This window comes from Hesperophylax consimilis, chromosome 22 (genome assembly GCF_061612785.1).
Source record: "Hesperophylax consimilis isolate HC1 chromosome 22, BYU_Hcon_1.0, whole genome shotgun sequence".
NCBI classification, from domain to species: Eukaryota; Metazoa; Arthropoda; class Insecta; order Trichoptera; family Limnephilidae; genus Hesperophylax; species Hesperophylax consimilis.
The window spans coordinates 7,829,728-7,951,623 of NC_142857.1; the positions used below are offsets into that span (position 1 = coordinate 7,829,728).

A 121,896-nucleotide genomic window follows, 5' to 3' on the forward strand; every position below is an offset into this window, starting at 1 on the left:
AAGTTGTTTTGAAGGGAGAAATGGGATATATGTTGGCTGCAAAATCCTTCTCAGTCCCACAAACCACATTGGAACGAAAAGTAAAAAAGGCTCGTGAAAACGAGAATAGAATATAAAATGTAAAGGTACCTTTGGGTCCCATATTACCAGTATTTTCGCAAAAAGAAGAGGATGAGCTGGTGGATTATTTACTAGACATGGAAAGCAGGTTTTTTGGCCTTACAACAAAATGGTATCTATGCTGTTGTATCTCTTGATACAAAATGTTGTATCTCAACAGATACAAAAGGAAGAGATACACAAAGAAATCTAATCCAAAGAAACGTATTAGGCAATCGTCTTCTGAAGAGAGTGATGTTGAAACCGAAAACACTCCATGCCTATATTGTACAAGGCTATATTTAGACTCCAAGGAAGGTTGGATTGCTTGTTCTTCTTGTGGTAAGTGGTCACATTGTATCTGCGCAGGGGTGGACGATGATAATGCCGAAGCAACATTAATTTGCGAGTTCTGTACTTCTGAATAATCAATAGAATGGCTATACCCCATCTTGCCCATTAGGGCCACCCCATCTTGCCCGACCTATCGGGCATGATGGGGTGATATGTCATTTTCTACATTTTGTTATTTTATTCATAATTCTATGGTACTATGTTCCTGATTTAAATTAAATATGTAAGACTGATAACTACAAAACTGATAAAGAATAAAAATTATTATGAAACCATGAACCCTTATGATTTTTGGAGCTTTAAACCTTAACTACCTCGTCTTGCCCGGTGTTCCCCTACCCGTAATTACGGATTTATTGACACAAATCAGTGGAGCGGTAATTTTTTCTAAATTAGATTTGAAAATGGCATATTCACAATTACAGTTAAGTGAGGGTAGTAGAGATATAACTACCATAGCTACACACATAGGTTTATATAGATATACTCGACTGGTGTATGGTTTGAATGCAGCACCAGGTATATTTATGCGGGTTATGTTTAATTCATTGCAAGGTTTAAACGGAACAATTATATTTTATGATGATATTTTGATTACGGGCAAATCAGTTGCGGAACATAATAAAAATTTAGTAGCTGTTTTGAATAGATTGAAACTTTGTGGTCTCACGGTAAATGAAGAAAAATGTGAATTTTTCAAAACAAGTATTGAATACTTGGGGTACTTTATTTCGGAGGAAGGTTTTAGACCATTAGAAAGTAAAGTTAAAGCAATAATGGAGTCTAGTAGTCCATGTAATATTAACCAGTTAAGAAGTTTCTTAGGTTTAGTTAACTATTATAGAAATTTTATTCCGAATATATCTAGTTTGTTAGGACCTCTATATAAATTATTAAAAAAAGATTCGGAGTGGATTTGGTCAAAGGACTGTGAAAATGCAGTTTTAGAACTTAAAAAAGAAATTTCTTCTGATTGCGTGTTAGTACATTTTGATCCACGTATACCAGTAAAATTAGTAACGGATGCATCCTTAGAGGGATTGGGTGCGACAATTTTACATACTTATTCAAATAGTAGTAGTAGACCTATAGCGTTTGCATCAAGGAAATTAACAGACACAGAGAGTAAATATAGCATTTTAGATTTAGAAGCAACAGCGATAGTGTTTGCATTAAAAAAATTCTTTATATATTTATACGGTAGGAAATTCAAATTAGAATGCGACAATCAAGCGTTAGTACGAATTTTGTCAGAAAAGAAGGGCATTCCTGTGTTGAGTACTAATAGATTGCAACGTTACAGTTTAATTTTGGCGGGGTTTAACTATGAAATTGAATACGTAGCATCAGAAAAAAATTGTTCAGATTTTTTATCAAGATTACCAATAGAAGAGACAAAAAAATCGGAGGATTTATATATTGAGAAGCTGAGTTCCATTAATTTTCAGGATATTGAAAAAGAGTTGTTATTTTATGTTGGTGATAACTCTCAGGTTCCATTAAATGTTGATAATTTAAAGGAAACCACTAATAAAGATGACGTATTATCATTGGTAAAACAATATTTACGGCAGGGTTGGCCAAGGAAAATTCCAAAAGATAGTGAGTTATGGGCTTTTTGGAAAATTAGAGATGAGTTGTCTTTAGTAGAAGATTGTATTTTTTGGGGACATAAAGCCATCATTCCAAATTCTATGAGAGGGGATTTGTTAAATATGTTACATCGTTCACATTTAGGTATAGCTAAAACTAAAGGGTTAGCAAGAGGGTATTTCTGGTGGCCAAAAATGGGCAAAGATCATAGACATATGAATATTAGTAGACCTGCCCTAAGTGATTAAAAGCGTATTATCCCCACTCCCCATACCGGTTCCATTGGAGCCGGCTGTGCTCGCGTATGGCCTCAAGTGAAATTTGAAAACGTGACGTCATCATTCTTGTGCGAACTATGGTCGAGGCATCATCGGTTCATTTTACGAAATAACACGGCAAAATGTTGACTTGTACTATGAAAACTTGTAAAAATAGATGTGAAAAGGAGAATAAACCCAATTGTCGTATTACATTCCATATATAAGCATTATTTTACTTTATTTTAAGCATATTCACATCGTATAATATAGATCAGTTTTAGAAACATATACACTATCACATCGAGAAACGTCTGGACGCGAAACACAAAGCTGGTTGGTTGCTGGGAAGTAAATTATGAACATTTATAAAAGTGTCTTAACTAAATACTTAAACGAAATATTCGACTCTGAAAATAGAACCGAATTTTTTTGCCGAATTTGGACTTCGCAAATTTGTTCATAACGTGGCGAGTAATTTGCGCTCCCATGTAAAAATGTCTATTCATTCAAAAGCAGGTTTTACTTTTAAGAAGTAAATGGTGATATTATAATGCGAGATGCCTATTTACTGTCAGATTGATTTATTGACGAATCACAGTCAGCCTTACTCCCTTCGTTCTTCAACAGTTGATTTTACCCCTCGCCATTATCTTCTCGTCTATTAATTCCTATGTCTGTGGCAAAGATATAGAAAATTTAGTTAGATCATGTAAAGAGTGTCTGGAAAATCAGGCGAATCCACCAAAAACTCCTTTACAACATTGGCCGATTGAGGAAAAGCCGTGGACAAGGATACATATTGATTTTTTTGGTCCGATGGCTAATACAAATTTTTTAATTATGGTAGATGCAAGTACCAAGTGGATAGAATGCATTAATTTAAAACAAGCTAATACCGATAATACTTTAAGGGAATTAAAAAGGATGTTTGCTCAATTTGGTACCATAAAAACTATTGTATCGGTTAACGGGTCTGTTTTCTGTTCAGAAGAATTTAAGCGTTTTTGTAAAGATAGAAAAATCCAGCACATCACTTCTCCTGTGAATCATCCGCAGAGTAATGGGTTAGCTGAAAACGGAGTTAAAACGTGTAAAAATTTTTTTAAAAAGATTTTACATAATGGGGGGTTACCGAGAGACGTCGATGATAGGTTAACCAAATTCCTAATTGATTATATGAATACCCCAAATATCACGACTGGTGTAGAACCAGCGGTGGCTATGTTAGGACGACGATTAAGGTCCGTGTTTGATTTCATTTCGCCAGTGATTGCGGAAAGGAGGGGGGAGAGGTGTATGTCGGGTAAAGTAAAGAGTAAAATATTAGTTAGTAGAGAAAATCAGAAAAAGAGTTATTAATCTAAGAAAAGAAATATGAATATATTTGTGGTGGGGAAAAAGGTGATGACTAAGGATTTTAGAGGAAAAAAAGGTTGGGTGGTAGGTATCATTAAAAAAAAGAATTGGATTTAATACTTACTTAATTTTCATAAAAGACACAGGGCAAATCTGGAAAAGACATGAGGTTCAACTGACACCAATGAGTGTAAGGTGGAATCCCAAAGAGCGTGAAAAAGTGTATAGTGACGATCTAGGCTCTGATATGAGAGTATCAGACCTAGACCTTTCCCATTATTTTCGGAAAGGGGCTAATGGGTCTTCTCCTCTGTTTCAGGAACCACCGTGGCAGTCTCCTTGGACTGGAAGGCTGCGGCATAGAAAAAACTAATGTGTAACAACCTATAGATAATGTATTACTATTATTATTATTCTGCTATATATGATAACTATATAAATATGTTGTAAACAGGCTCAGGTAAGATGTAAACCTGGTAGGAGTTCTCCTCTTAAGTGGGGGAGAATGTGGTACACGGTACCTACCTACGGGCCGCGAGGTGCGGGGAGCACTTCGGCGTTAGTCTGTATTGCCATTCGGTATTCTGTAGTCTCACAGTTAACAAGCAATAAACGATCTCTGTAAATATATAACCAGCCTTACGTATCATTATCAATCCTGAACCAAAGCCCTCTTTTAAGGTGAATCTACAGGATACTACACATACTCAGAGCATTTTGTCATTTTGTCTACTCTTAGAGTAGAACTGTGTATCAATGTGTTGCTTCTGTTTATGGTTCGTGTTTATGTTATTCTTTATTTTTCACTTTGTTTATTTATGAAACGTCTTCGTGTTTACTTAATGCAGTTTTTTTAAATTTATTTTCACCAACTTTATCCTAAGTAGTACTGTGTCCTTAGTCTAAATTAGTATTCATTGCGACAGGTACCTGGCCTGACCGTTATATGTTTATTTTTCTGTGTCTTATTTTGTTTCGTGTTTCGTTGATTAGTATTATCTTCTTCTTCAATGATACATCGATAAAAAAAGTTAAAGAAAAATTTGTTCCCAAATAAATAAAATTTTATTTCACTCAGCACTTTAATATTATCGTGCACCTACCACAAACACTTTTTCCTGCGAGATTTAGGTGATTTTGTGTTTTTGACAAATTTCAAGTAAGGAAATATTGCACTTACTTACACATACACCCACAACACACCTCTGTGTTCACAACACAACTCCGCTTAATCTCTTCAAAGGGAAAACGAAACATTCATAAAAACATTTTCGAATTTAATAAGAACTGTTTTTTCAATGAACTGGGTTTTTCAATTTTTTGGAAAATCAAAGGATATCAAAAAATATTAAAGTTAAATTACACAAAAAAACTACTTGGCGGATTTATCTTATAACAACACGTCAACTCACCAGAGATCAAATGGGAAAATAATTCACCGACACCAGATATTTTCATATCAGAGGGTTCGGCTCGGTAGAACTCCTAACTGGACCTATAAATCCTACTGATCCCTCAACATAAATATTTAAAAAATCTTTTGTTATCCTACATGTATTCAAAATGACCGACTTTTGCATCTTTATATATAATTTTTTTGATAGATCTAATACGCCTAAATTTTTAATTAGAGAGCTAGGTATAATGCCAGTAGCCGAAATAACGAATGGTAATATTTTTATAGTCTGAGAATGCCAAATTCTTTTTATTTCATTTCCTAAATCTGTGTATTTTCTTATTTTTTCACTAACAGATTTTTGAATAAAGTTATTTTTTTAATTTTGTCATGTAAAACTATATCGGGTCTATTATGACTAATCGCTCGGTCTGTTAGTATAGTTTTATCATAATATATCTATTTAATATGACGGATTTTTGCATTTTTATATATAAATTTTTTGATAGATCTCATACGCCTAAATTATTAATAGTAGCAGAAATAACAAATGGTAATATTTTTATAGTCTGAAGAAATAAGAAAATTATTACAATAAGAAAATTATTTCCGAAATTGTTATATAAAATTTGATCAAGTAAAATATATACGATAGATGATTTTGCGAAAAATAATAATTCGTATACAATGAATTATTATGATTGAATTATTATTTTTTTAATTTATATTCAAGACGGATCAATTACAAACATAAATTAAAACAACGCTAAAATTACATTTGCCCGGTATATCAGTCAGTCCGTGTCCTCGCTATGTTCGTCATTACTCGCTCAAATTTAAGCTGACTATATCTGCCGCTCAAGACTTGATTAGCGACAGAATACTTCATTTTTAGACGCCGATATGCTATCAGTAACACACGTTAAATCTGAAATTTACGTAAAAGGAATATTGATGTTTTTAATAAATATTCAATCTTATATAGGCTGGTATTCTTCAACGAAGTTTCAACATCAAGACAGATTGTTTTTAGCGGTTAGTTGGTCATATAGTATGCTCTAATTGAAGAGAGGAACTTTATCAAAAAAGGAGAGGAACTTTGTCAGTAAAAAAAAGGCTGTCGTTGGCATTTTGAAAGTTTGCAATCTAGCGATGACATTAGGGAGCATATACCACTGTAGACAGTAGTTAGGTTTAGAGGTGAGGCGTATTTATCGTACCCAATAAAAGTACCGGGTATTTTCATGCGATACTTTGTACTTGTGACAAATCTCCAAAATACTCATAAGTATTTTATACCGGGACTAAATATTTATAATAGGTATTCCGTAGCTACCCCCCTCCCCACCCTTTGTGGGGAATATGTGGGCAGAATTCAGGACTTATTCTGAATCAATCCTCAGGTCGGTATTAAATACTTTGGAGTATTTTGTCACCGGTATTTTTACCAAGTATTTCTTTGTACCTGTACTCATTGTACCCAGTAACGAAAAGTACTCATAGGACCCACCTATAGTTAGGTTATATAGGAAGGCTTACGACCTATATATAGAGATGGCAAAATTTCGTTTTAACTAAAAACGCGAAAAAATATTTATGTTTCGAAAATAGGGCATTTATAAGTTTTCTTTGCGTTTCAAGGCATTTGAAAGTGTTTCCAGTGATTTCTATTTCGCGAATTAACGCGAAATACGTAATTTTGGCCGTATTTCAGCTAAATTATTCTATTTAGCGAAATAGGCGCGAATTTCCCGAAAATACCGGGTATTAAAACAATATGTGAGAATTTCAAAAAATCGATATTTACATTATGATTTTTTATAATTTTGTTACTATTTTATGTGTAAATATTTTATATTTTTGTACTGTAGGCTAAAATTGCTTTTTGACATTACACAATTTATGCGAAATAAATTACGCCTATTGATGTTAATCGCAATCTGCATTTTTTTTTTATATTAACTCCACACAGGAGGCCCTGAAGAATATAATTTCCCTCAGGGCCTATGTCATCTTTGGGGATGCTGTGTGGAGGGTCTTTTTGTGGAGAGGAAGGAGTGAACATGGGTCTTGAAGAGTCCCATGTTGTAGGAGGGAGGAAACACAAAGGCCGGCAGTTCGTTCCACAGCCGAGCTGTTGAACTTAAGAACGAATCGTAGAAGCGACCCGTTCTCATGTGACAAATGTCAACTGTGTACAAATGTTGGGCGCGCGTTTGGCGTGTATCTCGACTACGCACCGGTGCCGAAGGGATCAATGACGCTAGTTCCTCAGAGCATCTTCCATTGTAATACCGATAGAACAAGGACAGCATACCTACCTGACGCCTGTGCTCTAAAGATTGCAGTCCGTTTGTTAAGATTGGGGAATCTATCAAATGGACCGCCCGTTTTTGCACAGAGTCAAGGCATTTGTTGTGTTTGTGTTCGACCCGTACTTAGAGTTTCCTTCCTTATTAATTTAATATTAAAATTAATTATTTATAATCTTTCACATGGAAATACTTGCAAATGTAGGTTAAACATATATTTTACCAAAAATACTTAAAATATGCGCTAAAAACATTCAGGAAATACATTTTTTTCTATTTTGCTACAAAACGCTAAATTATGCCTCAAAATGCTATAAAACGCTAAATTTCCAATTGTTAATGCTAAAAAATCTGAAAATTAATGCTAAATTTTGCCATCTCTACCTATATACTCGTAGTATTAGCTGCATATTTAAATGTTGGCGCTACAGTCGTTTAATTCGCTCTTATGCCGCCAGAGGTGTGCTCTGTCGGCCAACAGGGAAACTACTCCAGCTATTGTGCATATCGGACGGTAAAGAAGGGATTGACTGGACCTGCTAGACACCCGGGAACAGGCGGTCCCGTCCCAACGGACAACAGCCAACGGCTGGGATTTTGAACAGCGAAATGCGCGGATATAACCTTATTGAATATTGGCTGTTATCTTAGTCATAGACCGTGTACACAATATTATATTTCATCATAACCATTAGCGTTTTATTATTGCTAACAATGCGTATTATATTCCAAGCCGTGCAAAACTAGATATTCTGCTGAGCTTAAAATCAACTGATATACCGTGCCAACGTGAAAACTTACTGATATAAAATACTGGTCAAATTATTCGTTCTCTAGTTAAAAACGGGACTGCAGGCCTTTAACGAATGATTTGACAGAGGTCCTAACAATATATCATTTAGAAGGGAATGTTGTATGAGGACGGCGGAACATGCAAATATTGATTGCAAATATCTGTCATTATATTTACTAGGAAAAGGACACGTGTTCTCGATATATTCTGAATATTTCATCAGGAAAATGGCTAAAAAAAAAATATATTTCGCCGTGTGTATATCTACGTAAAGTGAAATATTTATTTGAGAATTTCGCAGTACCTGTTAAATAATAACATCAATAATTAAATTAATTTCTATAAAACGATTTAAAAATGACTTCATCTTCATTTCTATAATCAGGTTGTAACATACTGAGCTTAATATCGGAACATGAAAGTCCGTAATATATTTGATTATTTTCGTAACGAGAACGGGGTAGGTAATTTAATATAAAAAGCGAAGCACTTGTTATCAAATCTGGAGTTTATAAAAAAACCTTTAGCCGGAAAAATGACCTGTAAAAAGGGTTAGAAAAAGGTTGAAAATCGGTGGGTGGTTGGAGGAACAAAGTGAAAGGAAAATACGTAGATTTATGAAGTTAATTAAATTAACCTGAATTGTAAACATCCACAACAGATTGCCTGTAATTGGAATAAAAACCTAATTTACAGTTACCCTAATAAAGTTTTTTTTAAATCATGAAGATGTTTTTAACGAAATTGAAAACGTTTTTTTTTCCGTGTTTCTCCATATTGTCGTGTCTTTTTAATACCCGGCTATTCAGATCTGGTCGCCAAACATGGCTTAAGCTATTTCAAGCAACGTTTAAATTCTGTAAGCAAAGTTTAAAACTGTAAACAGCCACAACAGATTACCTGTAATTGTATTAAAAACCTAATTTACAGTTACTATAATAAAGTTTTTTTAAATCATGAAGTAGTTTTTAACGAATTTAAAAACAAAATGATACTCTTAGGTGATCTATGTACTGGTATTTATTGGGGAGCTGCTTGTAACAAAAGAGACACGATCCTAGTATGCATCGCCTTTTATACAATCTCGCAAGCATGCTATCTCGCTTGCACTTACACACATTCATACAGACATTACAGATCTGGTCGCCAAACATTGCTTTAGCCATTTCAAGAAACGTTTAAATTCTGAATTGTAGTCAATACTGTTAAAATATGCTGTATTATTTCTAATTAATTTTGTGAAATACCACAAATTAATTCAATAAAATTTGAACCTGTGACCTTCGGATTGCTAGTCGAGAGCCTTACCTTCGACCACGGAGTATGTTTAAATGCTGGAAAAATAATCACTTCTCTAAAGGTTTTACGATGAAATGATTTTCCATAAATCAAAACATTGAATAATTAATTATACAATGTTGTCTCGTAGTAAAGTTCCTCCTTTCTTTAGTGAATATAGTCGGGTGTCCGATATCTGGTGTCCGCAGTCGGGTGTCCTCTGTCGGGTGTCCGGTGTCCGTTAAAATCTGACTCCTGACCCTGCTGGCTCTCGCGTCCCTTTGTTGCCGTGAATTTAAATCAGACCCAAGGGTTATTTTGGGTCGCAGTGACCCTTTTGTAACTTCATTTAATGAAGTAAATATCGAAAAAATACGATTTAGTATAACGAATTGAACGTAATATTATTATTTGTCGGGAATATTTACACTGTTAATAAAATGGTTTCAGTAAATTGAAGGGTTTTTTAACAATGCTATTGAATTTCCTATATAAATACATCAAGTACAAATATTTATTTTCAAACACAATATATTTATTGATAAAAACAAGGACTTATCAACTTTAAAAATTGTTAGGATTACCTAATTGAACTTTAAATCTCATTGTAATATTTGATCAATTGAAAACTCATAATTAAATTATGAAACTAATTAGTATATATATAAAATCTAAAGCTTAATTTTATTCGGTGAATTTGTGTCATTTAATAATTTAAAATAACTGTTGGTGGACGCAGTGGACTCTCTCGCTGCAGCAGCTGGTCCAGTTTCTTCACCACCTAGGATGCTTGCTGTAGAGTCTCCATCTTCTATCTTCGTCGAACGTCACAGCGGTGCTACCAGGGTCTGGTATCTATGAGAGGATAGTGTGTCAGCTCTTTATTAGCAGCAGACCCATACCTGGACGAATGAAGAACCTCGCGTTGGCGCTGTTGGTGGACGCGGTGGACTCTCTCGCTGCAGCAGCTGGTCCAGTTTTTTCACCACCTAGGATTCTTGCTGCAGAGTCTCCATCTTCTATCTACGTGTCACCTGTTCCTGTACTTCATTTTACTTAACTTAACTTCACTTTCTTTTTGTAATATTTAAATTTTTTGTAATACCTGCATCAACCGTAAAGCGCCCTTGAGGTGATGTCTCACAAAAGCGGTGCTATATAAATTAGCCATAAATAAATACTTGCGGCACTTTCCAGAGTGGATACTCTCAATATAGCCCTTTCAGAAATGAAACGTTGCTTTAAATGGCTCTAGCGCCATAAATATTAATCTACAAATTTAAAAAAAATTATCAGTGTAATATTTATTTATGTTATGGGTAAGTTTTTCAGGAGTACAGTAATAAGTGTATAGTACATATCATAAGAAGCTGAGTACAAACAATATATGCAGGTTCAAAACAAGTTATCGTAGAGAGTTCTGTTGTGCAACTGTTTGCATGGGTAAATAAATATTCTTCTGTGGAAAAATATTTTAGAATGAGAAAAAAAAAGTGTTAATTTTTTTTAGATTCACCTACCGAAGGTAGTGCACTTTGCCCCGGGAAACGCTGTATAATAAGAAGCGTTCAAAATAAGTACCTTACGTACTTTGAAAGTAGTAACCGAGCAAAGTGTAGAAACTTTGTTGATAAAAATCAACGTGAACCATTGAATCATTGTAAAGCATGTTTATATTTAGCAAACCTTTATTACGCCAGGTTGGCGTTTTACAGAACATACTTAAATTAAAGGTGCACATAAATAAGTATGAAATATATATGGAAAGTTGTACAATGGAGTTTGATAAGTGTATTATACTAGCCGGCGTTTCTGTGGGTTATCCTTGGAAGATAGACATTTACCATCACGAACTTTTCTGCAGGCTTTTTTAAGATATACAATTATTTTGATGTATCTCATAAGGTTTAGCCAGCGTTAGCAATCGAATCGCCCGGAAATATTTTGTTACGAATCGATTACAAAACATCAACTTTTCTCTACTTTCTATAAATATAATATATATAATACATGGATATTATGTGTTAGAGAGTTAACCGACATCTTGGAGACCGCGCTAAAAGCGACGGCTTTTGTCTACCGACTGTCGTAATCATAATATGCTGACCGTGCTCGCAAATATCGCTAACTGACCATTAATGGCGGTTTTTGTCAGCATTGTATTATTAAAGATATTTAATGTAGGGTTTTGTCAATCGACCGTGCCAGATACCCAGATCGTCAATTTGATTGGCCTGTCGAACGGTCGAAGGTAAATTGTCAACCTTTTTAATGAGTTTTCTTTCATATCGACATATTTGTAAATTTGTTTGCACGTTCCGTTTCCAAGATGGTAACCGTATTGGATACTGCATTTTTATCCCGTCATAGTTCGCTTGAGCGTGTATTATTCTACGAGCTTTTTTTTAAACGTGAATACCGCACATCTGCTCCCAACCGTCTGGAGCCAGTGATAACAAGTCAATAAATGTGAGTGCAACCTACCCGGTATGGTTCACAAAATCAATTATTGACAAAATAAAAATCAAGGAAGCGCATCGCAGAAAATATAGAGTACACAAAAAGCAATCAGACTACTTATTGTTTTCTGCGATGCGATCCGAGCTCAAAAAAGATATTGTCATAACTAAACGACAATATTTAAACAGAATTCAGGACGGGATTAAAGACAATGTCAAATGCTTCTGGGATTTTATAAAATCACAGAAAGCTAACTCCAGGTCACATAACGGCCTGAATAGTGGAGACAAATTTATAACGGACTCAGAATCTATCTGTCAGAAATTTGCAGACTACTTTCAATCTGTGTATGATAGTGAAACCCCTAATCTTAGTACAGATTTTACGCGAACAGAGGTCCCATGGAACGTAGGTAACATTTCCCTAAGATTAACGAGCCCGACAGAGGTAGAAGCTTATATCCGTAAACTGAAGACTGACAAGGCTACAGGGCCGGATGGAATACCTTCCAGTACTATCATTAGCATAGCGCCAATGATAAGTGAAGCTCTTTGTCATATATTTAATACCAGTATTTTGACTTCTACTTTCCCCCAGATATGGAAACTGACCCGAGTCAGTCCCATTTTCAAGGCTGGTGACAAGACAGACGTCAAAAACTACAGACCGGTAGCCGTATTATCAGTGCTACCAAAACTATTTGAAAAAATGATTTGTGACAAATTAAGTCTCCAGATTATGCCATTCATTGGAGAAAATCAACACGGTTTCCTTCCAAAGAAATCAACAGTCACAAATCTGCTTACTTTCTCGAGATTGGTAGCCACCGGTTTAGACTCAAGGCACCAAACAGATGTAGTTTACACCGACTTTGCCAAAGCATTTGACCGTGTTAACCATGATATCTTACTGAGGAAAATGTTTAAACTAGGCTTCGACCTACCAACACTAAACTTTTTCTCATCATATTTAAAATCCAGAAAACAATTTGTTTCGGTAAATGGACATAATTCAAAGAAATTCTCAGCGAAATCTGGAATTCCTCAAGGGTCTAACCTCGGACCGCTGTTGTTTCTAATACTAATAAATGACATCCAAAACTATGTTAAGAATAGTAAATGTCTACTGTTTGCAGATGACCTTAAAATTCTAATGGAAATAAGCTCCCAACAAGACTGTCTTAAAATGCAAGCTGATCTGGATGCACTATCTGAATGGTCGTTGATAAACAAATTAGATTTCAATACAAAAAAATGTGTCACTATGTCTTACACTCGCTCTTTAAACACTATACTTTACGATTATAAGATAAAGGGCGAAACACTATCACGTGTAAATTCCGTAAAGGATCTCGGTGTCGTCTTTGATCCCGAACTGAAATTCTCTGGCCATATATCGCAGCTCACTCAGTCTTGCTACAAACTTCTTGGGTTCGTCATTAGGACATGCAAGCAGTTCAATAACCAAGATGCTATGTTAGCATTGTTCGATGGCATACTGAGAAGCAAGCTGGAGTATGCGAGCGATGTTTGGGCACCGTATCACCAGAAGTACATTGAAATGATAGAGCAAATCCAGAAGAAATTCCTCAGGTATGTCTATATGCGGACGCATGGAACTTATCCCAGATTCATGCACCATATCGACTTACTTGAGGAAACCAATTCTGTGAGTCTGGAAACTAGGCGGAAAGCAAGCCTAGCCACTATATCTTTCAAAATTTGGAACAATTTTATTGATAGCCCATTCCTCTTGGGATGCTATGATTTATATGTACCAGACCACTACAGCCGAAGTCGATACCATGACTTATTTAGAGTACCAAAAGGCAAAACCGACGTCCTGGCAAAGCATAGCATGACGAGGGGAGTGGTGCTGTTGAACGAACTAGCAAAGAATTTGGATGTAAATGACTGTTCTTTAAACGACCTAAAACAATTATTGAAGAGTCACTTACCCAAATGTTGATATGATGTAAAATTATACTGTTCGTAAAATTGTACTGTAACTGGAACGAATGTTCTGTTGTACAATTAAAAAAAAAAAAAAAAAAAAAAAAAAAAAAAAAAAATAACATGACATCCCCAAAATGGGTATATTGTGACGAGGCTGAAGGTAGTGGGGATGGAAAGGAGATGAGGGAGAGGAAGGTGGAAAGAACCTGGCTATTCAGAACTGGTCACCAAATATGGCTAAAGCCATTTCAACCAACGATTCAATTATGAATCCTAGTCTTACGATATGATTAGGACGATATTGAGAGTACCTACTTTCACTCTGGAACGTGCCGCAAATATACTATACAGGGTGTATTGGCACGTACCCGACAAACTTTAACCAGCTATTCCTTAGCATATTTGGAGTAAAAAATCTTACGTGCACTTTGCTATCCGGTAACGTTTTTTTTTTTAATAAAAAAATTATTATTCATATTTTCACCACATGTCACCACTGTTTTATCCTTTGTCAAAGTTTGAAACCCATCTGGCAATATTTTATTCGAATTCCGTTGAATAATGCACGTGTGTACCTATATTGGCGCACTTTTACAATCACAACGAAATGGCACGGCACCATTCGTCTCATTTTTAACTATTATTATTTAGTGTGTGCGAAAGAGCGAAGACGCTTTTCGACATACTTGCTTATAACAGCTGTTGAACACAAAAAGCAATGCCAATGACAGTGATGTAGTGGGGAATTTTTTTTTTTTTTTAATTGAAAAAAAAATGCTACCGGACAGCAAAGTGCCCATAACATTTTTTACTCCAAATGTACTAAGGAATAGCTGGTTAAAGTTTGTCGGGTTAGTGCCGATACACCCTATATATATTTTTTAATGAATACACTGTGAAATAACTCGAATTAATCGTAATCAAATAAAATTTACTTGGCTCAAGCTGGGATCTCCAGCTTGCTAGTCGAGAGCCTTACCATTCGACCACAGATGCCGTCAAACATATGTTAAATCAGAGTAATCCTACAGTTATATCCTATAATTTTGGTGCCTACGTGGGTGAAGAAAGTTTGAAAAAAGGTTTGTTGTCATTGAAATAGTGAAGTTTCTTTGGACAAATAGGTAGTATAATACCTTAAAATTTTAAAAAAGTTACATAAAATATATTGTTTGTATTTAAGAAGGTACCTACTTACAAACCTTACGGTTTTAGAGGAAAATTACTTTTTGATTTATTGAGTACCTATGCCAAAATGGATGTTTTCTCTAAAGGCCCCGTAGTAAGCGTTCAAAGATGAAAAAAATATTGAAAGAGAGATATGTAAATACGAATGTTAGAGGGAGCGCGCTAATATTAAAAAACGAAAACAATTAAGGCTAATTATGCTAGTGCATTCGTGTAATATTTTGAATCGAGCCGCTATCAATAACACACCTTACGTAAATGGTGATAAGGCTTAAATTCCCGCTTCACACCATCCACCTCTTGATTTATACAAGAAAAAAACATTGCCAAAAAGTGCCTTTTATTTTATTTTGTGGAGGTACAGGCATAAATATTTAAATGTTTTTCGATCATTTTATAAATAACTAAATTTTCCACATTATACAATAAAATCATAACCGAAAATGGGTTCGTAAGTAGGAGATTTTGAACTTTAAAGCAGTTTTCATAGGCTTATACATTATTTTTTCTGGGCTTATAAAAAGACTTATCTAAAAAATACCAGATTATTTCAAAGGTCAGGATGTATTCTACTCGCAGTATTTAATTAAAGCATCTGAAACATTTCTAGGCGACCAAATTTTGAAACCAAAAACACATGATTTTAAATTAGGTACTACGTAGTGCATCTCCTTAAGCGAAAATTGCGAAATTATTTAATAAAAAACGACTCGTTTGAAATAGAGCAAAAACCTCTCGAAGAATGCTTTAGTTGCATTTAAAAATACACTGTGAGTTTTTTCATGCCAACAACATATTAAATAAGAGAACAAAACATGTTTTTAATAATTTACGGAACTTACTTTGTAATTATTTTCTTTCGAGAGAATTTCATATAATTAAAGTTTCGGTATAGCAAATTTATGAATATTATCTTCAAAAATAACATGTATTCTTTTAGAAACTGAAAAACTTTAGTTGCAAGAGTTAAAGAGAAACTTGTTATAAATCAGTAGAAATTGGGAATGCGGGGCCTAAAGAAAAAACATAACATGGACTCAAGGTGTACTGTTCCCAGAACTACTAGCTTTATATTATTCAAGTCTAGGAATATTTTCTCCTGTGCTACATACGAATTCCTTGGTAGGTACTGCTAGAAGCTGAGAATTGCTCCCAAGCTTCCCAAGCGTTGTGTAAAAGAAAAACCCTCGCCATAATTTATATAAAAGGATTCCATCACAGGCTGACCTCTGTAGGAACTAAGCCTCAAAAATCCTGCAGGCAAATAAAAAAACAGGCATTTTAAGCGGATTACACATTTTTGCTAAAAATAGCGTTTGAGATGAAAGAACACAGGATATTTCTGCCGGCCGCACAGTGCTACGATCACGCACGAGGCTAAGGACAAAAAATAAATAGTCGCACACGTAATTTAAGTTTAATAGTCGCACACGCACCATAAGGTTCTATAAGGCCTTTTGTACCTCCCTACAATCGGTAGCAATATCGGGACTGTGGTGGGGTGCAAGCTTGATCACTTCCTTGATCACAGCGTCTCTAACTACGAAATCAGATCAAACGACCCCACCATATCAGTTGTAATATAAGCAGAGATGTGCAAAATGGGTACCCAAAACCATTTGAAATGCAAAATGGAAATGGGTCAAAACTTTTCCATTTGAAAATGCAAAATGCAAAATGGTCTTTAGAAAAGCATTTCAAATGCAAAATGCAAAATACCTATTTTCAAAATGCATTGAAAATGCAAAATGGTTTCTCAAGTCAAACAATTAAAATAATTATAGAATTTTTAAACAATTATGTCATTTAATAATGGACATCAATGTAGAACAAACATATTACATGATGGTAAATCCAAAAAAAACACGACTACAGATTATGAAACCACAAAAAATTTGCGCGGGACTAATGTTGCCAATGTAAAAACATAGAAACTGCTATCTAACATTTAATATTACAGCGTCGACCATGTTCAGTATTTTTTGTAATGGTATTACTCAATTGCCAGGGCTCCTACCAGGGAGCAACTTGACAAACGTAAATTATCTTTCATAGCGAGATTGAGGACTGACTGATATTTGGGGCTTATGAAAAAAAGATGAGTGGAGAAAGTAGGAAGAATGTTGCAAAAAAGCATTTAAAATGGAAAATGCATTGAGAAAAGCATTTAAAATGCAAAATGCAAAATGGTTTTGAAAAAAGCATTTAAAATGCAAAATGGAAAATACCCATTTTGCATTTCCATTTGAAATGGATTTATTTGAAATAAAGCACATCTCTGAATATAAGATATCGATATAAGTTCTTAAGATCTGCTCGTTCAACTACTCTCACTCCATTCATGTGACTAACATTACGGCGATTCATCAACCAGCTCTTTACCCAAATCTTCAATTTTCTCTTTACATTACAATTGCACCCAAGAAAGCGCCAGAGCCCTAAATCGCCACCGATTGCAGAAAGGTGCGTAAGTAAGGTGGAGCGGTCTAGTATGGAGATTTTTTTTTTCGTAATATAGAATTCGGCATACGCGGAATTGGTGCTCCGTTATGTACTTATCTTAAATAAAAAATATTTATTTATAATTACGACATCGCCACCAATTTGAATTTTTGGTAAAAACACTGAAAACACAAATAATGTTCTCCCGATTCTTATAAATGCTTATAATTATGTAAAAAAAAATTGAGTGTTTATTTATTACCTATTATATACATAATTACATTATTATTTTATAATATAATTATAAAGTAGGACTGTAGGAACAGTTAAACTATTCCCACACAGCAACGAATCCTTCTACCCCAAACGCGTATCAAACAGAGTGAAGTGTATCGCGTATCATCTTGGCGAAGTTTCCGATCCTCTAGACATTATCTAGTAGATCGGGGTACTGACGCTATTCCTTCTTTTAGTTTAAACTTTAGACTCTCAAAAAATGTGCTTCGTCTTCAATTCCTCAACAAATAATGCAAAGTGAAGCACGACCAAATAATTCTCACCATGAGGTGAAAGACTTCCCTGTTGTGGCCAGAACACTAGACAGTTATTGTATTTCAGATCGAGCAGGAGCTGCAATTGTTTTCGCTGTATTACAAGATGTTGGCTTAATTTCACAGAACGATACATCTAGCGTTGTGGATAGGAGTAAAATTCGTCGAGCTCGAATGAAGAAAAGAACTGCCCTTACTAGTAAGCCGTTAGTAATCGATTTGGTTTATACTTCGACGGACGGAAGGACAAAACTTTAAGCATGGAAGACAACCGGCGAAAAATAATAACTGAGGAACACGTTAGTTTAGTAAAAGAACCAGGTAGCGAGTACATGGGACAAATTTCATTAAAAATCGGAAAATCTGAAGCAATAAGTAATGGAATTATTTCATTACTGTCTTCGAAAGATATTGCTTTGGAAAAAAATGTTGCAATTGGATGCGACGGAACTGCAGTTAATACGGGGTACAAAGGAGGTGTTATTCGGCGCCTTGAATCACATCTCAAACGGCCTTTACAGTGGATTGTCTGTCAATTACAAGTAAACGAACTCATTTTGCGACATCTCTTTGAGAACATCGACGGAACCACGACTGGACCGCAAAGTTTCACTGGAATTATTGGTAAATCTTTAAATAAGTGTGAACAACTTCCTGTCGTGAAATTTAAAATCATTCAATGTTCATTACCAAGTATGACAAATACACAGGATTTAAGTACAGATCAGCTATATCTACTGAAAATGTGTAAAACTATTGACTCCGGATTCGGCAATGAAAATTAATCAAAAACAAATCCCGGTAAAATTGTACAATCCAGGTGGCTCACTACAGCGAATCGGATTCTTCGGCTTTACATTTCTACCCTAAAACCATAAAAAAATATGGTAACTTTAACGATATTTGTATTAACAGTTTACGCACCTATGGGGTTCAACATTAAGACCAAACCATTATGTTTTTCCGGTGCAAGGCATTTACACGAAACAATAGTGCTTTTACGGTATTTGCCCAGTGATTTAAAAGATATTATTGATCCAGTTATCAAGCGTAATGGCTTTTTTGGGCATCACGAAAATATATTGTTAGCCATGTTAAACGACAACCGAAAATACGTAAGAGAGTTGGCGTTGAGAAGAATATTGAAAGCTCGGCAAATGAAAATGCAATCAGACTTTATTCGTACCTTCAAAGTGCCTGTTTTTGATTTTTCAGCAGATGATTATATTGATTTTATAAAGTGGGAAAATATAACCGAGCCACCACTCACCAAATTTGTAAGTGACGAGACAATTTTACAAGCTATTACCGATCACACGATAATTGAGGATGTCATACTACCAATGATAAAGAATTTTCCTTGCCACACTCAAGCTACAGAGAGATTATTGTAACAGAAGCCTCAGCCGTTGTTTGTGGACCCTTGAGGCGAGATGGATTAATAAAAACAAGGTTGGAGTCACGACACCTTATGCCTATTTTTAACACCAAAATGCAGTACCGTTCATAGTAACTTTTGTAATTTTCAAGTTTTTCAATGCGGTAAATAATATATGTACATTTTTTATTTCCACTATTTGTTCCATTCTAACAATCTATGAATGTATTATCTGTAAAATAAATGGTAAAATACAAATTTTATGTGTGTTTTATTTCGCGTACATGAGCTATAAATACTTAGGTAAAATCGTGAAAATGATAAAATATAAAGCTTTGGCGATGTCCAGGTATTGTGAATATATTTTTTTTATTATTTTTTTTGTAATTTTTAATATATGAAGCATCTTTCCCAACTATGTCGATTTCGAAATTCAAAAAAAAAAATTCCCTCCACCTTAGTGCGTAAGGCCTAATTCTAAGGACTAATTCAAAGCGCTAATTTTAATTGTATGTAATCGGAGTGATTTTTTCATTTTCAGATTTAATCATGCCCATTTTGGCTTTTACGCTTTATACGATAGTCAAAATTTTTGACACATCAGTTTCAGTTTTGAAAATAACTATTAAAATAATTTTCTGTTTTAAAAAAATTTTACGTTAGGTAATTTATGGCTTCTCTGAATTCTTGACACAATCAATTTTGAAAATTACACTTAAAAAATATGAGTTCATTGAACCAGAGTTCCAATCACAGACAGACAACCGAAATTAGTATTTTTTACGAGACAAAATAAATACAGGGTACTTTATTCAAAAACACTTATTTCGGTTGTGGCTCTGTCTGTAACTCCTGTTCAATGAACTCTATAAATTTTGCTTTGAATTTAAATTACATTTTCAAATTGGAAGTGTTTGTTCGGAGAGTTCAATAAAGCACTACCCTTAATTATTTGAATAGCCTTTTTCAAAATTGGAACTGATTTGTCAAGTATTCGGACTTCTCATTTGGATGAGACACTGTGCGTAATAATTGGTTCCACGTTTTTTACTTAAAATTAATTCAATTGGAACTTTAATGCTCTAATGCCGAACGACCGGAAACTACCGAACACTGCTAGTGATAGTGCCTCTAGAACTATCATGGAGATATACGCAGGTCTGCCATAGTGTTTGGCCAGGAATTTTGTAGGAATGTTAATAAATTAAGCGAAATCTTTTTTTGTCCCTAGCCTTGTATGGAATCGCAGCACTGTGCGCCGGTGGTAATAGGAGAGAAGCTGGGGTCAGTACTTCACAAGGAAGGCTTTCGTTTGAGACTTACACTATTCGCTATTTCGTTTTAATTAACGTTGTAAAAGAATTTCTACTGCGTTTTCTTTCGGCTTTATACCCTTTTGTGAAACTTAACTAGGTGAAATCAGTTCAAATAATTAAAAATGTATTTATTATATGGAAGTACGTTTAAATTATCAAACATACTAAATTTTCTTTGAGTTCAATGATTACCAAAATTGGAAACGATATGTTCAGACAAGCTATAAAGTAGACAGGAAATTGAGTTCAGTGGGGAGAAATCTGGAGGTTTTTTTAGAATCATTTTTACTGTGAGTTTTTGAAAAAGTTCTATGGGAATCCGACTAGTTTTGTAAGCTGCTCCCCAACTGATAATGGCATATTGTCAAACAGACTACTAATAACGTTATATATTGCGCATAGATTTTTCTTTGATAAGAAATTTATAATTCTTAAGAATACACAAATTAATTTTATTTATTGTATGGCAGATGTGATCATTCCATTTTAGGTTTTTGTGTATTCACAGATATTTAATTTTAACCGCTGTTTTCAGAATTGAACATTCTGCTAATTTATTAAGAATCTCTTCAAATTATTGGAAATTCGGTAATTAATTAAATTCGGTAATACATTAAATCCGGTTAATCAGGCTTATAAAAACTGCTTTAAAGTTCAAAAGCTCCTATTGACGAACCCATTTCATTTTCGGTGATGGTTTTTTTGCAAAATGTTGCAAATTACGTTCTTTATGAAATAACCAAAAAACATTTAAATATTTGTGCCTTAATTTCCTAAAATAAAATAAAACACTTTATGCAGATGGTTTTTACTTGCATAAATCTTGCTGGTGTTAAGCTGGGAATTTATACCTTATCGCCATCTACGTAAGGAGTATTATTGCTAATAGTGATTTGGCATTAAGTTTCACCTTAACGGGCTCAAGCGGCTGATTTAGCCCGATTAAATATAAGTTGTTAAGAGGAACGGCTTTCTTCATACAAAACACAAATTTGGATTTTATTTGAAAAATACTTGACAAAACTGAATAATAAATGTATAATACGGATATATCCTGTTTCATTTACTTGTGTTTTAAATTAGAAAAAATAAGTCATTAAAGAATTTTTTTTTTTACGATTTTAGAGGCAAATTTGACAATTTTTTTGCGAGTTAATGATAAATATTAAAAATTATCTTTCCCAATCTACTATGTAAATTCAATTAAATATAAATTTAAAAAATCGTAAAAAGTCGTTTTTTGTATCAGAAATTAAAATTTATGTACGATCAATTTGCGCTCCAGCAAAAATAGTTTTTTAAATAATTCATATTTCTCATTTTACATGACATAATTCATATTTCACAAATATAATGAATTTGTATAGTAAAAAAGACAAGATTGTGAAAAACGATACCTTTAATATTTTATAATTCCCTTTGATTTAAAAAAATATTAATCTGTTTGGTTGGGGATTTTGGCCACAAATCAAAAAAAAAAATTTGTATGAAAAGGGCCGCGCAACCGTTCCCCTTAAGGCGATGCACTACATCGTGTAATATTTTGAATCGAGCCGCCATCAAAAACACTCCTTACGTAGATGGCGATAAGGCTTAAATTCCCGCTTAACACCATCCAGCTGTTTTGATTTATGCAAGAAAAAAACATGGCCAAAAAGTGCCTTTTATTTTATTTTGTGGATGTTCAGGCACAAATATTTAATTTTTTTCCGATCATTTTATAAATAATTTAATTTGCCACATTATACAATAAAACCATAACCGAAAATGGGTTCGTAAGTAGGAAATTTCGAACTTTAAAGCAGTTTTTATAGGCCTTATAAAAATTTTTTTCTGGGCTTATAAAAAGACTTATATAAAAAATACTCGATTATTTCAAAGGCCAAGATGTATTATACGCGCGGTATTTATTTGAAACATCTGAAACATTTCTAGGCGACCAAATTTTCAAACCAAAAACACATGATTTTGCATTGCTACGTAGTGCATCGCCTTAAGGAATGTTGCTCATAGCTAGGATACGGACCGGCTGATATACCGGGCCTATTAAATCAATAATCAATAGACCACTAGCCGATTACTTACCTAGGTAAATATGTATGTATTTAGGTAGGAAATAGGTTCTAATTATCCGCAATCAGTTGGCAGGTTATACAAACTAATCTTATTACGTATAAAGTTATCCATTTGAACTATTTCCCGGTGATCAAAGCGATTACCTACGCACTTACCGTGGTGCTTAATTTGGGGTTTAGTGTATATTTTGCCCAATTAATTATTTATTTCAATAACTGTTCAAATAATAATATGTTTGATTTGAGGTTTGCAAATGTTTCTGATCAATGAAAACCACGTGTCGTTAATTTAATCTGAATTCGATTAGTTAGGTCCAACTTTAACATTGATACTGTGTGCTTATTTTGTATTACTGTTTTTTATTATTATTTACAGTTGATACATTTTTGTGTTATTTCACCCGCCATGCTAGGCATGCCCTCTTGTTATGGTGGGTAAGCTTTACAGATTGCAAATTTATCATATTATGTATTATAATAGTTTTTAAATAATACAATTCATATTACGAAAGATTTTTTAAATATTTATGTTGAGGGATCAGTAGGATTTATAGGTCCTGTTAGAAGTTCTACCGAGCCGTACCCTCTGATATGAAAATATCTTGAGTCGGTGAATTATTTTCCCATTCGATCTCTGGTGAGTTGACGTGTTGTTCTTGTATTGTTTTGTATTTATTTTGCTTATATAATGCACTTGCATAATGCGGATTAACTAGATGATCATTTGTGGAAAAGTGTGTTGAAGGGCTTAGTTTTTCCTATGGGGAAGATTTAACGCGGACATATAATCGGAAAAGTTATAAATATTTTTTATGATAATTTTACTATGATAATTGAATCAAGAATGTGAGAGATATATGAAGGGAGATTAGAGATAGGTGGTTAGAAAGTAGGATGTATGGGTGTTATGATTGTTTTGGTTTTTAACTAATCAAAGAGAAGGTTGAAGATTTTAGGAGCTAGTGAAGAATTTTCTCTGTGCTTTGTGGTTATATTTTTTTATGATGTAATTGTGTTGTAAGATTGTACCTATAGGTAATTCAATCCAATAACTCTTCTCTTCTCTATCTCTATAATAATAAAATAAAGTTCCTATCCACGTCTATCTGTTTGTGCGCTTAATTCTTCTAAAATACGCAACAGATTTTGATAGGGTTTTTACTATCATTTAGAGTATTTCTTCCGGAAGGTTTATACATATAATAGGTGCATATTATATTTATATACAGTAGAGGAAAGACGAGCAACAACGTCAGCTATACTAAAATAAAGTCGCTATTCGCGTCTGTCTGTTTGTGCGCTTAGTTCTTTTAAACTACGCGAACCGATTTTTATAGGGTTTTTACTATCATTTAGAGAATTTCTTCCGGAAGGTATATATATATATATATATAATACATGCATAATATATTTATAAAACGAGTAAAGTCGATCGACCCTGGAACCTACACGTCAGCTTGTTGTATTTGAATGCCTCTATTGAAAGAATTGAGTTTTTATACGAGAAAACTATGTATTCATTTTCATATTACGTATGTACGGGCGCAGACAAATAATTTCTCTAAATATTTTAAAGCATAACTTTCAAAAAGGTTTATTTTCATAAAATAATTAAATTTACACCAACTATGAACGTATAAATTAAAACGTTAGTCACACTTTCCTTTAAAACTTGGGGGCTAGCAAATTAAACCGACTATGTATTATTATATATCTACCAGGGGCGGACCAAAGACTCAAAAGGCAGTCAGCAAACGTAACCAAGCGGCCCTAGACGGGGAAGGGCAAAGTCTATTTGATTTTTAAGCAAAATTCAAAATACCGCTATTATTATTTTGAATAATAGTTTGTAAATATATTTTGCGTTTGGATAGGTCAAATAAAAAGAAATATATGTGCAGCTAATTACCTTTTTTACATTAGCACCACACAGGAGGTAATGAGGAAAATAATTTAATTATAAAATAAAACACAAACACTTTGTATTTAACCACGAATTTATTATTTCATATATCGACCGGTTTCACTTCGACCAAGCTTCTTCAGGATATAATAATAACTAAATGCTAAGACAGAGTTATGGCTTATATATAAGAGTGACAGAGGGAGAAAGAACAATATTAGAGGGAGACAAAATATTTGACATAGGTAAAATGGATAATCAATTAGTGGGAGGGAGACAACAATACAATAATCAATTACTGGGGGGGAAACATCAATACACATCATAATCCCAAGTAAATGAACAAACAACAGTTAACTGTAATCTATGAGATATTAAAAAAAGAATTTTTTTTGTTGTATTTTACATTAACTAAAGGACAATATTTAGATATATGATAATATTAATCACGTTACAACACATATATACTATCATGGGTTAGGATGGATTGCGGGAAATAAGTTAAAAATAGGACTATAGGGTGTATTTTTTTGATTTTATAAGTTAATTTGATTATTAAGTAAGTATTCTGACATATTTGTATTTAAAGATTTCCTTATTTCTAAAACTTCTAAGTTATCTAGTTTTATACCTATACTATTTTTATGTAAGATGCGAGTTCCTGAAATTTTATTAAATGTATGATCTGTTGAGATCAAGTGATTTGCGAGCTCAGAGAAACCTTTTCCATTTAAGCAGCGTAAATGTTATTTTACTCTAATGTTGACATTACGTTGTTAAAAAATCTAATACCAAAATGCAAACCCTTATCTAACCCAGAAACACGCTACATGTTAAACATCCGTAAAAAATTAGTGACTGACCAATTAATTTTAACTAAAGCTGATAAAGGCAATACTGTCATTATAATGCATAAATCTGAGTATCATTCAAAAATGGATGATTTCGTTAATAATGATAATTTTAAGATCTTATCACAAGACCCAACAAATAAATACCTAAATAATGTAAAAAATGCCTTAAATTCATGTAAAACTCCAATTTTTATAGATAACTCATATAATAAAGTAAAATTTTTGACAAAAAACCCAAAAATCCCCAAGCTATATGGAGTTCTAAAAATTCATAAACCTAATTCCCCCATTAGGCCCGTTGTTGCATGTTGTGAGTCACCAAATTTTAAATTAGCTTCCTTTGTCACTAATGTCGTTAATAATTCCAAAGTGTTTTCCCCCAAACACACTATTAGAAACTCATTAGACCTAATCAATGAGTTGAAAGACTTGGTTATTCCTACTAACAGTAAACTAATATCATTTGATGTTATCAACTTGTTCCCGAACATCCCAGTAAATGAAAGCAAATCTCTTATTAGTAATTTACTTAATAATTCTAAATTGCCAAAAGATTTTTCTAATGATCTCTCTCGTCTGTTTAATGTCTGCTTAAACCAAAATTATTTTAAATTCAACAATATCATCTATGAACAAACTATGGGATTGCCGATGGGGTCTCCAACGTCACCCTTGGTAGCTGATATATTTATGGATAACCTAGAAAATAATATTTTTTCTTGCAAATCCCCTCTCCTCAAAAACGTGCTGGTATGGAAAAGATACGTAGACGATGTGTTTTGCATTTGGTTAGGTACGGATCGACAATTAAATTCCTTCCTCCAACTTTTAAATTCATTTCACACTCAAATACAATTCACCTTAGAAATAGGTATTAATGCTTCTTTAAATTTTCTGGATCTTACAATCACTTTGTTAAACAATAGACTTGATTTCAACATATACCGCAAACCAACCTACACAGACATAACCATCCACAACACATCCAATCATCCAATCTCCCACAAACACTCGGCATTTCATTCAATGGTTCACAGATTAGTTTCTGTGCCATTGACTGACAGTAATTTTTCAAAAGAATTATCTCTTATTCAGCAAATAGCGATAAACAATGGCTATGACCCGGATTTAGTTAATAAAATACTTAATAAGAAACTAAAACAAATAGCTACAAATAAATTCCTGTATAAAAGCACCCCGGCTAACAATAACGATACATTAAATTACCATTGGCGTAGGATTTTATTTATAAATAACTTTTCTAACCTAAGTGTTAAGAACCTTCCTTTCGATATAAAACCGGCTTTCTACACAAATAATAACCTCGCCAAATTATTAATTAATACTAAGGATAAAGAAGATAAGTTAAGCTTCTCCGGTATTTATAAACTTAGCTGCAGCGATTGTCCTGCGTTCTACATTGGAAAAACAGCACGTAATGTCAACATTAGAGTAAAAGAACATTTACGCTGCTTAAATGGAAAAGGTTTCTCTGAGCTCGCAAATCACTTGATCTCAACAGATCATACATTTAATAAAATTTCAGGAACTCGCATCTTACATAAAAATAGTATAGGTATAAAACTAGATAACTTAGAAGCTTTAGAAATAAGGAAATCTTTAAATACAAATATGTCAGAATACTTACTTAATAATCAAATTAACTTATCAAATCAAAAAAATACACCCTATAGTCCTATTTTTAACTTATTTCCCGCAATCCATCCTAACCCATGATAGTATATATGTGTTGTAACGTGATTAATATTATCATATATCTAAATATTGTCCTTTAGTTAATGTAAAATACAACAAAAAAAATTCTTTTTTAATATCTCATAGATTACAGTTAACTGTTGTTTGTTCATTTACTTGGGATTATGATGTGTATTGATGTTTCCCCCCCCAGTAATTGATTATTGTATTGTTGTCTCCCTCCCACTAATTGATTATCCATTTTACCTATGTCAAATATTTTGTCTCCCTCTAATATTGTTCTTTCTCCCTCTGTCACTCTTATATATAAGCCATAACTCTGTCTTAGCATTTAGTTATTATTATATCCTGAAGAAGCTTGGTCGAAGTGAAACCGGTCGATATATGAAATAATAAATTCGTGGTTAAATACAAAGTGTTTTTGTTTTATTTTATAATATAATGTCTAACCACAAAGTAATTGCTTCCTATGAAAAAAAAAAAAGAAAATAATTTAAATTAAACTATATCATCATAAAGGATGCTGGGAGGTGTTTCGGTAGAGGGTTTTTTAAGGAAAGGAAGTTAATCAAGAATGAGTGGAAACTTTGTTATAACTTTCACAAAGACACAGAAAAGCGCCGCAGGCAAAAAAATGACTGGTATCCCAAATTGAGGTACCGATGTGTCGTGGGAGAAGGGAGTGGAAAAAGCGCAACAAACGATTTTTTTAGATCGAAAGGAAAACTAATAAATGCTTTAGATTTTTGTTTTCGGAATATCAGTATCCCAACAATATTTTGACGGAAATCTTTTGGTATTGTTTAAAAGGGAATCATTTAAAACATTCGTCGCTGCGCTTGCAAAATCCGCTATGTAAAAAAACGTTACTTTTCAGGAGAAGGAAAAAACTGATTAATTCAACAATGGATCGCATTTTTTAACATCAAAATATACAGAAAATTAGATATTTACGCCGGATTTTGTATAAATGATAATTTACAATTAAATATTTAGTTCTTTGGCGGTTATATTTAATTTTGTGAATAAATGACACATAGCTGATTTTATATGGGTCTTTAAATCCGCTTTGTGTTAGAGGTAGCATATAGCGGATTTTGATGTACGTACATTTCAGACATGACGGATTTTGCATTCAGTTAGAAATGATAGTGATTCTTAAATTGCGTATAATTTAAATGTATTAACGTATGCGCAAAGCATTTATAACAAACCAATAACCTATTTCTAACGAATCTTTATCTTTCCCAGCTGAAAGTTTACTTTTAAATAAGTAATTATCGAGTGAAGGTGAACTAAAAATATTTCGAGTAAGATAGAAAAACAAGTTTATTACACATTAAATTTTATTTATTGAAAGAAAAAAAACAAGTACCTAAGTTATCAACAAAATCAGTATTTGAGATCATTACATTTTATTTATCAAAAGAAGAAAAACAAGAAGATAATCATTAGTATTACACCTATTACAAACCAAACAATATTCAGCAATAATGCAATCATGATAAATACAACTTTCAACAAAACAAATAACTTCTCAGTTATGTAAATAAACAAACTGCTGGTCTAATAACTATTGAGATCTTTAAAATTTTATAAAAAAAACAGAAGGTACGTAAGTAATCTACCAAATCACTATTCGAGATCATTACATTTTATTTATTGAAAGAATAAAATCAAGTAGATTGTAGTAACTAGTATTATATCTATTACGTATTATTCAACATTAAAACAATCATAATAATTACAACATTTTAACAAAACAAATAACATATGAGTTATGTAAATAAACAATGATAACTCCTGCTGGTCTTATAACTATTGAGATCTTAATTTTTTTTATAAAAAATAGAAGGCACATAATGTAATCTACCAAACCACTATTCGAGATTATTACAATTTATTTATTAAAAGAATAAAATCAAGTAGATAGTTATTATACCTATTACAAATCAAACATTATTGAACAATAATACAATCATAATAATTAAAACTTTTAAACAAAATAAATAACTTCTCAGTTATGTAAATAAACAATGAGAACGCCTGCTAGTAAACTAAACATTCATCTAATAACTATTGAGATCTTTAAAATGTTATAAAAATAGAAGGTACGATAGTAATCAACAAAATCAATATTTAAGATTATCATAAAATGAATGATAATCTCGATGCATATATAACTTTAAGGATTGTAATTGCTCAAACTTAGACTTATCAATTTTTTTTTGTTCTGTGTACAATGGTTGTGGTGTTGTGTATAAATCTTGCCTTCTCCTTTGAGGCAGAAGTGTCCAGTTATCAATGTGTCGGAGTTTGTACATAACCTCACCGTGCTTGTAGAGCAGCCCTCTGATCTGGGTAACTGTAGGATCTCCAACCTTTTTGCCTGGACGAATAGTGCAGTAATTACTGGAGAGTGTATCGTAAGCCTTAAAAAAATTGTAATCGAGATACTTAATAAAGTAAGGTTTGGATGGTCTAGCTTTCCTCATTCGGTCCACATAATCCATTGGGGAGTATAATGGAGGAGTACAAAGCTTTTCCAATGTTGAGTGGACGCTATCCACCTCCATCATTGTGTGTCCTTTTTCTAATATGAGTTGCTCTATTTCTATATTCATATGTTTCGATATATCTGCCAGAGCACTGCTGAGGAATTTATTTTTATTTTGGTGAGCACAGCCGTCCGATATCAAAGTAATTTTTTTGAATCCCTTTCTAATTTCTCCCTCTATAAAATCTATAATACAAGAAACAAACTCATTTGCTGAAACACCTCCATCGCCTTCATGCCAAACGTACAAAAAAACATCTTTCGTATTGTTTTTATAAATGGTAAAGTCGTGTAACTGAAGTTTTTGCTTATAATATTGAGAGGAAACTAAAAGTTTCGGACAAAGCTGTGTGCTTTGAAGGTCCATTGTTACTACTAAATGTTGATCAGAGCAGGATGCAATAGCCAACTTCTTTGCATCTCTTGCTTCATTTTTCTTTTTAATGTGAATTTGATACTCTTCTTCATTTAGATTTCCTTGATTGTAGGATACGCATGTGTCGCATTGATCCTTGCGTGGTTTAAATATAGATATTTTATTACTTTCTAAAATTTCTCAGAATTTCTTTCTTTGGACGCTAGTTATGCCGTTTTCTGAACACCGCGACATGTAAATTTTATGCATTTCGGATTTGGATTTAAAACCATCCTCCACGTATGTTCTCGAACTAGTCGAGCGGCAATAATGACTCAAAACTTTAGGCAATAGGTCCAACCATTTTTTAACGGAATCTGACTTCAAAGACTGAGGAACTCTGGTCTTTCGTTTCGTAGTTGCTTGATTCTCATCATCGTTATCAATCTGTGTTGATGATATCCATTGAGCAAACGTATCTTTTGTAATACATAATGTGGCGTTAAAAAACTCTCTGCAAACTCTAACTTTTTCACCATTAAGCTTGGGTAAGGAGCAGTCGACCCCAATGTTGCGCTTCCAAGCACTTCTACCTTCTAATTGCTGTCGCCGTTGTCGCCTCTTGAGTACTTTTCGGATATTTACAAGTCCGAAAATATAGGCTTTCTTAGCTTCCCATGTTGACAAGCTCCAGAAATAGTTAAACACGTCTAGGCGAGCTTGTTCATTAACCAATCCGCATAAAAAAGATCTATTGGATAAATTCAAGCCATGATGATTGCATGGTGTTTCTTTTATTTTTCTTTGAGCCCTTTTAACGTAAACTGTACGTCCACTTACTCTTTTAATACCGCTGTATTTTTTCCCCAGGACTCGTAAATTTTTATTCAACTTTCGTTTATCCTTTATGTCCGGTACATTAGTTAACAGATCGTCTTCTGAATTAGAGTTAGCATCAAAGCATTCGAATTGTCCCGTTTCGTGATTCAAAATAAACCTATGATTATTTGTGCCCAGTTGATCCTCATCATATTTCTCGTTAGAATTTGAAAGTGTAACTCGTTCAAACAGACCCGTTTCAGGGTTGAGTGTGCTCTCAGCATCATTACTCATGGTCAAGATTTCAACTGGGGATACATTCCCCACGTCTTTCTCCAAAACTGTTTCAGAAATGTCCAAATTATGTGAGAAGTTCGGGTCCATATTTTCTTTATCGTAGAAATCAGTAAAATCAGAACTATTTATGGCTAGTGGAATTGGTATATCATTTATGAAGTCCATATCAATTATTTGTTGTTGTGTTTCAACAGGTTGGGTGTTACTAATTATGCTATCATTTGTGATGTCCATATCAATTATTATTGGTTTTTGCTTTTCAACAGGTTGGATGTTACTAATACTTGCTTGGTTTTCTTTGAGTTCAACATGGTGATGATTGTTTAGAACCATATTCACCAATCGTTGAGTTACTAATACTTCCTTGATTGTCTTTGACTTCAGCTGGACGATGATTGTTCAGAACCATGTTAACCAATCGTCGAGCTCTAGAGGATCTCATCTTCGGTGTGGGCGGGTATTACCTGTTATAATGAAAATAAATTAGTTAATTAGGTATTATACACAAGTCAAAAATGTGTACATTTTTGGTGCGACTTATATCACCATGATTAGAGCTAATAGGCAAACATTTACTTGGCAAACGGAGTCTTAAAGTATACCGATTTTCGTGCAGTATTATTTAATTATATTTTTAATAAAGTAATTATTTGAATTCTACTCAAGCCTAACGATAGGCAAATCTTCAACATATCCAAAACATATTCTGTAGTTTTCATTATGTAAAACCTTTTGCAGTAAAGATTAATCGAAAATACTGATTTCACATTAAGCTTGCCTTCCTCAATCGCAAATATAGGTGAGAAATATTAAAACATATTTAAAACTTACATAAATATTTAAATTATGTATTATGCTAGATTGTATTAAGCAGGCTATTGTTATTTTGTAATTAATGTTAATAAAAGAAGTGTGTTCATTCAATATCCGATTTAAGGCAAATGTTTAAGAAATAATTACCCTATAATAATATGTCAGCGAAACTTATGTATTAATTATTTATAAATATGATAAACAGATATATTCTGCATTTAAGTAGGTACCTAGTTGTAAGTAAGTTTGCTAAAAAAACATTTAAAATTTTTTATTAGATTATAACAGTTGTATTACTTACCGGCTTTGAAAAATTAACACTCTTCTACGTAAACGTAAATTATTGTGCACTGTAATGTAATTTCACACTATTTTAAAGCTGAAATATTATTTTTTGACGAACGTAAATAATCCGCAGGCACGTGCACCAAGACTGACTATCATAACAAGACTGTCCAAGTGTCCACTGTCCAGTCACGTGACTTGTAACATGCGCGTTCTGAACCAAGATTCAGTGCAAAATCCGCCATGTGTCTTAACTGGCGCAATATTAAGTGTTTTACTTTAGTCCAAAATGCGATATGTGAAGGAATCTTCATAGAGTATTTTGAAAGCCATTTTTTAAGCGAAAATACATAGCTGATTTTGCATTTTTCTAAACTAGCTTTAATATTAGAAAACGTGTTTCATAGGCCTATCCGCCACGTCTCGCTCTATCACAAAGCGTAAAAAACCGATATTCGCAAAAAAAACGTTTGTCGGATTTTGCAGGCGCAACGACGTTAACAGCCTAACCAGCTACTAGCCGAGTGAACAAATGTATAGGATTCCCATCCAGGCGTCGCGAGTTCAATCTAATGCTAGCTATCATCATTGCTAAAGCAACATTATCCAAATAAATAAAAATGTGAAATATTTTTTCCAAGTCCTCAACACATTTTGGCACATTGCCGAAGCCCCATCCGGGTTTGAGGCTTTAAATTTTTAATTTTATTAAATTTATTTTATACATAAACGTAAAGTACAGTCATGCATGACAACAATAGATAGAAATAGATTCAACAGAAGTTTCTAAGGTTAATAAATTATAAATTGCATATTCCTATACAAAACGTAAATTACAATTACCTCTTGGCTAAAATGTCTCTATTGAAACTTTCGGAAAGAAGAATAAGCACAAATTTAATACTGTTACAAAGAATACTACATTTTAAAATTGACTGTCCCGAATTACTTCAATGTATCAATATCCATGTTCCCAAAAAATCATGTCGACGTTTCTTACCTTTTTACTTCAATAACACCAGGACACTAGCTTACCAAAATTCTCCGATTCCGAGACTTCACAATCTCGGAAACAAATTTTCTGATCTGGGTGATATATTTCATTTGAAAACTAATCAATATAAATGTTGTAAATTCTATTACTCTTATTCTTCTAGACACAAATAGACCTATGTACCATATAACTTCTCCGCTTCTACTATTTTGTTTTATTGGATCTTTTAAATTCAATTATATGCGTGAGGTATCATTTTAGCCATTATGTCTACATTCTTCTTTATTCTATTAATTTTTAAATGTTTTCTCTGATACAATGTATTTTTTTTAAGAAAAGCCCACTAGGGGGTGTAATAAATAAATAATAAATATTATTGTGATGAGGTGTCATGTTTCAAATAACTTTATAATTTTTTGCAGGTATGTACCTACTTTATTAATAATTTGATGATTTGTATATTCAAAAAAATTCAAATTCAAATTCATAAAAATATTTATTGCACAAAAATACAGAGTACAAAGGGTATAGCTTATAGATTACATCCTATTTAACCCAATAGAGTCGTTTTCTTTTGCAAAATCATCTTAAGGGCACTTATTAGATAAGTACTGAGATTGCTCAGGGGTCCCGGGCCCGATGATTTATACCCCCTGAACCCTCTCTCGGCGGCCCTATATATAGGCATGACTTCCAAAGCACCATCAAGCCAAGAGCCCTGGATTCGTGCCCATGAGGTAAAAACAGAAATGCAAGGCGGCCCAGTCAGCATTTGTCAGATCCGCCCCTGATATGTATCTTTACTTTGAACGTTATTTAATTAGAGGGAATTGAACACTCCAGCCCGAGAGTTTGCGCCCTCCAAGTTATCCGGGATCACTTTGGAAAGTCTTTGATATATTTTTTATTTACACTCTGACTCTCTTACCCCTCTAAAAGATACATTCACGTGCTAGATTCACGCACGAGTAAGCTTTATACGTTTACAGTCTGTGGAGAATTTCAATGTATGACTGGCGGAAAACTGCACCACACCGCAAACAGAATTATATATTCATGCCTGGCTGGTCTTTCGAAGTGATTTAGATATAAATGTATATTTTTATTAAATATAATAATTAATGAATTATTTTAAAAGCAAGCAATACATTAAGCATTTCTTACCCGAAAATTAATAAACTCATGGAATGGCAATAGTACATTTCCAGGAATTTATTTTTTTATTATTATGTAGCGATGCTACATACTGAACACTCCAGACATAATGCGAAGCGTTCCTGTCTTGCTACCTACCCGTCTACGAGCACCTACTTGCGAGCGAACTACCTACGACAATACGTTGCGAGTTGGACTAGCACATTACGCGCATTCGCTAGAAAATTCTAGCCTATTGCCTAGGCATAATTCCATCGCCAACGAAAGTACCAGAAGTACCCAGTCTGAGCGAGTGACCCGTAGTTTACCAGCGATCTCGCGCAGCTACTGATGCCATCGGCCGGGCTATATAAATAGGCCCGACGCGAGCAGTCAGTCAGTTATTAGTCGTTCAACAATTAGCAAGTCTCAACGAGTGACAACCCGCGCACCTCAGCTGCGCGCAGGATACAGGATCACAGCGCCTGCCCCCATCGTTCCTGGCCAGCGCTATATCGGATCTCAGCGCCCTGGTTCAAGCACATCTGACCAGTGCTACATCCACGCACCTAGACCACGCAGCATCCTCGCTGGTCCATGCATCTCCCGTACAACCGCCGACCAGGTCCACCGCACCTTCGGCATTCCTGTTCTGCACTGGAGCACCCGGAAGACCCATGGCTTTCACCAGTACCTGATACGTCAACGAGTCCGGTCATCAGCAGCGGCGTCGACTCACTGACCTGCGCTTAACCAGCACTTCACCGCCTGCATCCGGATTCTTCATCATCGGTCCTCAAGTCATCTCATATGCGGCAATCTGACTCAAATAAAACACTGTGACCTTCACAACCTCTTTCATTGTACCTCCTCACCAGATCCCCAAAATTATTTATTTGAGTGCCGCACAGAAACCGTCTGAAGCCAGTAAAACTATGGCATACCTAATTGGAGTATGTTGAGAGGCTGGAGGTAGAGGTGAGGGGCGAATGTGGAAAGATCCTAAGGCTTGTATTAATTTCCCTGCGGAACTAAGATGCATTACAAGCACAACAGAATTCAGGTCTAAACTAAAAACCTTTTTAAGCTCTCACTATACCTGTCTAAGAGTAGCATTCTTGTATTACCTATAAAATATCCTCATCACACTTTACTTGTTGATTTTACATTATTCGAAGCCTTAATCCTCAATCTGTCTTATACCGAGGGACGAATCACATTTAGTAAGATAAATTCTAATCAAATCCTGAACTGTTGTACAGCCCTACTTAAAAAATTTTTTTCCTCTCCTAAACAAGCTCACCAAAGAAAAAATATTATTATAATTAATACCGCGATTAATAATGGTATTTCCACAGACATATGAATATATAGACTAGAAATTAAAGGTGAGGGGTAAAATCAACTGTTGAAGAATGTAATGGTTCCATCCTTCTACATTTATACCTATATTGAAATAATGGTTATTTCTCCTGTCTGATCTGCAAAATGTTGTAACATCCTGGTCATTGCCCTTCGATTTTCCTAAGCTGTTGGTGGCGCCCTTAGAGGACTACCTTAAGAAGAAACCCTAGCTAAGTCTTTCGACCCCCGTATGGAACATACGGCAGAAGATCTTAAGATTTAATTCGCAATAATGCCCCTTTTTCAGCGTTGTGTATTTTTTGGTTTTGAAATTCATATGAGATATGAACGGGCTATTAATGCATATATTTGTGGTAATCCTGGTTCGTTTAAATTAGAGTGAATGATCCCTTTACTATTGAAATTTTTAAAACTTTCTTACAAAACCGCGTGTTTAGCCTACTCCTGTCACCTGCAGTACGCCTAACTCTTATACAGTGGTAATCGTTTGTAACCCTTTCCTTTTAAGCTCTTTCCTACCTTTAATAAATCCGAGGACATGAAATAGTTTCGTTATTGCATAAATTAGTATAGTATGGTGTTGACATGCATAGTGCGACAGTTTTCGTCATCTCAGCTCCGGGGTCGCCTCCATTCTGTTTTACATATATTAATTTTGTTACTCGACACTTAATATTTCAAAGGGAAGGGACGAGAGGGGGGGGAGAGGAAGGGTAAACTATGTGATCGAAATGTTTTTTTTTTGCAAATTACGTTGGCTCCTCCGCTGACCAAATACGAGAACGGTGGATGGTGATCAGAAATCAAACGCTGACTCCGACGTGGCTAGACTATACCCCACAGCTGGCGATCCATTTCATAAAGATACCCTGACCTGTCGGATCCATTCACGTCCAAGAGAAAGCGAATTAAGTCATCACGCCACTTCCGAAATCGCTCCAACGCCCATTCCTCCGGACGAGCTACTTTACTGAGTCTAGATGGGGAAGGTAATTGCATCCCATATCATGATACTAACGCGATAAGTGTGTCGTGTAGGTTTTGCCTGATGAAGCTCAATCTCCCACGTGCCGTCAGACCTACAGTTCACCTCAAAGGAGCTGCTGTAATTCCGCCAAGGGAGCATTTCAGTTGGCTTACATCAGCCCCTCGGTCGACACCATGGAATAATGTGATAGCGCTGCGGACTTATTCCCACGAAATATTACGCCGCCGCCCTCCACGTGGATTTTCACAGACGTCCAAAGTGCCTTCATCCTAAACGCCCCAACTGCAGGCCGTGTTCTCGTTCATTACCAGTTGGCTTCATAATTTTCATTCCACTTTCGCGCCCTTGACTCTACACGGCCCCGTTAGAGGGAGTAGTTCTCCAGCGCTTCGTTGGCCTGATTCGTCCACGTTGGCAACCCCTCTCACGTGATAGCGTGAGAAAAAAAATCCTTCTGTCTAGTCCGTGTTTGTGAGAAACGGATTTGCAGCGACACTATCAGACATTACCCAACTATGAAGTTTATTCGAGAGGTAAATTTGGGAATGGGGTAAGGCTTGAGGGTAATTATATTGATTTTGTCGGGGGATCCTGAAAATTGACATGTTGGTTTTATGTACATATTAAAATGGATTAGTAGTAACTGTCAGTCGGCAATTATCAGCTTCACGCGTTCCAAGTCCATCTGGGAATTTGGTTGAATTGAATTGGAAATAAAACACTTACCCAATCCCTATCCGCTAAATAACAACATCCGGGTTGGGTTTTACACAACCGTTGCCATTTTGGGCGGGGTGTTCGCGAATATCACTAGATTTACCCTGAGCTTATACATAATATCTTTACCTCCACCTGATACATCCTCAACCTTATTTTCCTAATTTTTATTGTGTTACCCTCTCTACCGGCCGTAACGAATGTGCTTCGATATCTCCTCCCTAACCTGGTAGTTATTGAAAAATTTCGTTGTAACACGGCTTCGATCGAGCCCAAAGCGCGGTAGCAAGATACTTAGGTATATAGATTTCAGTTATAATTTGACTTTAATCCGAGGCTCCATTGAAGCCCCCAATTAAAGTTTTATCACTCTCGTTTAATTTTCTCCGAGAAGAATATTTTTGGTTTATTATCTTTTGACCACAATCTTTTGTTTATGATCCGTGACTCTAATTGAATCCATAGCAATCGCGCTCAACTTTATTCGAGAAGAAATTTTAACGTTTATTAATTTTAATACAATTCATTTATAATCCGTGACTTTATTTGAATCCATAACAATCGCGTTCAACTTTATTCGAGAAGGAATTTTAACGTTTATTAATTTTAATTACAATTTATTTATAATCCGTGACTTTATTTGAATCCATAACAATCGCGCTCAACTTTATTCGAGAAGAAATTTTAACGTTTATTAATTTTAATACAATTCATTTATAATCCGTGACTTTATTTGAATCCATAACAATCGCGTTCAACTTTATTCGAGAAGGAATTTTTTGCGTTTATTAATTTTAATTACAACTCGTTTATAACCCGTGACTTTATTTAAACATAAAATCGCGTTCAACTTTATTCGAGAAGGAATTTTTAGCGTTTATTAATTTTAATTACAACTCGTTTATAATCCGTTACTTTATTTAAGCATAAAATCGCGTTCAACTTTATTCGAGAAGAAATTTTTAGCGTTTATTAATTTTAATACAATTCGTTTATAATCCGTGACTTTATTTAAAACATAAAATCGCGTTCAACTTTATTCGAGAAGAAATTTTTAGCGTTTATTAATTTTAATTACGATTCATTTAGACCAATTAAACTTTTCAACTTGAATTTAATTATTACGTCAAGGACACTGAGTCTAATTTCTTCAAACACTGAATTGAACTGTATGTTTTTGACCAGAAAATCTCTAAGTCCAGGATAATGACCAAAGTGATAATTCCTCGTAGCGCGGCGCGTATACTTCCTTAAAAGGTCCTCGGTGACTTGTGACGAACTATCTCGATTTGTGCCCGCGCATGATGTTTTATAGCAGTAATTAACTACGCTTGTCATTGCGATCCAACCTTTATTGAAGCGTTACGGTCTTATATTTCTCGCACACTATCCTCTGTGTGACTTAAAACTTATCAGACCTACCCTTCTGCGTTTCTCAGAAAAAATGGGCATCTGCTGTCTCACAACACAGGCCCGTACTGGTGAAATTCTGAAGTTTGCCCCATCCTGCAGGTGCCTTATAATCCGTCAAAATTGACCTGTTTTTCTAATTTAAATTTTTCGCGTTCCTATTTGGTCCGTGATGTGTGTTCTGATGACCTTTCCTTTAGTGCGCTAAGACGTCCTCTTACGCGTAATTAATCAAAATTTTCCTCTTAACTTTCCGTTTTCGTGGATATATCCTACAGCCTACCTTCAAGCTTCTTTCTTCCGTGTGAAAATAGAACTCGCAACTCGCCTTTTGTCGAATTGAATGCTGTACACGTCCGTTCCTCCCTTTACCTCCCGAATCGATCACTTCTGACAACCATTCCCCTTCCTCCGTATGATAAGTCCCTTGCGTAAGGTCGCCTCTTACATTGCACATTTATTCACCTTCCCCTTTCGTAGTTTAGTATAATAATCACACTTTCCACTGATTATTCCAAGCTCCTAAGGCCCTTTCGGTACTTGTTCTAGTTGAAATGTCCCAGTACACATCATGTCGCTCACCCTTTGCCTTTCGTCCGAGATCGCATCGGTTTGATAACCTGTTTATTTCTTTGGCCAGTTTCATTTTAAGAACTATTACTGAATTTTCACGATTCCTCTCTGCAATTATGGGTGTTGGCCTTAATGATTCTGTCACACGCCTATCTTCTCTCTTCGTCCCTCAACTCGTTTCAAATCAATCAGAGGTCTCAAGTTCCCTTCACAACAAACCCGTATGTACTCGGTCATAATTCCTCTGCCAAGCGTCTATACATTAATTTTAATGTATTTTCGTCTTCCATAAGCCACGTATAAAATTAAGTACTTTCGATAATGGTTATTACCGACTAAATGACGCAGAACCATGTTCGAAATTTTCCCAAAATCAACACTCTCAAGTGTCTGAAATTGGCAACCCTCTTACTTCTTTTAACCTCGAGTAACAGGCCTGTTGCCACCAAATCTCGCTCCGTCCGAGTGAAGTTATGCGTTCAAAAAAGGTTGTGAACTCCTAGAATGTCAAGTGATTTAACCTTGATCCTAGCCCCGTTCGTTCACTTATTCATTTTGTGGGAATATTTCCAAGGTCGATGCTATATAAATCAAAACCTAAACACGCCCCCTATCTGTAATTCCCTTTGTCCTGTCAGAAAGTCACGCCTACCCCTTTCGTCGCAACCCTAAAGGAAACTCCCCCACCTTTGTATGCAGTTCTCTGTAATTCATATGCGACTGTGCCGACAGATAGCGCTACTATGACGGATTATATCATCTACCTCGGGAGAGACCTTGATTCATCACAAGAACGAAGGGGGTTAAGCTGACTGTGATTCGTCAATAAATCAATCTGACAGTATATAGGCATCTCGCATTATAATATCACCATTTAGTTCTTAATAGTAAAATCTGCTTTTGAATGAATAGACATTTTTACATGGGAGCGCAAATTACTCGCCACGTTATGAACAAATTTGCGAAGTCCAAATTCGGCAAAAAAATATTTCTTCTATTTTCAGAGTCGAATATTTTGTTTACGTATTTAGTTAAGACACTTTTATAAGTGTTCATAATTTACTTCCCAGTAACAACGATGCGCACACTTGAGAATCGCTGCATTCGACCAATGTTGGCTCGATGTGATAGTATATGTTTCTACAACTGATTCATATTATACGACGTGAATAAGCTTAAAATGATGCTTACATATGGAATGTAATAAGGAAGTTGAGTGAAAAATATTTTGACTTATAAAAAATATGTTCATGTAGATAAAAAAATATCGATTCTAAAAATATAAATATATTTCTATATTATTATTCTTAGAATTAGTTAAACGTTCTTGAAAAAGCATTCAATAGCAATAGACTGTAGACCAGTGATACTCAACCTTTTTCTTCTGCGGGCCACATTCATATGTTTGTAAAGCTACGCGGGCCGCAACACTATACTGGTCAGTGTTGCCAACGGTGTGAGCTTGATTCCCCCTTTTACTATTCGAAATCCATGGGGGGGGGGTTGTTAGAGAATTTCTGTAAAACATAATAATTCCCCAAAAACATCATATGTAATTCCCAACAACAATTTTTCGAAATCCATGGGGGGGGGGGGTAGCTACGGAATTCCATTTTCGAAAATTTCCGGCCGCGAAAAATATTATATCATATTATATTCTTCGTTGGTAGTAACACTGGTAACCATTTAACTTTAGAACTGTCAAAATTTTATGTGTTGCCACGGGCAAAATTATTTGCGCGCATATTTGTCTGTCAATTTTTTGTTTTTTAGAGATAGATCTAGCGTGTGCAGTTATGGTGTGTAGTAGCAACACTCTTATAGAATATTATATTATATAGATAGTATATTATACTTATACTATCCTCTTCGAGTTTCAACGTCTGTACGTCAAAGTCGCAATTAATCTCAAATTAACGTGATATAGAATGCCAGATTTTGTAAATCATGTTCCTGATATTAAATGTATGGAGGGCCGCACAAAATAGCTCGGCGGGCCGCAGGTTGAGTATCGTTGCTGTAGACGCTCCACGATTGGTCGAAAGAATTCTGACGTCACATGTGTCGTGACTTGTACGTTCAACGGATCACCTATGGTGCATCTCTTTCTATTACATGAGAGATGGTCGGTTTAGATGAGAGAGGTGTATAGGCCAAAGGTTTATTTGGGTTTGTCAAATATATGTACGTATTTGTTGTTATTATTATATGAAATGGATTTCTAAAGATACATATTCGTATAGTGCTTTATAATAATATGTTGTTTATTGCATAACTTAGAAGTTTTTATTATTATACATGTCACATAGCATGTGATACACTTCAGGCCGCCGGCCGCCCAGAAAGGTCTCACAGTGAACTGGGCTGTAAACCGTTATTTTACTTTTGGTCTTTACTTTTCTGCGCGGTGGTCCTGAATTAGCGCGTGGAACGTCAACAAGTAGCGACGGCAATTCTGTACAAGTACCGTACCGGGCGGGAAAAGCAAATATTCTAACTTAAAATATTAATTTAACTATGAAGTCTTAATCAATTTTCTTTTTTTTAATAACATCAATTCTAATAGACGGTTAACATTGGTAAAAAATTACTGGAATTCCTTGTTGAAGAATTAAAAAATTTTCCATACAAAATGCTTGAGCGTCGTGGTTTTCACAGTTCTAATGACGTCACACCACACCCCGCCTCTTACCGCTCGGATTCCGCTCGTTTTGGCGGGCTTAATAAAATTTAAACTTTGAGAATTAAAAAATACCAGTATTTAAGTTTGAATGCGAACATTGATAAAAAAAAATAAAAAAAATGGACTCAACTTCCTTATGGGTTTATTCTCTTTTTCACATCTATTTTTACAAGTTTTCATATCACAAGCCACTATTTGGCCGTGTTATTTCATAAAATACCTCGACCATAGCTCGACGCTAGTTCGAACAAGAATGATGACGTCACATTCTCAAGATTCACGGGAAGCCATACGCGAGCCCAGCCGGCTCCAATGGAACCGGTATGGGGAGTGGGGAATAATACGCTTTTAATCACTTAGGGCAGGTCTACTAATATTCATACGTCTATGGGTATTTCCAATTGCATGTATTCCAATTATGTCATCTGCGTAACTTAAAAATAACGCATGAACATTCTAGAAAAAACATCAAGTTCATTTTTCAAATGCTTGGTGCATATAGTTTTGTACTATTGATCGACAAACCGGAGAATGAAATCTACAGGGCTTCCCAATAAGAGGTGTTATTTTGATATTTAATCGTAAAAGATCAATGGTTTCGTTGCTTGTGTGGCACGTAGCGCTGTATTGTTGAAATAAACGTTGTCCAGATCAATACCATCCAATTCCGGCCATGAAAAATCATTAATCTTCTCTCGATAGCGCAATCCATTCACCGTAACTGTTGCTCCAGCCTCATTTTCGAAAAAGTAAGGTCCAATGACTCCGCCGGACCATAAACCGCACCAAACAGTCACACGTTGAGGATAGAGAGGCTTTTCAACAATAACTCTTGGGTTTTCCGAGCCCCAGATGCGACAATTTTGCTTGCTGACGAAGCCACCGAGGTAGAAATGGGACTCATCACTCAAGATGATTTGCATTTGATGCAATCAAGTGAGTTTTAATAATTTTCAATACGTTGTTGAAGCGTGTATCGTTCCATTTTTATCAATGGCGTAGTTTCTACTTGTCAAATGTTAAAAGATGACAGCTTCAAAAGTAACATCTACCGAAATAGCGGGCTATTCAAAATAGCACCTCTTATTGGAAAACCGTGTACTAGCCGTAAGGTGATAATTGTTTGTCTAGTCCATAGTTAGTAATAAGGGAGCATTGTATGAATATATTATATATGTGTACAGCGCTCTTGAGGTGATTTTTCACATAAAAACAGCGCTACACAATCGTCAAAATATTATTATTATTCTTATAAGGAAGGTAGAAAAATACCTGGGTATTCAGATCTGGTCTGAGTAGTGATCTTTTTCCAGGGCGATACTGGGAGTATCTTCTACTCTGGAACGTGCCGTATATATATATTATTTTTGATAAATAATTATAATAATTAATCAATAATTTTGTTAAAATTTTTAATTTTTTATTATTTGTGAAATAATACAATTATTTAACACAAATACAAATGCTATGTCGACATCTTCCAACCAACAAACCATGAAACTAAAAAGATCTTTTTTGTCTTTTTGATTTAGTGGCATACAGAGCTCCGGGCCAAAAAGGCCCCTTTCTCTTTCATCGTGAGTTAAGATGATGATAAGAGGAAAATATTTGATTTAGTTTTTGTGAAAAATTATTTGCAATGCATCCCCCCAACTGCAGCCATGTCTGCAGTTGGGGGGATATTTAAACTTTACATAGGATTTTCTAAAAAGCCCTGGACAAAGCATTAGTGCAATTTAGAAATGGATTGAACTCCAGTCCATTTCTTTGTCCTTTTTTTAACAATAACCTTCTAACTTAAATAAATACCATTACATATTTTTTATTGTTTTAGTTTGTTTTAAAAGTTAAAATAAATTATAATTTTTCGGGTCTCCCGAAAATGCATCAAATGACATCATCTATGGACATAACCAATGACGTCATCAGTCACCAGTCTCAAAAATCTTACGTTTTTTTTCAACCGGCTCCGTATATCCGTATGGGAGTCGAGACTTTTTTTACTCTTAAGTTGTTAACATCTAATCACTAATGTTATTATATTGAATCAAAATGCATCCATGACCGCGCTTGATAAACAATTTACCAGTGTCTAACTATACCTGCATGAACATTTTCATTGGTTCAATGTGAATGTGGACCAGAGTTGCCAATACATTATGTGATCAAATACACACAAGAGATGATTTCAAATTCCTCGCAAAATCCCCACGAGTTCCTTTTCCTCCGAAATGAAACAAAATTCTCTTGAAATTAGTATTATTTTTTTTATTATCTAGTCATTTTCGTATTTTCTCTTTTTTATTTGGTGCGAACGAAAACGAAATATAGTGCGTTCTTACAATGAGGAACTGCAGTCCATTTTTTTTAGGTTTTTAACCGTTTCGGAATGTGCGGTTTTAGATCATTTTAAAATCAGTAATTATTAATGAAAATAATCAAATTACACTTTTCAGTGCGATGAACAGAATCAAAAAAATAATCGTAAATCTTCCACACATTTTTTTATTTGTGAAAATATTTCATACTGTATTCATATTATAATATACCTATGTATCAATTGTATTTGCGCATATCGGATATCGAAATTTGTGTCACCATTAAATTACTGCAATATATCTTGTTAAAATGAAACCATAATTATTTAAATTTTCTTAGTTTTCCGCTCCATTACCACGAAAAAACAATAGGTACCAATCTACAACAATACGTTTAGAATATAGGATTTGTTCGCTGGATTTAATTCGAAATTTACGCCATAAATTTGCGGAAGAAACGACCAAAATTGTGTTCAATTGTTGTTATTCCCCGATTACCATAAATATACTAAAATCTCAACGAAAATAAATTCATAATAAAATAATGTATTCCTTAACGGTGACATGCAAATGACTAAATTTGAATACGAAGCAGGGCTCCGTACTGAGCTTAAGTGGAAGTTTAGACCTAAAGTTAGTGTATTCATGCAGGCAACGTTATTTAGGAGACTAAAAGAAAACAGCGTAGAGCCAAACATAGCCCATTTTAACATATTTAGCGCACGCAAGAAAATCATCAGAACTTATTTTGTTCGTATCGAAGTTTGACGACTAAACTGTCATACATTGATTCGGAAATGGCTAATTACAGTAAAAACTTTAACATTGGAAACTGTGCAGCATTGGAAGTTGCGCATTCTTATAATATTATTAAATCTAGAAGAAGACATTGTAAATATTTTGCATACTAAATTATTGTGGACTAGCGCAGACCCATGAAAATCGTAGAATTGATAATCGCATGTCACGAAATCTAACTTTACTTGTCAATATAATGATATTTAACTCTAAGAATTTTAAACAGAAATTCATATTTCAAATATAGAATTAAAATAATTTTCTCATAAAAAAAATTATATTATAGGTAGGTATTATCGCTTGTCTGGAGTCTTGACGCAATCAGTTTCAATTTTGAAAATAAGACACTTAAATTAAAAACTAAACCGAGTTCATTGAACCAGATCTACAATCTCTCACAGACAGGCCCATAACCGAAATAATTTTTATTAACTAGTGCAAACCAGTGAAAAATCATGGGAGAGTAGGTATGTTTCACCCACCTCCGTTATACTGCAAATAAATTAATTTTAACTTGGAAATTTTACAGGAAAGTATATAATTTATTTTTAATTGTAAAGATTACTTATTTCGCTTTATGGAAAATATAATAAAACCCTAAAATATTTCGTATATCTTTACTACATATATTTTTATTATTTATTAGAGAGAGAAAAAAAATACATAAGACGGATGTATACATTTTTTTATAAATATTATTTTACAGTAAGACGGCACAAATTACAAAAACATAATTTTGTGAAAAAACAAGCCGAATACGAAGCGAAAGCCAAATACTAAGTTTGGTGATCGCGCTTTCGGAGTATCTGGGCCGAAGGCTTGGAATAAACTTCCTCTGGAACTAATATCCATAACAAGTCCAACAGAATTCAGGTCTAAACTAAAAACTTACCTTTTTGCTGTCATACCCTTAAATTAAATATACCTTTCCTAAGAGAAAGTCCAGTTATATTCAATTTTCCAATTATGTCCTAAATCCTGTATCTAAATTTCGCTAATAAACAATTAGATAATGTTAATTAAGTGTTAATCTCAAGTGACCTACCAGGTGAGTATTGTACTGTATATTATCTCAATAAATAGTAAGTAATAACATATATCACTGTAGAAATGTATTATAAATTTGTACAGCGCCCTTGAGGTGATTTTGCACAAAAACGGCGCTGTACAAGTCATCCAATTATTATTATTATTATTACAGCGTGCAACCGGCCGCGACATTGCAAATCGAAAATTTAGGTAGGTACTTTTTACTTTTAAGCACATTTCTTCTTCTCGCGTAAGAACTTTTTCTTTGGCTGGCTAGATAATATTTTTCTCACATCTTTCAAAACTGCTGTCAAATGATGTTAAAAGAAATAGACGTTTCGAATTTTAGATTGACAAAAACAGCGAAAATGTCGCTAGCGTGGCCCGAAGTTACTGCCGCTAAATCGGAAAATCGCCATGAAATTAAATTATCTGGCCCGTCAATATCTGAAAAAATAACCGAGGGTGGCTTGGACAGGCACATATTTTCTTTAAATGGATTAAATCTGCTGAACATCAGTGACACATGTTTAAAAGTAATCCCGGATGACATCGGCCGCCTTGTTAATTTGCAATCTATACTTGTATTCTCTAATGAAATTGAACAACTCAATGAGAACATATGCAAATTAAAGAAGCTGAAGGTTTTGGACTTCTCCAGGAATCGGCTTACAGCTATTCCCAGCGGAATTAATACTCTGCCACAACTTACAAGTATTAACCTAAGCTCTAACAAACTAGAGGAATTTCCGCAGCTCAACGCACTACCTAACCTCATCTCTTTGGATCTGTCAAATAACCAATTGGTGGTCTTTCCCGATGTGTGCTACGTCGAGAATTCCCATTTGAGCGATTTAAAATTGAATAACAATAAAATTACTGAAATTCCCGGCACCATCAATGTACTGCCTGTGCTCAAGAACTTTGACATTAGCAATAATGAACTGAAGATTATTCCTCAAGAAGTTTCAGAAATCGTTAAGCTGAAAGGTATGTAACTCCAATAAAACAATCTTACAAAATATCTAATAATCCATAGCTTTGCCATAACATCTGATAAACCACATTGCCCAGTGCACTTTGTAATCGTAATCAGCTTCATCACACTAATAATACAAAAGCTATAAATTTTATCTTTCTCGCTAAATATCCACAGCTACTTCGTAACAGTTTAATTACAATGAGGAACAATTATTTCAGTCCACGGAGAAGCAAAATATAGCATATTCATTCATATTTAATCAATTCTTCATATTGGCTTCGTGTTCATTTTACTATTGATGAAAAGTATGTTTTTAGGTTAGTTTTTTTTTTTTCTTTCATAATAATACCCAAACTAAGAACATAATATCTAGCGTAGGGAGTGTGGCGAGCCCATCGCTCAGGGTTCAACCATCCCAAGCTAAGGTGTGAGCTACCGTGCTCAGGCTGAATGACCTGGGGAACAGTGTCACGAACGGTGCCTCCGAGAAACATGGTCGCATCTCGGAGTATTTAGACCTTACCCCAGCATGCAGGGCGCTACTGGAGTGGACACTCCGTTAATGGTAGAAGTTGGGGACGCCCGAGGAAGACATAACGCATTATCTCTGCACTTGAATGAGTGAAACAAAAACTTGTAAAAAGTAAACTTTTTCAATTCATTAGAATAATATTATTTCCACCTTAAAAATACACCCAGTTGGCAGGTACACTAGAATTCACAACCTCAAAACTTTACTCCAAACTATTCATAACCACGAGCAACATCGAGTAGACGTCAGCTAGTTTTATATAAAGGCATACCACTGTTTCTTCATAACCAATCAATCCAGTGTGTATGAATACTCTTTATGGAATGTGTGGGACTGCACTAACCTCCCCGCATACCAGAATAAATACTTATTATTATCATTAACTGTGCATGCAACAGTCAGATAGGTTACAGTAACCATAAAACTCATTACTTTTTCCAGACATCAACCTCAAAGGAAACGCTCTGGCCGACAATCGCCTAAACAAGCTAGTGGACCAGTGCAGAACCAAGCAAATTGTCGATTATGTCCGTCAGAACTGCGTCAAGGCCGGCAGCGCCCCCGAAGCACCATCCAAGGGCGGAAAAAAGGGCAAGAAGGGCCAGCAGACAAAGAAGAACGAGACCGCTGACCCCAAGGAGGTCAAAGAAGAGGTCGTCGAAGAACTCTGTCACCTGATGAGCGTCGTTCACTTTGGCGATGACACTCCCAACGTGAAGATAACCGACCAAGTGAAAACTGTCCGGCCTCACATTGTCTGCTGCATCGTGCACGGACTCAACTTCACTGAGGATAACTTCAAGAAGTTCATTCAGATGCAGACGAAGTTGCATGACACCATATGCGACAAACGAAACGCCGCCACTATCGCAACGCACGATATGGACAAGCTTCCACCTGGTAATTTATTATTAGAATAATCAATTTATTATTATTATTTAGACCGGTTAGTGGCTGGGTTGACAAATGCTTAGGGTTCCCACTCAGGGGTTACCGGTTATATCCTCTGCATGCTAAGTCCTTCATAATTATTGCACTAGCAACATTTTCTCACAAAGATGATCGTACTAGGAATTCAAATATTGTTAGATTATTCGTAACTCGAGAATATTTGTCTTTCTTTTTTAAAAATCTTTATTTTTATATTAAATCCAAGGGCCCTGAGAGAAAGTATTTCCCTCGGGGCCTCTGTAATCTTTGGGGATGCTGTGTGAACAGTGTTTTTGAGGAAAGGAAGGAGTGAACCTAGGCCCTGAAGAGATCCATGTTGTAGGAGGGAGGAAACCCAGATGCTGCAAATTATTCCACAGCCAAGCTTTTGAATACAAGAACAAGTTGTCCAAATGTTGTGCATTTGGCGTTTTTCTCGACGAAGGGATCAATGACGGTGGTTCCTCGGAGAATCGTTCATTGAAATGCCGTTAGAACCAGGACAGCATTCCCACCTGACATCTGTGTTCTCCACACTGCAATCCATTTACCATGGGAATATATCAAACAGATCACATGGTTTCTGTACAAATTGGTGGGTTTTTCTGGTATTTTGTGGCTCCAGACTGAAGATAGTTGTCAAATTCAAGAGTTGTGTGAACGGGGTCAGTAATTAAGTACTATAAATCTATCTGAGTGGCCAACTTAACTATAACTATACAATCTATAATATCAGGTGATTTGCTGTACACGGCCAAGCCGCCGCAGAGGATAGTGATCCACCCGCTGATGAGGAACAAGACCTACACGGGCCAGCAGCTCTTTAACCAGCTCCAGCAGGAGGCCGAGAACCTGCGCAAGGAAAAGAAGAGGAACGTCTACTCGGGCATTCACAAGTAAGTTTAGTGCATAAGGAGTCATTATCACCAAAAAATCTTAACTATTTCATGTTTTAATTAATATACTTCGAGTAACTTTATACCGAATGTTTACATTACGCAAATCGATAAATGGCAGTTACATTGTCTAGCAAGGCTATTTAGTTATTTTATTTATCGCTTATGATATTTTTTTTTTTTTTTTTTTATTGTTGATACATTTTTTTTTACAATATTTCATATTTCAATTTAGTAATGTTGGCCTCACTGGGTTGTTTACCCGTGCTGAGGCCCCCATTTTATAATTTTAGAATTTATACATTTAAAAAATATAAAAGAAAAACAACATTAAAATAAAGATAAATTTAAAATAAAAAATAAAGATTAAAAATTAAAATATAATTATAACACTAAAAGAAAAATATCAAAAGAGAATGTAAATCGGCATTTATAATGATATATGTGTTTGTGCGTATTGCGTGTTTTATATTTTTTTTTTTTGTGTTGCGTGTATATGTTTTATTCTTTTATGTTATAGTATTTTGGTAATATTGTCTGTTTCTGATGTTTTTCGTATCATTCATACAAAGTCTGGACATTTATATAATTACAATGTTTTGTATGTATTGTAGATTCCTGTATCTTCTAGAAGGCAAGAAGCTGTACCCGTGCTTGGAAGATAGCAAGGAGAATGTAATCAGCTTCCCTCCCATCACAAACAGTGAAATTACTAAGGTAAAAACCTAACTGACCAGGGGTAGGCAGAGAGTATAAAAGAACCACACAACTCTATCTTGGCACACACCCCTTGCCACATTCATATTCATACATTTTTTCTTACATACTGACCAACTACTCAATATGGACAGACACTCACTGACTGAACTGATAGGACTGCTAACGGGACACTGCCATCTCAGGAGACACATGCAGATGTTGTGGAAAACACCAACAGATCGAGGAAATGTGAAGAGGATGAAGAGACTCCAATTCACCTATGGTGCCAATGTCCCACCCTGACGGAATCAAGGATATACCTGGGAAGGCATATTGTGGAACCAGGAGACAGCCACGTATCCACATTACTGTTAAAATATTGAGGTTAAATGGGAGATAGCACTGTTTCTGCTATCGTGGTACGAGAACACGCCGTCAGATGGAATGCAGGAAAACACTTCTTCTTCTTGACATATAAATTTATTAAATCACAATATAATTGCAGAGGATCTTATTTTCCTCTGCTCAAACTTAAACTGAAAGAAATAAAGGTCTAGTTTCCTTTATTCTTCAGTTTTCCCTAGATTTACATAAACCTAGTAATTATCTCACGACTGACTGCGTAGGTATGCATGTACCTACCAGTTATATCAATACTAGCTCCTGCGTAGGTACGCCTGTACCTACCAGTTATATGAATACTAGCTCCTCCGAAGGTACGCCTGTACCTACCAGTTATATGAATACTGTCCTTTTTCTGGGAGGTATCTGTATTTAAACTAAATTCTTGAAGGACATATTACAAAAATAAAGATGTTCCACCCGCTCGTCGGAAAACAACATTCTTAAACATAAAAAATAATGCACTTAACTATCCTAAATGATACAAACGTGACTTAAACAATACAAATATTTTAAAGGAATTATTTTAAGGGAGATGAAACTTTATTTGGGGTTTTTATTACTATGGGACAGGGGTGGGAAAGATATTGGAAAATATTTTTAGGCATAATGGTTTAACTAGGGTCATCATAAAATAGAGAGCGAACAACTCTATTTGAAAGCTGCCGCCGCTTGAAGTAAAATGTCACGAATTCTTAAATCATAAATTATACACAAACAAGACAATATCTTTATAAAAATACCAGGCCAATGAATTGTTTTATTGTAGGGTCGAATCTGCAAATGTGGGAAACTACACTAACTTTGAAAATACGAACTGTGGGATCTGGCCTGAAGGCTAAATTTTATTGAGCAATATGTAAAAGTCGCATTCTGGAAGATCCATAGCACAATGGGCCTTTTGGCCTAAGTACTCACGGAAACTATTCGTAAACCGTCTTCGCCTTACAATAAAAATTTTTAATATACCCAGTCTAAGAATTTGATCGTCCCACGTCCTCGGGAGTTCCCAAATTCTTCTGCCATACTTTCATGATGAATAATAGTTATTTACATATTCTCCTTGCACTGCTTTGTGTTCACCCTATGATTGCTCATAAGGGGTCACAATGCTGTATTATGTGCCAGACTCCCAAAGTGCCGAATTAATGAGATCATGTCCTACTGGCATTGCCTCGACGCAGTGTCTCTAGACATCCCTGCCCTGCCTTACTTGGGGGACCTCCGTCCATAGTAGTACTCGCACAGCCTCTGGAGTTGCTTCTCTCACCAACCCCCAGAATAGCAGTGTTTTCAGTGGGACTTACGGCCGTCGTTCCCAACTTTTCGATTGATCAATCTAAGTCTCCGATCAGCCAAATGGTTTGTTCAGTAACGCTCAATTCGCCTTTTTCCAAACATCTTCATCGTTGCAATAAAATGACATCAAAGTAAAAACTTTCAATGTTAAATTAATATTTACCAGTTAATATTGAACTTATTATTAATATGCATAATTTGTTTTAAATACTGTAATACATAAAACTGACATTATAAATATTATAACAATTGCATGTACATATTAAAAATCAAGCCTTAGCTTGACTTTTACTAATGCAATGAAAGTACATTAAAACAAATTAGACGATTAACGTTTCTGCTCCGTGTGGTAACATGAAACCAAGCAACATGGACAAAATACAGACCAAAACGTAGCAAAAAGTTCGTGCGGAATGCGAAAATGAATATTGTGACGTTTACAACATCATCTGGCATTCGAATAGGCATTTTTGACAATCAAAAACAGTTATATAAATCTTTGTTTTTCAATATTTGGCTGTCGCCCCTTGTGTAGCTCGATGTTATCGTCCATTACCTCCGCCTATATCTATTATAAATTTTATCATTAACATCTTCATCTTCGGTCCATATTAATTTGATACTAAAAATTAGCAATACGCAATACGAAAAATAGTTTATTGCAAACCGAATAATGTTCGACATTTCGCTATCATTTTACACTCAGTTGATACTTTTTAAAACTAATCCTTTTACTGAGACAGAAGTTGTTCTCCAGTTGTTTGGTTCCTCTAGCTTGACAGGAGTGTTGCATTGGAAACAGTGTAGTTGTGCATTTGAGGAGTGTTGAGCCAAAATTTCGGCTCAACAGTTGATCAATTGATCAGTAGGATTGGAAACAACAGCCGTCAGTCCTTTGTCATTCTTAATACAGTACATGACCAAACCACCTCAAATGCAACTTGTCTATGAAGAGTAGGCAGGGGTTCCATGTTAAGTCCATCTCCGATCATCCAGCTTCTTATTCCATCCTATTGTGTAACTCCTGCCACTTTTCTTAAAAATCTTATTTCGTCTGCCTGAACCCTGATTAACTTGATTCCAGATGTCCCACGAGAGCAAGTCCATGATGGTGGAGGTGACCTCGGCGCAGAACCAGGGCGTCTGCCGCAAGGTCATGGACGCCTTCCTCCTGGAGGTGCTGAAGATGGGCGTGGGGGGCTCCGCAGACCCCGAGGAGCCCAGTCCTTACCACAGGCTGCAGATCCAGCAGCTCAAGATCGTGGACTTAGAGGGCAATGTCCGGGTCGTATACCCCTCAAAGGTGGACCTGTTCTATCAAGAAGAGAATAACCTCAAAATCCTAAGGGTTTAATTAATTTATTCTAGGGCTCGGAGATAAACTATTATATGTCACATTTACAGGAGAAAATAAACAGTGATTCTATGTCACCAGATTGAAAATGAACAGACGATATTATACAAACGGTTACATCCTTTTCCATTCGTAATGGACATGCCTAGTATGTCACTATGTAGAATTGATCCTTTTGAAAAATACCTAAAATGTGGACATATGATAGTTTTCCTCTGAGCCACAGTTTGCCTTGGGTATACTTAAAATAATTATAATCTGCTCTTTCGTAGATGGCGCTAATTTAATTATTTTAGGGAAACGTTTATGTATGTTATGCTTTAAAATACTATTACAGAAGAACCCCGTTAATTCAAACCCCGATAATTCGAAAAAAGGCATTTGAACTTTTCGCCAAAAAATATCCACAGAAAAAAATTTTCATAGAAAACGGTTTTTTAATTCGAAATTTATTTTTGTCCGCACATGAAAATGTGTTTGTGTAATTCTAAAAATTCGATTTTTGCGAAAATAAATCATAAAATTTCGTAAATCTGAATCTAAAAGACACCGTGCTGGTAAAATGCCGAAAAATGTATTTTTTTACTAAATTTACTTCGAATATCTGAGTTAAAAGAGCCGGAAATCAGCTGCAAAATTTCGATTCACTCAGAAATATGAATATTTTTACAAATTTACTTTAAATATCTGAATTTAAAGGGTCGGCCTCCACCGAAATCAACTGCGAAATTTCGATTTACATGTAAATGTATCGTATTTTTACGAATTTATTTTGAATATCTAAATTTGAAGGGTAGGCCACCAACGAAATCCTCCGCGAAAGTTCGATTTACTAAATTTGAAGCTCGCCGCAACGGAAATCGGCCGCGAAATCTCAATTTATGCTGAAATATATCCTATTTTTACGAATTTATTTCGAATATCCGAATTTAAAAGGCCAGCCGTGACTGTAATCAGCCGCGAAAACTTGATTTACACTGGAATAATTCGTATTAATACGAATTTACTTCAAAGATACTATCCGATTTTGAAGGGGCGGCCGAGGAACTCGATTTTCAGCGACATTTTTTTTTTTAATTTTCATGAAACTTCAAATTACGTGGAAATTCGTTAATTAAAAATTTGTTTTTTGATGTCCCGTGGATTTTGAATTAATGAGGTCCTACTGTAAGATGAATTGTTTGTTTGCACTGGTACATAAGGTATATGAATATAAGAATAAATAGTTTTGTAAAACTCAATTCTTTCAAAAAAGGCATACAAATACAATATTATGTCGGTAATTCAATTCAATATTGTATTTGTATGCTTCTCTTGAAAGAATTGAGTTTGTAATTTGATCTAGTATACGCAAACAAATAATTCATCCTAGTATTAAGCATAACTTGCCAAAGTTTTTTTTCGTGAAATTATAAAATTAGCGCCATCTATAAAAGAGCAGATTATGAATTCTTTTTTGTATACCCTTAATGGTCTTTTTACTTTACTTTTTACAATTACAATATGTACTACTAAAAGCACATTTACAATCGTTAGACTGTCTAAATCTTCACAATGCAATATCGCATCAACTTCATGACATGTGATATCAGCAAACAAGGATCAGGTTTAACCCATGGTACGTCAGTGTGAAGTCTTGAATGAAAATGGTTATTAGGTATCCATTGTTACGAGAAATGCATTATCACGTGATGTTTTTGATGTATCGTGAGCTTTTAGCATTGGAGACTTCAGTCGATTTACACAAAATGTGTTTTTAAAAGATTACATACTATAAAGAGGAAAAAATTAGGTGACTTTAGTCAATTTCCAAAACCAAGGTGTTAAGAGGGCATTCTTTTCCTACAAGCACTTAATTTTCTCGGTCCGTTTTCATAACCTATTTTAAAATTGTGTACGGCTAACAAGATGTTTTTCTAATTTTTTGTTTGTTTTTAAAAAGGCACAATACAATTCTAATACTGATTAACCTGACAATAATATCATGTCATCGAATACTCCCGCTTGACACTCAATTTCAAATAGATGCAATAAAATGCTTTTTTGGAGACTCGTTCACATTTTAGTATTACAAATTGACATATGCAATCAGAAATATTAAAATTTTAAACACAAATATAGTTTCCCAGCAGGAGGACGAGGCAGAGAGGACGGACCCCCAAAAAACTCGGTCTTGGCACACACTCTTTGACTCGTTAAAATTCATGCATCGTCGCATACAACATACTCTTCTGTTATTCTAACACTGTTTAAGTTGTATATCTCACCGTAATTCAAAATGAGATAGCATGACTTTATGAGTATGTGTCAGGTTGGGAGATATATATTCCAAAAAGACTCTAGAGGTTAATTGACAGTAAGATTGTAATTCTGGGTTTGGTAAAGATACAAATAATGTCGATATCTATTTTTGGACATAGGCTCATTGTCCTCTTCGTGGTATGTATTTCTCCATTGATTTTTTTATTGTTGTGTTTTGAATATGCTAGACAATTTTTTTTTATATGTTGCAAAAATAGAAAGTTATTCTAATAAGAAACTTTAAATGTACACATTGTTAACAGGATAGAACTCCATTAATCCTATAATATTCTGTTGAATATTGTTAAAATATTTAAGTATAATAACATCTAACAGTTTTCTATCATTGTTGTAATTCTTATGCCATCGGTCTATAGAATTTTATTAAAAATGTGCAAATATAATGCGAACAAACTTACCATCCTTTATTTCATGAATATCATAGAAAAATTAATAGACCAGCCAATCAGAGAAAGGAGAACAAACCAAGTGCGTGGAGCGCGGGACGCGTAATGACCGTCCCCCTTTTTGTGACAGAGTACAAGCGACTCGCATTGAAAATCACCATTTGGTCCTCGAAAATACGAATTACTAGTCCTTTTTACAATGGCGCGTAAATTGCTGGCTGTGTAAAAATTTAACTGCAAATCCCAAATCTGGTAAACAAAATTACAGGCTTGTTTCCAAAATTTAACATTTAGTTAAGACGCTTTTACAAATGTATTATTATTTACCCACCTCAATCGATTCCAGTGTCAGTACGCCACGCGGTGTGTTTAAAAACGAACATCCAGATCCTGAGCAGAAAAGTCCCATTGAAGCACAGTCCACTGCGCTTCAAACCTTTGCTTTACTTTACTTTTCTGCGCAGGGTCTAGTTATTTCAATGTGCGCTCCTCGGTGGTCAATGTACGACTTACAACTGATGTCGTAGTTTATTCTAAGCATTCTCGAACCCTCCTGGTGCTAAAAATATGAAAATGGTCACGTGGTTTGCCTCCAGCTCGTCGAAAACCAATTTTTTTGTAAGATACACTAAATGACCCAAACAAAGCTGACTTTAACTTCAGTTTGTGGAGTTGTGTTAAAAATTAGACTTTAATTTCAGATAGTACTTTCATATTTGGGGTGTGATGACTACTGTGTAAAAAAATTTCATTAAAACATTATTTTCAAAGAAATAGCGGTTTAAATCAAAATCCATTTTCTCGAACGGGACCTTCGAGGACCTCTTAAAGTGTGTTAATAAAGCGGTACGCAAGTTTGGACCCTTTCTCAAAGGGAACCACTGCTCTATATGACATAGTTTCACCAGTTTCCCACTTGTACCACTAGTTTCCAGACACCATGTATATGAAGGATGTGTACTTTGTTTGCTAGTTCGTACATTGTTTAGTACCTCAGTCGTACATTTGTTGTTCTTGTCAAATGTTTAATTTACTATTTAGTAATAATATCTCATATTATACTAATGAAAATTGTGATACAATTTTTGTACAATGTGATTCAACTTTGTATTTTAATAAACATGTTTAACTCAAAAAAAAAGTGCTTTATATATTTACTTATACACAGTTGTTTTGTTTGTAACCAACCTCTCCCGCCTTACTCCCCCACCTTCCTCTTCCCCATCCCCTCCCCAGTGCCTTCAGCCTCACAACATACCCCAATTAGAGATGCCATAATATACAGACAGTTGGGACTCTTCTGCGGTATTCACAAAATAAATAAATAACCGCGGAGAAAACAGTGTACCATCCCTAACCATATGTAACGTCATATTTGTCAATATCATCTTGCAAGAACTAATTTTTCCCATATCGCAAAGTTTGTAATGAAATTGGTTTGTAACCTAGATAGTGTCTCGGAAAACCATAACCGATTATTATTTAAATGGGATACCTATTGACTTTTTAAAAAAGTCTAAATGAATATTCAGGAACAACTTTTTCTTTAACTTATTTTGAAGGTTATACCGACATGTAATCAGAGATGTGCTTTATTTCAAATAAATCCATTTCAAATGTATTTAAAATAGGTATTTTGCATTTTAAATGCTTTTCTAAAAACCATTTTGCATTTTAAATGCTTTTCTCAGTGCATTTTCAACATTCTTCCTACTATCTCCACTCATCTTTTTTTCATAAGCCCCAAATATCAGTCGGTCGTCAACCTCGCTATGAGAGATAATTTACATTTGTCAAGTTGCTCCCTGGTAGGAGCCCTGGCAATTGAGTGATACCATTACAAAAAATACTGATTCAAATACTGAACATGGGGCCATGACGCTGTAATATTACATGACCACGGCTCAGCACCACTACAATATATTATTGTCCAAAAATAAAATTAGTGTAACCGAAACTGTGAATTATGAACAATTCAAAAAGTTAATTAACCTTTTGAACGCGTTAATTTGCTCCGTTTTATCTATACCCGTACGCGGTACATATTTTCAAATACCTATGCACGCAATTAAATGTCAAATTATAGCATTCTGGCATGATTTATTGGACTATATAGACAGAACAGATTATTCTCCACAATATGATAACAAATCCTCGTGTGTCAACACTCTTGGATGTTTATAAAAACAAAAACATAAAATTTCATACAAAGACGTACCGTATCTTTTGAATGTGGTCCCGCCATTCGCTCGGCGTGTGTGTAATTAGGCCACTGCGTTGATAGACACAAGTGGAACACCATGAGCACTTATCATTTTTTGTTATGAAAACTTTTTCTAAAACTGGACACGTAAATTTTATGTCACAAAATAATAACAAAATTGAACTAACGCCATCCGTTGACAAAATTGTAAACTATGGCACTCGAAGGCGCGAAGAGGCTCACTTGATTATCGATGTTTTTAAATGAAACACAAATTTATTTTCGAGAAATTCTTGTAGATGTCAGCATCGTGATAGTTCTACAAATGTTCAAGCGAGCGGGAAATAAATTTATGTCAAAAGACCGCTGGAATATCGGCATTCAAAGTTTCCGTATCAACTGTTGATACGGCCGCGTGTGAGTATGGACTTTTTGCCGTAACAACAGTTGATACGGCCGCGTGCATAGAGTTAAGTCCCTAAAATTGGATAATGATATATTGTACCCCTAATTTTCTTACACTTACTCAATCTGTAAAAAATATATATTAATTTGATTGTCTTTAAAAAAAACTACTTTTCTAAATTTTTCTTGATATATTGTACCCTTAATTTCCTCACGCTTACTTAATCTGTAAAAAGATGAATTATTTTAATTATCTTTAAAAAAACAATTTTCTAATTTGTGTACCTATGTTAATATTATGTTTGTATTTATTTCAAAAGTTTTTGATTATTGTTTAAAAAAATCATTAGAACTAAATGTAAAGACTCCTCCCATAAACACGAGCTCCTGGAGCTCAACTTATGGAGAAATAGAATAATAATGAACAAATTATTTATAAGTCTGTATATTGTTATCATTTATAATGTTAAATAATAAATAAAAAATAAAAAAAAATGTTAGATAGCAGTTTCTATGTTTTTACGTTGGCAACATTAGTCCCGCGCAAATTTTTTGTGGTTTCATAATCTGTAGTCGTGGTGTTTTTGGATTTACCATCATGTAATATGTTTGTTCTACATTGATGTCCATTATTAAATGACAAAATTGTTGAAAAATTCTACAATTATTTTAATTGTTTGACCTGAGAAATCATTTTGCATTTTGCATTTGAAATGCTCCTAAGGGTTTAATTAATTTATTCTAGGGCTCGGAGATAAACTATTATATGTCACATTTACAAGAGAAAATAAACAGTGATTCTATGTCACCAGATTGAAAGTGAACAGACGATATTATACAAACGGTTACATCCTTTTCAAATTTTTTGTGGTTTCATATTCTGTAGTCGTGGTGTTTTTGGATTTACCATCATGTAAATGATTTACCATCATAATATGTTTGTTCTACATTGATGTCCATTATTAAATGACAAAATTGTTTAAAAATTCTATAATTATTTTAATTGTTTGAATGAGAAACCATTAGCATTTTGAAAATAGATATTTTGCGTTTTGCATTTGAAATGCTTTTCTAAAAACCATTTTGCATTTTACATTTTCAAATGGAAAAGTTTTGACCCATTTCCATTTTGCATTTCAAATGGTTTTGGGTACCCATTTTGCACATCTCTGCATGTAATACATCATTGAAGAAGAAGATAATACTAATAAACCTAAACGAAACATGAAACAGAAAATAAAAGGATAACAGTCACAACTAGCAAATGAACGAAGGATCTCTTGTCTTATCGGGACAGGCGTCTTAAGCAGACGACAATTGAGACCTATTTATTAAACCATATTGGTTACAAACTAATTACTATAATAATTTGTGAGTTTGATCGCGAGTTCGTGATGAGATTCCTCAACCACATTTTTGCTTTATTTTCATTTGCGATTATCGAAATGACGTTGTGAGCTGAAAATGGTTACTAAAGTGGAGAATCTAAGCAGAAAAAATATTCAAATTTAATGCTGTTACTGAGTCTTATTTAAGCATACAACGTTTTTTTTGCTTTATTTTATAGTAGTTTAGTTTTTCATTACTCTCATACAAAAATGTAATATTATGAATTCTCCAATGCACTCATTTCCATTATATATTATATGCAAGCTATTAATGCATGCTTCGTGCTTCGATAAATCTCGAAGCAACGTCATGGAGTATTAACAAGGGTAAATTTATTTATTTTTCTTTGTTAGATTCTTGATGAGAGACGATGACCAAACACCCACCGAAAATAATAAACTATTATATATGTATACAAGTTGAAACTAAACCTGTACAAGATTCGAACCCTTACAAGATCAAAAAGGGTAAATAAGTAACTACCTATAGGAAATAAAAGCGGCAGAAAGAACCGTAAATAAATCCAAGCACTAATTATTTTAATTAAATTATTTTATTTAACTATTATTATAGATTCTCAAGGAGATATTTGTACGAAACTAAAACCGTTCCAAGATTCGAACCCGAACGTGATAAAGATAGAGTGCTCTATGGCCCAGAGATGTCGCTAGTATGCACTATGAAGTGTTCCCCAAGTGTCTAGCAGCGCGCATTACCAAATATGGCGTTGGTTGGTTTTCGGTCCAGCCCGCTTGTTTCTGCATTGAGTATTTTCTTATAAATCCGGGCGAAGTGTTCCGTCGGTTTTCGAATCTGTGATAAATAGATAATAAATGAAACAAAGTTATACAATAAGATAATATAGATAAATGTAAGTATTTTATTCCGTAAATTGTTGTCGGTTAAACTGTCATTCGGGGTATTTGTATTTGGGTCAGGAAGCTTTCAATTTTGAGGTTAGTTAACAGAATTCCAAATTTATCTACGTTGGGGCTGTGTGTAAAAGCGATTGGTGTAGTGTTTTTTTAAGGTGTGCGTTTTAAAGTTTAAATATTGTTTTCATTCCTTGTTTTAGATGTCTTTTCGTGTTGTACGTAGTTCAAAATTCCGCCACGTATATGGACAGGCGCTCAAGCGGGAGCAGTGTTATGATAACATTAGAGTTTCAAAAAGTTCATGGGATTCCACCTTTTGTGCCGTAAATCCCAAGTTCCTGGCCATCATCGTCGAGTCTGCTGGCGGTGGAGCCTTCATCGTCCTTCCGCACAACAAGGTAAGTCCAATGCTCCAAGCTTTATTGACATTCCGACACATATTAGTCACCGTCTTTTTATGTCAACTTTTCTCTCCAACTGACAGTTATTTTTAAATTGGTCGAATTATTGCACTAAAACAAAACCACAAGCCAGTAATGCCGTTTTTATTAGTGTTTTTTTTTATTTCCTCTTACAAATTGGGTCTCTTCAAGACGTAGGTTCTCTACTTCCTTACATTTAAAAAAAAACCTTCACATAGCACCCTCAAAGACGGCGTAGACCCTTAGGGAAATCTCAGAAGAGGCCTCTTGTGCCCATGTGGAGTTATTATTAAAAAAATTATAAAACTCAGCAGGACGAAACTTAGGGCCAGTTGTTTAACAAATTTTGAACAATTCATCAAAGATAATTTTCAAGTTCTGTAAAATTTATATTCAAGTGAAATTATTTCACCTGGCCAGTGGTTTCAAATATCTGAAATAATAACAGAACTTAGTATATATGCATTTTTAACAGATAAAACAATTTGTATCAGTTAGAACGGGTTGTTTCACAGAATTTGCACAATTCGTCAAATTTCTAAGTTGATTTTCAAGTTCTGTGAAGGTTATATTCAAGTTCTGTTGTCAACCTTCACAGAACTTGCAAATAAACTTTGAAATTTGATGAATTGTTCAAATTCCGTGAAACCGACCGTCCTTAGATAATAATGAGAAGTATTTCAGTTTCCGCAAATGGTAAATAATGCATTTAGCAGTTATTTAATTTTCATTTGGCAGCTATTTTTATTGATATTAAACTTTTAAGGTTAGTTTTATATTTCTCTTATTTAACCGAAAATATGATTGAAAAATAGTTTCTTAGTTTGAGTTTAATAAAAAAATAAAACCAGCCTAAAAAAACTATTATAATATTATTACGTCGTAGCTGTCAAATTATCCTTTTTTTTACGAAATAGCTATTGAAATGCATTATTTTCAATTTCCGGAAACTGAGAACTTACTTCTCATTATTATCTAACTGATTCACGCTTTTGTAAAATAAAATATCCGTATTAAGTGCGTCCCTATTTTCTGTACCCAGCACTTTCAGGATGTGAAAATTAACTTTGAAACTTGGTAAATTGTTCAAACTCTGTGAAACAACTGGCCCTTAAGCCCCTGCATATCCAATGCAGGGGCTTACTGCGTCTGTCTGTTTGTGCGCTTAGTTCTTCTGAACTACGTAACGGATTTTGATGGGGTTTTTACTATCATTTAGAGAATTTCTTCCGGAAGGTTTACATATATGATACAAGCATATTATATTTATAGAAAGTAGAGAAAAGTCGATGTTTTATGATCAAGTCGTAAAAATATATTTTCGTTCACTACATTGCTAACGCTGGATAAACCTTATGAGATACATCAAAATAATGTACTACGGAATTGTATATCTTAAAAAGGTCTACAGAAAAATCCGCAATGGTATATGTCTATTTCCTAAGGATAACCCCCCAGCAACAGTACACGTCAGCTAGAAAATGATAAAAGAAAAACATTATTTTGACAGTCAATTTGTAAGAAAAAAAAACTTTGGTAGATATGGTAAAATTAAACTATGTAAAGTAATTTATACATCATAAAACAATGTAAACAATAAGTATGATAAAAAGATAAACAGAATAAAAGAAAGCAAAACAACAGAATGAAAATAAGAAGAAAAATTAATAACAGAACTCAAACACGGCAGGGGGTAAGGAATTTGTAATTATTATATCCGTGAAGTCCCCGCATTCTGGATTTTTACCATTTTATAACATATTTCTCTCGAACACTTTAAGTTTTTAACCCTTCACGTCTCTGGCGTATTGCCAGTTACATTTCTTAAATGCTGTCAGAAATCGGAGAATTTGTGTGTATTTCCGCCTCTCAATAAAATCGAAATAAATGGAATATTTCTGAACGTATCCAAAAACTAAAATCGGTTTTTGAAAGCCGATGAAATACGCTTTCAAATTTTGTTATTAGGAATAAACATATATTTTACCTGCTAGTTGATTATAATTACCTCCAGGACAAAAAGTGTCTATTGAAACTTTCAGAAAGAAGAATAAGCACAGATTTAAGTAAAATACTGCCTTATAAAATTGACTGTCCTGGGGGCCTACTATAATAATATTTGGCTAATTTATATAGCGCCGTTTTCGTGAGAAATCACCTCAAGGGCGCTGACTACTATATATCTTTCGAAACTTTCCTGCTACCGGTGTTCGAAAATTCCTCGTCCTCGGGTGCTATACACTCGGTAAATATTTATATATTGTAATTACTTAATGCAATACATAAATTTATTGCGGAGGAATACCTAAAATTTGAACTCTTATGTTTAGTATATTTAGAGAGATATTTTATTAATTAGAAACGATGTTCACTCAGTTGACAGCACCGACAAGAAAGGTTAAATTAAACCACGAACTTACTTGTTTGTTAACCCGAAAGATACAGAGTAGGCCCCCTGAATTGCTTCAATTAATCTATATCCATGTTCTCAAAAGATCTTGCTTTAAAAATTTACTAAAACAAAACCATGACACACTCTCTTCTCAGTGTGTCCTGGTCAGAGATGTGCAAAACGGGTACCCTAAACCATTTGAAATGCAAAATGCAAAATGGTTTCTCAGGTCAAACAATTAAAATAATTGTAGAATTTTTCAACAATTTTGTCATTTAATAATGGACATCAATGTAGAACAAACATATTACATGATGGTAAATCCAAAAACACCACGACTACAGATTATGAAACCACAAAAAATTTGCGCGGGACTAATGTTGCCAACGTAAAAACATAGAAACTGCTATCTAACATTTAATATTACAGCTTCATGGCTCATGGCCCCATGTTCAGTACCTATTTGAATCAGTATTTTTTGTAATGATATCACTCAATTGCCAGGGCTCCTACCAGGGAGCAACTTGACAAATGGAAATTATCTCTCATAGCGAGGTTGAGGACCGACTGATATTTGGGGCTTATGAAAAAATGATGTGTGGAGATAGTAGGAAGAATGTTGCAAAAAAGCATTTAAAATGGAAAATGCATTGAGAAAAGCATTTACAATGCAAAATGGTTATTAGAAAAGCATTTAAAATGCAAAATGGAAAATACCCATTTTGCATTTCCATTTCAAATGGATTTATTTGAAATAAAGCACATCTCTGGTCCTGGTGAGACGTCATATTCTCAGAAATAAATATTCTGATCTGGGAGATATATTTCGCCTTAAAATTATTCAATATACCTACATGTTGTTTATTCCATTACTTTTATTTTTCTAGACACAAATAGACGTATGTATATACCTTCTACTATTTTCGGTATATTGAACATCAGAAGCGGTGAGTTAAGTAAATCAAATTTGGTGTTGTTTATGTGATGGGTGATGAAGCCGGCTTGATCTGTTATGCTACGTATAAACACAAAAAAAATTTCACATACCGAGCCACAAATTGAGCGAAGCAACTGCAAATGCAGCTTGCGGTTGCTTTCCTGTAATTCGTGGTTCGGCTCGCCGAAATTTTGACTTGTTTATACATTATTATATTATATTATACATTTTTTTTTCTTATTAGTTTCTGTTTACATTTTTACCATGATTTTTTTTTTTTTAATTTGGGTTTATAATTTCTTAAATTGATTTAATTTTTTAAGTATTTTACAATACTTTTTTAATATGCACAGCTTGTAAAATATATTGTAAAAGCCCACTAGGGCGTGTAATTAATAAACAATTTATGGATGCTGATGATGTTCAGGTGTTCCGTGTGACTTAAAAACTAAGGAAGGGTTTGTTTCATAGAATTTGAACAATTCATCAAATTTCCATGTTCATTTGTCTGTTCTGTGAATGTCCTATAAGTGTTTCAGAACCTTTATTTTTTTTCTAGTTTATCAAAGTTAACATTGTATTTATACCAAAGTCGCAATAGGTGATAATATACTCAAAAATAACAAAATAGGCTGTTGAAAATAAAATTCTACAAAAATAATCCTATTTCTATTTTAAAAAGTCACATTTTGATTTCATTTGGAAGGTTCTTTAAAAGTTTTTTGATACTGAAAAATTAAAAATCTTTTGTTACGATAGTTATATAAAAAAAGTTTCAATGTAATAAAGAGTAATTAAACATTATATCATCTGTTTTAAAAATATCATTCAATAGCATCATTCCTCTTGTCATGCTTTGCTGTGCTAGAATGTCTGTTCTGCCGTGTGGTATCTTGAATAGGTGGTGGTAATGACTATGGCTAAAGTTTTCAGGCACATGTAAGCCAAATGGGCCATCAATAGAGTTACGCATTATAGTAAAACTAAGTATCGCAAGATTTGCAGAACGTCTGGTTTTTGTGAGGCTGGAAGGGGATTTGGTCACCAAACACTACTAAACCCATTTCAAGCGGCAATTCTATTCTGATTGGTGGTCTTCACCAGGGCGATACTTAAAGTATCTCTCTGAATGCAGAATGACTAAGGACGGGTTGTTTCGGAGAATTTGAACAATTCATCAAATTTCATCGTTCATTTTCAAGGTCTGCGAAAGATTTTTTCAAGTTCTGTTTTTATTTCAGTTTTATCAAGCAACTAGCCTATAATGATATAATAACAGAACTTGAATAGGACATTCACAGAACCCGAAAATGAACGTTGAAATTTGATGAATTGTTCAAATTCTCCGATACAACCTCCGTAGTTTTATATTGGAAACTAATTAAAAAGTTGGTACTTTGACTTGTAACTGAAAACTCTGTTTTAATAGTTTTTTTAATGAAAAAAACAGTAATTTTTTTTTTAATGAAAAAAACAGTAATTTGTTATTTTAACATTCCAATTTATTCGAGAACGCTGCATGTTACACATTGTATATATGTGATTTAGTAAAACTTCATGCATCACATATGTGAAATCCGACGACGGGAATAGCCGCCGGTGAATCACAAATGCGGCAGCCACGTAGATCGGGTTAAAGATTTAAAAAACTCATTACATAATCATTTATTTCATGCCGTCCAGTATAAGAAAATATCATAAGTTAGTTCATCTGGCAACCGGGAACCGTTGATAAGTTAATCTAGGCTTCGGTTTCCTGTTCTATTTTGTTATCTGTGTAAATTTACACAAGGTAAATAGGCTAATCATTAAACATATAAATATAATTTCAGTAAGTGTATTAATCATCCGCGGAGGTTTAGCACACCTAAATACACATGTTTACAATAGGTGTAAATATAATGTTATTTATGGTACATTCGATATGTTCAATAGCCATACTTGAATTTTTAACTGCGTGCAGATGGTAGATATTTTTGTACAATATTTGATAAACAACTCAACTATTTTTTTATTTTAAAAAGAAAGACAAACATTCCCAGGTAACGAATAACCTGACAATATTTAAAAATCTCCTAATACCACCACAGTAAGCTGAAAATGTTGCTTGTGTTGTGATGGAGGACTTAGCCAGCCGAGGAATTGAACACACTACGCCTGGGTGGGACCCAAACGCGATGTCAACTCGACCACCGACCGGTCGAAGTATTGGTTTTTCAATCGCTTAGTGGCACTTGTGGAACAAGGGAAAAAGGAAGGTTGGATGTACCTGGATGATCAGATCTTGTCATTAAACATATTAATTTAAAAAAATATATAGTATACTTGCGGCACATTCCAAAGTGGAAGATCACCATTCAGAATTTAACATTACTTGAAATTTCTTTAACCGTGTTTGGTGACCAGATCTGAAAACTACCCCGCCTTCCTCTTCCCCATCTCCTTCCCCTCCCAATACCTTCAGCCTCACAACATACCCCAATTGTGGATGCCATAGGCTCACTGGCTGCAGACGGTTGGGAGCAGTTGGGAGTCTTGTGTGTTATTCACATAAAAAAAATTTTTTAAATAATTTTGTTAATATAGCGAAAATAAGGTCACAATCATTACGCACATTCAATAGAAAAAAAACACTTTGTATCAGTTAGATAACAATGAGAAATAAGTATTTTAATTTCCGGAAATGGAAAAAAATGCATTTTAATAGCTATTTCGTTGAAAAAAACTAATAATTTGCCTCATATTTTCTTCACGTCAAGTTTCAACATAATAATATTTGAATAGTTTTTTAAGCCGGTTTTTAAAAAACAAAAATTATTTAACCCTAACTAGGAGCCTATTTTAGGATCTTAGGTTCATATTTTGGGTTAAATGAGAGAAGAAAATAAACTAACCTTAAAACTTTAACATCAATAACAATGGCCACAGTGAAAAATCGATTTTAATTTTGACCAAATAACTATTAAAATGCATTATTTTTCATTTCCTGAAACTGATATACTTATAATAATAATAATTGGATGACTTGTATAGCGCTGTTTTTGTGCAAAATCACCACAAGGGCGCTGTACAAATTTATAATACATTTCTACAGTGATCTATGTTATTACTAACTATTTATGGAGATAATATACAGTACAATACTTACCTGGTAGGTCACTTGAGATTAACATTATCTAATTGTTTATTAGTGAAATTTAGATACAGGATTTAGGACATAATTGGAAAATTGAATATAACTGGGAATTTCTCTCAGTAATAGTATATTTAATTTAAGGGTATGACAGCTTAAAAAGGTAAGTTTTTAGTTTAGACCTGAATTCTGTTGGACTTGTTATGAATCTTAGTTCCGGAGGGAGTTTATTCCAAGCCTTCGGCCCAGATACTCCGAAAGCGCGATCATCAAACTTAGTATTTGGTTTACGCTTAGGTTCTATCAGTCTGCCTACAGCTGATGATGTTGCTGATCTAAGAGTTGACTGCCTCAGACCAGTGTTTTCCGAGACGCATAGTTCAGAGATGTGGGGTGGGGCCATTTCATTGATGGATTTAAACACCATCCAGCACAGTTTGTACTGGATTCTTTCGGGGCACTTGAGCCAGTGAAGGTTACGAAGGTGTTCTTATTATTTATCTAACTGATACAAACTGTTTTTTGTATTAAAGTGTGATTGAGCAGAATAATTCAACTACCAGGGTTAATTTTCTTTCAGATCAGTAATTACCTTTTTTTTTTTTTGGAAGCAAAAAAACTTTTGAATGGTGAGCTTTTGTTAGAAATTGCACACCTTTTCTGTCTGACTTTCTAGGTCAATGCAACAATATAGCTCAAATTGTTATTATCTTTGTAATATCCATTTAAATTCATTCAAGACGATTCATAGAAAAAAAATTTTACTGAACACTTTTGTAAGCATGACTTATTTTTCCTTCTACAAAATATTCCCTTTTTGAAATAAATAAAAACAAAAGAAAATCATTTTGGGTCGCTGAGATAATTATTATCCACCAAATGTTCTTGTCTCTGTTTTATGACTCACCATAGACACTGAGGAATGTTTGCACAAGACAACATGTTAATTTATTCTACCTTTGAGCTCACTGCCCCTGTAAAACTGCAGCCACACTTAAATGGCGCATCTTCAGTCTTTATCTGTCGAATTTAAAAAATCTGCATACAATAGGTGGTGACGCATCCACACTATTGTAATTATTAATTCTTTGGTTCTTCTTTATGGAACATGTATGGGGAGGCTTCTTCTCGGAAAAGTAGTTATGCTATATGGGGTTGTTAGTTCGATGTTTGCATGTAATTTGAATTGTGTGTTGCGTTCATTCCTATTTTAACAGTGTAAGATTTTTAGTTTGGCTAGTGCCAATGATTATTTAACCTCTCAGGCCTCTGGCATATTGACCGTTATATTTCTTAAAGACGCTGTCAGAGAATTTGTGTGTATTTCGGCTTCGCAACAAAATACAAATACATGGAATATTTCTGAATGTATCTGAAAGCTAAGAAGTATTAATTTATGGCTTGCCTTAAGGTGATGCCATACGTAGTAATGCAAAATCATGTGTTTTTGGTTTGAAAATTTGGTCACCTAGAAATGTTTCAGATGCTTTAATTAAATACTGCGAGTAGAATACATCTTGGCCTTTGAAATAATCGAGTATTTGTTAAATAAGTCTTTTTATAAGCCCAGAAAAAAATTATGTATAAGGCATATTAAAAATCTCCTACTTACGAACCCATTTTCGGTTATGATTTTATTGTATAATGTGGCAAATTAAGTTATCTATAAAATGATGGAAAGAAAATTAAATATTTATGCCTGAACATTCACAAAATAAAATAAAAGGCACTTTTTGGCTGTGTTTTTTTCCTGCATAAATCAAAACAGGCGGATGGTGTTAAGCGGAAATTTAAACCTTATCGCCATCTACGTAAGGGTTGTTATTGATAGCGGCTCAATTTAAAATATTACACGACGTAGTGCATCGCCTTAAGTTTTTTTTTCTTCGAAAAACAGAACACAATTTACTGATAAAAAAAAACCTATTTTACTAGACAAATGTATTATAAACAAAATACATTTTTCTCAAATTGCGATAAGAACCTTTGGTTTCATAGAGTTGTACGTTTTTAATTCTTCTGAATTTGAAAATAAAGCTTGGCGTTTTATTTTTCTAACACTGTTAACACCATGACAGTAAGGGATATACAACGATTTCAATAAGACCATGTGAGCTGTTCCCAAGAGCGAACAAATTGACTATGAGTAATAGCAGTTTATTTTCAAAACTGGGGTTACTGTTAGCTTAAAGGGGTTAATCAAATATTTAGCTTTTAAAAGGATGTGTTGTTTCACAGAACTTGAACAAATCATCAAATTTCAAAGTTAATTTTCAAGTTCTGTTAAATTTCTACTCAAAGATCTGTCATTATTTCAGTTCTGTGAAGCAACTTGCCCTTAATGATATCATAATAGAACTGGAAAAGAACTTTCACAAAACGTGAAAAGAACTTTCATAGAACTTGAAAATAACTTTCATAGAACTTGAAAATAATAATAATAAAAAGTGTTTTATTATCTTTTTTTGTAAAAAATATATATTATGATATCCTCGCTGGGATCTCCCGTGCTGAGGATTTCATTGAAATTGATTAAAATTTTGTAGTATGGATCAGATAATAATAAATGAACTTCGAAATTTGATGAATTGTACTCTGTCAGTAACCGAATATCCAACAACTACTATAATCCGCTGTTATTTTTATTAAGTTGAAAGCACAAAATCAAGTTCTGTAATTCTCCAGTATTCTTATATCAAATTCAATAGCCACCGCGTGCGAGCGCTAAGCTTTGCACATCGACGGGTTGTGTTATCTTACTCACTCAGTTATTATACCGCTGTCTAGCTCCTCCTCGCTGACCATTTTACCAGTCACCAGGATTATTAATTATTACTGTTTAATACCATGGATATAAAAGCCTAATTGATGAACCTACACGTGTATATAATGAAAGCAAAACTTGCATTGGTTATATCTTTAGTAAAACTAATAAAAATTATCAAGTCATTATTTGTACTACCACACTGACAGACCATTATACAATAATCCTATCTATTACAAAAAAAATACATATGTAAACCAAAAAAAGAAATCACTCATAACGAAGACTGAAACAAATTGGGAAAACGTCAAATTGGAGTTAACAATGAATGAATTGTCCAGAATGACTGGACAAGCCTTCTGGAAAAAGATGATACTGATACTGCTTGGAGTTATTTTATAGAAATTATACAGCACATTATTCTATCGAACACCAAAACCATAGAAAAAAAGGTATCCAATAAAAATTTACACCTTAAACCTTGGATTAGTCAGAATATTATAAACTCAATCAGAAAAAGAGACAAACTGCACAGAAAATTAAAAAACAAACCTTTTGATGTCCATACACTTCGATTCTACAAAAGATCATAATACATGTTTTTTTTTATAATTTTTTTTTTTATAGTGAATACCTCACAAGAGTCCCAACTGCTCCCGTCTGGAGCCAGTGAGACTATGGCATCCCCAATTGGGGGATGTTGTGAGGCTGAAGGTAGGTGGGGAAGGGAAAGAGGAAGGTGGGGAAGTACCTGGCTATTCAGATCTAGTCACTAAACACGGCTAAAGCCATTTGGAGCAACGTTTCAATTCTGAATGGTGGTCTTACACCAGGGCGATACTGGTAGTATCTTCCACTCTGGAACGTGCCGCAAATATACTATATATTATTTTAATTAATTAATTGTGAAATAAATAATAAAAATAAATGTAAAAATGTAATATGTTATGCTAAAGAAACATTCTATAAAAACAAAATTGATGAATGTAATAATGATTCCCGTAAACTCTGGCAGATCATAAATGAAATTACTAATGCTAAAGCTTTGCATAACGACAAAAGCATTAAAGAGTTAAACATTGATGAGATTCCCACATCTTTTACAGAACATCCGGACAAGCTTCTTGACTTTATAAACAACTATTTTTGTAATATTGGCTCTACCTTAGCAAATAAAATTAAACAAAATTTAATGGCTGTCGAAAAAACTTTGAGGATTGACGATGTAAATCAAAAAAACAGCCTCAATATAAAAAGTGATGAAATTAGAAATATTATAGCCTCCCTTAATACAAATTCATCATCGGGAAATGAACTAATATCTACAACATGAAATAATCCACCCACTGACATACCTTATAAATCTGTCAATATCAAAAGGTATTTTTCCCGCTTGTCTTAAAATTGCTACGATCATACCAATATATAAAAATGGTCCTAAAAATGATATATCAAACTATCGACCAATTAGTCTTTTAACTACACTATCAAAAGTATTGACAAAGTTATAAAAAAACAAGTGCTCACATTTTTGGATTCTAATAAAATATTATCATCTACGCAGTATGGTTTTAGAGAAAACCTGAGTACTAGTGACGCTATAGCTAATGTAACAAATGGTGACCGGATAAATCATCACAATGATAATTCATCACATCTTTATAAAGTCACGGAAAGTGATGAAACAAAAACTTTATTAACTGGGTTAGGTTAGGTTTAATTTTTTTTTTCATCGTTTCTAATGACTTTATATCACTTTTTAAAGGTGTGTTGAGTTATCATGGAACCGTAAAAATACAGTCATCAGAAAAATGTATGAAGGCAAAAAATGTTTAGCAGTTTTCATTGATCTTCAAAAAGCTTTCGATACAATTGACAATGAAATACTGTTTTTAAAACTAAAAAAAAATAGAATAAGCGAAACAACTCTAAACCTACTTAAAAGTTACTTAACTGGAAGAGAACAATTTGTACAAATTGGTAAAAGAAGAAGCAAAACCCTTCCAATTAAGTTCAATGTCCCCCAGGGAAGCGTATTAGGACCTATACTATTTCTAATTTATATAAATGACCTTATGAATCTTCCTATCAAAGGAAACATAATGAGCTTTGCAGATGACACTGTTATTATATTCCACGAACAAGATTGGACAAGAACCTATAAGGAGGCTGAACATGGCCTAGCTGTTCTTCAAAACTGGCTTAAAAACTCCCTTACATTAAATGTTAATAAAACCAAATATCTAACTTTCTCCAAAAACAAAAGAGGACAACCAATGAATGAGCATACACTAAAATTACATGAATGTCAAAACGATTTTCCTCAATGTTCCTGCGAATTGACGATAAACTACACTGGGATTCACACATTGATCGAACCTCAAAAAAGCTAACAAAACTCATCTACTTTTTCAGAAAATTAGTAAAAATTTTGTCAACTAGGGATTTAGAGAGAGTATACTATGCTTTATGCTTTGATTATATAAATGTCTAGATAGAGTGTCGCACTGTTATTCCGACAGAAAGAACAGGCCAGATTTGAAATACTTGTGTGCGTGTTACGCACACAAGTATACGCAACTTATATCGTTGACGTAAGCGCTTAACGTCACTGTAGGCGTATTGAGTGATACCAGCTCCCTAGTATTTCCCAAAAAAGTTGGGAAAAAATATGTTTCGATTTTGCGGGACCTATAATTCGTTTAATTTTGAATTCATTTAAGTAAGATAGTTTTCTACATAAATATAATGATATAAATGAAAAGAAAATCATTGTTAAAAGAGATTTATTTTTATTTGATTATTTTTAACAAATAAACAAGAAATACGCTTCCTTTTTCAACCTTCGACGCTTTTGATTGTTGACAAAATACAGGTCTTTGGCAAGGAAATGATCAGAGCAAATAACAGATATTTTAGCTGGTTGCCAGACATCCTCTCCGCGGCTTTTTCTTATTATTTCTATCCACTTACTTCTTAATATAGGATCATTAGGTATTCTGTAAAATATGCATGAATAAAATTAAAAGTTTACTTGATACTTCACCAAACAAACCTGTCACATTTTTTGTAATTTTAATAGATAAACAAATTTCGAATTCATAACTTTTTTAAATATAGTGTCAACGCGAAGAATTTACAAACACTTAAACACAAAGACAAACTTTCACATTTATAATATTATTATATATAGTGTACTTTGGGTAATTATTAAAACCTATTTTAAAATTAACAACGCACTCATGGGAAAATTTTTTATTTACTAGATTCTTATATTTCTTAAAGAGATGAATCATTTAAATTTACTGAATTTAAAGTTAATGTTCTTTATAAATAGAACGGCGTCATTTGCGCCATGCAATTTTTACCTTATGTGGGTATTTTAATTTGAAGAACAGGCAACCCTGTAAACAATGCGTCAAAATATGGCGTTGTCAAGACTAAATTACACTATTAAAACTGAATTGTTTCTTTAACTAAATGGTTATTATATGGCTTTGAAAAGGTAACTTACCTATGATAGGTAACATTTTTAGTTATTTTCAATCGTCCTTTGTAATTTCTGCACACTGTTATAGCGCAAATCGTCATTTTCAAATGTCACACAACACGTGTTTACCGCACAGCGATAGTTTCGCATCTGATCGGACTGAACGAGCTTATCAGCCAACAGTTGGCTGATATTTTTTTTGGCGTTTCGTCGCTCGAACGCTCAATCTAGACATTTATATAATCAAAGGCTTTATGCCACTTTAAATTGGAATATGGAATAATAGGATGGGGCTCAGCAGCATCCAAACACGTTAAACAACTTAAAGTAACTCAGAATTGCATCAAAAAGACCATAATAAAAGTTCCCATAAGGACGTCAACAACAGAAATTTTTAAACAATTTGATGTTCCAAATATACAGAAAATCTATGCCAAAAACATTCTGGTACATCTCCTCAAAAATGATTTACAGGCAAACACCTTACATACTCATAAAACCAGAGCCAAACAAACAGAGATACTAAATATACCAAAGTGTAACTCTACCTTTGGACAAAGAAGCTCTGAATTTTTACCAGTAAAGGTCTATAACAAACTCCCACTTAGTATCAAACAATTCAAAATACAAAATAACTACATTAAGGACATTAAATCTTGGCTTAAGGAACTACCGGATAAAGAACTGACTAGCATACTTAAAACATCGTCGTAGAAGTTTATGGAAATCCTTACCCAAAACATGAAGTCCAATCATAGAAGGCGCTGAAAAACTTCCAAAACCTAGTCCCCCTCAAAACAGGATCTCCTAGTGAGGAGGACTACGAATATAATCAACATCTCTTATACATATATATAAATACATATACATATTCTTGTAAAAATGTTAAAAAAAATATATATATATATAGCTATTAAAAAAAAAAAGAAAAGACATTTCGGTTAGTTCTCTTTGTTTTCTAGCAAATGTTGCATATTTTTCTGTTCTTTTCATTCCGCCACGTTTTTTTAATCGTTTCATTAATCTCTCCTGAATTATCTGTTAGATAATGTTGAATTTGTCGATGCTCACAAGATGTTACTAATATATCGGAGCTTTCTTCTATTCATAGAAGAAGTCTTCGCTTTTAAAAGATACATAAGGAAAACAATAAAAACCTTACTAATAAAAGCATCCTAAACCCCAAACAACCATCAATGTATTGTAAGTGGTCGTTTATCAGTCGTGCAAAATTCAAAACATGCCCATCAGTATGGGAGTAAAAATATAAATACAGATTTTATACTAGCAGCAACAAAGCTTGCCATCTTCTAAATTCTACTTATATATAATATATCAATATCCAAAATGATTCTATTTAACAACAAGATAGCTCTCCCTACCGGCATGACTATTGGCAAGTTAGTCCTACAGGACAGTAGATAATGTAGTCTATGCTGTCAGTGACAGAGATGGGAACATAGAAATCAATGCTTTCCATGATAGTCGAGTTTACGAACCATTCACGAATCAGTCTGAAGAAATGTGAAGCAATGTACACATCCCTTCGACGCGAAGACGGTTCATTCCGAGCGTACCCAAGAGAAAGTCAGTAGGGTATCTCTCGGTTCTTATATATCTAATGTTACCTTGAATATTATGTATATTTATATTCGTGTTATGTTTTTGATTATAAATTAATAAAAAAATAATTAGTTTTCTACCTTACCTACGACGAGGTCAATAAACCAATATCAGCGCATGTGCCATACTGCTTTACCAAACTCAAGAAGCCAAAGTCCATTAAAATGCTGATTTATAGAATTATCTGGGAATTACAATCGACAACTGTCTTTCACCTGAAATTGACGACCGCAGCGTGTAGGTCAAAACCCAGCATTCTCAATGAAGTACTAACAGGACTGTTTCTATCCATTCTTTCATCAGGACTCTTTCTTCAGGACTACCAGGACTCTTTCTGTCCATGGTATCTTGAGTATTCATTTTGTTATTTGCAATTATGTTAGCAAGAACAACTCAACTAACTTCAGTAATTTGAATGCCTACAAACCATTTTAATGGAACTAGAATTTGTGCTACTAAAATGGTTTATTTTTCTCACAAGAAAGTATTTGCATACTAGTAAATAGGTCATTCATATCTGATGCTAGCGGCGTCTTTCTACCCAGAATAACAAATTATCTCTAGGTATAATTTATTTCTGTACTCATTCCATGTATTAATTAGGAAAGAAAAATAAATTTAAGAAACAAATTATGTTTTTATACGGCAACATAATATTTCGTTTGCCATAATTCTAATTCAAAATAATTTTTTGCATAGCAAATAAAGTCTTTTTCTGTTAGTTTATTATTAGCCCTTCATACTAGCCACAAAACTATTTTATGGAATATTATAATTGAAGAGTGGATGTTTTAATGAATGAATGAATTTAGTAAAATTTAATTTATGGAAATCCACAGAAAAATGTATTTATGTGAGGGTGGCAATGCTGCATTTAATTTTTTTTTGTAATTCATGTCTTGCCGGCCGAATTCTTCGACGTTTCCCGGGCTTCACGCAGAGTGTATAGGAATTTCGTGTAGACAGCGACCTTCCTCTTGTTTGAAGTTCAAGTGTGCAAAATTCCGTCAGTCTCGGAATAAAACTGTCGATTTGTATTACAATTAAATTCACGCTGTCCACCACGGGACACGTTCCTTTATGCAAGGGTCAGGAAACTCGAATTACAAGCGGGGAACTTAGTAACTTAGGAGTCGTTTTGTGGTATAACTTTTTTTTATTAGAGTTTTCGTTTTAGAGTAAATCGAGTCCTAACTTGGAATTGGTCGTTAGTGGGTTAATATCAGCTGTTTAAAGTTTATTTTAAACCTTCAGCTGCAAAAAAATTTGAAAAAAGTTTTTTCAAAATTACTCAGATTGCCGAAAAAAAAATTTGGCTTCTCTATGTGATGTAGATTTGCCAGTTAGTACTTTGGGTTTCTGGAAATGGCAATACTTATGAATTTGACATCTGGTGAGGAGAGCCAGTAAAGCAGTGATCGCCGTTGATTTAGAATTTAACGATATTGATTATCGTATTGTGTAATATCTCGGCCACCTCTTCTAGGTGAATGTGCACAGATTTGAATTTAATTGCCATGTTGAAGTTATCACTTTTATTCTTATCTATTAAAAAATTACAAAAATTATGTATGACTGTGCCTAATCTTATTTAGTATTTTCGATTTTAGTGGATATAAAAAATGTCTTATCAAGTTTAACAGTAAATCTGGATGTGTAATCAATCTATATAAGGGACTTGTATTTTAGTTATGTGATAACAGAATGCAATTAACTGAAGATTTGAAGTTACGTGACTGGTAAGAGAGCAGTTTTGCTGAGTTACCCCGGGCTGCAGATTACAGGTGGAAGATTACCCTGATGATATCCAACCTATGATGAACACATAAGCTTTGGAATTTTAAAATAAATGTACGTTCGTCATAAGTCTGTAGATTTAAGCCATAGTTAGTTGTAAGTCATATTATAGCAGTATTTTTATAAGTGTCATAAAAGCCACTCTCTCTAACTGACGAACATACCTTGATATCATCACCCTGCATAAAGTCTGCAATAACATTATCGACTGTCCTGACTTACTCAAACTAATAAACTTTAAGATACTACCCAAAACAACTAGGTTTTACGACTTTCTCCACATTAGCCTGTCACGCACAAATGCCGGGGACAGGGATCCAATCAGAAGAATGTGCGAAATGTTTAATCAAAATGAAATCCTGAAGGATTCCGACAAATTTTTTGATCCATACAGTAATTTTAGTAGAAAGTTGAAATTTTCCCTATAAAAAACAATAACTTGACATACTTCCTTCATGCATTATGTACTTTCTCATTTTTCTGTTTTAGGCGATGCACTACGTCGTGTAATATTTTAAATTGAGCCGCTATCAATAACAACCCTTACGTAGATGGCGATAAGGTTTATATTCCCGCTTAACACCATCCGCCTGTTTTGATTTATGCAAGAAAAAAACATGGCCAAAAAGAGCCTTTTATTTTATTTTGTGGATGTTCAGGCATAAATATTTCATTGTTTTTTGAACATTTTATAAATAACTTAATTTGCCACATTATACAATAAAATCATAACCGAAAATGGGTTCGTAAGTAGGAGATTTTGAACTTTATAGCAGTTTTCATAGGCCTTTACATTATTTTTTTCTGGGCTTATAAAAAGACTTATCTAAAAAATACTCGATTATTTCAAAGCCCAAGAAGTAATCTACTCGCAGTATTTAATTAAAGCATCTGAAACATTTCTAGGCGACCAAATTTTCAAACCAAAAACACATGATTTTGCATTACTACGTATGGCATCGCCTTAACAACATTTTCGAATCTCTAAAAATCATTTGTAAACATTTATTACTAGATATTTTGTACTTCCCATTTGTTCACATAAAGCTTGGATTAAAGGATCATTATTATTTTTAACAGCTGTAGAAATAGTTAGGATGCAGGCGAGTTCTCCAATTTATGTTTTTACTGTCTGTTAGGGCATATTGCCGATTGTTATCTTTAAGATATTTTACTCCCTACCTACCCTCCTTTCCCGTCCTATCATCTTTGGCACCAAGAGACGGGAAGTACCAAGACAGTACCTTTTCTACCGCGCAACCGATCACAGGTTGCTAGTTCAATTCCGGGTTACGTACAATTCGCCGTGGATTTTTGTGCTGGCAGAGAGAGGGAACATTGAGGACACCAATACAAGTTAGGGCTTTCAATATTCTGGTGGCATCCTCTCAGAGTTCCATTCCGTTTCCCTTTTTATTATTTTGTACACTAGAAACCCGCGGCTGAAAATATTCTAAGAGCAATTGAAACACTGTCTGTGTCTGTATTTTCTCCAATAAATAAAAATAAGGCACTAGATATTAATCTTAGTTGTAACTAGTAATAAATCTTAACTGTAAGAAGTTATATGTAATAGGGTGTAGGTTATATGTATCAATTAAGTTTCCTTGAGTGTCGATTGCGATTTCGATTATGGAAATAATCGAAATCGCAAACAATTCATTGAATTATGTCAAACGTATTCAAATAAAGTGACAATTAGTTTATGTTACAAGAGAGAAAAATAAAGAGGTTAAAAACAAAAGTTATAATTTTTATCAGTGCATTTGTGGGTGCAATAAAATGAATGTATAGGTACTTTTGCTTTCATTCTCTACTGATAAACAATGGACTGAGTTTGGAGTTAGTGATTAACCCTTTTGGTGCTATTGTTTTTTACTCATATATACTTAGAAATGCCAAAGAAATCTTTTGTTTTTGATTTGATCATTTACACTTGTCTCGAAAAAAAAAACTGTATCTCTTCCAAAAATTATCCAATTTTAATAATTATTTCGGTGTTTTCTTAATAAAAACTTGTACAAGGATAATAAAATACAAAAAAAATTATGGAAATATATATTGTGAACAAAAATTATAACAAAAACTGGAATGTAAAAGTAAAAAAGGCTCCATGGAGCCCTTCCTACAGCGGGCACATTTCAAGTTGCTCCTCTTCACAGCGCTGTAATCCTTGCTGCCGCACCGGTGTGAGCGCACCATAATGTCACTCCCACTATCACTTTCTTCACAACTTGAAGAATGTTCATTTTCACTTGAACTATTTTCATATTCTGAAATTTTGGGTCAAAAATTTTCTTTTCCTAAATCCTTTTTATATTGTAATTACTAATAATAATATAATTTGAACTTTATGTAACACATAGAAATATAAAAAATTTGCGATGCGTGCGAGCGACCTCCCCTACAGCGCACTAAACAGCAGCAGATTTCACGAGCACTATCGCGCTCGTCGGCATTCTTACGGTTAAAAAACTTTTAATAGGAAAAGATCTTTAAAAGAAAAGAAAAACATTAATTAGTTATATGTGTATATAATCTTAAATTAGACAATATTGTACTACCGGCTTCAGAATAGGTGGGTACCGGCAAATTAATTACATACATTGGCGTTTTTATAATATTCACTACGCATTAGCAATATGTATTAACATTTCATAATCATCTTTTTACGATTGACCTTCCACTTCTGAACCCCTAGAGCTGCCCCCGATGAACACATTGCTACACATTTCTTCAGACTGATACGTGGATCTCTGCTTTACTTTTTAAATAAAAACTTTTAAATCATTACAAGGAGATATATTTTACATTATTTTATTAATCTGTCTATTCTACGGAAGGTAGGATAATGATGAACAGTGATGTTTATTTGATTTTTCACGTATTTGCTTAGCGATGAAGGGGGAAGCATAAAAAACCTTATCAAGAAAGTATTAATACGTTAACAAAATAGCAAGGAGATGTTCCTGGCACAGGTGAAAAGTACTTACATAAAAAATATAAACATTCTTTTAATAAAAAAAAGTTACCACTTGTGATGTCATTTTCAAGTGCATATCAACAAAGTCTTTTTTTAAATATGTTATATTCGTGGAGTTCCTTGGCACTTTGAAGTGTAGATTGTAATCTAATCTGTAAATGATTTCTATTCAACACAACTTGATATCGGCAGTCAATGATATTGGTACTACTTTGAGTCATGCTCTGGCAACAATGTAGGTACCTTCACACTCGCTGATACGTTTGTTGTCTCGTCATAGATTCTGGTACTTATATTTTTTTATCTTACTGCAATTTGACAGTTTTTTATGAAAGTCAAAACATTCCATAGTTACGAATAATCTGACAGTATTTGAATTGTCCCTACTCCCGTTGCTTGCGAAACGAACTAGCGATGCCTGGGTGCGAACCCGCTTTTTACCACTCAAAGTGACTTAAACTTTCTTTCATAACACCCTTCAGACTCACAACATACGCTAATTGAGTTTGCCATAATCCCACCGGCTTCGGGCAGTGGCACTGTTGTGCGATGTTCACAAAAAAGATTAAATTAGTTATTAGTGAACTGTTTGTAAATTGTTAGAGTTTTTCGACCTCTTAAATTCCTACAGATTTGTCTGTAGAAGCTAGACGATGCCGCAGTCTATGACAAAATATAATAATAGTCATTGACATACTCCTGACTGTCACCAGCTATCACTCAACACGAACAACAGTCAATGTATGTCAACAGGAAAAAACTGTACCAAATATCCCAAAAGCTGATAGTTCATACTTCTGTCTTATTTTTTTGGCATTTCTTGATCTCTCACTTTGATTTTCGCTTGAAAACCAGAGATAAAACAAATGCAGCATTTTTATCTCTTTTTATTTGACTTTGTTCCATTTTTAAAACTCGTATCATGTCTGCATTATTTAAATGTGGGTAAGTACCCACTTAAAAATCTCGCAAAAAAATCGTGTGGGCAGGTACTACGTGGGTACCTACTGAGACATTTTTTACCTCTGTCGTGCTGACCGAATAAATTGACACATAGTCCCTAGTAAATAAAACTTGGCAAACAAATGATGATTAGGATGAATGGTTTGTATGAGATTCATTATATCTCGGCCAATGAATTGTTTGACAAACACCTTGATCTTGCCCTGTGTTTTGATTCGCTGGATTCACCGTTATGTGTTGTCATCTCGATGGTATGAGAAAGAGACAATTGATTGAACATTCTTTTATCTGCCAATAATACCCTTTGCATAATATTGATTCTCTCAAATGAAATCATACCTTTGAGGTGTCTATTATTATAAATATAAATCAAAATGTGTCATACGGAAATATTTATACCTGTTGGTTGTGCCAAGCACAATTTCAAATGGAAAATGATACGTATCTTCTAGATTTTATAGCTGTCTGCCTGCACTGAATTTACATTCAATTGATTCCAAATTTCGTGACTTTCGCAAACAATTTAGTACCAATTTCCATTCACGATCAATGCTGCGTGCATGCATGAGGGTAAGATAGAGCATAATTCCTCAGAAATACTGATTGCATTAGAAATGAGATCCCTGAGAGGTATGTGTGAACATATTAAAAATGGAGAGATCCTAAAACCATTGATGTAAGCTAAATGAACAAGATTCATAAATGGATGCTTTAATGGTTTGGACATGTATAGCGGATGGTCAGAGAAAAGAGTGTTGGTAGAAAACATGATCAGAGTGGTAGATACTCCCAGTATCGTCCCAGTGTAGTCTGGTTACTGACCAGATCTGAATTGCTGGGTATTTCTCCTCATCAGACTTTAGCTTCACAACATTAATACTTTTTAAATTACACAAATTAGGCATCTAACTAACTAACCATCACACACACTCCTTTGCTTCATTCACATTCATACATCGTCTCATACATAATCGTCTATTATTCTGACTCTTGAAATGACCCGACTCAAGTATCTGATTCACTTAATCGTGCCATGTCTTCCTCGGGTGTCCCCAACTACTTCTACCATTCACTTTTTTTTTTTTTTTTTTTAAATTAACAATTACATAATATAATTACACAATATAGTACAGTTATTAATTACATAATATTATTATTTGATGTACCCCCATAAATAAGCAGGGCTTGTGTGTATGGGAGTGTTGTTATATTGGTTTATATTTGATATGATTCAGTTCAACTGTTCGGAATACTTTTTAAGGTGGCTTTTGAATTCGTTTTTATTTGCATTCATGTTTCTAATTTTTTCTGGTAATGAGTTAAAAAATTTAACTCCGAGAATTCATTATTTGTATCATATGTTCTCCTTACACTCCTTTCTTCGCTCATTCGCTCTATATGCCCAAACCATCTAAGCATCCCTTTCTTAATCTTACTCCTTACGCTTAACTAAACTGTGGCCTAAACAATAAATTTAATGTTCTTTCCTTGCGTTTCATGATGTTCACACTTCAAGTCATTAGGTGTAATTCCGAAAATAATAGTCAGAGTGGCGGATACTCTCAATATTACCCTTGAAGGATACCAAAATTCAGAATCAAAAGGTTGCTTAGCTATGTTTAGTGACTAGATCTGAATACTTGACAATCTTGAAAAGTTTCTAGTTACAAACCTTTATCTTTTCCTTCCCTACTTCTTTCAGTCTAAAAGCAAAAAATTTCAGTGCAATTACGCCATGAAACTAACTGAAGTGAATGAAACGCTTTTTTTTACTTTGTACCTTAACCCAGGGGTTCCCAAACTTCCCAAAGTCGTGGCACACTTAGAAAATTTGAATTTTCTCATGGCACCCTAGTCATATAATATCTATCTGTGGTAGCTATGTTTCATATTTGTACGACTATGAAGAATAAACCAGTTAAGAAAGTTTTCCATTCCATAAAATGTTTAATTATGTTTTTTAGTAGATACACCAGGGTGCCTCGCGGCACTCTCTCCGTGGCACCTCAGGGTGCCGCGGCACTTACTTTAGGAACCTCTGCCCTAACACATTTAGTAATAATTAAAAAAGAAGAGAAAAAAACACTTCCACATAAAATTAATAAATTATTTTCGCCAGAGTATATTCGGGAGTGGTCTTTTCTACAGGTAAAGTTTGCCCGCGTTATCTCAGGTGTTGGAATTTCCTCACATAATAACTGCCCGAGTATACTTAAGCGGTTAATTGTTACTTTGCACCTCAATATATTGTAACTTCATATCTCCTTTATACTCTGCACCATAATTGCTACTTTATACCTTCAATTGCTACTTTATACCTTCAATTGCTACTTTATACCTTCTTTGTTTTTTTACACCCCAAGTTACTTTGCACCTCAATAAATTGTAACTTTCATCTATAATTTTCATCCAAATTGTTATTTTGTACCTCAATAGTATACATAGTACACCTCAATTTATTGGGGTTTTTTTTAACTCATTTTAAACTAACCTAAAATTCACAATGAAAGTCTCGCTAGCCACCATCCACGTTTATGACTTCAAAACGATATTAATCACAAGCACGATGCTGCCGGCTCTTTCAGGTCTATTTCGGTGGAAGTGTGTGTGGCGCCCACTCGCGGGCTATTTCAGCCCGAGGAAAGGAACGTTAGTACCAGGGCTGACAGAAACTGCCACTTTCTGGCAGATTCCCATCTGGTGAGACACGGTGGTATATAGGTCACAGGTGAATGGAACATTAACTGATTTAAATGAATTTTTTTTGCTAAAGTGGAATGTGTTTTCACTAAAGCATTTGCCGGTCTTAAAAATAGGGTACAGATTTACGCACTTATATGTGCATCTGGTATAAGATGATTCATAAGAATTTACAAAACAGAACAGGGACAAAACACAACAACAAATAAACATATCTTATGCTTTAATCATATTATGTTGTCAGGTTACCTTATATGTAGGTGATGGTCTCATGTGAATAGTTTTTTTAAGAGGAAATAAAAGATTTATGTCGAAATATGACATAGAATAAATTTACGAAAGCGGTTGCTGGTCTTTCTGGTACGTAATTTTCAAACATAATTCAAACAGTAGGTAATTCCATTCAAATATATACCATATAACTAGAGTATCTTTAGTAGGGACGTCCCCGATTAGCACAGATCAGTTAGTACATCTGTAAGTGGTTACTTATATTCGAAAAAAAGACGATAGCTTTAAAAATCATATTTTGAACAATATGGCATTGTCTTATACTTTGAGAAGTGCATATTTCAAAGCTCCATAATTCATGATGTAAATGATGCTGAGAGCTGAAAATTGCTGCATTGACTTAAAAATTCCAGACAGAAAAAAATTCGGTAATTTCGTGATGCCAGAACTATATTATCATTTGAGAGTTTTTGCTAATTCATACAATAAATTATGATTTAAATAGGTTTGCATCCCTGGTTTAAAATTTTCTCTTGTATAGTGTTGGTAATGGTTCAAAGTACGTTTTTTTATTATGTTTGCAACCCTGATATATAAATTATTGATATTCAAAATAAAAATTTGGATCTATTTCAAGGTAGACACATGTAACCGTTTTGAATCAAGTAATATTATTAGACGTCTTCTTTTAAATGTCATCATTAGAATGTGCCAGAAAGCAGTGAACAGATAATTTCTAGAAGTGTGATCGATACCAGATTGTAAGAAAACTGATTTTGCCAATTTACATAAGACCTTTCCACTCAACAAGCCCAAATTGTTTATCTATTTATCTCTGTCTAGAGTCTTCTAATACAATTGCATATGTTTTATCAACTGAATAAAAATAATATGAACATATCTGAATACTCCATTGCCCGACATAAATACTCAACCAGTATAATCAGCCAAAATGTGCTGGTTATTCCCAGTTTTAATACGTCTTTGGGCAGAGAAATATTGAATTTAATGCTACAAAACTATAGAGGGTAAATTGCACAATTTTTGGGGGGTGATTTAGAAAATAGAATTTAGAAAAAAGATAACTTTTTTCAAATTCTGTTCATTTTTCCCCATAAAAAAATATTTTTCCATTGCACTATATTATTTTCTCCAAACAAACATTTCAACTTCTGTACCTGAAAACTACCTTAAAATGTTATTCGTCTTTTTTTACTTGTTAGTATCTTGTAGAATCACATCCCAAAGTTTGTGCACTCTACTCCTGAACACCGCCGTGTAATGTAACGGTTTAGCAAATCAAACAAAAAATATAACAGAAATGAATACATTAATGGAACACATTATACTCGCATCATGTACAGAAAAAACTAATTAAAAATTGTCAAGAATTTTTGACACACTTCTATCGATTTATCTCTTCAGTGCCTGAAAGATAATCTTAGCGCTATTATTTATAGAAAATATACTCAGACTATATTGACACGTTTGAAAGTGTGGAAGTTTTCAGTGGGAAAAATATGTTGTATTCTTCAAAGTTGCTATGTTGTTTCGTGGCATACCGTCACGCCTTGTCTGTTAGACCATATGTGGTCAGAGTGCCAACAATGTATTACCGCTTTGACAAGACTTGGATTTCAAAAATAATCTAGTGAAATTTGTTGTCAATCAAATTCACACCTAGAATTAGTTCATTGTGTAATGTTCCTTATGACAATTGAGCTAATTTTATAAGGTTTATCATACTTTATAATCAACATCGCAGCTCTTTGACAGAATAATAGTAATTGGATTATTTGTAGAGCGCCATTTTTGTGAAAAATCACCTCAAGGGCGCTGTACAATTTATTACGAGTTCCTAGGCTCTATCTAATTTTATTAATTACAAACTGTTGTGTTCATACATACAGGTCATCCAACTCGTCTTTGAAGTAGTTTATAAATAAATGGTTCTTTTAGATTAATCAGGGATTTATTAATACTCCGCGTATTATGACTCAATAGTCAACCTAACTAGTAGCTAGCTAATTGGAATCTGAAACAGTAAGTTTCTCTGAGAGCCTCCCACCGGCCCTGGCGACTACTGGCCACTGGCTCCATCTTGCGGACTTCCACGCAAGCTCTATGCACTGCCATCTGTGCGTGCATCTATGAAGCTCTTACTTCCCAACACAAACAGATACAAAAAAACATACTTACCTGGCAGGTCACTTCAGATAAATACACTTTTATTAAAAAGTTTAGGACTTAGGACACGTCAAAATACTGAACATTGATTTAACATTTGCCATTTTACTCTCCATTACTATTGATATTGCATTTATTAGAAGATTAGTGGCAAACGTAGGGTTGATATTAAAACATCCAAATACAAAAATAAGTTTTTGTATTTTAACTAGCTGACGTGTACACAGCGTTGCTCGTGGACTTGTAAAAGTTTGGTATAAAGTATTGAGATTGTGAGGCCTTTTTAAGATATACAATGCCTTAGTACATTATTGGTCTAGTCTGAGGCAGTCAACTCATAGATCAGCAACATCAGCAGCTATAGGCAGACTGATGGAACCTAAGCGCAAACCAAATACTATGTTTGGTGATCGCGCTTTCGGAGTATCAGGGCCGAAGGCTTGGAATAAACTCCCTCCGGGACTAAGATTCATAACAAGTCCAACAGAATTCAGGTCAAAACTAAAAACTTACCTTTTTAAGCTGTCATATCCTTAAATTAAATATACCATTTCTGAGAGAAAGTCCAGTTATATCCAATTTTCCAATTACTTCCTAAATCCTGTATCTAAATTTCGCTAATAAACAATTAGTTAATGTTAATTAAGTGTTAATCTCAAGTGACCTACCAGGTAAGTATTGTACTGTATATTATCTCCACATATAGTTAGTAATAACATAGATCATTGTAGAAATGTATTACATATTTGTAGAGCGCCCTTGAGGTGATTTTGCACAAAAACGGCGCTATACAAATCATCCAAATATTATTTTAATGTATCTCATAAGGTTTAGCCAGCGTTAGCAATGTAAGCGCCTGAAAATATTTTTTTACAACTTGATTATACAAAACATCGATTTTTCTCTACTTTCTATGATTATAGTCTGCATGTATTATATATATAAACCTTCCGTGAGAAATTTTCTAAATGATAGTGAAAACCCTATCAAAATCTGTTGCGTAGTTTAGAAGAACTAAGTGCACAAAGAGACAGACGCGAATAGCTACATTATTTCACACTATTTAGAGGTAGATCAAAAATGTGGAATTTAAATTCATCATTAATATGTGGTATATTTGCATCCTGTCCCAAAGTGGAGGATACTCTCAGTATTGCCCTGGTGGGAGACCACCATTCAGAATCAAAATGTCAGTTAAAATTCTAACTAATATTATAAATGCGAAGTGTGTTTGTTTGTCCTTTCACGTCGCAATGGAGCGACCAATCAACGTGAATTTTGCATAGGGATAATTGGAGGAATGGGAAATGACATAGGCTACTTTCATCCCGGAAAAACATTTCATTCCCGTGGGAATCCTTGGTACTGTAATTTCTTCCTAATACCACGCGAGCGTAGCCATAGCCGTGGTTAAAATCTAATTGATTTATATAAATGACTAGATGAAGTCCCCGGCGTTGCCCGGAATTTACATAGAGTTTTTCGAAATCAGATGCAGACAGTGACCTTCCTCCTGTTTTGTAGGTCAAGTGTGCAAAATTTCATCAATCTCGAAGTAAAACTATACATTTGTATAAGATAAACTACAGACTCTCTTCTTTATATATGTAATAATAAATAGTAATGATACTTTTTTTTAATTCACTAATGTTTCGGTAACCGATCGTCCCTTCTTCAGGGTACAATCCGTCTTACTCATAATAGATAATACCAGTCGTAATACCGCAGCATTAGTGGCTGACAGATTTTTAAACTGCCCGACCCTTGGATTAGGGACGTATTACTATAGTATTAAGACAGAGATTTTTGTTAAAAATTTGATTTATTTGACGAATATCGAACGGTCGCGCAATGAAAATGTAAAAAGCAGTATTACCCATTGGCAGCACTATCAGAGGAATATATTTTAAATCGATCGATTTACCAAACAAATACGGAACGCATTTTCAAATTGGCCAAATTTCGAAGCAATTCAAAGCAGACCGGGTCAATGACATCACAAATGTCATCTGAAGAAACGAGAAGTTAGCAACTAAATGCAAAAATGACCTTATTTTTTAGGATTAAAACAAAGTGGTGCCAGTCTGAAAAAATCTTCCATGAATATTATTATGAGTATATATTTTAACCCTAGCAGTATATGACCCTTCTCACCGTATAGCTACACCAGCGCTGCAGCGGCGTATTAGGGAATCTTTATAATCTTTATAAATAAGGCTGAATATTTATACAGGGTGCGCCAGAGAAACTTACTTATTTGAAAAAATTCCCGACCGTTGAGTTGGGCAGGTAGAGGGGCGGGAGGGGGCGCATCTGGAGGGGGACGTCCCCAAGTTTATTTCCCATTTTCGTCAGTTGCCATTATGCTGTGGTCTAGAGAGCAGCGGGCCTTCGCCGTCGAGAGCTTCTTTTGTAACGGTCGCTCAGTTGTTGCTACGCAACGTGCCTTTCGCGCTCGCTTCGAAATTCCTCCTCCGGATTTGACTCCATGTGATTTTTTTTATGGGGTTATTTGAAATCCCTTGTTTATGTCGATCGACCACGGACCATAGATTACCTGAAGAACAACATTCGCGATGCTATTGCCAATATTCCGATTGATATGCTGAGAAGAGTGGACGAGAACTTCAAAAAACGACTTAACCAGTGTATGCGCGATGAGGGTCGCCATTTAAAAGATGTAATTTTTAAGACAGTATGAAAAAAAACTTGGTACATTGCATTTTCAAATAAAAAAAGAATTACAACAATAACTACAGTGCTTTTGTTTTTATTGAACTTTCAAATAAGTAAGTTTCTCTGGCGCACCCTGTACAACATAAACAGTTTAATTCTTATGTATATAAAAATGGTTCCACAAAATAATATTGCAATAATTGTAGAAGTAACATTGCTTTATCTAAGCATAGGTTAGTTATAAAAAAATTACTAACCAACCTATGAATGACATATTATTTTTCTACTATTACTAGTGTTCTTTATATTTGCCAAGGTCATCTTGATAAATGTTATAACATAAATCATTTTAATTTAACCGCATTTAAATCATTTTCATGAAAGAATTTTTATCCCACATTGCATTTACCATTCTTACGGTGCAGGAAATAGGTTTATTGCATTTCCTTAAGCACTCGGTAACTCTTACATGTGGTAATAAAATGTATCGCATAGAAATTGGGTACTGTGAATGTGTGCATTAATTTAAAAAAAAATACTTTGCACTCATATAAATGTTATATTAAATATTTAAATAATAGTCTTAGATATATCAGTATTTGTATCTATAAACTTTCCACTTCCACCAGCTTTAGAACATACCCCAATTGGGGATGCCATAGTTTCACTGGCTCTGGCTGGGAGCAGATGGGAGCAGCTCTTGTGCAGTATTCACATGTTAAAAAAAAACACAATGTTTTAAGTAAAATTACTTTTGATACATAGACGGTTTGCACAGTTCCGTAAGCTTTCACTTTATTTATCTGGCATTTGCCAAATTCCATTTAAAGTTTACCAGGGTTGTCGTTGGATGTTTAGCAATGTCTCCTGGCTCCGCAGCATGGCTTCCATGAGCCATCTTCCCATCAAGGCGGGACATTGACACCATAGATAAATTAATTTTTCTTCATTCTCTTCATGTTCAAGGACGCAATCCACAGCAGTAGCAGTCCACAATGGTTTGTGATACCTACTGCCAAAGGAAGGATGAAAATAGATGAAATGCTATAGAAATAACACCTCTAAGGCTACGGTGTGTGGTTAAACCATATTTGACCTTTTTACAGATCCGGAAAGAATGCAAATCTGAATAAAGCGTAGTGAACAAGATTAATAAAGATACTCTTAGGTGGTTTGGACATGTGGAGCGGATGAACGAAGACAGGAATGCCAGTAGAATATATGACGCAAAAGTGAATGGTAGAAGAAATCACTGAAACCCGAGGAAGACATGGCACAACATGATTAGTCAAAGATTATTTATTTATTTATTTTGTAAGAAACAAACAGATTTTATATAATATACAATGATAGATATAAATATACAAGTTAACTGAAGTCAAGCCACAGAAGTTTCTTATGATCAGTGCATTAAAAATGAAGTTTTAGTATCTTAAAATTAATTTGGTGTTAGGAAAGGGAGAGGAAGGAGAAAATAGGAAGAGGATAGGAGATGCTCCCGATACATTCCATACTCTCATATTAATAATCGATTGTACGCATTACTTCATATCGATATTTCTTTAGGTTATTACCAAAAATGTCAATGCTGTAAAATTTTGTATTATATTGTGCACATATACGAGGAATTGGGGAATTTTTTCGAATGTTTGTTCTACACAAGGGTAGATAAAATAAATCAGATTGTCGGGTTGATCTAGACGGAATATGAAGATTTATTAAATTGGTAAGTTCTGGTGAGTCCAGACCATTATTTAGGATTTTAAATAATAAGATTTGATCAAAAATTAGACGTCGTGTTTGGAGGGAATTAAAATTATGAAATTTAATGGATTCGGTATAATTTGAGAAGTGTAAGTTTATAATTTATGTGTTTAAAAAATTTTTTTTGAATTCTTTCTATTCTATCGATATGGGCTTGGTATAAAGGAGTCCAGATCGGTGTACAGTGTTCCAGGTGCGGGCGAATATATGAGGTGTAAAGGGAATATAGTGTTTATGTTGTGGAAGGGTTTTGCTATGCGAATTATAAATCCCAGCATTTTATTGGCATTGTTAATGATGTCATCAGTGTGTTAGATAAAGTTTAATTTAACATCCAGTGTTACCCCAAGGTCCCTGATATATTTTACTTCATTGATGTGTGTGCCGTTTATATATGAATGTGGATGAATTTTTATTTCAGCAATACAGTAAATTATAGATATAGGTTAAATCATTAATGAATAAGGTAGAACGATGAAATTCTACCTAGCATGATATAATCACGATCCAGTACGGCCTCCAGTTTTTTCCATAGACTTTCAGAGTTTTTCATTGGTAGATATAGTTAGGCAACAATATGACGTCACAATATTCACAGTTCCAATTTTCGATCAGACTTATACCCCCCTGGAATCAATGATCTAATAATGTCTCACTAGCTGAGTAGCTCCTTCAGTGAGTTATCCATAAATAATAAACTAAAATAGAGGATGAAACATAACTCTGTATTAGCACATGATCCTCGCTTTATCGTCTTTCGTACACCATCTTGTATATCCTCTGTTGAGTATCTACACAAACAAAATATTATAAGTAATTATTGAAGACAATATTAGTGATTTCTAAGCGAAAATCTGAAACAGAAAAATCAGAAAAGGATACGGTCACATCTAGGACTCGAACCCAGGACCCTTGTCTTTCCGGGACACCGCTCTACCACTGAGCTAATGGGACCCTATCATAAAAAATAAGATAGGTTTATCTAAAAAGACGCTGTCTAGATTGCATTTAGTTCGGGTTGAATCTTGCGATCATACATAAAAATGTGCGGTGAAAAAATGAAGACAATGTTGGTAGTTCTTATTCGAAGTATGATACAGTTAAAAGTGACCTAGGGGGATAGGGTCCCATTAGCTCAGTTGGTAGAGCGGTGTCCCGGAAAGACAAGGGTCCTGGGTTCGAGTCCTAGATGTGACCGTATTCTTTTTTGATTTTTCTGTTTCAGATTTTCGTTTAGAAATCGCTAATATTGTCTTCAATAATTAAATATTACAATTTGAGGTTTTACTCAATTAAGTTATTCCGAAAAATAAATATTATCAGCATTAATTACTCTCCTGAAATATCCATACAAATTGAAAATATCTCCCGAGTAAAAATAAATGCCGCCGACGGGAATTGAACCCGCACCTTCTGGTGTCCGGTCAGGTGCTATGGACCACTGAGCTACGTCGGCTTATTCCCAACCCGCCAAATAATTCAATATGTACAAGTACTTCAATCGACAATTACTGCTTATTATATTTTTTTCATCTGTAAACAACCAAATTTATTTTTGTAGGCAAGGCTTTGTTAGTGCTGAATTTCCCACTAGATGGCGTCGAGACATATTATATCTGCATAATATTTTGACTTGTCAAATATTATTATTTTTTAATGATAAACTAATTTTTTTTTTATTTAAGTACATAAAGCAGGCATGGTGCCCAAAAATGTACATACATGGATGTTTAAATACATAATAATAACAAAAATAGTAACAAAATGAATAAGATAAATATGCAGAAGCAAATGACAAATAAGAATGGGTAAAAGGTAAATACAAATATGTTCATAAACGATTTGTTATTGTCACACCTGTACTGGTGAGACACTGATTAGGTAGGTACAATATTACTTCTCTTTAAATAAAGGGCTTCATCACAATATCAGCTTAATATGATTAAAGGTAATACAATTTTTTTTAAAGTTTTTTAATTGGTCATTAAAAATGTTTATAAGACAAGTAATTCCTGTTGGCGGCATTTAGTTTTACTCGGTAGATATTTTCAATTTGTATGGATATTTCAGGCGAGTAAATACTGCTTATAATAATTTGTTATCCTTTGTGCTATACATTGAAACCTTGTCTTGTAAACATTAGTTTAAAATGTATTTATAAATTTGCGAATGTAGGTGTTGTAACGATTTTCCCACGTGTTTTTATAGCCTGCTGCATAATTTCACTGATAATTACAGTCATAAAACATTTCTTAAACTTAACCGTATTACAGGTTATTAGTTTTCATTTATTTCTTTAATCTTCAATCTCCAATGTTTTCTGAAACGGTGTACGGCTTCCCATTCAATGATTTCTTTTGTATCTAAAGCATTATTGTAGTTCTTCCTTCTCCCATGCAAGGCGAGTTACTGACTGTGTCTTTATCATTGAAAGAGAATTTTCTGTATGGATATTTGAAAAAATATATATTGATACCAACTGCTCAAGCGATTACTGTGAGCTTTGGTTACATTCGGCCGCGCTCATTCCAAAATCATACCTCCGGATAATAATACGAAAACATGAATTGTTTTCTTAAAATAAATTAAAAAACGTAAAATTTATAAATTTGTTTTTAGTTATCAAAATTGCCCTGCTTCATACTTATTTGAGGCAGTACTGAATGTTGTCTCTGGTCTACTGAAAATGTCTATAGTCACAGACAGAGGGGCTTTAACTCCGTTCGAAAATTGAAACCGAAATCATATGATTGCCTAACTATATCCACCAATGAAAAACCCTGAAAGTCTATGGAATAAACTTTCAGAATTTTTCATTGGTTTATAGTATAATAAGTAGGCTACGAATGAAAATTATACTGTCTATGTATTGCATATCTACGGTTTTTTAGGACCAATTTGTTTCATACGAAAAGCCCGAAGATATCGATCTAGTGAGTGGTTTATTTATGGTCACAGACATTAACCCAATTTTTAACATGATGTTTAATTTTTAGAAAACAATTTAAGATGGCAGACTTAGGACGTGTTGTTTCGGAGAATTTGAACAATTCATCAAATTTCAACGTTCATTTTCAAGTTCTGTGAAAGATTTTTTCAAGTTCTGTTTTTATTTCAGTTCTGTCAAGCAACTAGCCTATAATAATATAAAAACAGAACTTGAAAAGGACTTTCACAGAACCCGAAAATGAACGTTGAAATTTGATGAATTGTTCAAATTCTCCGAAACAACCCGTCCTTAATGGTACAAAACATTACCCGGAATATTCAATGAGGCGAAAACATTACTGACATCTTTTGGTATTTGATGGAAACTAAACAAATAAAAGATTGCGAGAAGTTCAAAATAAATTCATTTTCCAATCACCTATACCTATATGGCTACCAAATTTGGGTAGCTATCACTCGAGTGGTTGACCTGTAGATGTGTCATGTGTTAATTTTTTTTTAAATCATGCCTCTATATTTTGACAGAAGGTCGGAATATTTCAACTTTGCGATAAAATCCAAATAAATTGAATATTTATGAACATATCCGAAAACTAAAAACTGCTTTTCAAAGGTGATAAAATATGCTTTCAAATTGTATATAAATAAAATATATAATTTTTGATATATTGAAATTTTGGAACATAAAAAAAGATTAAGAATGGTCTTACCTAACGTTTTTTGTAATTAAAATTAAAATTAATAACGAAAAAACATATAAAAACACATATTTTATTAGAGAAATGTATTACAAACGTTACTCTCTCCTCATTTTTTATCGTTCCATACAATAATAAATAATTCACGAAGTTTTATATTTTTTTTTTTTAATTGCGTTTGAATCCTTTGGTTTTAAAAAGGTGCACATTTTTATTCTTCTACGGTTAACTTCTATATTGAATACAAAGCCATGGTGTTTTCTCTTTCTAACACCGTTTAGATCATATTTCTCACCATGACAATAAGGGAAATACAACTATTTCTATGATACCATATGAGTTGCTCCCAAAAGCGAAAAAAATAGCCAAATTAATTAATACTTTGCATTATTTTTTTTTTTGCGAAAGGAAGAAGACTTGTACAGAAGTAATAATTGCAAAATCCATTCCTCTATTACCTTATAATGAATGTGTTTTCCCATTGCTTGTTTCCAGGTCGGACGCATATCTCCCGACCATCCCCTGGTGGGAGGGCACAAGGGACCCGTGCTCGACATCGCCTGGTGTCCGCACAATGACAATGTCATCGCCTCGGGATCTGAAGATTGCGTAGTCAAAGTAAGTATTCTTCTTATTTCTTATTTAGGAAGAAAACCAGGAGACCGGGGGAAGCTGAACAAACTTGTGATACCTTCATCCAGCAGTGAATGGATAATGGCAGCAGATGATGATGGTTTTTTTCTGCAGAAGATGAATAACCTTATGATACTTTCATCCAGCAATGAAAGGGTAATGGCAGCAGATGATGATAGTTTTCTGTAAAAGCTGAATAAACTTGTAATACTTTCATCCAGCAGCGAGTGGATAATGGCAGCAGATGATGATGGTTTTCTGTAAAAGCTGAATAAACTTGTAATACTTTCATCCAGCAGCGAGTGGATAATGGCAGCAGATGATGATGGTTTTCTGTAGAAAATGAATAAACTTGTGATACTTTCATCCAGCAGTGAATGGATAATGGCAGCAGATGATGATGGTTTTCTGTAGAAAATGAATAAACTTGTGATACTTTCATCCAGCAGTGAATGGATAATGGCAGCAGATGATGATGGTTTTCTGTAGAAAATGAATAAACTTGTGATACTTTCATCCAGCAGTGAATGGATAATGGCAGCAGATGATGATGGTTTTCTGTAGAAAATGAATAAACTTGTGACTTTCATCCTGCAATAATAACGGATAATGGCGGCAGATGATGATGATTTTCTTTAGTTTCTATCTTTCAGTGGCTTTAAAGCTTTTTAAGATGGTTGAAATAACCGAGGCATTATTTAAAATTTTCTTAGCAAAACCAGTGTATTCTGCCAGTCACCAAAGATAATATGACATTCCAGAGAGTGGTTTAAATGGAAGAAGTCAGGGACACCATGAGATTTCGAAAAACTCTGTGTAAAGCCTAGGCAAGTCTGGAACTTCAGCTAGTTGGCAGTCACTGTCATTATTGTTGGAATTGTATGAACAAATTGTATGAACAAATGGGCATTTAGTACTCTACTAGCATTTAGTTATGCTGTAATACAATCCATGAAAGAATTTGATAATAAGATAGTAATTAATTAAATAATACACAACTATTTATTGTTTTGTAATGTGGGTGGGACGAAACCCATTCAAAACCAAATTTATGTAATAATATATATTTGTTGTCCAGGTATGGCAAATCCCCGACGGAGGTCTGTCCCGGACCCTGACGGAACCCGTGGTGGACCTGGTCTTCCACCAGCGCCGAGTTGGGCTTGTGGTGTGGCATCCCACTGCGCAGAATGTACTCCTGACTGCCGGCTCTGACAACCAGGTAACTAGCTAACTTATAGATAAAACAGGCATACATTACTTACCCTAAGTCCTCTGTAAACCTTGGAGAGTCTGAGAAACACCTCCAATCCTGCTGTTTCCCTCCAGTTCCTTGCCTCTACTCCATCCAGCCGCCTAAAATAGTTAAAAAGCTTAATTCCTGCCAGGTCTTTAAAACTTTTATCTAGTCTTGTCAGTATCTGTGTGATTTGTGATCTGCGTAGCTGTGATGCTCGGTGACTTTTTATATATGAGATGCTGGACAATAAGTAGGTATATATCTACTATCAAATACACAGACTAGTCCGCAAACAATATGCAATTACTGACATATTGAGAAAAAAAATATATATATTATATCCTTAATTAAATAACTAACTGATTGATATTCAATGCTTCAATCATGTTCAACTACAGTTATTAAAGCTAAACTGTTAAAATGCACCAAGCAAACACTAACTAAAGACAATCCACTCGATTTGTGATGAGGAATGCTACCAAAGTGATTTCGCCAAATCTGTTAAAATGCATCACGCAAACACTAACTAAAGACAATCCACTCGATTTGTGATGAGGAATGCTACCAAATTGATTTCGCCAAATCCGTTAAAATGCATCACGCAAACACTAACTAAAGACAATCCACTCGATTTGTGATGAGGAATGCTACCAAAGTGATTTCGCCAAATCTGTTAAAATGCATCACGCAAACACTAACTAAAGACAATCCACTCGATTTGTGATGAGGAATGCTACCAAAGTGATTTCGCCAAATCTGTTAAAATGCATCACGCAAACACTAACTAAAGACAATGCACTCGATTTGTGATGAGGAATGCTACCAAAGTACGATTTCGGCTTGTTGAGGGTCCATGTCAGCGAGAAAAAAAAAATTGAGATTTAAATGGGGAACACGCGAGCGGACCCACATTTATATCAAGTCATCATTGAGATTTACATGGGGAACACGCGAGCGGACCCACATTTATATCAAGTCATCATTGAGATTTAAATGGGGAACACGCTAGCGGACCCACATTTATATCAAGTCATCATTGAGATTTAAATGGGGAACACGCGAGCGGACCCACATTTATATCAAGTCATCATTGAGATTTAAATGGGGAACACGCGAGCGGACCCACATTTATATCAAGTCATCATTGAGATTTAAATGGGGAACACGCGAGCGGACCCACATTTATATCAAGTCATCATTGAGATTTAAATGGGGAACACGCGAGCGGACCCACATTTATATTAAGTCATCATTGAGATTTAAATGGGGAACACGCGAGCGGACCCACATTTATATTAAGTCATTATCAACATTCAGGCGTTCCGTAAATGTCATAATACACCTAACACAGATAACACTGTTTACATAATACCAATAATAGACATAGAAATGACTTATTTGATCTTTCCTAGAATTGTTTATTGAAGTATATAAATAGAGTCTAGAGTGTTCCTTTTATTGTCAGAATTAATATATTGAATAATGATTATTACGCATTGGAGGTGCGAATTTTCCAATTTTCCCAACTTGTCGTTGACAAAGTCCAGGGTAATGACGTTTTGGTCTACGTTCAACATTTAAATGTACTTCCTATAGACTTCAAATCTAGGTTTGAGGACGTTTTTAACGGTAGTAGTAGAACATTGAAGAATCGGATACATATGACAAGAAGAACTGATCGGAATGCGTACTACTTTCGATCAAAGAAATTTTAGGTACATTGCAACAAGATTGTGCAATACTCTTCCATAGAACATAAAAAAATATGATACTCAAAACAAATTTCAAAGAGAACATTATAATTTGGATCAAAAGTAATAATAGGTCCTGTACCAGTGCCCTCAACCAAATTCGAAATTATTGATCTAACAAACATATTGAGCGATTATATTGTAATATAAGTGTCGGTATATTCAGATGTATTTAAATTAACTTTTCAAATGACTGCCTCAACACAGGGTAGCCTTTAGCCTAGTGAGGCAGGTTATGAGAAACGGTTGTTGGGTAGCTTTGTGAGGCGGGTTAAGGTAGGGGCTGTTGAAAGGGAAGGGAATCTGAAGGGAAAACATGTTAGTGTACAAAAAAAAAATTTGCAAGTAACTTTGGGAACCTCTGCTCTAGTCAAATACATATTTGGCCTTGAAAGGCCTAGGCAGGCAGTAGTGAATACACATGCTCTAAATTCGAATTCTTTCCAGCCTTTCGGATACTGGCTATAAGACAGCGTCCAAACTGTTGCTGGTATGTGTGTACGCGGTTCATAGATTTTATAGCATACGACTCGCTCCGTGGCCATACGTCATGTCGTTGTGTGTATTAAACACATATGCTGTTGTTAGTATGTGTGTATTTATGCGCTATGCTTTTAACAAGATATCTAATAAGATATTTAAGAAAATATCCGAGCATCGAGAATGTATATTGATTTCGATTCGCTCCAAACGTTGTGTCGTAAATTTCAGTATTGCCGTTTACGACTAGAAAAAATAAGTTCAAAACTTTTTAACCACTCAGAACATAAGAACGTCAAAAGACGTAAATATGATAATAGCGGTCACGACATTAGAACATCTTTTCACGTAAACGCGCGAGATTTTACAAAAATCGATTTATTTCCATCACTAGTATACGGATTGCCATGATTTAAAAAACAGAGTATCGATAATGAACAACTCTACGCGTCTGTATTCAAGAATATCTATGGAACGTAGAGTTGCATTATCTAAGCCGATTGAATCTGTCATCTTGTTCGTTCATAATTTATTGCGTTTCTAAATAATTTATTAAAAATATTTTAGTTTGAACGGTTAATATTTTGAGGTGACTAATAATTTTTAATTATATTTCTTCAATATATAAAGTGTTATTTCTTTATGATACTCAGAAAAAAGTACATTTTTCAAAGCTTTGAAATAATTGTAAGCGATTTTTACATTTTCATAAAATGTATATTTAGAAACGCAAATATTTACGAATTACAACACAATGCGATAGTGGATTTCATAATCTTTCCAAAACATTTTTTAGAATGAGGCTACGTTTCCCAAAACGTGAGTTATGAAGCTTTTAGCAAAACTCGTAAATAACACAAAAATTATCACGTTTTGACAGTTCTCAAAGGAACACATAGTAGATAAAATTGTCTTTGTCTGAGAGGTTAATCTAAAATACAAGGGATGCTGAGAATCCAAAGTATGTATGGGGAGACCGAGCCTGCTGCATAGACACCACAGGCACACGTTTTCCATACTTTTTTTACAAAGTGACAGAATCCTTAACCCATCCCTGCCAAACCTTTTACAATTTTTGTCTTTAGCCTCGTACCAATCTCTTTCTGTAGCTTCTTTATAAAACATCCCACACATGCATAGATGGGCATAGCACGTATATGGTTAACGAAAAGGCACTGGTTTCCAATTTATTATAATATTGCATGTTGTATATATCAACTCTTATGCTACTTACAACCACTTTCACGAATCAAACTGAGCAATAATTTGGTTCAAATGCAAAACACTTTTCAAAGATTAAATTACTAGAAAATTTTAGATGAACAAAGCATTCACTAACTTTGGTGAAAGCAGTTCTGCATATTCTTTATTTTTATCAATGCATGTTCTGAATTGTCCAGTTACAATTCTACAATGGATAATTCACATGGTGGAAGGTGCATGCACTTGATTTAACCTTTAACAAATAAATTAAGTCTAACTAAATAAATTTTACACAACTGATAAAGATTTGAGAGGCTGGTATGTATGGGTACCACCGCCTCTGCCATAGGTCACCCCATGTGGTTCGCTATGTTTGGTGACCTAGCAGAGGTGGTTCGTCGGGTGAGATTTGTCCGGGTCTTGGCGGCTGATGCATCTGCCCACCAGATGCGTGACAGGTCGGATCAAGAGAGATTGGTTGATAGAGACCTCTATTGGTTGATAGAGGACTCTCTCGAAACGTCACCTTGCACCACAGTGGCAGGTATGGATTCATACGTCTGTCACTCCTGGACAAACTGACCCCCAGATTCCTACCCACCCCTCATACCTTTTTCATTTCCTTTAACCTTTCCTTATCTGTGGTGTGTATTTACTACACATTGCTTCTAATAACTTTAATAACTCTATAAATATAATAAATTCTGGGTTCAGATTTTAGGTATTCCTCCGTTATGCATTTATGCACTGAATTAAAAAATAATATATTACATAGTTTTCAAATTCAATTAAAAATCAGAGTTTTTTGTTAAAAATCGGGAACAAATACACCAATACAATCAACCTTGTGATACTAATACGCGAAGAGTGTGCGTGGAAATGACACGCTATTGATGTCCCGCTTTAATTAGCTATGCGGAAACATCCACACTTCTGCAGTTGTAGTTTTTGATTTAGACCATCGATACCTACGACCGCACAGCTGTGTTTGTGCCAGCCGCTAGCCAGTTGGCCGCGAACCGTCGTTAGATGTGGACCCCTCGCACGTTTCTTTAGCATCTGCCGGTGGTTTTTTCATGGTTTCAGCAATTAAATTACAATTATTATCACTTTTGATATAAAATATAATAAACATAATCGATTAGCTATGAATATTCATATTTTTCCAATATTAAATCGCTTATTTTGAGATGTGTATTGACTACACAGCACCGGAACGCGTGTATTTTTTTTAGCACAGTAAGGGAAAGGTTAAAAGCTCCTGAGATGACAAGGCCCTGATGGGAATTATTTTCCTCAGGGCCTCCTGTATGGAGCTAATGTAAAAAAAAAACAAGCATTCGTGTAGGACAAATTGTTCTTTATCAGTTGTGTACTTATTAGTAAGGGGAAAGTGTTTATCTTATAATATTTTTGTATGTAATATGTTTGTAAATATGAAACGATAATTGCTTGTGTTTCTTACTAATCCCAGGTCTTGCTTTTAGAGCCATCGGAGATCTGAGGTAACTTTACTTTTTTGTACTTTTAAAACACATGTTTATATTTTTTTTAATATTATACACTTGGATGCCCTTCCTGGATCAATGGCTACTCATTTGACTTGAGTAATGGGTTCGATTCCTGCAGAATTGAATAAAAATATTTACATTTTCTCTTGGAATGCTATGGCTTATTCGTTCCTGAAAACGACTTGTTCAAGATACAGATGTTCTTGCACAGCATAGCATAACAAGAGGAATGGTGCTATTGAAGGAAATGTCTAAAACACTGGATATACACGGTGTCCGGAAACTCGTAGTACAAGAAGAAAACAGTTGATTTTGTGATGTAACTTTTTTGGTTTGAGCTTTCGCTTTCGAGTAAATTTAATCCAAATTTAGAATATTTTAAGTTAAATTTTAAAAAGTCTGTCAGTAGGGGTTTAATATCAGCTGTTTAATATGTCTTTTAACATTCATTGAAGCGTAGACCCGCTTCCAAAACTTAACCCTTTACTTGCCGGAAAAAAAATACAAAATGGGTTCTCTATGTGATAATACATTCACCAGATTCCCGCTTGTACTACGAGTTTCCGACAATGTAATCACTTTTTAAATAACCTTAAAACTATGTTCCCAAATGTTAAGAATGCCAATTTAAGAAATCTTGAACTGTAACTGGATAAATAATCTGTTATAAAATAATAAAAAATTGTGAAGTTGGTGGACCTTATAATGAATTATGCAAATATCCGCAATGATCAAAGTCGCCACCCGATTCAAAAGTCACCCCATATTACGATACTGGTTCTTGACTTGAACCAACTCAAGTATTTGATTTTCATGATCATGCCATCTCTTCCTGGAGTATCTCAGACTCCGTCCAGTCTTCCTTGTCCTATTGAGGTCGGGGACCAATCGTTTGAACGTAGCGTCTCCTGGCGTCCCTGACCTGCGCTACTTCAACACTTTCAGTCAAAGATATTAGAAGAACGAGATATGCTATGTTGGCCGCCGGACCGTAGCCGGAGTACTAACTAATTAGGGTACTTTGAACGGTATCGGGACGTGTACGCACAGAAATCTGTTCTATGTATTAGTGCGGATACCTTAGCGATGCCTTAGCGTAAGCGAAGGTGTGCAGTAGTATTGGTGAACAAAACCGGCGACACTCGGCAAAACAATTCCACTCAGTACGAACTGCGCGTAGCACATCTCGTTCTTCTAATATCTTTGCTTTCAGTCCACTCCGCAGTCCAGACTGCTCCCAGCCTCCTCTTACAGCCTCTGCAGCTGTTTTCCTCAGCTTAGTCTGCATCAGCCTATCAGGCAGGCCTATTATGTATTTATATATTTAAAATTTTCCAGGTGGTAATATGGAATGTTGGAACGGGAGAGATGCTCATCAACCTGGACTGCCACCCCGATCTGGTGTACTCAGCATGCTTCAACTGGGACGGCTCCAAGCTGCTCACCACCTGCAAGGACAAGAAGATCAGGTCTGTACCATCTACCTGCCGAATACCACTAATTACAAGATACATTGGAACTTGATGAAATTGCCCCTCAGAAGGTATTTCGCCACTTCTTAGTATAAATTAACTTTACTCGTTGTAATTAATATGGCGGTACAATCAAGAACTTAACTTATCGCATATTTACTATTTTGTTGCCAATCGAATATGTTTTTTTTTAGTATGCTAGAAGCATTTTTTAGACACAAAAAGAAAGTCTGTTTTTACCTTGCCTGACATAGAATTTTATCCAACGAATAAAATTCTATGTTGCCGATGGGCAATACTGGCGTACAAGCGGTTAATAATAGAGTTGTGATTGCAGGTTGATAGATCCCCGTACCGGAGTGATTGAGGGTGAGGCCACGTGCCACGAGGGTACCAAGGCATCCAGGGCCATCTTCCTCCGACATGGACTTGTATTCACCACCGGGTAAGTTCGTCATAATAATACTCCACTCTTATAGCGACAGTTTTGTGAAAAGAATATCCCATGGGTTGAATTGTATATAATTATCCCTGTCCACATATGGCGCCCTTAGCATTCCACGTAGTTCCCAACCAACAAAAGGGCAAACGAAATTAATTGCATCAATGTTCGACTATTGCTTGATACTCGCTCGTACTCATCTCGATCATGCACAATCGCACGCTCGGTGAATGTGAATTCTGCAAGTAATTTTAGGACTTTGGCATCTCCAATAGCGGTATGTTGTGAGGTTGAGAAGTTTTTGGCTATTTTCATCACCACACATGACTAAAGTCATTTCAAACCATGTTTCGGTTCAGAATGGTAGTCTTTCATCAGGGCAATACTAAGAGTACCTGTCATTCTGAAACATGTTGTAAATATACCATAGTATATTATTTAAATGAGAAATGACACAAATCAATCAAATAGAATTTATTTTCACACGCGGGGATTTAAACACAGACCCTCAGGAGCAGCCTAGGATCTTAACTGCTAAACCTCAAAGGTTGCTGTGATTTGACTGATGCCTTAGTTTCAAATGACTTACTCTCTTTTACCCGTATCTCCGCCTTATGTCTAATTTCACAAAGCATATGTGTAAATATATTTGCAATAATAACTTAACTAACTTTTTTGTATCTACCGTTTCAGGTTCAGCAAGATGTCGGAGAGGCAGTACTCCCTGCGGGCGCCGGACGCCCTGGACGAGCCCATCGTGATGGTGGAGCTGGACACGTCCAACGGAGTCATGTTCCCCCTGTACGACCCCGACACCAGCATGGTCTACCTGTGCGGGAAAGGGGACTCCGTCATCAGATACTTTGAGGTAAAGTTCTATCTTCTTAATGTTCGAGTATAAAGGTTGACGGACAGGTGCAGCATTATACAGGGTTTTCCAATAAGAGGTGTTATTTTGATATTCAATCGTAAAAAATCAATGGTTTCGTTGCTTGTGTGGCACGTATCGCCGTCTTGTTGAAAGTAAACGTTGTCCAGATCAATACCATCCAATTCCAGCCATAAAAAATCATTAATCATCTCTCGATAGCAATCCATTCACCGTAACTGTTGCTCCAGCCTCATTTTCGAAAAAGTAAGGTCCAATGACTCCGCCGGACCATAAACCGCACCAAACAGTCACACGTTGAGGATAGAGAGGCTTTTCAACAATAACTCTTGGGTTTTCCGAGCCCCAGATGCGACAATTTTGCTTGTTGACGAAGCCACCGAGGTGGAAATGGGCCTCATCACTCAAGATGGTTTGCATTTGATTCACTCTAGTGAATTTTAATAATTTCAATGCGTTGTTGAAGCGTGTATCGTTCCATTTTTATTAATGGCGTAGTTTCTACTTGTCAAATGTCAAAAAATGACAGCTTCAAAAGTAACATCTACCGAAATAGCGGGCTATTCAAAATGTCTTATTGGAAAAACCTGTATTTGACATATATCTTTGACACTACAACCCTTGGAGAATCCCGGCTGTATCTTGGAAATGCCTCCACTCCTGATCAGTAGCAGCTTGCACTCACAAAAATGGGTGGTCAATAAAATATTAGTAAATAAAACATTCTACAGACAGTCTATCGAGAACTGCGAACTAAATTGGTGCCATCTCGGCGCGACAAATAAATGTATTGCGTCTTTTGGGTATTTCCATCTTGCCGAAGAGTCCCGAGGCATTCATGAGCTCTGCTCATGTTTCGGAGAAATTTTTATACCATGGTCAACATCCACACTCTGCACATATTGATAATTGATGTTCCCAAGCAATATTTCTCAGCGAGCAATATGAAATCCGCTCGCACCACGTGATACGAAGAACAAAAATTGGAGCTGGTTGATTGAATTTATTATTATGGTATTACTGTTATTTGCTTTGATTTTTGGTTGTAATTATTATTTTTAGATTAATTCTAGCGGCCAGTGCTCCTGCTGCTCTTATACTGGCCCCCACGGACTAACTAACCAATAACTAGACCATAATCATCTTTATTTAATCATAGACTTTTATGGAGTTAATAATTTATGTTTTTTCAGATCACACCTGAGCCACCATTTGTCCACTACATCAACACCTTCCAAACCGTAGATCCCCAGAGAGGTACAGTAAACCTGTTAATTGTTGATTTTAATGATCCTCGCATGTTCTATTGCTGATCAAGATCATAAAAATAACCTAGTACCTACCCTGGACCGTACATTTTATTTATTTATTCTTTAACCTGTTGACTGCTCGCCTAAAGGTGTAAACGCCAATCCATGCCAATTTTTTTTTTTAATTGATACAAGGACATTTATAATGTGATAAAAATGAATAATTAATTTGATACAATAATAAACATAGTAAGCGGAAAATGATGCTTGTGTTGTGATGGAGGATTTATCCAGCCGAGATTTATCCAAATGCGATGTCAACTCAGCCGTGGACCGGTCACTTGTACGGACTTGTAATAATAGTCTTTATTTTGGAAAGGAAAAACATTATTTTAACGTAACCCTTCGGGCATTTAAATATGTTTTCCTACAGGTCTCAATGAAGGTGAAATTTTTCACGGAATTTCGGAATGCTTCCAAAGTACTTTAAATGCGCTATATATTTCTCATTTTCGAAGTTGTTGTAAAAATAACTACCATTTTAGAAACTAGATAAAATGATCTTTCAGATGTTTGTATTTGAAATGAACATTGATGTTTCTAAATATGTAATGAAATTTTTCTATCAAACATGAAAATGTTTTTAACCGTTTGGGTGCCAATCGTCGATTTTCGTCGATTCGTGTTTTAACGAAGATTGCCGATCGTCGATTTCCATCGATTGCTTCAGTCGTGTTCTGATTCGCGCGTACGTCGGTACTTAAAATTCTCATTTTTTCGAAACGCCAGGACTTAAGGATCCTCCTCCGTGAGGTATTACACCAATGAAAATGAAGCAGGATAAGCAACGGGAATTTCTTTCTGTAGCTGGTCCTACAGAATTGCCCCTTAAGTTCTTTGTCAGTGCTTATTCCGGTCAGTTCTTCTTGTCACATGATATCCGATTCTTCTACGTTCCATTTCCACAGTCAAAATTTCCTCAAAATTAGTTTTGAAGTCTGTGTGAAGTGCATTTAAATGTTGAACGTCATTATTACATTGGACGTTTTTCAAAAACGAGTTAGGGAACTAGGAATATTCGCGGCTTCCAATGTGCAATGTTTTGCTTGAATATATTAATTCTGAGGAGAAAAGGAACGTAGACTCTATTTATATACCTCAATTAACAACTTTACGAAATATAAAAATACAAATATCAAATAAGTAATTTCTCAGTCTATTATATTTGTGTTAGGTCTATTGTGTTATTTACGGAACTCCTAAATGTTGACTTGAGGTAAATGGGGGTCCGCTCGTATGTACCCCCATTTGAATCTCGTGGACCCCCAAATTTTTTTCTCGTTGACACAGACCCCCAGCAAGCCGATATCGACCCCTGGGGGTCCATATAGACCACTTTGGGAACCTCTGCTCTAATGGAATATGATGTTTGTGGCTAGTAATGTCCTTCCGTGGCTAGAAGGGTTAAATCTTTTGTTAATTCCTAGTATGATTAAAGCATGTGATTAAATTCTATGATTAGAAACTGGACAGTTGACCGATTTTTGTGCAAATTTTACTACGATTCTAATGAATGATGCTATTTTGTAGCTAAAAATTTCATGATTTGTACTGGGATGTTTGGGAATTAGATTAGTATTATAAATAGATTTGCGGTGTAGTGTTGTTTACAGTTGCAAAATGTAGGCAATATGAATGTAGTATTGTTTATATGTGTTGCAGGTATTGGAATGATGCCAAAGAGAGGAGTGGACGTGCAGACTTGTGAAATCACCAAATTTTACCGGCTAAACAATTCCGGACTGTGTCAGGTAAGATATCAATCTCTTTGTAATATAATATTATGTGAATCCAGAATGGACAATTTGTATTAAGCCTAGTGCACACATTTTACTCAATGGTTTTACTCGATATCGAGTAATAATCACCCTAAGGGCGGCAAAACTCATTGAAGAGATTTGGAACTCCTAAATTCAACTCAATAAAGTGGTTAAACCACTTAATGCTAGGGTTTTTTTTATAAAAAGTGTTCAGTTGTTTGTTGTGTTTATAAAATCAGGTTAAATAAAATGATGCATTCATACATACACGAAAAGGTGAAAACAATATAGTAAAAACGAAATAGGCAGCTCAAAAACACGACCGATCTCTGAGGCAAACTGCAGGCAAATTCAAATTGCGTAAAATGCATTGCTAACTTTTGACGAGCCTTACTCGTGTTAGCTAAAAATAGAAAGCTGCGAGTCGAAACCGGTGAGCATCACTCGGGCTAGCAGAAATTGAAACGCATTTAGCCTGCGAGCGTGACTTGTTCAAAAATATTAAACAGTTAAAACAAAGATTTTTTTTTCATTCATATAAAATGTCAAGCTTCAAAGTGTTTGCTTTCTTCGATAATAAAAGTAATGTTTTATTTGTAGGTAATATCGATGACAGTGCCCCGCAGATCGGAGCTCTTCCAGGAGGATCTGTACCCCGACACCCTCAGCGACATCCCCCCGCTATCCTGTGACGAATGGATGGGAGGACAGGATGCTGACCCCCTCACCATCTCATTAAAGGTACTACTTTGCCTTCTTGAGTGCCGGTTGGCCACTTTCTGTTCATTGTTTTGGCTATTGGTCTCCGGTGTTAAGTTTGGGTTTCTTTGGGTTAGGGGAAACTCGGCTGAATAATCCATTCACCATGGTGCATACAGCTTCCTCATCCTCAAATGCTCCCGCGAGATATTCATTAACCCTCCCACACCGGAGGGGGGTAATACACTACCCCAAAGTGTCTTTTGTGCAATATCTATTTTGTTTTTTACATCACTATAATTTCGGTGATCCTAGAACCAATCTACATTTAAATATATATATATTTTTTTTTTTAATGATAAACTAACGTTTATAAGACAAGGTTTTATGCATTGCATAAAGGATAAAAAATAATTATAAGCAATAATTAGTCATCCGAAACACTAATACTATCCCTTTACTATTTTAAATTTACTTTTACTATTTACTATTTACCTTTACTATTATAAATTATCCCTTTACTATTTTTAAGATATCTATCCAATTCTGAAAAAAATACTGTCTAAGTGTACTGGAAAGGGCAAAGGGAACATTAAGAGACACAATCACTCTGCTAAATATGGGGACCCTAGTGACCCCCATTCTGTTGATATGTGATATTTACCTTCAGGTACATAAAGTTTTTAACTCTTTTCCTCAGAAAAACCATCCACACAGCATTCCAAAAGATTACGTGACTAGGCCAAAATGTGGAATAGACTTCCCTGCGGCCTTAAGAACGCATTCATAAGAAATTATCATCTCTGTTTCATCACACAAGTTCTAAAATCAAGTGCCCAAGCCTGTACTATGTTGTTGTAGTATATACAAACTATTTGGTGATGCAGCAGATATGGTCATTTGAAAATATTTTCAAGTGACCTTATCACCGCATGTTTATAGTATGATTTGAATGCGTGACACTCTATTTTCTTTTACAACTGATGTTCTTAGCTCTCGAGGCACAGGTTATTCACTCATTTATGCTATGTATTAATGTCATTTTGAAGACCAATTTGCTTTAATCACCAATAGGTGGTAAGGAGATTTAGACTTGTTTTCTTCTTACTATGATAATATATTCCCCAGGACCGCTGCCTCCTAGTGCAAGGCGGATATGTGTCAGGCGGCGGCGTGGCCAAGGACCTGGTTGTGAAGAAGAAGCCCAACGCGCTGGCGGAGCGCCGCACCGCCGGGGCCACCCCGCCCTCCGCCTCCTCGCTGCCCAGCTCCATCACCGTCACCAAGGCGCGCACTGGCTCCCCCGCCATGCCCGAGGAAGACAGACCGGCAGCTTCGCCCAATATAACGGTAATAGCCTAATGTAGAGGTTATCAGTTGTTCTGGGCTGCACTTAACACGTTGAAGATTGAATTGCCGATGTTCTTAACTTATCATTATGATCCAGTCTCCTCAAGTCACTGAGGATTCCGGAAGCCAATGGACTTGACCAGGGCATTTTCCATCTCGCTCTGCTTCTAATTTTGGTTAGCCATACAGACATTGATGACTTTTTGGCAGATTAGGACGACCAGCTCTTCTACAAACAATGTACACATTAATCTGGGTTGTCCATAGTATCCTGTACATATTAGTATACAATGTTGCTGACTTTGATTCAGAAACCTTCTAAAATCATTGTATATTTACAGGAGAAGCAGCTACAAGAATTCACCGAAGAGATTCGCCGGCTGAAAGCCATGATCGTCAAGCACGAGAACCGCATCCGCGCCCTCGAAGCCAACGCCAAGACCGCCACCCCTCCCCCTCCCGCCCCCGTGGCCCCCTCACCCTCCCCCCTGCACGGCTCCGACACCGCAGACAGCCCCCAAGGGGACTACCACAGGAACAACACAGACTCCAGGATGGAACCTGACGAGGTGTGAATGCGCACTGTTATGCAATTCATTTTTAAATATTATTTTTATCGCGGGAGGAAGTGTGGATGCACACTATGCTTTTTAATTAATTTGTTATTTATTCATATTTTTCGCAGTGGCAACATTGTTATGCGCTCTGCCAAATTAATGTTATTTATTCATATTTTTCACAGTGGCAACACTATTGTTCCAAATTTGCAGCAATCTTTTGTTTTTTTATTGACAGTTTTTTGCCGGTGCTTTTTGTAAATCTGTTATTTTTTGCTTTGCAATCTTTTTATACAGAGTTTTTCTAATTAAATGATGCTTTTTATAATATTTTGTGGAGACAGTATTTCAATGTTCTTATTTTAGTCAAAATTGTTTATGATTTTCAATGAATGGGGATTTCTTGTCAATATTTATAGTCTGGAAGGACCATAAGTTTGGGTAATTTTCATTGTCATTTTATGAGCATATCATCAGTATAAGTCCAATACAGCAGAATTTCCAAGGACAAAAACTATCTAGGGATATACATCCTCTTGCTTGCTTATGTACTGTTGATGGTTCCTCTGATGTATTGACTTTAACCGAGTGCAAGCCGTCTATTTCAAAGTTTTAAAGCACCAATCAACGCAGCTTCTGCTGTTCAACTTGAAGCTATTGAACTTACATAGATGATATTGTGTTTTTAAATAGTATATTATTTAATTTATATCTGCGCTTCAGCCTTCTTGCTGCAGTTAATATTTGGAACAATTTTGTCTCCACCAACAAAATTCATAGATTCAATTTGATAAAATTCATTTGCCTAAAATCAATGACGTTACAATATGTACAGACGCGCTGTAGAAATCTCAAAGTGGCAAGCAAAAACTAGGTCAATTGTAGTGCTTTCGATTTCGAGTTTTAGTATTAGACTCGCGCGTTGCGTAAGGTTGAAAGGTCAAATTACCCTTGCCCTTGGGTAAAGCCAAAGGATAACATTTTATTTGTAAATACATGCAAATTATTTATTATTAATTATTATACAATTGTTTCCCGTTTCATTCACAAAGTCACTGCTGTTGTTTAAAATTTTCTACTCACTCTGTTTATTTATTTGCTTGCGGTAAAACAACATCAGCAGAAACGAGTATCAACAACAATCGCCGCCATTTGCAAACTGTCATTGCTCTATTATGGCACGGCATTGTGTTGATCACTTGACACCTCAAAATTAATCAGGCGACAAAGCCCGTACTCCAGGATTCGATGCATCTTTAGAATACGAAAATGCTTCCCGTTCGTTATCGTTTATTTCGTTCGTGCACACATTTTTTTAAATTTTCATCTTCATCATACATGAACAATGTTTAACCACTCAGAACATTAGAACGTCAAAAGACGTAAATATGATAATAGCGGTCAAGACATTAGAACGTCTTTTCACGTAAACGCGCGAGATTTTACAAAAATCGATTTATTTCCATCACTAGTATACGGATTGCCATGATTTAAAAAACAGAGTATCGATAATGAATAACGCTACGCGTCTGTATTCAAGAATATCTATGGAACGTAGAGGTGCATTATCTAAGCCGATTGGATCTGTCATCTTGTTCGTTCATAATTTATTGCATTTCTAAATAATTTATTAAAAATATTTTAGTTTGGACGGTTAATATTTTGAGGTGACTAATAGTTTTTAATTATATTTCTTCAATATATAAAGTGTTATTTCTTTATGATACTCAGAAAAAAGTACATTTTTCACGGCTTTGAAATAATGGTAAGCGATTCTTACATATTTTTGACGTTTTCATAAAATGTATATTTAGAAACGCAAATATTTACTTATAACAACACAATGCGATAGTGGATTTCATAATCTTTCCAAAACATATTTTAGAATGAGGCTACGTTTCCCAAAACGTGAGTTATGAAGCTTTTAGCAAAACTCGTAAATAACACAAAAATTATCACGTTTTGACAGTTCGCAAAGGAACACATAGTAAATAAATGTCTTTCTCTGAAAGGTTAAATTAAGAATTTACTGGAAACAAGAGTGTTTCTTACTTGCCACATTTTATCTTAATTTTGTGAGACTAACTAGTCTAGACCTATTGTAATGTCATTGCCTAAAACTAAAAGAATTGTATACCTACTTCTCTGCCTAGGATTATCTGTAGATAAATAGAATAATAAATCTGCTTATGTTTTGAAACTAGTTAGTGTGACATCTTTTTTATCCTCCTGTTTTGTAAAAATGGCTTACTGCGCTGTATTTGTTTTTGATGTACTTTATAATATGTATCAATGTTCTATGTTTTTTAATTACTTTTTATTAAAATGTACGCTACATAAATATGATTTACACTACAGTTTTTAAAAAACAATAATTATTACTATTGTATCATTAAAATAAAGTATTATGTCAAAAATGTAAGATATATTTAGATTAACGGTTCACAAACAGTATGTCCGAAACAAATCATTAAAGCTAATCAAAATAAATAAAGTTATTAAAAATGCTTGTTGATAAAGTCTGAGAACCGATTGCACTGTCATTTGATGCAATCAAAAGTTCTGAAAAATCACTTTGGTCCCGATTTTTTTTTAAGCTAAGTGAATTTTTGAACATACACTTACTAAGGCTGACACCTCTTGCATGCCATACTTATTATTGATTTATTAACTACCGCGTTTTATGAAATAATATATATATTAAATTTATGTTTACTTTTTGGCTGCTATTACAAGTTTAACCTACAAAATGGTACATACTGCTCAACACACTGTTTGCAGGCGCTTTTCGCTAAGCGACACAGAAATGTGGATAATTTTTTCACGTTAAATAATAACTTCTGAATTACTTAACTTAAATAAAACTTTTTAATGTCTTGTCTGATGTTAATTGGTTATAAAATTAAATTTATAACCAATTCCAATATTATCCAAAAACGTGTTTACTCGTCTCCCGCAAACAATTTGTTAAATAAACCCAGATTAGATTTTCACAAATTAAAGAATTATTTTTTTCGTAAATCCACAGTGCTAATATTTTGTCGCTGCGCTGATAATGTCGCTTGATTGTCCCAAGAGTTTGAATTGAATTTTGAAGAATGTTATGAATTTTCATCACACGATAACCTTAACAATTCAAGAAGTTATTGCTGGCCCAATACGAGCGTTCAAGAATTATGTGTGCAGTTGAGAGTAATTAATTATAAATAATGATGGTTTCTATTTTTAAAAAGAATTCAATATATTACTTAGAGACAATTAGATTCTCGAAGATTTTACTGTATATAACTTAAAATTAAATATGTTTTTTTTTTTAACGGTTTAAAATTGGCTAAATAATTTACCAAAATTATGCAACAGCCTCGTATGGGGCACAACAGCACATCTCATGTATGATACAGCGGCGTCTATCAGATTAGTAAAAAATTATGCTAATATATCTTCCAATTAACATATATTATTGCCGCAATGACAAATTTACCTACCTCAACACAATTGAGGGTGCTTTTGATTCCAATTCTGTCAATTTGTATCACAGCTGCTAATTTAAATATTGAATATTGAAGTGTATACCACGTTTTGTGCAATAATTGTGAAATATGTATGTGGTTGTTTGCTTTACTGTGGGTACGTCTGCGATCGTCCATTGCTCGTCCTCTGCTTTTGACAAAAACAGGATGAGTTAAAATAATAATTTTATTAATCCATGCTATTCCAACATGATTGCCAGTAAATGTTGATAATTGTAAACAAAATGCTTTGGGCTAACTTATTTTTTTTAAATCCGTTGTTACGAAATTATGTAAAAAATGTCTTATTTTGACTAGAGTTTACTATAAGAGTGGTATAAAGCATGTTTATGTATGTAAAACCTAACTTGATGATAATTATATGTTGCTCATTTATATATTATTTTAAAAGTGCCTTGTTTCGGTTTTAAAAATGCTTTAATTGTTGCAAAACACTGTTTACATAGTCTTTGATTGATTGGTATTCTACGAAGTTTGAATTAATTTCTCTGCAACAGATGGCAGCACCGTATGTTCCGAAGGAAGAATTTGCAGAGTTTTTCAACGCTGCGCCAGAAATGGAATATTGAACAGTATCCAAGCTGCAAACCCTACAAATATGATTCGTGGTTTGTATCCTGGATGTACAAAACATACTTTGAACATACATAATATATATTTGTTTATCTTAAATTAATAGTTTATAATATGTATTACCATAACCTAACCTTTAGTATTTATTGAGTAACTAGCAATATTAGTATTTCTTTGGAAAATATATTACTTTATACCAGAGTCCATTTTGTTTTAAGGTTTTAGAATTTGTCTATATCTACATATTATATACAGTGAAACCCTCTTATAAGGTTTTCCAAGAGACCAGAAATAGTGGAAAAACTTTCTCTTATACTATTTCAAAATTTCAGTCTGCAAGGAACTTAAAATACAAAAGTTCTCAAACATGAAAACTTCTTATGTGGAATGGTTTCACTGTATCTTTATCATGGAGCTATCTCTTCGGTAAATGCAATGGAGTAAGCTTTTTTACATTTGAAACAACTTAAGATCTATTTAATAACAACCGGTTTTACATTGTTAATTTATTAACCTTTCCGGGAGTATGGACGCTAATGAACGACGGTACACACTTTCGCCAAAGGAGTATGGACGACTATGGACGACAGGGGTTGTATATTCATATTCGATGCATATTCTGTAAAAATGCATCGTATTGCCATCTATGGGCATATTCCTGTAACTTTACACCAATTTCAAACATTTTACATCATTATCGACAGAGATATCGGCTCTTATTTATTTTGTATACTATCATAAAATTTAATCAAAAATAATGTTTTTTAATTTATGTAAAAAAAACTCACTCCCCAGAGCACGGCCAGCATTACGTAACTTACTCCCGGAAAGGTTAAAACAGTTTCTAAAAATGTAATATATATTCATGCATATCACTTAATAGCCTGGGGTTGTACAGTATTTTACAGTTGTGCAGTTTTTCAGTCTTCAAGGGACCGAAAAAACAAAACTTCTTAAACATGCAAACTTCTTATGTGGAAACTTTATAAGTAGGTTTGACTGTATCTCCATGTGTTAGCGATGATATTTCCGTGAAGCTTACAGTTTGTTTGAATAGCTTGGAAGAAAAATGGCCCTCACATGTTTTGCAAACACCGTGTTATCTTAAGTTTGTATTTTTGTACAAGTAGGCAGTAATGTTTCCGTTGCTTGTGTTTCAATAACATAGCTCCGTAAGTTTATTAGTGCGAGAATGACACATGCTTTTGTGATTGCCATTTTTTGAATTAATACCTTTTAGTTTTGTATGTGCTATATACTGTACTTGTAAGTATTATATAATATAATTATTTTAAAATTGTGTTTTATTTGAATAATCAAACTATAATAATTTTATTGTATTTTTTACATTAATAATATTTTTTGCAACATTTGATATAAAATGAATGATTTTGCACATTTGATTTGCGGAGATAGATAAGTAAGATTAAATTACGCCTTGTTACGAAAGAATGGTGCGCAAAATATGTGTATTTCATTTAGTTGGATTTTTGTTCTTTTAAAGAAAATGGTTCTAGTAGTCTTGCAATCTTAAATTTGCTGAAAAATCAATGCAATTTTCTTATAATTCTACACAATTAGAACATATTTTAAGAAGTTCTTGGAATGAAATATTTGCTCTCTATGTAAAAAAATACCATCTAAATAATTATGTATAAACAAAATGTAGTTTTTTTTAAAGAAAGTTTGTATTTATTAATAGTGGAAATATTTAATTTAGAGTTCAGCATTATGTTTGTATATTCATTCAAAAGGATTGTTGAGTTTTGAGTCATTTTACTTAACTGCTGTAATTTAATTATTGTGAAAAACTTCATCAGGTGCTCTTAAAAAACTTAATTAAATTAAAACGTAATTCATCACCAATGAAATTCTATAGATTTCATTGACTTTGCACAGTGCTGGTTCATAGAATGTCTAGAATATATTGTAAATACTTAAAATTTGAGGAAAAAATTAAACACGTCAAAATCTTACCATCCCAAAGCTTGAGATGTGCTCAGCGTAATACATATTAAAGATTTACTTTCTTAAATGTGTGCTATTTTAATAAAACAGTGCAATAATATTACGTACTATCTTCATTATCATTTGTGGTCTGTAGTACGGGTCGGGTTGTTTCAAATCTTCTCACATTCTTGACCCATTTCAGTTTTAGATCAAATGATCGTCAATTTTCAAGCATGACGGTCACATTATGCTTGTCAGTTGATCAAAAGCTGAAACAGGCCGTAAACCTGAGTTTAACGCGGACAGTTTAAAATTCAAAAAGGCTGCACTTATCTAATGAATCTGATGCACTTTGAAACAACCCATCCTAAATTAGATATAAATAATCTAGAATATCTAATTTTGTCTGTGCTAAAATTATTGATGTCAACTACTTAGAGTTCTATAATAAAATTGGATTTTATGGCAAGAATTCATATTGCATTGTTATTCTACAGATCATAATACTTATGGTCTTTCTTGTATTAGATGTAATTGAATTGTATGATACACGCAATAGGATGACAATAGAGGATGAAATGCCAAGTGAATCGGCCGGAAGAGTTTGTTGTTTGATACAATACACAATACTGTTGGGCTGGGACAATCTTGCTCCGCGAGTGCCTTAATAATTTTATCGAACTGAATGAAATGATATATTTGTTATGTGTTAAAATTAATTCTATAATAAAAAATAAGCAATGCTTTGTTTTAATATTGTATTTTGTTAAAATGTATCAGTCCCTTACCCTTTTCCAAAAGACACTTAGTTATATGTACTGGGTTTTTACAGATGATCTCACTTAGGTGAGAACAATCCAGTTATAAAAACTCAGTTAACATACAAAGACACATTAATTTTCAAATACCTAAATAAAGATTAAAACATAAAAATTCAAAATTAAAAATATATGTATATGAAATACAAATATTACAGAAAAGTAAGAGATGCAAGTAATACATAATATAATCAGTGCAACATATTATTTAACAATAGCAGAATTCCCACAAAAATATCAACTTCAGCACACTCACACCCGTATTCAGAGTCGATCCTTAAAGTTGTCTAAGTCAAGTGTCAGCCTTACCTAAGCAAAGGTAAGAACCGTCCTTACCTTTAACGCTTCTATACAGAGTCCACACTTTGAGCTTCCTTTCCTCAGGTAGAGACCTTTTGTCTACCCCGAAAGAAAGGTGTGACGTCATCCGAAACTTGTCGATGTCCTGCTTCTACGGAAACAACATGCCCCGTTTTGGGACAATCTGTGTGTTTATCTATGCTGTTGTCTATGGATTTAGTTCAAGCGTCTGTCGTAAATAACATCGGCCTGTCAAAAGTCTCTGTTACATCTTCAGTTGAGTGTCTCGAAAGTTTCCTTTTTAAACAATGAATTCTCGTATTATAATCACGCCGAGTGAAAGGCAATGTTTATTAGATTTAATAAACACATATCCTGCCGTTGCCAGCATTTCGACTAATCATCTGCAACTTGGCGAGAAGAAAAATGCGTGGGCCAAGTTGACAGATGATTTCAACTCAATCGCCGGCAATCAAAAGGTTTGTATCTTTTGTAATTGAAATACTAACTAGCCATCACGCCGTTTCCCCACAGGGATACTCTTTTTTCATTCATATACATACTCTTCTATTGTTCCGATTCCGTAATACTATTATAATACTGTATTATTGAATTCCTTCTTAGCGGACCCAAGCGCAGCTTAAGAAATGCTGGGACAACATTAAGTCAAAAAGGAAGATGGAGCTCTGCGAGGAAAAGAGGAGCAGGATGAAGACGGGAGGGGGCAGGCTGTCGCCAACTGTCTCTGATGAGCATCATCCCGTTGACAGCGTGCTGGACTTGGCCACCAACGTTGAACTGAGCTTTAGCAACGACAGCGATCGCGGTTAGTTTAAGAAAGTTATGTGAAATATTTTGGCTACTTGTTTATTTAACTTTGACCTTATTTCTTATAAAGTATTGTTTAAGTTTCAGATACCGCTGTGCCCAGCACCAGCACGTCTGCTTTATTCAGCATGCCATGGACTGACCAGTCGACGGAAGTGCCGGTGTTTGGTAAGTCAATTTTTGATAATATAATTGATTCTTATCAATTCAAAATGTGATTTGTTGTTAGATGGTAGTGTTCGCATTTCTCTGTAGGAACTTATTACATAATTTTATCAGTTGTCATGCTAAATCTTAAATAATTTTCGAGATAGAAATATTGCAAAAGTGTTTTTAATTTTCAGATATAACAAAAACACCGGAGGAAAGTTCAACGCCCCAGCTCAAGACGAAGACACGTCGCATTATAGCCAAGAAAGGTGACTATATTTACCTCTCTATTTGCTGTGATTACTTGCATTTTCGTACAAAGGTTCAAATAATGCTCGGAGTTCGGAGAGCTTTACTTTAACCTCTCGTTTTCTACCATAAAGAAAGAGGGGCCCTGTTGAAGATGCTGTGTGGGGAATGTTTTTGAGGAAGGAGTGAAAATGGGTCTTGAAGAGACCAATGTTGTAGGAGGGAGGAAAAACAGAGGCCAGCAAATCGTTCCACAGCCGAGCTGTTGATGACAAATGTCATCCGTGTACATGCAATGAATATGCTAATATCGATCACTTCGTCGGTAATCTGGCCTCATACAAAAGATGCATTAAACTTAATTTGTTTGCTAGTAGGTACCACGATAATACATCATGTAAACATAATATGCCTACCAGTACTGCACTCCAAAACTATTTAATGTACTAGAAATCATAGGTACTTGAAAAATTTATCAAATCGGATGACATAATCCAGGATTTCTTACTTTTTATATTTAAATCTTTGTGGGTACCTTTTAGAGATAATTTATATTTCTACATTTTTACTGTTTTTTTTCTTACTTTAAATTTTAATTTTTACTTGTAATTTATAGTTTGCACTTTATATTTACTTTACACTTACTTACTTTACTGTGTAAATAAATAAATATGTTGGGCGCGTGTTTGGCGTGTTTCCCGACTGTGCACTATGTCATGGGGCACAGAGTGTTATTTACACAAATAAACCTGTTATTTACATTGATGACTAATCAGCTTGCAATTTTGTGTTGTTTCACTAATCAGCTTGTAATTTTGTGTTGTTTCAGACTTGATACCATCTAGTGGGCAGGTGGTTCGGGACGAGGGCCAAGTGCGTTGCCTCAGAAGCACCAATCTAACAAAGTACGATGAAGAAATGCACGTAGTAAGGATGGAGACTGCCCGGGAGCAGAGAGAGACTGCCCGGGAGCAGAAGGAGACTGCCCGGAAGCAGAGGGAGACTGCCCAGGAGATTGCCCGGGAGCAGATCGAGACTGCCCGGGAGCAGAGGGAGACTGCCCAGCAGATTGCCCGGGAGCAGATCGAGACTGCTCGGGAGCAGTCGAAAGGAGCTCGTCTGCAGAACGAACTTATAGAACTACAAATAAGAAGAGCGAAGGCAGAATTGGAAAAAGAGCTCGCCAATAAATAAATATGAATAAAAAATATATTAATCTCCAATAAATGTTTTATTTATTTTCCATTCTGTTTCAATTTTTTTGATAATGGACATTATTAATACATACATAGGTATATATTTAAGATAAACCCTTGTGCTCTTTCATAATTCAATACACAGCATAATTATAACATATTATAAAAAATATGACTTCACTACTCATTACATTAGATAAGGTGTCCTTTCACAGCATGACATTACACAGCACAATTACTATGCATTAAAAAATATGACTTCATTAGTCATAACATTAGATATGGTGTCCTTTCACAGTTCAATACACAGCACAATTACTATACATTATATATGGTGTCCTTTCACAGTTAATTACACAGCACAATTATTATACATTAGATATGGTGTCCTTTCACAGTTCATTACACGGCACAATTACTGACGTCACTATTCATTACATATATGGTGTCCTTTCACAGTTCATTACACATCACGTAAAATGTCTTTGGATAAATGCATCTCTTATCGTTCTGCCTGAAGCAGACTGCACCACCGAATTGACAGGTATATTTATACCCTCAAACCGCCCAAAATGCTGGTCGTTTGACGATATACATAAATTATGCAAAATGGCACACGCAACGATAATGTTTGTAGTATTACTTAGTTTATTTTCTAATTTCCTCCTCAGACAAGGAAATCTCCTCTTCCATACACCAAATAATCTTTCGACTACATTCCGTGTGGAAATTTGCGCCTTATTATATTTTTCTTGCCCTTCATTTGCAGGATTTAATACTGGTGTGAACATATAATTTGTCTGGCCATATCCGCTGTCCCCGAGAAGAATGCCTGTAATCCTTTTCTCCTCAAACTTTAGGCGGCACGCGCTGTTTTGAAATATCCTGGAATCGTGGGTAGAACCAGGCCACCTGGCAACTATGTCCAAAAATTCCAAACGTGGACCTGACACAGCTTGCACATTCAAGGAGAACCATCCTTTCCTGTTGCGAAAAGATTCCCCTATTGTTCGGCTTGGGCTCTTGATGGCAATGTGTGTACAGTCAATACATCCGACGACTCCTGGAAATTGGGCTCTTGAATAGAAGAGTTTCCGATTTTCAGCGTAGTCCTGGGGCCGTTGAGGAAAATGAATAAATTCAGTTATCCGTTGCGCCAATCTGGAGGAAATCTTTTGCACTACTCTGCTGGAGGTTGGTTGGCTCAGTTTGTGTAGATCTCCCGCAACAATCTGGAATCATATAAAAATATGTAGGTAGTTAATGAACATTGAAAATAATACAAGATGAACACTCCATCTAGATATTTTGTACATCTAAGGGCATCTGGTTAATTTTAGGTTGACATCATGTTTTCATTAAATAATATATGCATTCTTTCATTCTTTGTCGATTTCAAATCAGTACAGACATAATGTAAATAACAAGTTTCAGCATCACAAAATGTAATATTTTCGTTTCACAAAAGTAGAACATAATTTGACAATAGATATCTAGTAAAAAAGACGCATTTACCTGATAATTACCAGTAGCGTAGAATCGCGCGATAGCTACCTGAATAACAGGAGGTATGGGCAAGCCTCTATTATTAACTAAAGCGTAATTCGGAAATAATAGAGGAATTAATATATGCATTACAGTTGTTTTCTCCAACCGATAACGATCCTTAAATTGCCGGTCACTGTAAAACTCCACGGGATTTTCAAAATCGCGTAAATAACGCCGCACGCTGCCCATATTGTCCGTGCCAACGTCGTCACGTGTATTGTATGGATCAACGATGTAATCCAAAAACTCGTTATCCATTTCCATGATCTCCATTTCCATAATCTGCATCTCCATTGTTTTATGTTTTCAACAGCAACAACCGCAACAACTGGGAACAAATCACCGACTTAGCAAGGCAAAGGTACCCTACCCACCAACCTCGAGTTTTGACAGCTAAAAGTCAAAGTAAGCAAGTATGCGCGTGCGCAGTGTCGTAGAGACTTCCATAGTGACGTCTCTGAATACAAAATTTTTTGAAATCTTGAGAAAGGTAGCTTCCTTACTAAGTGACGTCACACCGACTTTAGGCGTGTCTCTGAATATAAAACGGTGTTTTTTAAAGGAAAGGAAGGTTTCTTGAACTAAAGGATCGACTCTGAATACGGGTGTCAATCTTATTATACAGTCGACACATTTGGGTCAGAGGGCTAACATAGGCAA

The 121,896-nt window shown here is 34.6% G+C and overlaps 3 protein-coding genes across 4 annotated transcripts; all 3 read left to right on the forward strand.

Annotated features, from left to right (window-relative positions):
* The first annotated feature begins 46,762 nt into the window (after positions 1 to 46,762).
* On the forward strand, positions 46,763 to 57,343 carry LOC149412779 (leucine-rich repeat-containing protein 47-like). The gene is made up of 5 exons (XM_089645489.1): positions 46,763 to 47,404; positions 48,370 to 48,828; positions 49,595 to 49,754; positions 50,369 to 50,471; positions 53,239 to 57,343. The coding sequence occupies exons 1-5, from the start codon at positions 46,783 to 46,785 to the stop codon at positions 53,506 to 53,508; spliced, it is 1,614 nt and encodes a 537-aa protein (XP_089501615.1). The 5' UTR covers positions 46,763 to 46,782; the 3' UTR covers positions 53,509 to 57,343.
* A 3,589-nt stretch (positions 57,344 to 60,932) lies between these two features.
* coro (protein coronin) lies at positions 60,933 to 116,901 on the forward strand. Its single transcript, XM_089645549.1, has 13 exons — positions 60,933 to 61,084; positions 61,289 to 61,486; positions 95,293 to 95,415; positions 96,509 to 96,652; positions 102,954 to 103,084; positions 103,425 to 103,532; positions 104,223 to 104,397; positions 105,612 to 105,675; positions 107,391 to 107,479; positions 108,089 to 108,229; positions 109,316 to 109,537; positions 109,879 to 110,106; positions 114,122 to 116,901. The coding sequence occupies exons 2-13, from the start codon at positions 61,289 to 61,291 to the stop codon at positions 114,191 to 114,193; spliced, it is 1,695 nt and encodes a 564-aa protein (XP_089501675.1). The 5' UTR covers positions 60,933 to 61,084; the 3' UTR covers positions 114,194 to 116,901.
* Positions 116,902 to 117,517: 616 nt separating this feature from the next.
* On the forward strand, positions 117,518 to 121,244 carry LOC149412781 (uncharacterized). Of its 2 annotated transcripts, none has more exons than XM_089644845.1 (5): positions 117,518 to 117,744; positions 117,890 to 118,091; positions 118,175 to 118,261; positions 118,438 to 118,512; positions 119,322 to 121,244. In XM_089644845.1, the coding sequence occupies exons 1-5, from the start codon at positions 117,574 to 117,576 to the stop codon at positions 119,684 to 119,686; spliced, it is 900 nt and encodes a 299-aa protein (XP_089500971.1). In that variant the 5' UTR covers positions 117,518 to 117,573; the 3' UTR covers positions 119,687 to 121,244. The 2 variants fall into 2 exon arrangements, with proteins under 2 accessions (XP_089500971.1, XP_089500972.1); XM_089644846.1 differs by having other exon boundaries at positions 118,181 to 118,261.
* The last annotated feature ends 652 nt before the right edge of the window (positions 121,245 to 121,896 follow it).

What these genes read in the sequence shown, in the direction of transcription:
- LOC149412779 (XM_089645489.1), top strand. Translation starts at nt 46,783, where the DNA reads ATGTCGCTAGCGTGGCCCGAAGTTACTGCCGCTAAATCGGAAAATCGC. An exon ending in TATGGACAAGCTTCCACCTG is followed by an intron (nt 48,829 to 49,594) that starts GTAATTTATTAT and finishes CTATAATATCAG; the next exon opens with GTGATTTGCTGTACACGGCC. An exon ending in CAAACAGTGAAATTACTAAG is followed by an intron (nt 50,472 to 53,238) that starts GTAAAAACCTAA and finishes ACTTGATTCCAG; the next exon opens with ATGTCCCACGAGAGCAAGTC.
- coro (XM_089645549.1), top strand. Translation starts at nt 61,289, where the DNA reads ATGTCTTTTCGTGTTGTACGTAGTTCAAAATTCCGCCACGTATATGGA. An exon ending in CAGCTTCGCCCAATATAACG is followed by an intron (nt 109,538 to 109,878) that starts GTAATAGCCTAA and finishes GTATATTTACAG; the next exon opens with GAGAAGCAGCTACAAGAATT. An exon ending in CCAGGATGGAACCTGACGAG is followed by an intron (nt 110,107 to 114,121) that starts GTGTGAATGCGC and finishes TCTCTGCAACAG; the next exon opens with ATGGCAGCACCGTATGTTCC.
- LOC149412781 (XM_089644845.1), top strand. Translation starts at nt 117,574, where the DNA reads ATGAATTCTCGTATTATAATCACGCCGAGTGAAAGGCAATGTTTATTA. An exon ending in CAATCGCCGGCAATCAAAAG is followed by an intron (nt 117,745 to 117,889) that starts GTTTGTATCTTT and finishes ATTCCTTCTTAG; the next exon opens with CGGACCCAAGCGCAGCTTAA. An exon ending in GACGGAAGTGCCGGTGTTTG is followed by an intron (nt 118,262 to 118,437) that starts GTAAGTCAATTT and finishes TTTAATTTTCAG; the next exon opens with ATATAACAAAAACACCGGAG.